Genomic DNA, 144,179 nt, shown 5'->3' with positions numbered 1-144,179 from the left:
GTTTTACAGTGAATACTGCAGGAACTTCAAACCGGCACTAGGAAACAGAATGAGAAACCACAGTAATTGTTTCTCCTGCAACCCGTTCCCTTTGTGCTGGATGAACGAACGTCTCTCCACATGCTCAGTTCTGAGAGATAAGTGTGTGTGAAAGCCGTCCTTCACCTAGCTTGAAGGGAACACAAAGTTTCTATTCAGTGGCAAACCCCACTCCATACATATATATGGGGAGGAACAAGCTCCAACTCGGTTTTACAGTGAAAACGGCAGGCACTTCAAACCGGCACTAGGAAACAAACAGAGAAACAAGAGTATGGGTTTCTCCTGCAACCCGTTCCCTTTGTGCTGGATGAACGAACATCTCTCCACATACTCAGATCTGAGAGATTACTGTGTGTGAAAGCCGCCCTTCACCTAGCTTGAAGGGTACACAAAGTTTCTTTTCAGTTGCAAACTCCACTCCATACATATATATGGGGAGGCACAAGCTCGAACTCGGTTTTACAGTGAAAACGGCAGGCAATTCAAACCGGCACTAGGAAACAGACTGAGAAACCAGAGTAAGGGTTTCTCCTGCAACCCGTTCCATTTGTGCTGGATGAACGAACGTCTCTCCACATGCTCAGTTCTGAGAGATAAGTGTGTGTGAAAGCCGTCTTTCACCTCGCTTGAAGGGAACACAAAGTTTCACTTCAGTGGCAAACTCCACTCCATACATATATATGGGGAGGAACAAGCTGCAACTCGGCTTTACAGTGAAAACGGCAGTCACTTCAAACCGGCACTAGGAAACAGACTGAGAAACCAGAGTAATGGTTTCTCCTGGAACCCGTTCCCTTTGTGCTGGATGAACGAACGTTTCTCCACATGCTCAGTTCTGAGAGATAAGTGAGTGTGAAAGCCGTCCTTCACCTAGCTTGAAGGGTACACAAAGTTTCTTTTAAGTTGCAAATTCCACTCCATACATATATATGGGGAGGTACAAGCTCCAACTCGCTTTTACAGTGAAAACGGCCGGCACTTCAAACCGGCACTAGGAAACAGACTGAGAAACCTGAGTAAGGGTTTCTCCTGCAACTCGTTCCCTTTGTGCTGGATGAACGAACGTCTCTCCACATGCTCAGTTCTGAGAGACAAGTGTGTGTGAAAGCCGTCCTTCAGCTAGCTTGAAGGGAACACAAAGTTTCTTTTCAGTGGTAAACTCCACTTCATACATATATATGGGGAGGTACAAGCTCCAACTCGGTTTTACAGTAAAAACGGCAGGCACTTCAAACAGGCACTAGGAAACAGACTGAGAAACCAGAGTAAGGGTTTCTCCTGGAACCCGTTCCCTTTGTGCTGGATGAACGAACGTCTCTCCACATGCTCAGTTCTGAGAGACAAGTGTGTGTGAAAGCCGTCCTTCACCTAGCTTGAAGGGAACACAAAGTTTCTTTTCAGTGGCAAACTCCACTCCATACATATATATGGGGAGGTACAAGCTCCAACTCGGTTTTACAGTAAAAACGGCAGGCACTTCAAACAGGCACTAGGAAAGAAACAGAGAAACAAGAGTATGGGTTTCTCCTGCAACCCGTTCCCTTTGTGCTGGATGAACGAACGTCTCTCCACATGCTCAGTTGTGAGATATAAGTGTGTGTGAAGCCGTCCTTCACCTAGCTTGAAGGGAACACAAAATTTCTTTTCAGTGGCAAACTCCCCGCCATACATATATATGGGGAGGAACAAGCTCCAACTCGGTTTTACAGTGAAAACGGCAGGCACTTCAAACCGGCACTAGGAAACAGACTGAGAAACCACAGTAAGTGTTTCTCCTGCAACCCGTTCCATTTGAGCTAGATGAAGGAACGTCTCTCCACATGCTAATTTGTGAGAGATAACTGTGTGTGAAAGCCTTCCATCACCTAGCTTGAAGGGAACACAAAATTTCTTTTCAGTTGCAAACTCCACTCCATACATATATATGGGAAGGCACAAGCTCCAACTCGGTTTTACAGTGACAACTGCAGGAAATTCAAACCGGCACTAGGAAATAGATTGAGAAACCACAGTAAGTGTTTCTCCTGCAACCAGTTCCCTTTGTGCTGGATGAACGAACGTCTCTCCACATGCTCAGTTCTGAGAGATAAGTGTGTGTGAATGCCGTCCTTCACCTAGCTTGAAGGGTACACAAAATTTCTTTTCAGTTGCAAACTCCACTCCATACATATATATGGGGAGGTACAAGCTCCAACTCGGTTTTACAGTGTAAAAGGCAGGCACTTCAAACCGGCACTGGGAAACAGACTGAGAAACCAGAGAAAGGTTTCTCCTTCAACCCGTTCCCTTTGTGCTGGATGAACGAACGTCTCTCCACATGCTCAGTTCTGAGAGACAAGTGTGTGTGAAAGCCGTCCTTCACCTAGCTTGAAGGGAACACAAAGTTTCTTTTCAGTTGCAAACTCCACTCCAAACATATATATGGAGAGGTAGAAGCTGCAACTCGGTTTTATAGTGAATACTGCAGGAACTTCAAACCGGCACTAGGAAACACAATGAGAAACCACAGTAAGTGTTTCTCCTGCAACCGGTTCCCTTTGTTCAAGATGAACGAACGTCTTTCCACATGCTCAGCTCTGAGAGACAACTTTATGTGAAAGCCGGCCTTCACCTAGCTTGAAGGGAACACAAAGTTACTTTTCAGTTGCAAACTCCACTCCATATATATATATGGGGAGGTAAAACCTCCAACTCGTTTATCCAGTGACATCTGCAGGAATTTCAAACCGGCACTAGGGAACCGTATGAGAAACCACAGTAAGGGTTTCTCCTGCAACCCGTTCCCTTTGTGCTGGATGAACGAACGTCTCTCCACATGCTCAGTTCTGAGAGATAAGTGTGTGTGAAACCCGTCCTTCACCTAGCTTGAAGGGAACACAAAGTTTCTATTCAGTGGCAAACCCCACTCCATACATATATATGGGGAGGAACAAGCTCCAACTCGGTTTTACAGTGAAAACGGCAGGCACTTCAAACCGGCACTAGGAAACAAACAGAGAAACAAGAGTATGGGTTTCTCCTGCAACCCGTTCCCTTTGTGCTGGATGAACGAACATCTCTCCACATACTCAGATCTGAGAGATTACTGTGTGTGAAAGCCGCCCTTCACCTAGCTTGAAGGGTACACAAAGTTTCTTTTCAGTTGCAAACTCCACTCCATACATATATATGGGGAGGCACAAGCTCGAACTCGGTTTTACAGTGAAAACGGCAGGCAATTCAAACCGGCACTAGGAAACAGACTGAGAAACCAGAGTAAGGGTTTCTCCTGCAAACCGTGCCCTTTGTGCTGGATGAACGAACGTCTCTCCACATGCTCAGTTCTGAGAGATAAGTGTGTGTGAAAGCCGTTTTTCACCTCGCTTGAAGGGAACACAAAGTTTCTTTTAAGTAGCAAACTCCACTCCATACATATATATGGGGAGGAACAAGCTGCAACTCGGTTTTACAGTGAAAACGGCAGTCACTTCAAACCGGCACTAGGAAACAGACTGAGAAACCAGAGTAAGGGTTTCTCCTGGAACCCGTTCCCTTTGTGCTGGATGAACGAACGTCTCTCCACATGCTCAGTTCTGAGAGATAAGTGAGTGTGAAAGCCGTCCTTCACCTAGCTTGAAGGGTACACAAAGTTTCTTTTCAGTTGCAAATTCCACTCCATACATATATATGGGGAGGTACAAGCTCCAACTCGGTTTTACAGTGAAAACGGCAGGCACTTCAAACCGGCACTAGGAAACAGACTGAGAAACCTGAGTAAGGGTTTCTCCTGCAACCCGTTCCCTTTGTGCTGGATGAACGAACGTCTCTCCACATGCTCAGTTCTGAGAGATAAGTGTGTCTGAAAGCCGTCCTTCACCTAGCTTGAAGGGTACACAAAGTTTCTTTTCAGTTGCAAACTCCACTCCATACATATATATGGGGAGGTACATGCTCCAACTCGGTTTTACAGTGAAAACGGCAGGCACTTCAAACCGGCACTAGGAAACAGACTGAGAAACCAGAGTAAGGGTTTCTCCTGCAACCCGTTCCCTTTGTGCTGGATGAACGAACGTCTCTCCACATGCTCAGTTCTGAGAGACAAGTGTGTGTGAAAGCCGTCCTTCACCTAGCTTGAAGGGAACACAAAGTTTCTTTTCAGTTGCAAACTCCACTCCAAACATATATATGGTGAGGTAGAAGCTGCAACTCGATTTTACAGTGAATACTGCAGGAACTTCAAACCGGCACTAGGAAAAAAATGAGAAACCACAGTAAGTGTTTCTCCTGCAACCCGTTCCCTTTGTGCTAGATGAACGAAAGTCTTTCCAGATGCTCAGTTCTGAGAGACTTCTTTATGTGAAAGCCGTCCTTCACCTAGCTTGAAGGGAACACAAAGTTTCTTTTCAGTGGCAAACTCCACTCCATACATATATATGGGGAGGTACAAGCTCCAACTCGGTTTTACAGAAAAAACGGCAGGCACTTCAAACCGGCACTAGGAAACAAACAGAGAAACAAGAGTATGGGTTTCTCCTGCAACCCGTTCCCTTTGTGCTGGATGAACGAACGTCTCTCCACATGCTCAGTTCTGAGAAATTACTGTGTGTGAAAGCCATTCTTCACCTAGCTTGAAGGGTACACAAAGTTTCTTTTCAGTTGCAAACTCCACTCCATAAATATATATGGGTAGGTACAAGCTCGAACTCGGTTTTACAGTGAAAAAGGCAGGCACTTCAAACCGGCACTAGGAAACAGACTGAGAAACCAGAGTAAGGGTTTCTCCTGCAACCCGTTCCCTTTGTGCTGGATGAAAGAACGTCTCTCCACATGCTCAGATCTGAGAGATATGTGTGTGTGAAAGCCGTCCTTCACCTAGCTTGAAGGGAACACAAAGTTTCTTTTCAGTTGCAAACTCCACTCCATACATATATATGGGGAGGTACAAGCTCCAACTCGGTTTTACAGTGAAAACGGCAGGCACTTCAAACCGGCACTAGGAAACAGACTGAGAAACCAGAGTAAGGGTTTCTCCTGCTACCCATTCCCTTTGTGCTGGATGAAAGAACGTCTCTCCACATGCTCAGTTCTGAGAGATAAGTGTGTGTGAAAGCCGTCCTTCAACTAGCTTGAAATGAACACAAAGTTTCTTTTCAGTTGCTAACTCCACTCCATACATATATATGTGAGGTACAAGCTCCAACTCGGTTTTACAGTGAAAACGGCAGGCACTTCAAACCGGAACTAGAAACAGACTGAGAAACCACAGTAAGTGTTTCTCCTGCAACCCGTTCCATTTGTGCTAGATGAAGGAACGTCTCTCCACATGCTAAGTTGTGAGAGATAAGTGTGTGTGAAAGCCTTCCTTCACCTAGCTTGAAGGGAACACAAAGTTTCTTTTCAGTTGCAAACTCCACTCCATACATATATATGGGGAGGTAAAAGCTCCAACTCGGTTTTACAGTGACAACTGCAGGAACTTCAAACCGGCACTAGGTAACAGAATGAGAAACCACAGTAATTGTTTCTCCTGCAACCCGTTCCCTTTGTTCTAGTTGAACGAACGTCTTTAAACATGCTCAGTTCTGAGAGACAACTTAATGTGAAAGCCGTCCTTCACCTAGCTTGAAGGGAACACAAAGTTACTTTTCAGTTGCAAACTCCACTCCATATATATATATGGGGAGGTACAACCTCCAACTCGTTTATCCAGTGACATCTGCAGGAATTTCAAACCGGCACTAGGGAACAGTATGAGAAACCACAGTAAGGGTTTCTCCTGCAAACCGTTCCCTTTGTGCTGGATGAACGAACGTCTCTCCACATGCTCAGTTCTGAGAGATAAGTGTGTGTGAATGCCGTCCTTCAACAAGCTTGTAGGGAACACAAAGTTTCTATTCAGTGGCAAACTCCACTCCATACATATATATGGGGAGGACAAGCTCCAACTCGGTTTTACAGTGAAAACGGCAGGCACTTCAAACCGGCACTAGGAAACAAACAGAGAAACAAGAGTATGGGTTTCTCCAGCAACCCGTTCCCTTTGTGCTGGATGAACGAACGTCTCTCCACATGCTCAGTTCTGAGAGATAAGTGTGTGTGAAAGCCGCTTTCACCTCGCTTGAAGGGAACACAAAGTTTCTTTTCAGATTCCAACTCCACTCCATACATATATATGGGGAGGTACAAGCTCCAACTCGGTTTTACAGTAAAAAAGGCAGGCACTTCAAACCGGCACTAGGAAACAAACAGAGAAACAAAAGTATGGGTTTCTCCTGCAACCCATTCCCTTTGTGCTGGATGAACGAACGTCTCTCCACATGCTCAGTTCTGAGAGATAAGTGTGTGTGAAGCCGTCCTTCACCTAGCTTGAAGGGTACACAAAGTTTCTTTTCAGTGGCAAACTCCCCGCCATACATATATATGGGGAGGAACAAGCTCCAACTCGGTTTTTACTGTGAAAACGGCAGGCACTTCAAACCGGAACTAGGAAGCAGTCTGAGAAACCACAGTAAGTGTTTCTCCTGCAACCCGTTCCATTTGAGCTAGATGAAGGAACGTCTCTCCACATGCTAAGTTGTGAGAGATAACTGTGTGTGAAAGCCTTCCTTCACCTAGCTTGTAGGGAACACAAAGTTTCTTTTCAGTTGCAAACGCCACTCCATACATATATATGGGGAGGTACAAGCTCCAACTCGGTTTTACAGTGACAGCTGCAGGAAATTCAAACCGGCACTAGGAAATACAGTGAGAAACCACAGTAAGTGTTTCTCCTGCAAACAGTTCCCTTTGAGCTGGATGAACGAAAGTCTCTCCACATGCTCAGTTCTGAGAGATAAGTGTGTGTGAAAGCCGTCCTTCACCTAGCTTGAAGGGTACACAAAGTTTCTTTTCAGTTGCAAACTCCACTCCATACATATATATGGGGAGGTACAAGCTCCAACTCTGTTTTACAGTGTAAAAGGCAGGCACTTCAAACCGGCACTAGGAAACAGACTGAGAAACCAGAGAAATGGTTTCCCCTGCAACCCGTTCCCTTTGTGCTGGATGAAGGAACGTCTCTCCACATGCTCAGTTCTGAGAGACAAGTGTGTGTGAAAGCCGTACTTCACCTAGCTTGAAGGGAACACAAAGTTTCTATTCAGTGGCAAACTCCACTCCATACATATATATGGGGAGGAACAAGCTCCAACTCGGTTTTACAGTGAAAACGGCAGACACTTCAAACCGGCACTAGGAAACAAACAGAGAAACATGAGTATGGGTTTCTCCTGCAACCCGTTCCCTTTGTGCTGGATGAACGAACTTCTCTCCACATGCTCAATTCTGAGAGATTTCTGTGTGTGAAAGCCTTCCTTCACCTAGCTTGGAGGGTACACAAAGTTGCTTTTCAGTTGCAAACTCCACTCCATACATATATATGGGGAGGTACAAGCTCGAACTCGGCTTTACAGTGAAAACGGCAGGCACTTCAAACCGGCACTAGGAAACAGACTGAGAAACCAGAGTAAGGGTTTCTCCTGCAACCTGTTCCCTTTGTGCTGGATGAACGAACGTCCCTCCACATGCTCAGTTCTGAGAGACAAATGTGTGTGAAAGCCGTCATTCACCTAGCTTGAAGGGAACACAAAGTTTCTTTTCAGTTGCAAACTCCACTCCAAACATATATATGGGGAGGTAGAAGCTGCAACTTGGTTTTACAGTGGATACTGCAGGAACTTCAAACCGGCACTGGAAAACAGACTGAGAAACCACAGTAAGTGTTTCTCCTGCAACCCGTTCCCTTTGTTCTAGATGAACGAACGTCTTTCCACATGCTCAGTTCTGAGAGACAACTTTATGTGAAAGCCGTCCTTCTCCTAGATTGAAGGGAACACAAAGTTTCTTTTCAGTTGCAAACTCCACTCCATACATATATATGGGGAGGTACAACCTCCAACTCGTTTATCCAGTGACTTCTGCAGGAATTTCAAACCGGCACTAGGGAACAGTCTGAGAAACCACAGTAAGTGTTTCTCCTGCAACACGTTCCCTTTGTGCTGGATGAACGAACGTCTCTCCACATGCTCAGTTCTGAGACATAAGTGTGTGTGAAAGCCGTCCTTCACCTAGCTTGAAGGGAACACAAAGTTTCTTTTCAGTTGCAAACTCCACTCCATACATATATATGTGAGGTACAAGCTCCAACTCGGTTTTACAGTGAAAACGGCAGGCACTTCAAACCGGAACTAGGAAACAGACTGAGAAACCACAGTAAGTGTTTCTCCTGCAACCAGTTCCATTTGTGCTAGATGAAGGAACGTCTCTCCACATGCTAAGTTGTGAGAGATAATTGTGTGTGAAAGCCTTCCTTCACCTAGCTTGAAGTGAACACAAAGATTCTTTTCAGTTGCAAACTCCACTCCATACATATATATGGGTAGGTACAAGTTCCAACTCGGTTTTACAGTGACAACTGCAGGAAATTCAAACCGGCAGTAGGAAATAGACTGAGAAACCACAGTAAGTGTTTCTCCTGCAACCCGTTCCCTTTGTGCTGGATGAACGAACGTCTCTCCACATGCTCAGTTCTGAGAGATAAGTGAGTGTGAAAGCCGTCCTTCACTTAGCTTGAAGGGAACACAAAGTTTCTTTTCAGATTCCAACTCCTCTCCTTACATATATATGGGGAGGTACAAGCTCCAACTCGGTTTTACCGTGAAAACTGCAGGCACTTCAAACCGGCACTAGGAAACACACTGAGAAACCAGAGAAAGGGTTTCACCTGCAACCCGTTCCCTTTGTGCTGGATGAACGAACGTCTCTCCACATGCTCAGTTCTGAGAGATAAGTGTGTGTGAAAGCCGTCCTTCACCTAGCTTGAAGGGTACACAAAGTTTCTTTTCAGTTGCAAACTCCACTCCATACATATATATGGGGAGGTACAAGCTCCAACTCGATTTTACAGTGAAAACGGCAGGCACTTCAAACCGGCACTAGGAAACAGACTGAGAAACCAGAGTAAGGGTTTCTCCTGCAACCCGTTCCCTTTGTGCTGCATGAACGAAAGTCTCTCCACATGCTCAGTTCTGAGAGACAAGTGTGTGTGAAAGCCGTGCTTCACCTAGCTTGAAGGGAACACAAAGTTTCTTTTCAGTTGCAAACTCCACTCCAAACATATATATGGGGAGGTAGAAGCTGCAACTCGATTTTACAGTGAATACTGCAGGAACTTCAAACCGGCTCTAGGAAAAAGAATGAGAAACCACAGTAAGTGTTTCTCCTGCAACCCGTTCCCATTGTTCTAGATGAACGAAAGTCTTTCCACATGCTCAGTTCTGAGAGACATCTTTATGTGAAAGCCGTCCTTCACCTAGCTTGAAGGGAACACAAAGTTTCTTTTCAGTGGCAAACTCCACTCCATACATATATATGGGGAGGTACAAGCTCCAACTCGGTTTTACACTAAAAACGGCAGGCACTTCAAACCGGCACTAGGAAACAAACAGAGAAAAAAGAGTATGGATTTCTCCTGCAACCCGTTCCCTTTGTGCTGGATGAACGAACGTCTCTCCACATGCTCAGTTCTGAGAGACAAGTGTGTGTGAAAGCCGTCCTTCACCTAGCTTGAAGGGAACACAAAGTTTCTTTTCAGTTGCAAACTCCACTCCAAACATATATATGGGGATTTAGAAGCTGCAACTCGGTTTTACAGTGAATACTGCAGGAACTTCAAACCGGCACTAGGAAACAGAATGAGAAACCACAGTAAATGTTTCTCCTGCAACCCGTTCCCTTTGTTCTAGATGAACGAAAGTCTTTCCACATGCTCAGGTCTGAGAGACAACTTTATGTGAAAGCCGTCCTTCACCTAGCTTGAAGGGAACACAAAGTTTCTTTTCAGTTGCAAACTCTACTCCATACATATATATTTGGAGGTACAACCTCCAACTCGTTTATCCAGTGACATCTGCAGGAATTTCAAACCGGCACTAGGGAACAGTCTGAGAAACCACAGTAAGTGATTCTCCTGCAACCCGTTCCCTTTGTGCTGGATAAACGAACATCTCTCCACATGCTCAGTTCTGAGAGATAAGTGAGTGTGAAAGCCGTCCTTCACCTAGCTTGAAGGGAACACAAAGTTTCTTTTCAGTTGCAAACTCCAATCCATACATATATATGGGGAGATACAAGCTCCAACTCGGTTTTACAGTGACAACGGCAGGCACTTCAAACCGGCACTAGGAAACAGACTGAGAAACCAGATTAAGGGTTTCTCCTGCAACCAGTTCCCTTTGTGCTGGATGAACGAACTTCTCTCCACATGCCCAATTCTGAGAAATAAGTGTGTGTGAAAGCCGTCCTTCACCTAGCTTGAAGGGAACACAAAGTTTCTTTTCAGTTGCAAACTCCACTCCATACATATATATGGGTAGGTACAAGTTCCAACTCGGTTTTACAGTGACAACTGCAGGAAATTCAAACCGGCAGTAGGAAATAGACTGAGAAACCACAGTAAGTGTTTCTCCTGCAACCCGTTCCCTTTGTGCTGGATGAACGAACGTCTCTCCACATGCTCAGTTCTGAGAGATAAGTGAGTGTGAAAGCCGTCCTTCACTTAGCTTGAAGGGAACACAAAGTTTCTTTTCAGATTCCAACTCCTCTCCTTACATATATATGGGGAGGTACAAGCTCCAACTCGGTTTTACCGTGAAAACTGCAGGCACTTCAAACCGGCACTAGGAAACACACTGAGAAACCAGAGAAAGGGTTTCACCTGCAACCCGTTCCCTTTGTGCTGGATGAACGAACGTCTCTCCACATGCTCAGTTCTGAGAGATAAGTGTGTGTGAAAGCCGTCCTTCACCTAGCTTGAAGGGTACACAAAGTTTCTTTTCAGTTGCAAACTCCACTCCATACATATATATGGGGAGGTACAAGCTCCAACTCGATTTTACAGTGAAAACGGCAGGCACTTCAAACCGGCACTAGGAAACAGACTGAGAAACCAGAGTAAGGGTTTCTCCTGCAACCCGTTCCCTTTGTGCTGCATGAACGAAAGTCTCTCCACATGCTCAGTTCTGAGAGACAAGTGTGTGTGAAAGCGGTGCTTCACCTAGCTTGAAGGGAACACAAAGTTTCTTTTCAGTTGCAAACTCCACTCCAAACATATATATGGGGAGGTAGAAGCTGCAACTCGATTTTACAGTGAATACTGCAGGAACTTCAAACCGGCTCTAGGAAAAAGAATGAGAAACCACAGTAAGTGTTTCTCCTGCAACCCGTTCCCATTGTTTTAGATGAACGAACGTCTTTCCACATGCTCAGTTCTGAGAGACATCTTTATGTGAAAGCCGTCCTTCACCTAGCTTGAAGGGAACACAAAGTTTCTTTTCAGTGGCAAACTCCACTCCATACATATATATGGGGAGGTACAAGCTCCAACTCGGTTTTACACTAAAAACGGCAGGCACTTCAAACCGGCACTAGGAAACAAACAGAGAAAAAAGAGTATGGATTTCTCCTGCAACCCGTTCCCTTTGTGCTGGATGAACGAACGTCTCTCCACATGCTCAGTTCTGAGAGACAAGTGTGTGTGAAAGCCGTCCTTCACCTAGCTTGAAGGGAACACAAAGTTTCTTTTCAGTTGCAAACTCCACTCCAAACATATATATGGGGATTTAGAAGCTGCAACTCGGTTTTACAGTGAATACTGCAGGAACTTCAAACCGGCACTAGGAAACAGAATGAGAAACCACAGTAAATGTTTCTCCTGCAACCCGTTCCCTTTGTTCTAGATGAACGAAAGTCTTTCCACATGCTCAGGTCTGAGAGACAACTTTATGTGAAAGCCGTCCTTCACCTAGCTTGAAGGGAACACAAAGTTTCTTTTCAGTTGCAAACTCTACTCCATACATATATATTTGGAGGTACAACCTCCAACTCGTTTATCCAGTGACATCTGCAGGAATTTCAAACCGGCACTAGGGAACAGTCTGAGAAACCACAGTAAGTGTTTCTCCTGCAACCCGTTCCCTTTGTGCTGGATAAACGAACGTCTCTCCACATGCTCAGTTCTGAGAGATAAGTGAGTGTGAAAGCCGTCCTTCACCTAGCTTGAAGGGAACACAAAGTTTCTTTTCAGTTGCAAACTCCAATCCATACATATATATGGGGAGATACAAGCTCCAACTCGGTTTTACAGTGACAACGGCAGGCACTTCAAACCGGCACTAGGAAACAGACTGAGAAACCAGATTAAGGGTTTCTCCTGCAACCAGTTCCCTTTGTGCTGGATGAACGAACTTCTCTCCACATGCCCAGTTCTGAGAAATAAGTGTGTGTGAAAGCCGTCCTTCACCTAGCTTGAAGGGAACACAAAGTTTCTTTTCAGTTGCAAACTCCACTCCATACATATTTATGGGTAGGTACAAGCTCCAACTCGGTTTTACAGTGAAAACGGCAGGCACTTCAAACAGGCACTAGGAAACAGACTGAGAAACCAGAGTAATGGTTTCTCCTGCAACCCGTTCCCTTTGTGCTGGATGAACGAACGTCTTTCCACATGCTCAGTTCTGAGAGACAACTTTATGTGAAAGCCGTCTTTCACCTAGCTTGAAGGGAACACAAAGTTACTTTTCAGATGCAAACTCCACTCCGTACATATATATGGGGAGGTACAACCTCCAACTCGTTTATCCAGTGACATCTGCAGGAATTTCAAACCGGCACTAAGGAACAGTATGAGAAACCACAGTAAGGGTTTCTCCTGCAACCCGTTCCCTTTGTGTTGGATGAACGAACGTCTCTCCACATGCTCAGTTCTGAGAGATAAGTGTGTGTGAAAGCCGTCCTTCAACAAGCTTGTAGGGAACACAAAGTTTCTATTCAGTGGCAAACTCCACTCCATACATATATATGGGGAGGAACAAGCTCCAACTCGGTTTTACAGTGAAAACGGCAGGCACTTCAAACCGGCACTAGGAAACAAACAGAGAAACAAGAGTATGGGTTTCTCCTGCAACCCGTTCCCTTTGTGCTGGATGAACGAACGTCTCTCCACATGCTCAGTTCTGAGAAATTACTGTGTGTGAAAGCCATTCTTCACCTAGCTTGAATGGTACACAAAGTTTCTTTTCAGTTGCAAACTCCACTCCATACATATATATGGGTAGGTACAAGCTCGAACTCGGTTTTACAGTGAAAAAGGCAGGCACTTCAAACCGGCACTAGGAAACAGACTGAGAAACCAGAGTAAGGGTTTCTCCTGCAACCCGTTCCCTTTGTGCTGGATGAAAGAACGTCTCTCCACATGCTCAGTTCTGAGAGATATGTGTGTGTGAAAGCCGTCCTTCACCTAGCTTGAAGGGAACACAAAGTTTCTTTTCAGTTGCAAACTCCACTCCATACATATATATGGGGAGGTACAAGCTCCAACTCGGTTTTACAGTGAAAACGGCAGGCACTTCAAACCGGCACTAGGAAACAGACTGAGAAACCAGAGTAAGGGTTTCTCCTGCTACCCATTCCCTTTGTGCTGGATGAAAGAACGTCTCTCCACATGCTCAGTTCTGAGAGATAAGTGTGTGTGAAAGCCGTCCTTCAACTAGCTTGAAATGAACACAAAGTTTCTTTTCAGTTGCTAACTCCACTCCATACATATATATGTGAGGTACAAGCTCCAACTCGGTTTTACAGTGAAAACGGCAGGCACTTCAAACCGGAACTAGAAACAGACTGAGAAACCACAGTAAGTGTTTCTCCTGCAACCCGTTCCATTTGTGCTAGATGAAGGAACGTCTCTCCACATGCTAAGTTGTGAGAGATAAGTGTGTGTGAAAGCCTTCCTTCACCTAGCTTGAAGGGAACACAAAGTTTCTTTTCAGTTGCAAACTCCACTCCATACATATATATGGGGAGGTACAAGCTCCAACTCGGTTTTACAGTGACAACTGCAGGAACTTCAAACCGGCACTAGGTAACAGAATGAGAAACCACAGTAATTGTTTCTCCTGCAACCCGTTCCCTTTGTTCTAGATGAACGAACGTCTTTAAACATGCTCAGTTCTGAGAGACAACTTAATGTGAAAGCCGTCCTTCACCTAGCTTGAAGGGAACACAAAGTTACTTTTCAGTTGCAAACTCCACTCCATATATATATATGGGGAGGTACAACCTCCAACTCGTTTATCCAGTGACATCTGCAGGAATTTCAAACCGGCACTAGGGAACAGTATGAGAAACCACAGTAAGGGTTTCTCCTGCAAACCGTTCCCTTTGTGCTGGATGAACGAACGTCTCTCCACATGCTCAGTTCTGAGAGATAAGTGTGTGTGAAAGCCGTCCTTCAACAAGCTTGTAGGGAACACAAAGTTTCTATTCAGTGGCAAACTCCACTCCATACATATATATGGGGAGGACAAGCTCCAACTCGGTTTTACAGTGAAAACGGCAGGCACTTCAAACCGGCACTAGGAAACAAACAGAGAAACAAGAGTATGGGTTTCTCCAGCAACCCGTTCCCTTTGTGCTGGATGAACGAACGTCTCTCCACATGCTCAGTTCTGAGAGATAAGTGTGTGTGAAAGCCGCTTTCACCTCGCTTGAAGGGAACACAAAGTTTCTTTTCAGATTCCAACTCCACTCCATACATATATATGGGGAGGTACAAGCTCCAACTCGGTTTTACAGTGAAAACGGCAGGCACTTCAAACCGACATTAGGAAACAGACTGAGAAAACAGAGTAAGGGTTTCTCCTGTAACCCGTTCCTTTGTGCTGGATGAACGAACGTCTCTCAACATGCTCAGTTCTGAGAGATATGTGTGGGTGAAAGCCGTCCTTCACCTAGCTTGAAGGGAACACAAAGTTTCTTTTAAGTGGCAAATTCCACTCCATACATATATATGGGGAGGAACAAGCTGCAACTCGGTTTTACAGTGACAACGGCAGGCACTTCAAACCGGAACTAGGAAACAGACTGAGAAACCACAGTAAGGGTTTCTCCTGCAACCCGTTCCCTTTGTGCTGGATGAACGAACGTCTCTCCACATGCTCAGTTCTGAGAGATAAGTGAGTGTGAAAGCCGTCCTTCACCTAGCTTGAAGGGAACACAAAGTTTCTTTTCAGTGGCAAACTCCTATCCATACATATATATGGGGAGGTACAACCTCCAACTCGGTTTTACAGTAAAAAAGGCAGGCACTTCAAACCGGCACTAGGAAACAAACAGAGAAACAAAAGTATGGGTTTCTCCTGCAACCCATTCCCTTTGTGCTGGATGAACGAACGTCTCTCCACATGCTCAGTTCTGAGAGATAAGTGTGTGTGAAGCCGTCCTTCACCTAGCTTGAAGGGTACACAAAGTTTCTTTTCAGTGGCAAACTCCCCGCCATACATATATATGGGGAGGAACAAGCTCCAACTCGGTTTTTACTGTGAAAACGGCAGGCACTTCAAACCGGAACTAGGAAACAGTCTGAGAAACCACAGTAAGTGTTTCTCCTGCAACCCGTTCCATTTGAGCTAGATGAAGGAACGTCTCTCCACATGCTAAGTTGTGAGAGATAACTGTGTGTGAAAGCCTTCCTTCACCTAGCTTGTAGGGAACACAAAGTTTCTTTTCAGTTGCAAACGCCACTCCATACATATATATGGGGAGGTACAAGCTCCAACTCGGTTTTACAGTGACAGCTGCAGGAAATTCAAACCGGCACTAGGAAATACAGTGAGAAACCACAGTAAGTGTTTCTCCTGCAAACAGTTCCCTTTGAGCTGGATGAACGAACGTCTCTCCACATGCTCAGTTCTGAGAGATAAGTGTGTGTGAAAGCCGTCCTTCACCTAGCTTGAAGGGTACAAAAAGTTTCTTTTCAGTTGCAAACTCCACTCCATACATATATATGGGGAGGTACAAGCTCCAACTCTGTTTTACAGTGTAAAAGGCAGGCACTTCAAACCGGCACTAGGAAACAGACTGAGAAACCAGAGAAATGGTTTCCCCTGCAACCCGTTCCCTTTGTGCTGGATGAAGGAACGTCTCTCCACATGCTCAGTTCTGAGAGACAAGTGTGTGTGAAAGCCGTACTTCACCTAGCTTGAAGGGAACACAAAGTTTCTATTCAGTGGCAAACTCCACTCCATACATATATATGGGGAGGAACAAGCTCCAACTCGGTTTTACAGTGAAAACGGCAGACACTTCAAACCGGCACTAGGAAACAAACAGAGAAACATGAGTATGGGTTTCTCCTGCAACCCGTTCCCTTTGTGCTGGATGAACGAACGTCTCTCCACATGCTCAATTCTGAGAGATTTCTGTGTGTGAAAGCCTTCCTTCACCTAGCTTGGAGGGTACACAAAGTTGCTTTTCAGTTGCAAACTCCACTCCAAACATATATATGGGGAGGTAGAAGCTGCAACTTGGTTTTACAGTGGATACTGCAGGAACTTCAAACCGGCACTGGAAAACAGACTGAGAAACCACAGTAAGTGTTTCTCCTGCAACCCGTTCCCTTTGTTCTAGATGAACGAACGTCTTTCCACATGCTCAGTTCTGAGAGACAACTTTATGTGAAAGCCGTCCTTCTCCTAGATTGAAGGGAACACAAAGTTTCTTTTCAGTTGCAAACTCCACTCCATACATATATATGGGGAGGTACAACCTCCAACTCGTTTATCCAGTGACATCTGCAGGAATTTCAAACCGGCACTAGGGAACAGTCTGAGAAACCACAGTAAGTGTTTCTCCTGCAACACGTTCCTTTTGTGCTGGATGAACGAACGTCTCTCCACATGCTCAGTTCTGAGACATAAGTGTGTGTGAAAGCCGTCCTTCACCTAGCTTGAAGGGAACACAAAGTTTCTTTTCAGTTGCAAACTCCACTCCATACATATATATGTGAGGTACAAGCTCCAACTCGGTTTTACAGTGAAAACGGCAGGCACTTCAAACCGGAACTAGGAAACAGACTGAGAAACCACAGTAAGTGTTTCTCCTGCAACCAGTTCCATTTGTGCTAGATGAAGGAACGTCTCTCCACATGCTAAGTTGTGAGAGATAATTGTGTGTGAAAGCCTTCCTTCACCTAGCTTGAAGTGAACACAAAGTTTCTTTTCAGTTGCAAACTCCACTCCATACATATATATGGGTAGGTACAAGTTCCAACTCGGTTTTACAGTGACAACTGCAGGAAATTCAAACCGGCAGTAGGAAATAGACTGAGAAACCACAGTAAGTGATTCTCCTGCAACCCGTTCCCTTTGTGCTGGATGAACGAACGTCTCTCCACATGCTCAGTTCTGAGAGATAAGTGAGTGTGAAAGCCGTCCTTCACTTAGCTTGAAGGGAACACAAAGTTTCTTTTCAGATTCCAACTCCTCTCCTTACATATATATGGGGAGGTACAAGCTCCAACTCGGTTTTACCGTGAAAACTGCAGGCACTTCAAACCGGCACTAGGAAACACACTGAGAAACCAGAGAAAGGGTTTCACCTGCAACCCGTTCCCTTTGTGCTGGATGAACGAACGTCTCTCCACATGCTCAGTTCTGAGAGATAAGTGTGTGTGAAAGCCGTCCTTCACCTAGCTTGAAGGGTACACAAAGTTTCTTTTCAGTTGCAAACTCCACTCCATACATATATATGGGGAGGTACAAGCTCCAACTCGATTTTACAGTGAAAACGGCAGGCACTTCAAACCGGCACTAGGAAACAGACTGAGAAACCAGAGTAAGGGTTTCTCCTGCAACCCGTTCCCTTTGTGCTGCATGAACGAAAGTCTCTCCACATGCTCAGTTCTGAGAGACAAGTGTGTGTGAAAGCCGTGCTTCACCTAGCTTGAAGGGAACACAAAGTTTCTTTTCAGTTGCAAACTCCACTCCAAACATATATATGGGGAGGTACAAGCTCCAACTCGGTTTTACAGTGAATACTGCAGGAACTTCAAACCGGCTCTAGGAAAAAGAATGAGAAACCACAGTAAGTGTTTCTCCTGCAACCCGTTCCCATTGTTCTAGATGAACGAACGTCTTTCCACATGCTCAGTTCTGAGAGACATCTTTATGTGAAAGCCGTCCTTCACCTTGCTTGAAGGGAACACAAAGTTTCTTTTCAGTGGCAAACTCCACTCCATACATATATATGGGGAGGTACAAGCTCCAACTCGGTTTTACACTAAAAACGGCAGGCACTTCAAACCGGCACTAGGAAACAAACAGAGAAAAAAGAGTATGGATTTCTCCTGCAACCCGTTCCCTTTGTGCTGGATGAACGAACGTCTCTCCACATGCTCAGTTCTGAGAGACAAGTGTGTGTGAAAGCCGTCCTTCACCTAGCTTGAAGGGAACACAAAGTTTCTTTTCAGTTGCAAACTCCACTCCAAACATATATATGGGGATTTAGAAGCTGCAACTCGGTTTTACAGTGAATACTGCAGGAACTTCAAACCGGCACTAGGAAACAGAATGAGAAACCACAGTAAATGTTTCTCCTGCAACCCGTTCCCTTTGTTCTAGATGAACGAATGTCTTTCCACATGCTCAGGTCTGAGAGACAACTTTATGTGAAAGCCGTCCTTCACCTAGCTTGAAGGGAACACAAAGTTTCTTTTCAGTTGCAAACTCTACTCCATACATATATATTTGGAGGTACAACCTCCAACTCGTTTATCCAGTGACATCTGCAGGAATTTCAAACCGGCACTAGGGAACAGTCTGAGAAACCACATTAAGTGTTTCTCCTGCAACCCGTTCCCTTTGTGCTGGATAAACGAACGTCTCTCCACATGCTCAGTTCTGAGAGATAAGTGAGTGTGAAAGCCGTCCTTCACCTAGCTTGAAGGGAACACAAATTTTCTTTTCAGTTGCAAACTCCAATCCATACATATATATGGGGAGATACAAGCTCCAACTCGGTTTTACAGTGACAACGGCAGGCACTTCAAACCGGCACTAGGAAACAGACTGAGAAACCAGATTAAGGGTTTCTCCTGCAACCAGTTCCCTTTGTGCTGGATGAACGAACTTCTCTCCACATGCCCAGTTCTGAGAAATAAGTGTGTGTGAAAGCCGTCCTTCACCTAGCTTGAAGGGAACACAAAGTTTCTTTTCAGTTGCAAACTCCACTCCATACATATTTATGGGTAGGTACAAGCTCCAACTCGGTTTTACAGTGAAAACGGCAGGCACTTCAAACAGGCACTAGGAAACAGACTGAGAAACCAGAGTAATGGTTTCTCCTGCAACCCGTTCCCTTTGTGCTGGATGAACGAACGTCTTTCCACATGCTCAGTTCTGAGAGACAACTTTATGTGAAAGCCGTCTTTCACCTAGCTTGAAGGGAACACAAAGTTACTTTTCAGATGCAAACTCCACTCCGTACATATATATGGGGAGGTACAACCTCCAACTCGTTTATCCAGTGACATCTGCAGGAATTTCAAACCGGCACTAAGGAACAGTATGAGAAACCACAGTAAGGGTTTCTCCTGCAACCCGTTCCCTTTGTGTTGGATGAACGAACTTCTCTCCACATGCCCAGTTCTGAGAAATAAGTGTGTGTGAAAGCCTTCCTTCACCTAGCTTGAAGGGAACACAAAGTTTCTTTTCAGTTGCAAACTCCAGTCCATACATATATATGGGGAGGTACAAGCTCCAACTCGGTTTTACAGTGACAACTGCAGGTAATTCAAACCGGCACTAGGAAATAGACTGAGAAACCACAGTAAGTGTTTCTCCTGCAACCAGTTCCCTTTGTGCTGGATGAACGAACGTCTCTCCACATGCTCAGTTCTGAGAGATAAGTGTGTGTGAAAGCCGTCCTTCACCTAGCTTGAAGGGAACACAAAGTTTCTTTTCAGTTGCAAACTCCACTCCATACATATATATGGGGAGGTACAACCTCCAACTCGTTTATCCAGTGACATCTGCAGGAATTTCAAACCGGCACTAGGGAACAGTCTGAGAAACCACAGTAAGTGTTTCTCCTGCAACCCGTTCCCTTTGTGCTGGATGAACGAACGTCTCTCCACATGCTCAGTTCTGAGAGATAAGTGAGTGTGAAAGCCGTCCTTCACCTAGCTTGAAGGGAACACAAAGTTTCTTTTCAGTTGCAAACTCCACTCCATACATATATATGGGGAGATACAAGCTCCAACTCGGTTTTACAGTGAAAACGGCAGGCACTTCAAACCGGAACTAGGAAACAGACTGAGAAACCAGAGTAAGGGTTTCTCCTGCAACCCGTTCCCTTTGTGCTGGATGAACGAACGTCTCTCCACATGCTCAGTTCTGAGAGATAATTGTGTGTGAATACCGTGCTTCACCTAGCTTGAAGGGAACACAAAGTTTCTTTTCAGTGGCAAACCCCACTCCATACATATATATGGGGAGGAACAAGCTGCAACTCGGTTTTACAGTGAAAACGGCAGGCACTTCAAACCGGCACTAGGAAACAGACTGAGAAACCAGAGTAAGGGTTTCTCCTGCAACCCGTTCCCTTTGTGCTGGATTAACGAACGTCTCTCCACATGCTCAGTTCTGAGAGATAAGAGTGTGTGAAAGCCGTCCTTCACCTAGCTTGAAGGGAACACAAAGTTTGTTTTCAGTTTCCAACTCCACTCCATACATATATATGGGGAGGTACAAGCTCCAACTCGGTTTTACAGTGAAAACGGCAGGCACTTCAAACCGGCATTAGGAATCAAACTGAGAAACCAGAGAAAGGGTTTCTCCTGCAACCCGTTCCCTTTGTGCTGGCTGAACGAACGTCTCTCCACATGCTCAGTTCTGAGAGATAAGTGTGTGTGAAAACCGTCCTTCACCTAGCTTGAAGGGAACACAAAGTTTCTTTTCAGTGGCAAACCCCACTCCATACATATATATGGGGAGGAACAAGCTGCAACTCGGTTTTACACTGAAAACGGCAGGCACTTCAAACCGGCACTAGGAAACAGACTGAGAAACCAGAGTAAGGGTTTCTCCTGCAACCCGTTCCCTTTGTGCTGGATGAACGAACGTGTCTCCGCATGCTCAGTTCTGAGAGATAAGTGTGTGTGAAAGCCCTCCTTCACCTAGCTTGAAGGGAACACAAAGTTTCTTTTCAGTTGCAAAACCCACTCCGTACATTTATATGGGAAGGTACAAGCTCCAATTCGGTTTTACAGTGAAAACGGCAGGCACTTCAAACCGGCACTAGGAAACAGACTGAGAAACCAGAGTAAGGGTTTCTCCTGGAACCCGTTCCCTTTGTGCTGGATGAACGAACGTCTCTCCACATGCTCAGTTCTGAGAGATAAGTGTGTGTGAAAGCCGTCCTTCACCTAGCTTGAAGGGAACACAAAGTTTCTTTTCAGTTTGAAACTCCACTCCAAACATATATATGGGGAAGTAGAAGCTGCAACTCGGTTTTACAGTGGATACTGCAGGAACTTCAAACCGGCACTGGAAAACAGACTGAGAAACCACAGTAAGTGTTTCTCCTGCAACCCGTTCCCTTTGTTCTAGATGAACGAACGTCTTTCCACATGCTCAGTTCTGAGAGACATCTTTATGTGAAAGCCGTCCTTCAACTAGCTTGAAGGGAACACAAATTTTCTTTTCAGTGGCAAACTCCACTCCATACATATATATGGGGAGGTACAACCTCCAACTCGGTTTTACAGTAAAAAAGGCAGGCACTTCAAACCGGCACTAGGAAACAAACAGAGAAACAAAAGTATGGGTTTCTCCTGCAACCCGTTCCCTTTGTGCTGGATGAACGAACGTCTCTCCACATGCTCAGTTCTGAGAGATAAGTGTGTGTGAAGCCGTCCTTCACCTAGCTTGAAGGGAACACAAAGTTTCTTTTCAGTGGCAAACTCCCCACCATACATATATATGGGGAGGAACAAGCTCCAACTCGGTTTTACAGTGAAAACGGCAGGCACTTCAAACCGGAACTAGGAAACAGACTGAGAAACCACAGTAAGTGTTTCTCCTGCAACCCGTTCCATTTTAGCTAGATGAAGGAACGTCTCTCCACATGCTAAGTTGTGAGAGATAACTGTGTGTGAAAGCCTTCCTTCACCTAGCTTGAAGGGAACACAAAGTTTCTTTTCAGTTGCAAACTCCACTCCATACGTATATATGGGGAAGTACAAGCTCCAACTCGGTTTTACAGTGACAACTGCAGGAAATTCTAACCGGCACTAGGAAATAGAGTGAGAAACCACAGTAATTGTTTCTCCTGCAACCAGTTCCCTTTGAGCTGGATGAACGAACGTCTCTCCACATGCTCAGTTCTGAGAGATAAGTGTGTGTGAAAGCCGTCCTTCACCTAGCTTGAAGGGTACACAAAGTTTCTTTTCAGTTGCAAACTCCACTCCATACATATATATGGGGAGGTACAAGCTCCAACTCTGTTTTACCGTGTAAAGGGCAGGCACTTCAAACCGGCACTAGGAAACAGACTGAGAAACCAGAGAAAGGGTTTCTCCTGCAACCCGTTCCCTTTGTGCTGGATGAAGGAACGTCTCTCCACATGCTCAGTTCTGAGAGACAAGTGTGTGTGAAAGCCGTCCTTCACCTAGCTTGAAGGGAACACAAAGTTTCTTTTCAGTTGCAAACTCCACTCCAAACATATATATGGGGAGGTAGAAGCTGCAACTCGGTTTTATAGTGAATACTGCAGGAACTTCAAACCGGCACTAGGAAACACAATGAGAAACCACAGTAAGTGTTTCTCCTGCAACCCGTTCCCTTTGTTCTAGATGAACGAACGTCTTTCCACATGCTCAGCTCTGAGAGACAACTTTATGTGAAAGCCGAACTTCACCTAGGTTGAAGGGAACACAAAGTTACTTTTCAGTTGCAAACTCCACTCCATATATATATATGGGGAGGTACAACCTCCAACTCGTTTATCCAGTGACATCTGCAGGAATTTCAAACCGGCACTAGGGAACAGTATGAGAAACCACAGTAAGGGTTTCTCCTGCAATCCGTTCCCTTTGTGCTGGATGAACGAACGTCTCTCCACATGCTCAGTTCTGAGAGATAAGTGTGTGTGAAAGCCGTCCTTCACCTAGCTTGTTTGAAGCACAATTTTTTTTTTCAGTTGGAAACTCAACTTCATACATTTATATGGGGAAGTTCCTGCTCCAAGTCTGTTTTACTGTGAAAACTGCAGTATCTTCAAACAGGCACTAGGAAGTGTTCTGAAAACCGGGAGTAATTGTGTCCTCTTCAAACGATTCCCTTTTATCTAGGAGAATGATCTTGCATCCACATGCTCCATTCTGAGTGTTAAGTGTGTGTGAATGCCTTCAATAACCGACCTTGTTTGGAAACAAACTTTCTTTTCAGTTTAAAACTAAACTATATACGTTTATGGGGATGTAATAGCTGCAACTCGATTTTACCCTGAATTGTTCATGTTGGGGGGACGTTCCTTCATCTAATATAAATGGTATTGTTTGAAGTTGAAACTCTTACTCTCGTTTCTAAGTATGTTTCTTATTGCCGGTTTTAAGTTCTTGCAGTTCTCACTGTTAAACCGTGTTGGAACTAGTGTCTCCACATGTTTATGTCTGTTGTGTATTTTCCCACTCAAAAGAAAGTGTGTGTTCCCAACTAGCTAGGTGATGTCAGCTTTCACACACCCTTAACTCTCAGAATTGAGCTTGTGGTGAGACATTCATTCATCTAGCTTAAAAGGAATGGGTTGCTGTGGATACACTTACTCTATTTTCTCGTTTTGTGTCCTAGTGCCGGTTTGAGTTTCATTGAATTTTCTCTGTAAAACAGTGTTGGAAGTTGTTCCTCCACATATATACATACATAGTGTAGATACCCACTGAAAAAAACATGTTCCTTACAAGCTAGGGGATTTATGGCTTCCCGCTCTCTTAACTGTCAGAATTGAGCATGTAGAGATGTTCGTTCATCTAGCCTAAGGGGAGTGATTTCTATAGTAAGAATTATTCTTGTTTTTCAGTATGTTTTCCTAGTGCCGGTTTGAATTTCATGCAGTTTTTACTCTAAAACCAACTTGGGGCTTGTACCTGTCCATATATATGTAAGTAGTGAATTTTCCAACTGAAAAGGATCTGTGTTTTCCCTACAAGCTATGTGATTGGTGGCTTTCACACACACTTAACTCTCAGAATTTTGCTTGTGGAGAATCTTTCATTCATCTAGCATAAAGGGAATGGTTTGTAGTTGAAACACATGCTCTGGTTTCTCAGTCTGTTTTCCTATTGCTGGTTTGAATTTCATGCAGTTTCAGTGTAAAACCAAATTGTAGATAGTCTTCCCCTTAGATATATCTGTGGTGTGGTTCCCCACTCAAAAGAAACTGTGTTTTCTCAACAAAATATTTAATTGATTGCTTTCAGACACATTCAACTCTCAGAAATTAGCTGTGGAGAGGCGTTCATTCTTCTAGCATAGAAGAAATGGATAGCATTTGAAAGACTTACTCTGATTTCCTGTATGGTTTTTTAGTGCCGGTATGAAGTTCATGTAATTTTCACTGTAAAACCATGTTGGAGCTCGTATCTCCCCATATATATGTATGTATTCCAGTTACCCACTCAAAGAAAACTTTGTCTTCCCTTCAAGCTAGGTGATTGACAGTTTTGACACACATTCAACCCTCAGAATTTGACATGTGTGGAGGCATTCTTTTATCCATCTTAAAAGGCAGAGTGAAATGTAGAAACGCATTCTTTGATTTCTCTCATGTTTCCAAGCGCCGGTTTCAAGGTAATAGTAGTTTTCAGTGGAAAATACAATTGCAGCGAGTGCTCCCCCTTGGATATTTAAGTTGCGTTGGTCCCCCGACCAGAGACTCTGGCTTTCGAAGAAGTTAGGTGAAGGACGGCTCCAACACACATACTTATGTCAGAATTGACCATGTGCTGAGGCATTCTATCTTCCAGCATTAAAGGTTTAGTGACATTTAGAAACACTCTGATTTCTCAGCATGTTTCTGAAAGCCGGTTTCAAGGAAAAGCGGTTTGCTGTGGAAAACCGAGTTGGTACTAATCATCCCCATATATATGAAAGCAGCGGGGTTTCCCTAGTTCAGAAACTCTAGGATTCCTACAGGCTAGGTGATGGTGTGCTTCCACACACATACAGACCTGAAAGCAGAGCATGTGGAGAGTCATTATTTCATCCAGCATAAAAGGCAGAGTGACATTTAGAAACACATTCTCTGATTTATCAGCCTATTTCCTAACGCCGCTTTCAAAGTAAAAGTGTTTTGTTGTGGAAAAACGAATTGGAGCCATTGCCTCCCCTTAGATATGCTAGTAGTGTAGTTCCCCAAGACCAGAAACTCTGGGTTTCCAAGAAGGTAGGTGAAGGACGTCTCCAACACAGTTTCAGATGTCAGAAGTGAGTATGTGGAGAGGCATTCTTTCATCCAGCATTGAAAGTTAAGTGACATACAGAAACACTTACTCTGATTTCTCAGCATGTTTCTCAAAGCCGGTTTCAAATGAAAGTGATTTGCAGTGGAAAACCGAGTTGGTGCTAGTACATCCCCATATATATGAAAGCAGCGTAGTTTTCCTAGGCCAGAAACTCTGGTTTCCCAACAAGCTATTGGAAGGACGGCCTCCACATGCATACAGATCTGAAAATTGAGCATGTAGAGAGACATTCTTTCATCCAGCATAAAAGACAGAGGGACTTCTAGACACGCATTCTCTGATTTCTTAGAATGTTTCTTAACGCTGGTTTCAAAGTAAAAGTCGTTTGCTGTAGATAACCCTGTTGGAGTTTGTGCCTCCCCTTACATATGTAAGTAGTGTAGATGCTCTAAGACAGAAGCTCTGTGTTCCCAAAAATCTAGTTTTACAACGGCTTCCACACAGATTGAGATGTCAGAAGTGAGCATGTGGAGAGGCGTTCTTTCATCCAGCATAAGAGGTAGAGTGACATGTAGAAACACTCTGATTTCTCAGCATGATTCTTAAAGCCGGTCTCAGGTAAAAGCGGTTTGCAATGGAAAAGCGCCCTGGAGTTTTTGCCTCCCTTCAGATATGTAACCAGCTTAATTTCCCGTGGCCAGAAACACTGGGTTTCCAAAAACCTAGATGAAGGAGGCTTCCACACAGATTCCGTTCCCAAAATGGTACATGTGGGGAAGCATTCCTTTATCTAACCTAAACAGCAAGGCTACAACTCAAGCACTTACCATGATTTCTCAGCATGTTTCCTAGAGTAGGTTTAAAGCTAAAAGCACTTTTTGCTCAAAAAACTTGTTAGAGCTTGTTCCTTCTCTTATATTTATAGGTTGGTCAGTGCTCTTAACACCAAAATTCTGTGTTCCAACAGGGTTGGCGAAGGATGGTTGGCACAAACATTCGGGTTTCTCTCCTCCTCACTCTTCTGCTAAGGGAACCATGCAGGTTGTCTATTCTGGAAGCCAAGGAAATTTTTTTCATTTAGGAGCAGCCTCGGAGAAAACTGAGGCCTGCTTCTGCTCCTTTACCCTGCTAGATTTCCTCTTGCTGCATTTCCAGATACTCATGTGTGAGTTCCTTTAACCAAGTAATTATTTCAAGGAAAATGTGCAGGTTTCCATAAGGCCACTACTTCTTTTATATTCTTGTTGTTTTAATACCTCTCTTCCATCTCTTTATCTCCAGGTGTCTCATTTCTATGTCCTTTGGTTGGGGCTGAAGGCTAATCAGCAATACTGTAGAAATTATTGCTTGATATTACTGAACTATTTTCTTTCCATGAATATTTGAATAATCATTGGATTTTAGGGACGATAGTTTCTTTAAAAAAATTCTGGTAATTATCTTGTGGGTGATTCTGATTCTCTTCCTCTAGAATTATGTTGCTTAATTTCTGAATAAGTGATGCTTTCACAGAGCTCAAAATTCCAAAGGTTTGAGTGCCACCACTCTCCCGAAGCCTTTCAAACTTTTCCTTGGGGGCATTCAGAACTGCGTGTGTGTGTGTGTGTGTGTGTGTTTGTGTGTATGTGTGTGTGTGTGTCCTTCTGGAGTTAGTTTAGCCTGAAATGAGCAAAGGCAAGTACCCCCATTTTACACAAACAGCAGACGACTTTCACAATTTTATACCTTTTAAAAATATATGAACTGTAATGTTGTAGAACTTTACAAGAGGCAGTGACCTTCAGTACTGTCAGCAATGGAGGCAGAACAGTTGGAGGGACAAAAGGTGCTCGTGCTCAGTGGCTGAACTCACACAACATCCACGGCCTCCTCTGGTTACTCTTATAGGGTGGGTGCTGTCTGCAGGCTTTCAGGGCTCTGCCCCCCTCCCCACCAAATATATATATTAGAAAAAGTGTTGAGCCTCAGTAAAAAAACAATAAAGACTTAGTAGGGGAAATTGAGTTTATTGTTTTTAAAAAGAAAAATTAGCATCCAGGTAGTTTAATTTCAGCTCCTAATAGACTGATGTGATGACATTGACAAGGATGCAGGTGTTTACCTGCAAGATCATGGGGCAGGACTGGAGACGCTGAAGCAGCAATCACCACACACAAACTTCACTGCTGTTCTTGACAGCCTTATTGAATTACTTGATTTAAAATAGACCATAGATGTTAAATATCATCATTTGGAGAAACAAGTTCTTCTGAAATCTTATATACTAATGTAACTGAATTGGATAAAGAATTAGTAAATGTGTAATAAAGTATCCAAGGAGGTAATGATTACTGAAAACACCACAAATTGGAGAGGACCACAGCATAATGTGCATATATATTTTAATGATCTGGAAGAATTAGCTCAGCAGTGTACTCAAGACATCTAGAGATGATGTCAAATGTGGTTGTCCTTGGATAGCTTTCTGTGAATGTTAGAGTGAAGTCAGGGTCAAGCACGCAAGTTTAGCTTAAAAGCAAAAGGTGAAACAGGCTTGTTTTCAAAAAGCTATTGTGTCTGGGGAGAAATCATCGAATCCATGGGTCAAGGGAAGGAAAAAACCTAGTGACCACGTGACTGTTTCAGGAGCTTGTAGTAAAATGACAGTTGACAATTGTGTAAATTAGATATGATCTTGATGTCCAACTGACCCAATGATCTTTAGTCCATGTGCCAAAAATATATCAAGGAATAAATACTGATCTATGTTTTGTCAGCTCTGTTGTCCCCCCTTCAAGCCTGCATTCTGATTGGGAAACTAAGATCTTCTACTGCAGGGAGGGGGATTTTCAAAAAAGGAGTGTCCCCCAAAGGAGAAAATAAAGAAAAAGTAGATGTACACTGTAGAGACACAGGGAGATCTGTTGAGCCAGATGACACTTGCTTTACTGTCGATTAGTAGGAGGTGCAGCTTTTTGATGAGTTGGGTACCATGTTGCTGCCTTTCTCAAGGTATTGCCCAAGGCTCATGAGAAGGGATGAAGTGGGGTCAAGGAATTAGCCTCTGAAAGCCCTTTGCCATGGATGTTGTCTCTATTTTCCACTTTTAAGCTTTAGGTTAGACAAGTTGCTGTGTCTTGCTAAGTGAGCTACAGACAGTAAGTACATCTTGAAGCACACGGCTCTTTCCTCCTCACTGCAGCAGAGAACCTCTGCATTGAAGCTTCCAGAGATGTCATCAGTGGTCATTTTTCATGTTAGGAATCAGTAAGGATGCTATGTCCACATGGATGGGGAGGGTAAGATTTCAGTCTCTAAAGTGGTAATGATGGGTTGACCTTTTCACTTAAAGAGTCTCACATCAACAAATGCGGGTCTGTTCTGGACCAAGAAGAAACAAATGTTTGAAAAAGAATAGCTTGAAAGGTCAGTGGGACATGCCAGGCATCTTCTTCACGTCTTCAACTACGGGTATCAAACATGGGTTTCCTATCCTGAGTGATACTGACAATTTGTCATGCTCTGTGCCTCATGTATACCGAAGGCTTTCCTAAATAAAATACCTAGAAATGGTATCATTCTTGATATCTGTTAAACAGGGGAAGATGAAGGAATTAAAATTAGTCCCTAATGTGCATTGATTGTTTTAAAGACATCAATTTTATAGAAACTTTTGAAGAATTAAAGAGACAGAAAATTGCAAAGCACCTTCTCCTTCTGGTAGAAAACGGTTCTGTTTTCCTTTTTTGATGAATGTGACATAGAATCAGTACTACTATTGTTTGTATTGTACTTAGTGTTAACAGAGTGATTCACAGATATTGTCCTATTTCTTCTGTGCAATGACCTCTGGGAGAAAAGATTTCCTAGTTATGCTTTTAAATGTCTATTTCTTAACTCTGTCTAAAACCAGATTGATTGAGCTCCATTTACTCAATTTAGAAGGCTGGACTGATTAATTGTGTCAGAACATTCCAGGAGGCAGAGGAAAGGAAGAGACAGGGGTTCTACACGATGGAAGCCGGTCCTGAAATGATTTGACCAGCAGTCTTATCCATTTTTCTCAAGGCTGGAAACAAAACACAACCCAAGACAAGGAAAACAGGGAGCCCATGTGACTCCAGCCTTGGCACGTAGAGTCACGGCTGTCCTCCTATGCCTTGGAGAAGAGGATGTTTTGGGTCTCTGTTCTACAATCTCTGTTTTGCTTATTCTCCACAGTGTCTTGCTTTACTGGCATATGCTGAAACTTGAGTTACATTTCATAGCATTAAAACAAAAATCAAGATCTCTTTATCATTTATTAACTATCTGGTAAATAGTTTTTGGTGAATTTTAACTTTATTATTAGGACTTACCGTGGCAATATACAATACCTAGTTCCCCAGATAACAGCAGTGGCTTACACATGCTAAACTTGAATTTCCCTCTTACATAAAGAAGTCAAGCAATCAGCACCGCAGGGCTGGTTGGCATGAAGGCCCCAGGGTCAGAGAACCAGATGCCTGTTGCTTTCAGCCCGTCAACCTGATGGCCCAAAGTGTCTGCCTGAGGGTCAACCATCAGGCCACATTCCAGGCAGCAGACAGGAGGGAAGAAAGGTGCTTCAGTTCCCTTTTGGGATGGTTCTGTGAAGTCCCTGGTAGCTTTCCTGCTTTTATCTTGCTTTAGACAGAGGGCTGAGAGACAGCTTGCTATGAGGTAAGCTCAGCTCAGGACCGGCCATCTCCCTCGAGGGGAGGGGAGGGAGGGGGTGGGGAGGCAGCACTCATCCTACACGTGGTGTAAGGCACCACGATGAGCCGCCGGGGGCCTCCGCAGTCCGTCCGTTGCTTCGGGCTGCACTGAGCGGCTGGTAACCGTTGAGATTTTCACGTAGAGGTGCGTGTATGCTGGAACAATTGCTCGGTTCATTTAAACTAGTGGCTACCAGAGCACGTTGGAGAACACATTTGTTCTCACCTTCTAGCCAGTGACCCTCCCGCCAGGTTTCTGTCCTGCTGTTCATTTCCATGTTATTTTCCAAGACTTCCGGAGGAAATGTAAGCAGCCTGATGCTCAAATGCTTTTCTGTGTGATTCCCCCCTTGTTCATTGAAGGAACTACAAATTGCCTAGAGAACAGTGGACGAAATGCCAAACCCCCATTTTTTTAAAGGTCTGAGATTTGGTGTTAGAAAATAGAAGAAAATTCCAGAAACACCCTTAAGAAACATTATTTCTTTCAAATGTGATTTGGAACAACAAAGGACAATATATTTTATAGCACAACATTTAAGACAACTGAATTGGCAGTAAGGTCACATAATGAAATGTCCAACAAGTCTTTTTATTTCTCCTGGAAATTCCTTGGTTCTTGGTGTAAATTTTTAATAATTAATATCAGTTTTCTATTCTTTCTCTTCCTGTAGTTTTAGAGTTAACGTGAAAATAGCTTGTTGTGTCACTGAGGAAGCCTCCTGGTCAGCCTTCTAGCTCGTGTGCGTTTCGGTGGCAGGTGTGCTAAATAGTAGTTTTTAGGCACTTGAGGGATGCCCATCACACCGGCACTGCGGGAGCCTATTTCTCACCCACGACCAGGTGAGACCCTCCTTTCCTCCGCTGCCTCGCCCAGGCCACCGCATTCTGGTTCTTTCTCACCACCCATTTTCATCAGATTCAGCCCTGCACCAGCAGAGCAAGTCTTGGCTTCTCAAAGACCAGGAACTTAGTTCTAGGTTTCCTGTTAAAGGAAAGTGTATAAAATCAGGCAAATTGATATGACTTTTGAGGCCTCAGGATCTCTGCATTTAAAACAAGAACTTGAGTTACAATACTATTCTCCTCCACTTTTGAAATTCTAAAGCTCCACACAATAGTTTTTTTTAATTAGCTAAAATTTTTTCTAGAATATATTTTCCTAAGATTCACAAATATCTGTTAATTTATATTTAAAGATGTTATGTTTAAGAAATTGAATGATTATTTACTTTTAAAAAGGAATTTAAGTCAAGAAATATTTGATACTGAATGTTTACTATGAGTTCAAGTATGTAAGCTTAATTTTTGTGGTACTGTCGATAAACCACACAATGTGAGAGATGTGGGTTAAGGTTTATCTGGGGCAAAACGAGGACCAGAGCCCAGGTGACAGCATCGCCGAGAGCTCGGATGAACTGTTCTGAAGAGGAGGGGGAGCTCAGCATTATATGAGATTTCAGTGAAGGGGGCTGTGTGGTCCAGTACACGTTTAGGCAGAGGCTGCTGCTTATCGAGGAGCAGGTGTCTCTGTTAATGATTTTAGTGCTTTTCTAGGTAGGAGGAGATGCAAGAATTTGGGCTCATAAGATTTCCTGAAAATGTCTAACTATCTGAAGGCTTTTCTGCCCATTTTCCAAGAGCACAGAGCGCCCCATTCCTGATCTCCACCCTTAACTATTTTCAGAGGGTGTTGAAGGTCAGCAGCTGCAGTGGTTCATGACAATCAAATCAGAGGCAGATGACAAGTGCCAATTTTTAGTTGACAATATGTATATATTGTAGGAAAAAATGTTACTTTCCAACCCTACCCGTGTTCTAGTTTTAGTTAGAGATCAACGGATAACTGTGTTAGATGACTTAGGTCAGATGAGGGGGCGAAGGAGTCGTCTCGTGAGCCGGCCAGTGTTCTGTCAGCCTCCTTGAACACATTCAAATTTCTTTCTGTTCAAACAGCATGCATCTGATTTTGTGAAGTTTGGAGCCTGTCCTGAGCACATGGGGTCTGGAGACGGCCCTGTTCCTGTGGTCTTTGTTTATTCTGTGAATTATGGTGTGAATCTTTATGTGCCCAAGCTTCATCATAATTTCAAACTTAAAGGATTTACATATGGGAGATGGATGCCAAGTTCTGGGAATAGATCTTCAGGATAACAGCCAGGATTGGTAAAAAGTAGGGAGAATGGATACAGCCTTCAAAAAAGAAATGCAATTTTACACTTTCTGGCAGATAAATTAAAGTGCTTGTTGGGATTCTATCAGGAATGTTTAATTGGGAGACTTGCCTCCCATTTTCATGAAACAAAATAATTGTATTATTTGTTTAGTGCCTACTGTCTGGCAATGAAGTAGCCCCTTTTCATATAGTTTTATCATTTAATCTCCACAAAGAGTCCCAGGAGAACACACGTGTCACAGGTGAGGGAACCAAGATCATCCAGGGTAAGTGGCAGGAAGGAAGACCGGCTGTAGAGCTTACCCTCCTTCAGGCTGAGACAAGGACACCAAGGTTTATTGACAAGCGTGTTGCTTAAGTGGTTTATTTAATACTTTGCTTCCTTGATGAAGTGGATCTCTTGAAATTGTTTATGTCTGGCTTATCTTCCCCTGTCTCTTCTGCCTCAGGTCTTCTCCTCGTAAGTAATATGAATTCAGCCTGAACTGAGTCAGGAAAACCAGAAAATTAAAAATTAGCCCACACAAATGTCTGCTCAGTCCTTGTAATTCAGTACTTCCTAAAACTCCTAGAAATGCAAGGAAGGTGTGTTACCTCGGGGACTGAGAGCATTTGAAGAGTGAGAAATGTAGTGTGATCTGGTAAAGGCACAGGCTCTATAGACAAAGATCCGGGTTTGGATCCTGGCTCCACCAGGTACTGAAAACATGACCACCCATAGCCTCAGTTTCTTCATGTGTTAAATGGGCTGATGGAGCTCACCTACAAGTGGTCAGGTCAAAATGAGATGGTACAGTGACTCTCAGGCAGAATGCTTGGCAAATTGCTGCTTTATAATGTCTTCTTGGGTAATTCCGTTGTCCATTGGCTTGCGAATACCTCCTCATTTGGTTTAAAAAAATAGCATGCCTTAAGAATTTTAAAAATAAAGAATGAAGATTTACTGATTAATGCTCGGTGTATTTTTATGGGTCATTTACTAAAAAAAAGCAGGAGTTCTCTAAAGAGAATTTATTCAGTGTGCCTAGAATATGATTCAGTTAAAAATGATTTTCCTTTAAATCCTTTTCAGAAATTTTCTGTGATTTTTTATTGAATAGTAGTTGAAGTTTTCTGAGGAGCTGTTACATTTTGAAAAGTTTATTCTAGTAACAATTGATACATTAAATAATTGATTCATATCCCTGGACAGCATAAAGCCCTGGTTTTCTTTTTTAATATATATAATTTTAGGGGTTAGTTCTTTGACATTTTATTGGGTAGAAGTATTTAGTATTTCCATTTTACAGGCAGAGAAGATGAGTCATACGATACTCATTATACAAGAGCAGCAGAGGCTGATTAATTTGGGCAGAGGAGGAAAAGTGTGTGGAGAAAAAATCCTTGATTCTCAAACTGGACAGATTCTGAGGTGCTGTGCAGCTGAAACGGTTTTGATTTTGCTTCTGGGTTGTCCTAGGTTTCGGCGCATGTGCCTGGAAAGGTCTCTCGGGCAAAGATGCTAATTTAAGAAGGTTGTCATTCTAAATGCTCTTAAGAGGATTAAGCAAATTCCACAGCAAATAAATGAACATGTGTGGAAGGTTTTCCACCCTCATGTAATTTCCAGAAAACAGACATGATTCACTTGTTATACCAAACACACAGGTATGTTAATGAGCCTGGCTCACATGACTGGACAGCTCGGAGGGAGCCTCATCTATTGGCGTGGGTTCCGCTGCAGGAACCGCACCTGGAGTTTTAATTAGAATTTATTTCCAGCGAGTGCTGCTCCCGCCTTTTTCTCCCCAAAGTACGGAAGCGCCCTCCTTGCCTGGCCGTTAGTGTGCAGAGCCCTGCGGCTAACACACTCCCCTGATCATCAGGAGGGTGATGGAGACAGTTTGCTTAGAAACACTTAGCTACACTCGCAGCGGGGATCATCAGTCACTTCTGTGTGTTCACGTCCACGTGCAGGGGAGAAAATCGACTTTTGCTGCCGACAAACGCTAATTGACCACCAGTTGTTTCAGAGGGACTGTAATGTTGAAAACTGGAGTCCCTTTCATTTTTATATGTTGGATGCAGACAAAGTGCACAGCGACACCCCCACTGTCAGTACACCCACCAGGGAGGGGGTCGGAATTTGGATCTGCATGTTTTAGTATTCAGATCCTGGCACTGGTCAGCTTACAGTGTTCTCGCTGGGTTTGAGAGACTGTTTCTGTAGTGATTTCTTTGGTTTCCGATGAATTTGCACATCCATCTCCTTCAGTCGAGTTCTGATGCGTTCAGATGGGAGGAGCATGTGAAATTGGGACGGGCAGAGAGGTGCAAAGAAGACTAGCCACCATCTGGTTACCTGTCATTTTTTATGGGCCAAAAAATGCTTGTCTTGTTTTCTTTTCTCCTCCATCCTCCCCTTCAGGTCAGGGAGTCGTCTTCAAGGATTTCTTCTTAAAATATAAAGTAATGATGAAGGCAGTGTGTCTCTTTGGTTGATTTCATTTGACTTGGGTTCATTGTTAAAGATTTTGCTGGTGAGGTTTTTATGAGCCCTTAAAAGCTGGAAGAGCAGCACCACCAAGGAGAGAAAGTCAGAGAAACGAGTCAGCGGCCCCTGTGAGGTCTAGGGGACGAGGGCAGGAGGTGGGGCAGAGACAGCACCGTGGCCTCCCCTGCAGCCCTGAGGCCAACGTGCGCATGTAAAGCCAGCGTCTCTTGTCGCCATGTGTTCTACCAGGACTCCCACTAAAGGAATGCGTGGAGATTTGGGGAGGCCTTACCTTTTACCCTCTTGTCAAACATCTTTAATGCTGACTGTATTTATTCAAGATGACACAGAGATCACCTGCAGAGAGTGAGGGAGCCGTGTTTGCTTCCTGTCTTGCCCGCCCCAGGCTCACTCATCGGACACCTGATTCTTACAGGCACTGCAGTGCCCGTGGGGGGAGCTCTGCTCTGTGATTGGAGCTCTGCTCCTCGGGGAGCTGGACACGGGAGTGCTCACATTGGAGCCGGTCGCACCAGCACTGATTCCACTCCACATGGTGAGCCCTTTGTTTAAGTAGTAGAGGTGGGATCCAGAGTCTTCCTGTGTCTATGGAGTTCTCCAGTAAAGCGAACTTGGAGGAAAGAAAGAAAATGCCTACTGTTCCATGACTGTGTCCTTAGGGTTTAAAGCTCACTGGGGAACACACGTGAGATCTCATTCAGTAAATACTCTGGGGTCTTGACTCTGACTTGTCATGAATTTGGCATTCTCATAATGTTATTTCTCTTAAAATATGTCTAAGCAATCATTTTTGTGTGATGATTATGTGTGCATAAGTGTCCTGAAGAAACTGTTGTGGATGGAATTGTGGGCATCAGTGGTACCAGAAGGGCTGCTGGCCCTGGGGGCTGCCCAAACTCCACACAATTTGTTACCAGCAGTCTTTCAGATTGCATCTTATTCCAGAGCTCACCGGGGCTCCCATCTCTCACTATGTGTCTTGAGAGAATATTTGTTCAGAGGGGAGGTGACAGGGTGCTTCCAAGTCTGGGTTCTGGGGTTCCCTGTCTAAAGGTGGCACTAGCACAAATCCTTTATTCATGGAGTAATGAAGGCCCCCAGCCTCGTGGCTAATTGGGCCTCCCTGTCCTTCTTCATGTGAGGAGCCGGAGGGCTTGGGTAAGGCCCCCAAACCTGTTTTTGGTGAGCTTTCAGCCCTATCACACCACCTGGGTTGTCCCGTTTCAGTCACATGAGTTTGATTTTTACTGGTAGCTGTGACTCCTGGACAGTGCCTGGGACTTCCAGGTTTCTGCTACAGTAGGAACACTGAAGAAGGTTCACCCTGTAAGGTGTGTTCTGGGGCCTCGGGGACAAGTAGGGACCCACGGACAGATGTCTGGATGGGTGGCGATCAGGCCCGAGTCTTAGAAGAACAGAGATTCCATTACTGTTGTAACAGTGAACTTAAGGGAGGAATTCGGGAAGGTCTGATGCAATTGAGATTAAAAATATTATCTGGTTTTTATTGTTAGCAGTAGTGGTTTTTAACCCTTAGACCCAGTGCCCGCTTTTTATAAGGAATTATTTGTAACCTTTCTTTTTTGGTGCCCGGAATTGAACATCATAGAAAGTGTAACCTAAGTATAAATATGATAAACAAATAGGTAGATGGAAAGATGGAGTACCTAAGTCCTTATATTATGGGGTATTTTATATTCTATGCTAATTAGTGACCTCTTAGGACAAAAGGCACATACAAAGGAAGTCACTGACAATAAACTATTTTTCCAAGCCTTACCTAACTGGGAAACAAGTGGCTTCAAAATGTTAAAACACCTTCCAGGCCCCGGGGAAAACTCCTTGTCAGAGTTACACTTGCTGATGGTGTCCTGTGCTAAGTGCAAGCAAATGCTGTTTGGAAGCTGCCCGGAGGCCGACTCCGGGGATTCCTTCTCCGTCGCAGCTGTGAGGGAGTCTTGCCTTTCCTGTCCACAACTACAGAGGCGATTTTAAATCTCTGAAAGCTGCCATACCAGTGTATATCACAACCCCCCAAGATATGTTGAATAAAGTAGAAAACTTTAAGTGTCTCCTTTAGGATAGAAATAGGCTATAAAATAAATCATGATTTAAAAATTCTAGTGCCCGAATAAGTGCTACATTACACTGGCTGCATTATTATGTTAGACAACTTCATTACCGCTTTTCATACCACATATTGTAGTTAGATTTTATTTATTTTTTTTTCTTAAAAAAAAATCATATGCTGCACTCTTGTGTCAGAGGTGACGAGCAGAGAGCAAGTGTAAAACCGGGAATCGTGATGCTGCTCAGTCTAAGATCGGCTCCGTCACTGCACAGATCCTCTTAACTCATTTTACTGCACTTTTTGGAATTACATTTTCACTTGGAAAAACCCCTGTGTCAGTTAGATTTGTTAGTAAAACAATTCTTTTTCTTACCTAGAGCATCAGTGATGTTTTCAGGATGATAAAAAAAACTTGCCCATGGCATTTAAACAGTTGCTTTTTCTCGTAATTCATGGCTCACGGTCTCGTATTTGTCACAACTGGAGAACTGTGCTTTCTGTGTGCAATCTCTCACTGCTTTGGTGACGCAGGGACACGTGTCATTACGGGATGGAGTATGATAGTAGTTGTTTGCATTCTCTCCCTAAATCTGGAGTCCTGTGTTATGTTTTCTGTTAACTTAAAAAATATGAAGCTATTTACCTAAATAGCTAACATCGCACCAGTGATGCATATCAAATTGGTCCAACTAGGAATTCCAATATTAAATGAGATAGTAATTTCACAACCCACTATTCCAAAAATTTGGATTGATGGTTCAATTATACCAGGGACATTAGCTGTTTTAATTGAATCAATCATTGCTTTCTTCAATAAAATGTCCATTCCTTCTGCCCTTTTGGTTTATTGTTCTTCAGAGTTTCATTTGCTTTCTTTTCCAAATATATATGATTTTGGCCTTTGTCATTGAAAATCATTGCTGGTTTTGCTACCTCATGCTGGAAAGGAAGCCTTGTGACTGTTTTATAGTCACTGATTTCATGGTTGTATGAGTGCTTAATGCCACCTTGCAGGGGTGTGCAGAACTAATGAAGTGTGTACATAAAAGGCTTATTCTACACTGAGTGCAGGGTTAGTGTGAGCAGCCCACATCATCAGTATCATAATTAATCCATTACAATCATCCTCTGTTAATCAGTGTTATCCTTCTAACGTCTCTAGGAGAGGAAATGTAGTATTCTCAATGCAAATTTTGCCAAAATTTAGTCAATTCAACACCTTTAAAGCTTTGCTGTCAATAGGACTGTGTGCCTGGTATCCCTACTTTTGCTTCTCCTGACCCAGGACGTGGTCTCCTCGGCTGATGATCCACGAGACACTGGATTCTTGGTCCCATGGCTCTGTGTGTTCTGGGACATCTGGGGACTTCAGCACTGTTTTAGGGGCTTTGGGTCCCAACTCTTCATAGCATTGCTGAGATGAGATCTGTGGGATCACCCTGATTCTTGAGTGTAAGGTGAATTTTTTTCTAGAACCAACACAAGCCAGCATGGCTGCACTGCTTTGACCACGTGCTGGGACAGCGTGTGCTTGTCAGTTCTTGGGTTTAAAATTTTCTGTTCTAATTTCTAAAATGGGGTATATTGACAGATACACTCTATGTAAACAGAAGCTCTGTGGGGTTTTCAGCAACTTCTAAGAGTATAAGTACTCCTGAAGCAGCTAACCTTCCTCCCAAGAAGTGCGGAGCAAGCCGGCAAGTCCTGGGTGCCTGTGGCGGCCATGCTCTGCAGCCCAGGCTGCTCACTGAGGCGCAAGGAGAAAAACTTAAAAACCTACTTCCATGTTGTGTTTCACAGAATCTCAGAACTGAACATTTTAATATTTAAAGAGAGGTGATTATTTTTTAATAAATTATTTTATTTTTTTTCCTTTCTCAGTATTATTAGGTAGAATTATTACAGTTCAACTCCACATACACATATTGCGTGTAAATACATGTATAGAGTACACTGCATTTTTTAGTTTACATATATGTACTAATTATTGTTTCTAAGAACAGATTAGAGCTTTAGATTTTTAAACTTACATAGTTACCAGAGGAATAAAGCCAACTACAAAAGAATAATAAACAGAATATGGTAATCCAATCACAAAGGACAGTCAGATGTGCTTACACATATTCAAGAAATCAAAATAATAGTTAGTTCATTGGCGGTCTTATTATTATTGTTATTAAATTTAGATTCCTCATAAATGAAGTCATATGGCATTATTCTTTCTCTTTCCACCGCACTTCACTTAGAATGACAGTCTTCAGGTCCATCCATGTTGCTGCAAATGGCATCTTTTATGGCTGAGTAGTATTCCATTGTAGATATGTATCACCTCGTCTTTATCCAGTCATGTGCTGATGGACATTTGTGTTGTTTCCATGTTTCTTTTTCAATGTCCCTTCTGGCAGCAATTACTGATTTTAAATATTTTCCACCTTAAAATCCTTCCTGAAGGGTATGTGGTAACAGGAATCAAAAACAGTTAAAGCACAGGGTTGTTTGTGATGCGCCCTGGGGGCTTGGTAGGAAGGTTTGCGGAAAGGATTTCAGATTCTGATCCAACGATTCCTCCTATTGTAGCCCTGCTGACCGCCTCTCTCACTGCCTGCCCTACAATTCTGACCAGTCCCTTCTGTGAATCCCACTGTATTGTGCACAAATTTTGTCCAATTGGTGTCATCCCGTAGGGACCTTCGGTGAGGCACCTAAGCTCCTGTGTAGGTTTCTTCCATCAGCCCTTAACTTCCTTGGGAGCCGGGACTGTCTCATTGCCCCAAGGATCCCTAATGCCTAGTGAGAAGCCTGATACAGCTGGTACTTAACGAGCACATGGGTCAAATGGAAAAACGTGATCAAAGAAAAGGCTCTCGTTTTTCAGACATGCCTACTTGAGTACATAGGGTAAAATGACATCTCTTCTGGGATTTGCTGTCAAATACTTCAACAAAGGACAAGGCAAAGAACAAAGGTCTGAATAAAGGAAATACGGAAAAGTCTGTGAATTCCTTAATCTGGGTGACGGGCTTATTGTTCTATTCTTATTGATGTATACTTAAGTTATTTTATAATTTTACTACCATTAGCTGAAGAGCAAGTATTAATACGTATTAACTGAAATCCTTAGAGCTGACCAAATTTACCCCACACAAAATCCTTAATGTCCTAGTAGTCTGTCTTACAGAAATCTTTTCCCACAAAGACAAGAAAAAAGGGAGACAGATCCGTGCAGTATTTCCACGTTGTCAAGAGACCCAAGACCGACACAAAGTAAGAGATTCGAAAAAAGATAAAGAGGCTGAAATCAATGTCCTGAAAACCTAGCCAGGAATTCTAAGTGGCCCAACTTAACTAACCTCAGCACTGCCGCATCAAGAAAGGGGTAAATAGCACCTAGTCGAATTTTTTTTTAAATAAATAAATAACGACCCAGTTCCTACCACAGGCAATTATGATAAGACTGAGTATAAATTCTAACACCAAATAGTGTACAAATTATAATTTCTACTTGATTTAAACTGCTTCTTCTTAAAGAAGAATCTGAATTCTTTTATTCTTAAGACATATTTGTGGCATATGACCTAGTGATAAAATTTTCAACCAGCTTGTATTCAAAAAGTTCACCAATGTGAGAGTTTATTACATCAACTATTGCTTTTTGGGAAACCCATGTGCCTTGTCACTCTCTTTCATAAGATTTCCTGTGGAAAATTCAATCCCTCATTCAGGAAAGGGCTGAACAAACGATCTGATGGAAAATCTTCATACACTGCAACACAAGAAAATGAAAATGACTGTGAGCAGCCCGTGAAGCCGGCAGACACACACAGCGCATTGCTGTGTTCCCGCCTCGACTTTCTGTAAGCAGCAGGGAAAAGGTGCATCTCAAGAAATAGTCATAAACACTTTTCAGGACCTGAGCACACAATTTCACTTTCCGGGTTTAGTGGGCTTCCATTTAATTCTATGAGAAGTGTTTAAAACAACAGAACAACAGCTGAGATAGGGTTTAAAGTAACTTTTATGTCTTAGTGAAAATAAAGCCAGCTGATAGTTATCATTTTTAGATTATTTGATCTCACTCTCCTACTTTACCTCTCCAACCACCTCACAAAATGACGGTGAACGTCCCCTCCTGGGTCAGAAGGCTACGTAGAAAGTACCAATCACATGGAGGTGTGCTTTGTTGTTTTATTTTTCAAAAGAAACATGTTTCATTCATGTGACTTAATAATTAAGATCAAGAAACAAACTCTATTCAATAAATATTAGCCAACACATGTCGTCATAGCTGCTCATCAGGTTTGGCCCCATGTTACCCACATTTACATGAACATCTGCCATGTGCTGTCATGGGACATGGTGAGTGGGGACAGAGTCTCTGCTCTCACAGGGCACACAGCCTGGTGGGGGGCTGGTGTTCAATCATTGCCATTTTTTAATGTACTTACAAACTATGGGAAATGCTATTTAAAAAGAACAAAATGAGTCAATGAAAGAGAAAAATACAAGGACTGTATTTAGGCTGAGGGAAGACAGGGAACCTCTTTGAAGGGTTGACACTCCACTGAGACCCAAAGGACAATGCCGGTGCTGCAGGTGAAGGACAGGGACACACTGAAATAGGGCTGATATCCAGAATATACCCAAATCTCTTTAAACTCAACAAGAAGAATGAATAACCTGATTAAAAAATGAGCAAAATGCCTGAACACACACCTCATCATAGAAGGAATCTAGATGCCAAAGAACTCTATGGAAACATGCTCCACAGCATCTGTCATCAAGGGGATGCAGACTGAAACAGCGAGGTACCACTGCACAACTGTCAGAACTGCCAAAACGCAGAACACTGACAGCACCGAATGCTGGTGAGGACGTGGAGCGACAGGAATTCCCATGCATTGCTGGTGGGAATGTTAAATGGCCCAGATACTTTGGAAGACGGTCTGGCAATTTTTTACAAAACTAAACGTACTCCTACCATATGATCCGGCCACTGTGCCCCTTGGTGTTTACTCGACAAAATGGAAACTTATGTCTACACACAAATCTGCATACAGATGTTAATAGCAGCTTTATTCATAATCACCAGAGCTCAGAAGCAACTAAGCTGTTTTCAGTAGGTGGATGGATAAATAAACTGTGGTCCAGCCAGAAAATGGACTATTATTTGGTGTTAAAATGGAATGAGTTATCAAGGCATGGAAAGACATGGAGGAACCTTAAATGCATATTATTAAGTGAAAGAAGCCAATCTGGGAAGGTTCTGCAACTGTCTGATTCCAACTGTATGGTGTTCTGGGAAAGGCAAAACCACAGAGACTAAAAGATCAGTGGCTGTCAGAGGCTAGAGGGGAAGGAGCAATGAATGAGGTGCAGCACGGAGCATTTTTAGGGTCACTAAGACAGACTACTCTATATGAGGCTGTGACGGTGCATACATGTCATTGTACATCTGTCCAAACCCACAGAGTGCACACCACCAAGTGTAAATCCTAGTGTCAAGTATGGGCTCTGGGTGATGATGACGTGTCAGTGTAGGTTCGCCCATTGTCGCAAATGCACGCTCTGGTGCAGGCGTCAATAGTGAGGAGGCTGTGGGGACAAACTGCAGTTCATACACCCAATCCAGCCCCAGGCACCGCTGTGAATAAAGCTCTGCGGGTGTGTGGATTGTTCGGCCGCTCTGACGTCTGAACAGCAGAGCTGAGCAGCTGCACCAGAGATCAGGAGGCTTGCAGACTCTGAAATACTTACTTCCAAGCCCTTGACAGAGAAAATTCTGCTCAGCCCTGTTCTACACGAATCAGAATTCACCCTGATGGGACAGGACAGCAGGGCCCAAACCAGGCATGGTTAATGTGACTGAAGCAATGTTTTAGTTCCAACACCTTTGCTGAAGTCCTGCAGGTCCAGTGACAGAATGTAGCCAGGAAGCGTCTGCAGGAGGAGTCAGTAGCAGGTCTTCCCGCCAGGCTCTGGGATGCCGGGGGCCGCGCGCTGCACGGGGGCCACCCGCCTGAAGAAGGCGGACTTGCAGTGGAAGCCGATCAACTCATAGAGCTCGGAGAGGATGCTGCACTGCTGAATTCGCTCCTCAGAACGCTGAAGCACAGGGAGAAAAGCAACAAGCATCTGAACGAAACATGTAAGTGAACAAAGACCCGGAATAAAAGTTTTCCCTTAAAACAGAGACCCGATGACACAGGAAGGAAGAGGAAGGCTGACTTCGTGCACTGACGGGACCGGATGCAGAAACGCAGGGAAGCAGCGCAGTGCAGATGCTCCAGACCCCTCCGGGCCCCACCTCTCTGCGTTCAGCCTGTCCTTTTACTAGAAAGGCCTGTATTCCCTGAAACAGAGGAATCTGATAACCACACATGAGAAACAGAGAAGGGAAAGAGGAAAAGGAAGGGAAAGTAAAGGAACAACAGTTCATCTAGACCCTAGGGTTTGGACGGGACTTTCACCAAACACACAACTTCTCAAAGCACAGAGCACACAGTGAGAGGCTGACAGAGTGACTGCGACTTCTGCTCCTTAAGCAGCAGCTACCTGCCAGCACACGCTGCGCCCCTTACTGAATCATTACAATCATCTCAGAAACGATTATTACCCCGGCTCACAGGCAAGGACATCTGAAACTCGGGGAGGAATTATTATCATCCTGGAAAAAGTCCCCTGACCCAGAAGTGTCAGAGCCTCCAGTAGAACCTGGACTAAAATGCTCCGGTTCACCACAGGCCCTGAGGCTCAGGCTGAGGCCATGTCAGGTCTGCACGGGCCCAGAGCATGAGTCTGTGCGACAGGGAATGCTCCCACTTGAAGTGCCAGGCCAAGACACTCAAGAACCTATGAAATGGAACCAAATCCCCAAACTAATTTCCAACCGACTGCCCTGTCCGGGAGGACTGCTCGGCACATCTGCGCTGTCACCTGTGCACAGGCTGAGCAAGGGGCCCAGAGAGTGGCATGACGTCCCAGTGGAAGTGGCTTGGAGACCACTTCATCACAGGAGAGACTCTCCCGGATTCCAACGTTAACTCTCCATTCCATTTCCAACTGGAAAGTAAGTTTAGACTTGTTTTCCTCTCCTAGAAACAAAGAGAGTGGTAACATCAGCAGGAAACTCAAGACAGAGGAAGTCTCCTGGCCATCTGGAAGGATAGGCCCGGGAGGGAACAGAGACAGGGATCAGAAAGACCCGATTTCCAGTCCAAAGTCTGCACGTCACTCGATTTGACAGTTACCGTATTAATACAGGTGATAAAATCTAATTATGATTCTTGGGAAAACTAAATGAAATAACGTATGCCACTAGCATAGGTCTAAAATCCTCCATGAGTATTCCAGAAATGGACGTGATCGTGGTTAGTTACTGTCTGCCCAAGTCTTGGGTGCTAAGACCACATCAGCCAGCCAGAGATGTGACGGAGAATGCCTCACCAGCCAGCAGCCTTCTCCAACTTGGAAACTCATAGTATCTGAAGAACAGGCAGTGGCGGATGCTTTGGGACACTCTGGAGGTAGCACTCCAGTGATGACATTAAAAAGCTGTGGAGAATTTAGAGGACCATGCAGTTCAAATACAGAATACACATTCCATGTCTACCCACATTGATCTCTAGCTATGATGATTCAGAGAGGAAATACATATTCAAACTTACAACAATTTCCCACATAAGTGCATCAAAACTATTTGGAAAGAATGTAACTTTCTTTAGATCACAAAGCGGGGATTACAAGGTTTGTTCTAAGAGCCCTACTTGTAAAACATCTGCTAACATAACTGGGTCCACTATCAGTCATCAACATTCGAAGAGAAGGATGGAAAAGAACAAAGCCAAGCTAATATACTCCAGTCTTTTGTTGGGTTACGATGTCACAGAGGAGATGGACAAGTCATCAAGGAGCCACTCTGCCGTGATCACGGAGCCGGGGAACGGGATGGGCGGCAAGATGTATGACGCAGCTGCAGCTGTGCCCACGCTTCTAGGCAGGTACCCAAAGTCACCTCGACAAGGTGTCAAACGCTTGTGCCCACGTCATCATCACCTGACATGTATTAAAGAGAAATGAAAACCTATAAACGGCCAATACCCTTGGTGGGTACACTGTCCAAAGAGCAATGTCACAGTTTGACAACTGACCATCTCAGTTCCCTGGGATTCATTCTTGGAGAACCTTAAAAACCACTCCTCTGTCCTCAAGAAGTGCTGCCTACTTGCCCTATATTTGGCTCAGGGATACAGCACGTTCACGTGGTCTTTAATGTCTGCACAGCTTTGACTGTCTTTCTCCAGGTTCACTTGTCCATTCTGAAGAGGCCTGAGTTAAGTCCATCCTCTGTAAGATCAATTCCCTCCAGTGACAAGTCATCGAGCCTGCAATTAAAAGCCAACTGAACAGGACTGTCCTCAGCTAAAAAGTTCACCCACCCTTCACTGCTTTCTTAATCTCCTCTCCTGGCTAATTGCGACAGACTAACACCTCCCTCCACCCAGCTCCCCAACTATGACAAACAGAAAGTAAGGTCCATCAAAGAGGAGACAACTCCATAGTCACCTCTGAATTCCTAGCATATAGTAATGACAATAAATAGAACTATGATTATGGCTTCTTTCCTTTAAAAGCTTTCTGGTTATTTAAATGAGACCTTGGAAGAGAGGTGTTTGGGTCCAGTATCTTGATCCAGAAGACTCTGGAGGTCTTTTTTGGAATGGCTGTTCACTGATTCATTCAAAACACAACTTCTCATTCCTGGAGAAGCTGTGATTTTCGGCCAGGAGTTTGTGGTCACTCTCATGCCAGAACAGCTTTAAACTAAATCCTTACCTTGGATTTGTTATTTTCCCCTGTTCCAAAAAAAATTGACTTTCCTTATTTTCTTGCCTTGAGGAATGTTTTTTTTCTTTCTTTCTAATTCACCCTTTAGTAAAGCAGGCTTCTCAGGATGTGCTTGGCCTTACATAGGAACAGCCATCCAACTCCCAGTGTCAGAGGCCTGGGGCTCACCTCCGACCCTCATGTCAGGGCAAGTGAAACTCAGTTCAGGAGCCAACCAGCACCCCGGGGATTCTAAGGCTCGTGTATCTCCGAGAATTTCTGCTTTCTGGTTTGTCTTGGCTTCTGAGGATTTCCCCTCACTTTCTTGACAATTATCTGTGCAGCATGAAAGATGAGGAAGGAAGGTTTTATTTCTTAATCAGCATTTTAAGGAACTTGCGTAATGAAGGTTTTCACAAGTTTCTAGAATCCTCCATTGCCAAGACAGAAAACACACTAGATATTTTCTAAATTTAGGAATCATGTGCATTTTTTCTTTGCTTTAGTTTTCTTAACTGCTAACAGACATTTTTTAATTAAAAAAAATATGGCCGCTAATAGGATAGAACATTGAAGGGGCAAACAAAATTAAAGGGCAAAGACAGAAAAATGATAAGTACTCTACAAAGTTAATAGAATACATACACTATGGATCAGATCAGCAATTCTCAGCAACAGCTAATTGAAACATGACCATGAGGTAAAACTTCTCTCCTGTCAGGAGATGGCCAACAGAAAATTGAATTAAAACAACAAATTAAAATTCTAAGTCTGGCGAGGTATAGAAGGCTACCAGCTACATGTGTCTTCTTCTGGAAAGGAGGGAGGCTCACCAGCCCTTTACTGTGGGGCCTGAGCCCAGGGGAGGGCGGTGAAGTGAGCTCTGTAAGTACCCAATTAGCAAAGTGAGTGATGAATAAAGAGACGTGAGCTTTAATGACAGAGATGATACTACTATTCACTTGTCCTGTAAAGTATGTCTTCACGTTCAGTGATCAATACCTCGGCGTCCTGAGGGATTGAGATTATAGGAAAATGCACAGCCCGGGCCCAGACCTCCTCTTTGAGCTCGTGACACTGCACTTAGATGTCTCAAGGGCACCTCCAACTCTACCTGCACAGAGCTGACTTCACGGATCTCCTCCCATAGCCGTCCTGCCCAGGAACCCTGGTCGGGAGGGGAAGGTCTCACTGCCTCTTCCAGCTCAGGTCCATCACTCACAGATGGGCCTGGACCCCTTCTTCAGGGCCCAGATTTCCTCAGTCACTGAGTCCCACCACCCACACCTGTCCTACCAGGTACTCACTGGCACTCACTCAGCACTGACTCTGTGCTGGGGTCCATGCTGCACACTGTGCACATGTTATCTCACTCAATCTCCACAGCAGTCCTAGGAAGTGGGTACATCACTGCTTCAATTGATTAGATAAATTGTTTCACTTCCTTGAGTGCATCGTTCAAAGTGACACGGCTACCGAGCCAAAAACCTGGGACTGAAAACCACTTGAAAACTGAACACTGCTACACCTCGCAGCCACCCTACTCTGACTCATCACATCACCTCCTGCCGAGCCTACTAAATGTTTGCAAGCATTTTACAAGCACAAAAGTGATCTACGAGAGCACCCCACTCCCCTACTTAAAATCTGTCAATGACGGTCCACTGCCCTTAAGGGAAAGCCCCACCGCGCCTGAGCACAGCCCAATGGCCCGGCGTCCTCGTTCCCTGAGCGGCCGCGCTGCCTCACCCACCACGCAGCTCTACACGTGCCGTGTCCAGGACAAGGATGCTGACTCCGTACAACCTGGGGCTCTTCTCACTCGAACAATGATCACCCTCTTCAATAATGACTCTCAGAAAAATGTTTTCTCTGGATGAATCAATATCTTTTTCCTTACAACTTCCAGTCATTGATAATGAGCTTCCGCCAAAAGAGAGAAGAACTATTCCTCAGTCTCCTTATCTGAAAAGTGGGAATAACAAGGAAATATGTGAGGTTTTAAGAGAAATAATATTCATGTGAGGCTGAGTGACAATTCCCAACATACACTAAGCACTCAATATGTGCTTACTTAATATTAATAAGAATAGATTCCATTCCAGCAAACTTAAATCAATGTTTTATGGCTTTGTCCAACAGACTACAGACAAACTGTTGGACGAACCCCTTTGAGCAGATCAGCACAAGCGTCCTGGGAGAGGTAAGCGCTGGCTCCAGTTTCAGGGGCAGCCAACCAGCACTACGGGGCGGGGGCAGTTTGCTCAAACTCTTACATGTTGCTTGAGCATTTAGTTGTCGTTATTGAATAAAGACAGGTGTTCTTTAGTCAAAGCTCCTGAAACATAAATCTTCAAAGATTGATGCAAATTAGGTTTCAAGTACAACATTCTCCCTAGGAATTATTTGAAAATCATAGTCTTAGCTCCTCTGCACATCAAAAGGGCATGTTCTTAATGTATCTGACTATATACACTGAAAGGATTGTTTAAAAGAAATTTAGATGAAGCCATCCTAAATAAGCTCTCAGTATTATCTGCACAAAGCCCCACCCAAGGGTCTCATTTCTCACTTCCATGTAGGTGTTCAGGTTGCTTAACCTGGGTCTTGCTTTCTTATAACACGGGTGAGGGAATAGTTGTGGATAGATTTATGTAGCAAATATATACCTAGTGTATTTGCTGTGTAGGAATCCTAGAAATAAACAAATTGATATATAGTCCCACCCTTAAGAACCTCAGTCTTTCCATTTACAACAGCATTAAAAATAAAATGGGAGACACATTTAACAAAAATTTACAAGGTTTGTACATTGAAAATTTTGAAGTCTCACCGAAAAAAATTTTAAAAGATCTACATATATGGAAGACATCCCATGTTCGAGGAATGGTAGACAATATTGTTAAAAATATTAAGACTCCCCAAAGTGATCTACAAATTCAATGGAATCCCTATCAAAATTCCAGCTGTCTTCTTTGCAAAAACTGATCCCAAAATTCATATGGAAGTGCAAGGGACCAAGGTCAGCCAAAACAATCTGGAAAAAGAAGAGCAAAGTTGGAGGACTCACTTTAAATGTTACTACAAATCTATAGTACTCAAGTCATTATGGTACTGGCATAAGTTTGGATACGTAAATCTATGAGACACAATAAAAACTCCAGGGGGGGAAACTTACATTTACAGTCAGTTTTCCACAAGAGTGCCAACAACACACCATTGAAAGAATAGTCTATTCAACAGATGGAGCAGGGTCACCTGGGTATTTGCAGGCAAAAGAAAGAATCTGGAATCTTGAACCCCTATTGTATACAACAAATAAAAATTAATTCAAAATGGATCACAGAGAGAAACGTAAAATCTAAACCTATAAACTTTCTAAAAGAAGACATAGTATAAATCTTTGTGGTCCTAGGATAGGCTATGCTTTCCTAGATATAATACCAACAGCAGAAGTGATAAAAAAAAAAACACAGATAAACTGGACTTCATGAAATTTAAAACCATTTGTTACAAAGGACATCATCAAGAAAATGAAATGAAAGGGGAAGGGGGTAGCTCAAGTGATAGAGTGCATGCTTGGTAAAAAAAAATGAATAAATCTAATTACCTCCCCTATAAAGAAATTGTTTTAATGTTTAAAAAAAGTAATATGAAACGACAATCTGCAGACTAGGAGAAAAATTTTGCAAGCATATATCTAATAAGAGACTAGTATCCAGGATATAAAACAAATGCTTACAACTGAACAATACAAAGAAAATCGACCCAATTTTTAAATTTGTCAAGGATTTAAATAGATACACAATTGGCCAATAAGCATATGAAAAGATGCTCAGCATCACTAGCCAAATCGAAATCAAAATGAGATCTCATCTTACACCCACTAGGATGTTTATAATCAAAACATGGGCAATAACAAGTGTCCGACAGGAGGCAGGGAAATGGGAACCCTCATATGCCGCCAGTAGAAAGAGACAACGGTGCAGCTTCTTTGGAAAAGTCTGGTGTTTCCTCAAAAGGCTAGAGTTATCATATGGCTCAGCAATTCCACTCCTACATGTAGTGTCATCCCTCAGTGTCCTCGGGGGGTTGGATTCAGGAACCCACCACCCTGGATCCCATAATCCAAGGATGTTCGAGTCCCTTTACAATCAGCCATCTGGATCCATGAAGTGGAATCTACAGATATGGTGGGCCAACTTTACAGCCAACAGAATGAAAACATATTCTCACAAAAACTTGCACATCAATATTCATAGCAGTATCATTCAGAGTAGCCAAAAGTTACAAACAATATCCATCCATCAATGAATGGATAAAGAAGATGATCAAGAATAGTCCCACAAACTTTTGGTCATTGAATCTTTGACAAAGGAGCTGAGAAAATACAATGGAGTAAAGATAGCCTCTTCAGCAAATGGTGTAGGGAAAACTGGACAGCTGCATATAAATCAATGAAGTTAGACTACTCCCTCACAGCATACACAAAAATAAACTCAAAATGCCTTAAAGATTTAAACATGTAGGCAAGACACTTTAAACCTCTTAGAAGAAAACAGGCAAAACATCTGACATACATCTCAGCAATATTCTCCTAGAGCAGTCTACACAAGCAATAGAAATACAAGCAAAAATATATGTGGGATCTAATTAAACTTACAAGTTTTGCACAGCAAAGGAAACAGTAAGCAAAATAAAAAGACAACCTATGGAATGGGAGAAAATATTTGCAATGAATGAGACTGACAAGGGCTTAATTCCCAGAATATATAAACAGCTTTTACACTTGATAAGAAAGAAAAACAAACCATTCAATCCAAAAATGGGCAGAAGATCTAAACAAACCTTTCTCCAATGAAAACATACAAATGGCCAATAGGCACATGAAAGAATGCTCAATATCACTATCAGAGAAATGCAAATCAAAACTACAATCAAGTATCACCTCACACAAGTCAGAATAGCCATCATTCAGAAGTTCACAAACAATAAATGCTGGAGAGGCTGTGAAGAATATGGAACCCTCTACACTGTGCTGGGAATGCAGTTTGGTGGAGCCATTGTGGAAAATAGTATGGAGATTCCCCAAAAGACAAAAAATTGACTTCCATATGACACAGCAATCCCACTCCTGGGCATATATCCAGAGGGAACCCTAATTCAAAAAGACACCTGCACGCCAATGTTCACAGCAGCACTATTTACAATAGCCAAGACATGGAAACAACCTAAATGTCCAATGACAGATGACTGGATAAAGAGGTTGTAGTATAAATATACCACAGACTACTACTCAGCCATAAAAAATAATAAAATAATGCCATTTGCAGCAACATGAATGGACCTGGAGAATGTCATTCTAAGAGAATTAAGCCAGAAAGAGAAAGAAAATTACCATATGAGATCGCTCTTATGTGGAATCTAAAAGAAAGAAAACAAAACAAAACTAAACAAGACCAACATCTACAGAAAAGAAACAGGCACAGAGACATAGAATGCAAACTATGGTTACCAGAGGGGAGAGGGTGTCGGAAGGGATACATTGGGAGTTCAAGATTTGCAGATACTGACTATGTATAGAATAAACAGCAAGCTTATACTGTATAGCACAGGGAAATATATTTACTAACTTTTAGTAATTTATGTTGAAAAAGATTATGAAAATGAATACATGTATGTTCCTATAGAACTGAAGTGTTGTGCTGTAAACAAGAAACTGATGCAACATTATAAACTGACTAGACTTCAATGAAACTATTTTTAAATACACCAAAAACAAAAAAAAAAGAAAAAAGATATTATTAAACCAAAAGAATAAATTAATGTTTCAGGCTACAACATGGATGATCCTTCAAAATGTATGCTAAAATAAGCCAGACACAAACGGACAAATACTGCCCTTTTAGGTGAAGTGTATCTAAGTGTTCATTGTACTACTCCTGTAACTTTTCCGGAAGTTTGGTCTATCAAAATAAAAATAAAGTGTACTATTCATTAAAAACATAAAACGATTCCTCACAGGAGGACTTTAAATAATAAATGAAGAAATGCATGTAAAGGTCCTGGAACAACACTTTGCATGTCCACAGTCACTGCTGTCACTGTTACTCAGAGGGTGGTGCCAGCGCTGATGAGAGCTGCCTCCACTCACTCCCCTGCAGACAAGAGTGAGGGCCTGGGCTCTGACAGGCAGGGGAACCGAGAACCTGGGTCAGATACAGCCACGCCCCAAACTCTGCGGTACCCAACTTTCTTATACAAACTGCTACATGTAACGTAAACACGCTACAGGGATGTATCTCACAACACAGGGAATACAGCCAATGTTTTACAATAACTATAAATGGAACATCTATTGTACACCAGAAGCTTATATCATATTGTAAATCAGCTATACCGTGATAAAAAACTAAAAAATAATTTAAAAATTGTATCACTTTAGTATTCAATTCAGTTTTTAAGTAACTACTAAACAGCTTAGAATGTATAAATGCATTTAAGTGTGATAAGATTGTTGACATATATATTTACTTTCAGCCTCCTGCTAAAAGAGAAATTTAACATTTTTTAAACACAGTTTAACAACAGTAACAACAAAAAGACAAAGGTGAGAGTGAAGAGAAAATGGAGATTCAATACTTAAATGAAACCAGGGGGAGGTAAAGTCATAAAAACGGATGCCATGAAGTCAGGGTAAGTGTTAAAGGCCGACTAGAAATTCAGCTGTAAGATTCCTGGCAGCTAAAGCAAAAAGAAAAAGATGACGGGGCGGGTGGTAGAGCTCAGTGATAGGGCGTGTGCTTAGCATGCACGGGGTCCTGGGGTCAAGCCCCAGGGCCTTCACTAACAGATAAATACACTTAATTACCTCCCCCCACACAAGAGCCTCAACGAAAAGATAAAGAGAAATTTCTTTCCTAAAAAACCTGATATTAAATTTAGAATAAATACTTAAAAAAAAGAAAAATAGAAAAAGATGAGTGACACAAGCGATAATGCCCGTGAGATATATCTGAGGTGGCTGCTGGAAGGTCCCCATGTCCCACGAGCGAAAATCTGAAACATTCTTCTCACCACACAGAGTCATCCTCAGCCCACCCCACACCTCTCCCTGTTAAATGCAGGAGCACAGGCAGGGTCAGACCTTTGCTCTCTCTGTGTCATCACAGTGAGACAGGATGGAAGGGGGCAAAGCACAGCCATTCAAGGAAGGCCACAGCAATTAACACCAAAATGGTGAATGATTCAACCCCCAATAGGCCTTGAGGCTAAGGATGAAGAGATTTAACTTCTAGCAGATCTTGAGCTTCATTATACACCCATTGTAATAGTAACATGGTGAATAACACACCCCCAGGCACAATGGCAGTCCCAAGACTAGCCACAAAAGGTCAAAGGGTGGGAAATGGCCAACTCCCTGGGAATTCCATCCCCTTGCCCTTAGGCTGGTCCTTCTACTTAAGAGCATATGAAACCACCAAGCCCAGGAAAACCAGCAACACAGCGCAGCCTCGCGGTCACCCCTGTCTCTCCCTCTTCGGAGAAGGCCCACACACTGTCTGTGGATTGGGTACCTACTTTTAATCTGAGCATCAAACCCCCACACCTCGTGGTGTTTCTCTTGCCGTTCAATGTAGCTCTCTGAATAAATCTACCTTTACCCAACACTGGCTTGCTCTTGAATTCTTTCCTGCACGAAGCCTAGGACCAACATCTGCCGAGGCAAATCCCAGGGGCCCAACCAAAGCCTGGGACACAGCCCTTCTCATGCTCCACTTATTTTTTCTTGTATCAACAGGACTGGGTTGTAAAGGGAGCTCTGAGGCCCCAGCTAAGGGACAGAAGCAGCCCCCAGGGCTCGAATTGGCGGGCAGCCTCTCCCCCAGCAGGGGCGCTGGGGTCGGCCCGGTTGTCTGTGGTTCCTTGTTGTGCTGACTCCCCATCCAGAGAGCGTTCTCCCTAGGCCTGTCCCCACAAAACCCTTCTCTCCAAAATACAAGCACATCATGTCACAATCCTCTTGTTCAACCAGGAAATGCTCAGCCCAATTTTTCCTTCCCCAGTAAAGAACCTAACTGTCCTCCCTCCCATCCCACCATTTTTTCTTTGTCAGAACTCTGCACTCTCCTCTCACCATCCTGAACTCAGGTGCCTTGATGGCTGAGACGGAGATGTTTCAGTCTCACACAGCCTTCGTCCTTTCACTTTCCCCTTTCTACCTTAAAAAGCCTTTCCTAAGTCTCCCACCCCTCTGATTCTGAACATCAAAAAGTGCTGAGGTTACAGTCACTATCTGCATACCTCCCAAGCTTTGGCTAGGTTTCCTTTGCAAGGTCTTCATTAAGGAGCTGCATCAAGAAGTTTAAAGAGGTTATTCTTACATCTGAGCCGAGAAGCCTGCATAAAATTGAAATGGCTTTGAAGAGAGTGTAAACCAGGGACAGAGAGGTCGCAGGTCCTAGTCAATAGTGTCATGAGGCAAAATGTTCTTCAAAGGCTCAGAGTGGCTTCTGAACACGGAGTCGGCAGGGAGGAGGTGCCAGGCAGTGAGGGGGGTGAGTGACACAGGGTACGCTCCCCCAGCTGGGGAAGAATTGGATTTTTTTCAATTTTTCCAAATAATTTCTTACTTCCTTTTTCTCCTATTGTCACATACCATTTCCTACGAATTAAGAGAATCAATGTCAGTCATTTGGGCCACTTGGGAGAAGCTACACGATGCCATTCACAGGGTTGGGGCATGACAGCCAAAACAGTCTAAGTTGAAAGACCAATGGCCGTATTTCCAAGGTAACCACGGGCATGCAACAAACTCCCCAGTTTCAATGACCTCATCTCAAAGGTGGGGCCAATAAAACTACCAAGCAAGGTGCGTGATGATTGTGGCCGACATCTGTTTACTAGCTAAGTGCCCGTGACAGCTGCCGTTAATGGGGAATGAGTATGATCAACGAGGCCCAGTCTACCTGGTCACACCTGCCCTGCCTTCCTGCCTTGGTGCAGGAGCGGAGCTTGTTTAGCTGAGATGAACGCCCCCAGAGCAGCCCCGACGGGAAATCTCCCAGCTCTGCACGGCGAGGCGTGTTCCTTTCCTTCTCAGAGCTGATCACAATTTGCAGTCTTCTGTTTTTATGTTTATCCCTTTTGTAACTGCCTCCCCTCCGGAGTTTTTGCTCAAGCAGCACAGGGCCAGGTGTGTCTTGCTGCCTGCTGGATATTCTGGGCTGGGAGACAGCCAAACCCACATCGCGTTCTGGTGCTGAATGGAGAGGGCAGAAAGCACAGGGGCCCATGCTGAACTGAGGCCCTGCACCCAAAATTATGGTCTGAGTTTAGGCAAATTACACAGTCTTCTTTACCCTGAGATTCCTCATCTGTCCATGAAAAGAACTGCCCATGGCACACAGAGTTACAAGGATTAAAGGAAATCACCAAATTCACAAACTATTCAAGGGGCTACCAGTGCATCCTCAACAGACAAATGCTGCCTTTACGGCTCTGACACACGCCAAGCGGGAAAGCCGCACACAGTGAACACTGCTAAGTGCCAGTGTGTTAAGTGCTTCACGTGTGCTATAATACTCTTTACAACTTACAACAATCCCAGGAAAAAACGAATATTATCATGTCCATTTCACAGATTCACTAACAAGTTAAGAGAGGTTACATACTAGTCCAAGGCCCTATGGTGAGGAAATGGTGATTTAAAAATGAATCTGGGCCCAGGCCTGGGCTCCATCTCTCTCCCATCCACCTGACCACTTGCCTATGAAATCCACCTGTCCAATACACAAGTTTGCAGCCGGCCAGCTCTTAAATGCAATGTGTGCCACCGTTTGTCAATGTTGGTTAATTACCATTAACTGTTCTCAGAAACCACTACAGAAAAGAAAGGTGGACTCACGTCCCTGCCCACAAAGAAGAGGAATTCTGCCATGCCTTCTCCTGTAATGTGCAGAAACCCTTCCCTACACCACTAAATCCAAATGTCTGCTTCCTCCATGTTTATGTTTGCACACGGCTTATTAAAGTAGAAGGAACCTGCAGTAATTCGGTCTCGGCTGCCTTCCAAGGTTGCAGATTATCCATAATCAGTCTGTGAGCTAAAATACTACAATGTGAATGAAAATATTGCAACCATGTCAGTAAACAAAGAATGCTGAAACCAAGTCATCAGCGGCTGCCAACACACCCCAGCAAGGACAGGCCTGCAGCCCAGCCTCTGCAGCCACTCACCATGGTGCCCTCTGAGCAGACTCAGAATAAGAAGGGACAGGATACTGGCCCTAGATAGCTAGGTGCTTGTCTAAAGAATGAATTCAGAGTCCAAATGTTTGCTTCCTCCCATACATAGAAAAGCACTAAATTCTTGAACTTGAGATACCTGGCTTTCTTTAGATAAGAAGCAATCTTTTATTGTTCCAACTTCCTGGTCTTTGTTGTAAAGCTCCTATATATCCTAGCTCCTCCTCAACCTCTTGGGAGCAGTCCCTCAGGGCGATCTGAGAGGATGTCATCTGGCCTTCAGTCCTCCTGCCAAATAAAACATAACTCTTAACTTTTAGGCTGCACGTGTATTTCAGTCAACAGTTTTGGAAACCATAAAGGGACCCAGAGCAGATTTCTCTCTACCTGAACTCCCCGAGTAACTGGAGCCTTGGTACCAGCAGTGGCCCTTTGTGCCCATCCGCCTCCTCGGGGAGTCCAGATGAACCTGGGTGAGTCTCTCCTGGTTCTAGGATCTCCCATATTGGTTGATGATCCTGAGATTTATTTGGCGGTGTTTCCAGGTACCTGGCCCTCCAGGTGAAAGGTACTGGGGGAATTACCCACCTAGTGGGGTCATACTGGGTGGGGCCTGGTTGAAACATAACGGGAAATAGCCACCTTGAATAGACGTCCGAAGTGGGGCTGGTGGAAACATACCAGGAAAATACTCACCCAGTGGAGACGTCCTGAGCGGGTCCAAGTTGAAAGACACTGGCTTCAGGACTGACTGGTTAGGTAAGAGGCTGGTCTAATGTTTTCCTCACTTTGGTTACCTCCATTGAATTTTTCGGGATAAAAGTAAAACTCTTATGAGGAACCTTTCAACTCCAAAAATGGGACCCTCCTCCTGGCTGGTAACAGCTTTCTTCCGTGACAGAGAAACTTGCAGGAATGGTAGGGGCAAAGACTTCATGCCATAGAGTTGTCCCTGTGGGAAATCTTACTAGCAATTTTATTCTGAGAACCCGACCTTACAATGGGAAATAGAACTTTAAAAAAAAAAAAAAACAGTAAAGAAAAGAAAAAGAAATAACACATTGCCAGCCTCCAACTAATACCCCAGCCAGGTTTATATACGTACAAGACTTACAACATTATTTGGGAATTAGAAAAAAAAATCTCACTCTGAAAGTAACTAACCAGGCCTGATAAAAACAGTTTTTGGAATTCTGAACTTATAAAAACGAAATCCCCTTTAGGGGGAACTTGGATTTCTCTTCCTGTGTCTTTGAATTGTAAACATTTTATCTTTCTCCGAGTGTTTTATATGTGTGTATGTATGTATATATGTGTTTCCTTTTTTTAAAGGAAAACTTGGACTCTGCCATGCAAAAGGTACAAGTATTGTGTACATATGGTGGCCACGCAAATAAATTGGGATTCTCAACAATCCTTTTGTAGTACTAATTTTCAGACATTTTGCCATCTTAACCTTTGTTGCATCAGCCTGGGCCACAAAGGCCTCTAGCTTTTGGAGAGTAAACTTTTGAATTTTATTTAGGCAACACCCCCACTCTCATGTGGAAATGCATCTTCATCTTACTGGTTTAAAATCACGATCTACATATATATAAATTGATGGCCATATGATGGATCCTTTAATTTGGAAAAACTTTTAAATTGGTGAAAGTTGAAAGAGCTCTCATTATAAACAGCTGTTTTATTGGTACCTATTAAAATCAAGTTTAAAGGTAGAAGAATATATTTAATGGTTAACCTAAGAACTTAGTTAAAAAAAAAAAAACTGGTTTGAAATGCTACATTTGTGTTTTTCCTTTCCTATCAATGGTTTTAGAGATGCTAATAAAAACTTAGAATAATTAATGTTAATTAGGCTGATAATTGGAAAAACGATTGTAAAAATGTCGGAAAAAAAGATAAGGGGCTTATCCCAAATGGATAAATATTTTTAAATGGTTATTTTGAATGAGATAAATAAAATGGACATTTTTGGATTTAGATACTAGGTTTTGATACTACACTACGTAAAGTTAAGAAAAAGGGCCAAAGGGATCACCTACTGCCCCCAACATTAAAGTTCAAACAAGTCCGTTTTATTTAACACAGTTTAAAATATATGTATTTATAGGGCTAAAATATAAATATATATAAATATATATATATATATATATGTATATATATATATATATATATATAGACTGAAATACTTGATCAATGATTGGAACAACAGACCAAATAGTCAAATTAAAAATTGAGAAGGCCCTAAGCACTTTGGCTCAATCTTGGGGATCCTAGAGACTTTTCTATAAAATTAGATACAATGCACAAACACACACACACACAAAAAAGCATCTGGCACTCCTTCTAGAAATAGGAATTACTGATTAAACCTAATAAATATAAAAATTAAAGGTATAAGATTTAATAAAATTGAGATAAAAGTTTCTAAAATTGGTATATTTAAATGGGCTTTATATAAACTTTCTGCTTAATTGTGTTGTGGGATAGATATGTTTCAATGGAAAAACGCTTCCCTTCTTGGTATTATAAGGCTGGGCCCATATCTGTCCCTCAGAAAATATTAATTGTACAAATAAAGGAAACCAATAGAGTTACATGAGCCGTCCAGTATAACGTAAAACTAAAAACTAATATTCAGTGGCTAATAAAAACATATAATAAGAGGTTTACCCTGGGTTTAACTTGTAACTCAAGGAAAAGAGACCTTACTAAATGCGTTATGCAAGCTTTGGAAGACATGATAAGGTAAACCTTAAAATTTTAAAACATGGAATTCTTTGTTTACAGCTCTTCTCACTGATACAAAAAAGCAAATTAAGGATATACAATTGGGACTGGGTGACAGAGCAGTTCTCTGGGGAACTGGAAGCATATGTCTTTGTCTTGCAGATCAGAAATGTAAATTCACCAAACAGTGACCTAGGACTGAGCCTAATTAGCTCAATGAGATAAAACTTAAGGCCAAGAAATTTTTGGCATTTTAGAACTCAGAACTCTGACGGGTCCTTCAGACTTTGTCAAGAAATCTTAAATGTCTGTTTCATAAATAGTAAGCCTTAGTGATTTGAGCAAGCAAATTCAGCTTACTCCAGCTATTATTATACCTATCTTATAAGTAAGTTTCAAAGTGAAGCTATGAGATCTCTAGCTTTTGTCGTTTTACAAGCCTACATGCACATTATAGACGTGAGATATTTCTACAGCTAAAAAAAAAAAATCAAAGTCAAAGAGCTCTGCTTAATTGGCATAAAAAATAAGATTACAAATGAAGTATTTTTAAAATAAAAACTGACCAAATTGAATTTCAGCTTCACGTGAACTGGAAAGTATTCAATATTAAGATAATATTTGATATTGTTCAGTTTAAGTACGTTCTAATTAATATAAACATCTTTAAAGTCATCAATATTAACTATAATACCTTTACTGTACCTAGGTTTAATGAAAGTCAAATAAGATCCTGTTATATCTGTTGCAGATTTGTCAAGAAAAAAATAATAGAAATGTGGTGTGGTAAAATTTTAAGTAAATTAAATGCAAATGAGATGAGAGCCTTGGGTTCATTTTTAAAATATATTTTTAAAATGTATGCTTAAGATAATCTCTAAATGATTGGTACCTTTAAATTCTAGAGATGTGCTAAATTAAGTTAACTGACAGGATTTTACTAAATAGCTATGCCATTTTCAGATAAAATAAGATTGAAATATGAATTACTTAACATGTAACTTCTTACAGAGAAACTAAAGGTGTTTAGAAATATTAATAAATGGTTGGTGCCACCCTGAAATAGTCTCTATTATTAAGGGAATGATCTCAGAATCCTAGGAAAGTAAGAGAAATGTGTAAAGGAAGATATAAGAATGGAATTATATTTTGTTAAGGAAAAATAGTGACTTTCTCCTGAAGCTGGTTACTTCTGAATGGAAGAGAAAATAAGGGACACACTAATATGAGTATAGAAACTGTGGAAGGCTTGTGGAAGAGGAACCCTGAGGAAAGAGTTTTGTACGTGGTCGGAATTGGCTAAGTTTACAATGAACTTGGGCAAAGTAAATGAATCTTAGAAGCAAGCTGGTACAAGACTAGATTTGGTTTTTTCACTGTTAAGAGGACAAAATTTTCTTAAAATGTTAATCCACTTTCAGTAACAAATTGTAAAACTTCTTATACCACTTAACTGATCTGTTCTGCCTTTACCTTTGAAGGATTTTCTTGTTAATGAATAAGTACTTCTTTACAGTGAACTATAAGTTTATCTGACCAAGTGATCTCAAATCTTTTAACATGCTACCCAAATATCAATTTCCAATTAAAGTTCTTTTAGTCTCCAGTTAAGTTTGGGATGCTACAGAGGGCCCCCGAAACATCCCAAAGAGAGATTTTAAACTAGTAAGTTTCATTTGGTATGTTAAATAACATGGTATTGTCAACTGAATAATAAATCTTCCTAGGTAATATTGTATGAGAAAATATTATTAACATAGATATTCTAGAAATTATATGGACTCCCTAAAATTCTGGTATATCTGAAATGTTACCAGTCATAATTCTGGTTGTAGTGATCAGGTTTCTTTATTGATTATAGTGTAACTGTGTTTAACCATGATTTTAAATCTTTTGTCATTTATAGACAGTTAATTGTTTTCTTCTGATGGTTTTGCAAAATGCTTTCTCTTCAAGGAAATTTACTGATTTCTAATAAATTTCAAACTATAACACTGAACTAAACTGGGTATGAAATTTTAAAGGTCTAATGAAAACTCTGATTAAATGAATTAATTACATGGGACTGAGTAAACTGGCGAATATGGTTATAATTTTTGATTTTGTCTGAAATACTCCTGGCTTTTAACCTGTTTCCCAGACATAAAGAAACTATTCTCCTTAAGCTAGTTATGATTCACAGCAATTTGATAAATTATACCTATGTAATCCGACTTGGAACAGTTATCTTTTCTCTCTATCTGATCCCTCAAGAGACTAAAAACTCTTAGGTCCCCAGTGGCTCTATCAGACAAATGAGGAAGATCATCTCCTAACAGATATAGAAATCTCAAGGTATTTTAAGGATTTTAAAGAGAAAAGGATTTACCTAAATCTGTAAGGCAGAAACCCATGACAAGCCCTTGACGTGGCTTTCTTGGCCTTAGGAAATCTTATTAACATTCTACCCTGAGACTCCTTATTAAAAGTTCCAACACAGCCAATTTAAAAAAGCCTATATGATCAAATAATCAGACTTAACTTGTAAACAAGTTAATCTTCATTTGGCTATATTTGAGAAAAATGAGGGTAACTTTAGAGAGAAAAAAGATTATATTTTAGTGGATATTAAATTCTAGTTTTGTTAATTGAGGTCTATATTTACTAAGGCACTTCCCAGATCATTCCTTGCTGTTATGTCACATTGCTGTAAAGTTTAATTGAATTTTGAAAAGGATACTCTAGGTTTGTTTCTGAAGCTCAGTAATCTATCCTTGGGTAAAGTTCCAATGCCCCATGACCTGCAGCCAGGGGATTATACATACTGGAACAGGCATGACTTAAAGAACTGTCTCCATCCTGAATGGAAGGACCCTTTATCAGGTACTCTTAACTAGACCATAAAAACCAAGGCTGAAGGAAACGGACTTTCAGATTCATTTCCTATCAGAAACAGACCCTACAGTGCACTGGCCTATAGAGCACTGCTCACCTTAAAATAATGCCCAAATGGAGTAAAAGCTACCAGGCCAGGATGAGAAGAAGACGACATCTGACGTAGACAGCTGACCCAAGACACCGGACCACGCCTGTATACCAATTACTTTGATAATTTCTCCTACCTTTGATTATGAACAACACCTATTGTTAACTTTATGGTAAATTACCTATGTCTAGTACTTCTGTGTTACTTTGGTGGGTTTCCCTACTCAAAGGCTCTAACTAGATAGCCCTCAGAAACGTTATTCTAAAAAGGAAATTATAGTTCTCTTTAGGCCACTGTTGATCTTACAAGGTGGGTGACCTCACCTGGCCAAATAATACCTGCTCTGACCCTGCCCATAAATATGAAATTTCTCATAAGGTAACTCAAACTCAATTAGAAACACAAGAAAAATTTTAACCCAAAAATATAACTTCTCGGCTATTAAATTCTTACTCGTGACTTTATTAACGTTACAAGCTGTATTACTTATATCCTGTCTATTTTATAAAATTGTTGTCTGTTACATTTCCCTATGTGTAACTAGGCCTACAAGATTGATGATGGCTAAACATCTTGAAGAAATAGATAAAATTTATAGCCCTGCATAAAATAATTGTTATAGTGTGATTCTAGGTATGGGAATGACCAACGAAGGGTGAACATTTCCTGGATCATAATACACTAGTAAGACAGGAGATCCAGAGAACTTTTAGTATGAACAGGGCCTGATAAAAACACCTAACACCTTGAATGGCAGTTCAGAAGATTCTTCACCTGAACTAGGAATGAGCCATCCTAGCACCGTGGGACAAAATAGGTCATGAAATGTCTCTCAAAATATTGGTCGAATTTAGGACCAAGGGGGAGCACTGTGAATGAAAGTACTACAATGTGAATGACAATACTGCAACCATGTCAGTAAACAAAGAATGCTGAAACCAAGTCATCAGCGGCTGCTGCCACCCTCCAGCGAGGACATGCCTGCAGCCCAACCTCTTAGCCACTCACAGTGGTGCCCTCTGAGCGGACTCAGAATAAGAAACGACAGGACACTGGCCCTAGATAGCTAGGTGCTTGTCGAAGGAAGGAATTCAATGACCAAAATGTTTGCTTCCTCCCATACATAGAAAAGCACTAAATTCTTGAACCTGAGACACCTGAATTTCTTTAGATAACAAGCAATGTTTTATTGTTCCAACTACCTGGTCTTTGTTGTAAAGCTCCTATATATCCTAGATCCTCCCATACACCTTGGGAGTAGTCCCTCAGAGTGATCTGAGAGGCTGTCATCCCGGCTCGAGTCTTCCCGCCAAATAAAACATAACTCTTAACTTTTAGGCTGAACGTTTATTTCAATCAAATCCCAGAATAGATAAAACTCATCAATTCTGTCATGGAACACACGGGTTCAGGAACCAGAAGCGTGTTCTACTCCCAAAAACTACGGGTTCCTCTTTCTACCTGTCATTATACAATCCCACCAGAACTCATTACTTTGCTGTCTGCTCATCTGGCATCCAAACTCAGAGAAGAGTCAACTCAGCAGAGCGCCCTACTGGGGAGAACCCCCCGCAGCAGCACTGCGGGCTGCCTGCTCTAACGCACGCTCTGCTGACCCCTAGTGTCCTCCGTGGAGACCAGGCCAACAGAGCTGTTCCCAACAGCTGCAAAGTCCCACAAGTTAAATAAATCATTTTGTTTTATACGATATGTTACGTATATACCCATCTCTGAAAACAGCTTTGCCAGAAGCCCAAATCTTCAATATTATTCTGCAAAGGCAAATCCGGTCCCCAAGGGAAAACAAGTCTTAAGGCGACGCTAAGGCCTCCAAAGTCCTCTCCACGACCATCAACCAAACTGCCTGCAGGTCTGCAGCTTCAGCAGGCTACATGTCTGCTTCTAAAGCAGTCCCTTCTGTCCTCGTGTGCTACAATGTCCCTCTACACCCTCCCATCTCAGGGTAAGTGCAGCCGCTGCAGAACCTTGCAGGGCAGCACTGACAGGACTGGACACAGAGGATCAGAGCTAAACTAAGCCTTCTGATGACACGAGCTGGTCACTCTGTCACTTTACACATCAAGATATATAGAGAGAGAAGTGGGGTGATATTGCTCAAAGTCACACAGCTAATAAGTTGAAAAGTCTATAACTCTGCTACTCCCTCCAGCGAGACGCCCCAGTTGGGACGCCCACAGGGTTCTCTTGTGCCTGCCTGACCAGTCCTTTCCTGTCACTCATAACCCACCACAGGGTCAGACACTAGCCTGCCTTTTTCAGCATCTTTTCCCTCCAGTCTCTCAGGAACAAGGCTGTTCGGGCCACTGTATGACTTCCAGCTCCCCAAACCCTCCGTGCTCAGGCTGGTCTTGCCTATGCATTCGGCCACCTGTACAGAGGATCTTCCTCCCCTGCAGGAGGATGTTTCCACTCTCCGCAGGGACACCAACTCAGGGGAGCCCTCTTCTCCCCCTCAGCATGGCAGGTGTCCCAGGCCACATCACGAGCTGCCCCATTAGGACTGTGGGTGCCAAGGTCTGCTAATCAGACCAGCAGCCTTAGAGCCAGGGATCATGCCCGGGCCACCCTGCAAACCTACTGTCCGCCTCACAGCCCCCAGCCAGCAGGTCACCTGGAAGTCACAGCAAGTGCCCCACCCAATCCAGAAGTCTCTTCATTTGCCAGCACCACTGATGACTGGTTTCCAAACTTTGGTCAGTTTCGCACAAAACAGCAGCTTCCGCTGTGAAGAGGGGGGGCTTTCGCTTCTGCGTCCCATCCTTACTGGAAACGTCAAGGGAAACCAAAAGGCCTTTTCTCAACCATTTTCTGATGACACCCTCCCACCCACAATACTCACATTCTCAACAGTTTGGGTCCACTTGATCTTGTTTCCCTTATGCTAAGGGGCTCAAAACACTGCAGGATTCTTTCTCTTTTGAGGGTATTTGTACTCAGTTTATCGGCTTAATCTGTTTTTGTCTCTCTCTTCAGTATCCCTAACAGTTGCCACTTCTTACTCCTTTCAGCAGCCTCCCTCCCAACATCTAGTCTAGGAAATCAGCTGTGATGAGGGGCCCGGGGGCAGTCACAGAAGATGCAACTAAGGCACAGAAAGCCTACAAAATTTGCCCGAGAAGATCAGCCTCAACCCCCAACATTGTGTGCCCCGTCCCTCTTTTTAACTCTTATGCTAAGCAAGCTAACTTTTTGTAGATTATGTTTATAAACAGATGAGGTATCAAAATACATACAAGGACAAACATCAACTCTTAGATGTTCATTAAATACACTATTTAGTTTCCATTTATTTTATTTCTATTAAAAAAAATTAAGAACCTCTGCAGTCAATATAGCAAAAGTTTACAGGGCTTTAAATCCAGAATATAGAGGTGTTAAGTCTGTCATTACTCATACTTATTTGTATGTTCACAAGACAAAATGATTTGAAAGTCTCTCTCCTCTCCCCCTACACACTACTGGCTCTCACCAGAGCTCCCAGACCACACATCGAACAGCCTTTCACTTTACCCAGAGCTGAACTCTTTAGTTCCCCCCCGGAACTCCCTCTGCAGTTTCCCTCCTCAGAGCACAGCATGACAATCATTTACCTCATTAATCCACACAGAAACCTGGGCCTTACTCCATCCTACCTTCACAGACAGCATTCATCCTTTCCTTTTAACCATCTAAACATGTCTTCATTCTGTTCACTTTTACCCACTGACCGTCCCACAGCTCAAGGGGAAGCCACCAACACTGCCCACCTGGACTCACGAGTCTCCCAAGTGGCCCCACAGCCGCTCTCCCCTACTTGAGACAAATGGGATTGTGTCACTCCCGTGCTTTTAGGACTCTTTTCAAACCCACTCTTCTTAGAAGAAACTCCCAGTTCTTCACCTGGTGAAGGTCTTTACCATGAAACTGTCAGCTCAGGGAGGGCAGGACACGCCCTCCCCCCTCGGCCCCGCCCTCTGGCAGAGCATCAGCTTCTGAGGACCTGCTGAGCTACACCAGCCTGTTTTCTAAACCTGGTCTTGAGTTCTTGGCAAACTGCTTCACTTATGTACACACATCCAAGGAAGATAAGAAAGATTTTAGATGTTGAGCTAGACTATTGATTTGGGGATTTTGCACTAGCAACCTGCAAGTACATGTTCTAATGATTCTGTATTCTTAAAACCATACCCAGATTTAAGTAGTATTTGTGGAATATCTTCGAAGTAAGAGGGACTGTACTTTTACAGGCTTTATATTTTATAACAAGAACAACCCACACAGGGTCACAAATGGAACTGCCTCACAAGTGACAAGACATGTGAGAGGCATATAGAAACAGGTCACAAAGATGGTAAGAGCAAAGTTGTTTCTCCAACCCCCGAAAAAATTCCTCAAAGAACAGAAAACTCTGAATTTTGAAAGTAAAATACTATCATATAAAGAAATAAAATAAATAATCCTCTTCATCAGGGATTCAAGATCTGACTCCAGAATTTTTAGCATGTCATACTGAATCCTAGCACAGGAAAATCAGATGGACTAGTGGTGAGTAAGTTTCAGAAAAACTGCAGTAATTCCTCCACTTGTAAGTGGACATACACTCACCTGTCGAAGGTGAAAGTAAACCGCATTCTGGAGAAATTTGGAAGCTTCCAGGCTCTGCTTCTGGATGGCAAGGACACGGACAGCTTCGAAGCATGCTTCTAACTGAGTCACCAGCATTCTTACACTGCAGGAGGAAAAGGAGGCCCTCAGTCAAGAGCTTTGGGGCCGTGTCTCACAGGCCGGGCCTCGGGGACTCAATGCCCAGCAGCAGCCCGGCCCCAGGCGAGGACCCGCAGTGTGGCCCACCCAAGCAGGTGGGGCACTGTGCTTGAGAAAGCCCATCCCCGATGTGGGCAAGAGGGGCTGGTGGGGTTGTTTGAACATATAAATGCTCACAGAAATACACCTACACATAATCAATTGATACAATTAACAGGAGCAGGCTATTTAATAAAATTTCAATGGTCAGTGGTAATTTTATCATTCCTTTTCGTTTGTCCCCTGCACTCTGAGACAGGCTTAGGCTCTCTCACACCTGCAGCTCTGATGCAATAGTTGTGAAGTTATTTTACTTTGCTGCAAGTGTCTTCGTTCCCCGTGTCGCTGTGACTGTCGTCTCTTACACAGTCAGATGTCTTCCTGGATCTCTCCCTGAGTTCCTTGCTCCTGCTTTTCAGATCCTAAGATAAAGGGCAAGGGAAGACACATGACCAGAAAAGGCACTGTGGACTTGATCAAAGTCCTCAGTGACCCCTATGTGAGTGCTGCCCACCCCTTACATTCGATTCTCATGGTTCTGCCCAGGGTGACATCCAGACAGGAGAGCATCCTGGGCCAATTAAAAGCTGTGTGGCTTGGGTGCGGGGAAGGTGCAGGAGCTGGTTCCAGGGTCGTGCCCCTCCCCACCTCTACTCCTCTCTTTCCTGAGGCCCAGCTGCCTATTCCCCAGGCTCTCTGATCTTCTGTCCCTCTCTTCTACTCTACACCAAGCCCTTTTCCTCTTCCTTTATTCCCTAATTATCCCCAGCTGGAATGATTTTTCAATCACAGTATCTGAAAAAATTTCCTGCAGCTGAAAAAGAGGTCTCCAGAGGTCAATGCCCATATGCTGGTTCCTGAAGGCAGCCCCTGGTTAGAGGGACCCTCACCAACACTTACGGGGCATCAGACATGTTTCAGGTTTGACCACCCCCAACAAGAGTTTGCTGTGACCCCAAGGCCCGAACAGCATCCCTGATCACAAAAATGTAGTTGGCCCACTTATCCGTTATTAAGAACCAAAAATAAAAAAATTGTTCATGTTTCTTACTAAAATTATTTATGAAGTGGAAAAAGAAATTGTAATAGAAAAGAACAAATTTGACTCCATGTTAGAAGTGTTCCTTGGGCTTTAACCGTGTGCCCTGTTTTCTAGGCTCAGACTTGCTAGCTCTGCACCTTTTGTAAAAGAAAGTTGCCTTTAGCCTGAAATATCCAGGAGAGCCTATTCTCCGGGCTCTGATCTTTAAGACTGTTAGCTCTTCTGCACTTAAATAGGGATGAGAAGTTGTAAAACAGAGAATAAACTTTGTGTTTTTTTTGGAGGTTTTTCAGGGGCACCATGATTTGATCCACATGGACAGCTGCAAGAACAAAGGATTCCAAGGACAAACAATTCGTACAGCAAGAAGTTTGCAACAACCAACCACACCACCGCCTCTTTTTAGTATAAAAGGAGCCGGAATTCTGACTTGGGGAAGAGGGTTCCCCAGGATATCAGTATGCCATCTTCTGGGTCTGCCAGCTTTTCAAATAAAGTCACTATTCCTTGCTCCAACAGCTCATCTCCCGATTTATTGGCCTGTCATGCAGTAAGCAGAACGAGATGGGACTTGATAACAAAATGACTGTATTGGAGGTAGTATGTCTCCACTGTTTCCTCATTTCCATTATGTCACAACCTATCAATTTTATTTGCTGTTTAACAACAGAACCAAAAAACCTATCTTGGGAATTGATTCCATGGAAATAAAATTATTTCTACTCTTTCAAAACTGTTTTTCTTTTCTATTTTTTTGTTTTGCTTATTGAAAAAAATCAAATCATTTTATTTCACGTATTTTTGTTATAGCTACATATATTAAATACTACAAAGATATTTAAATTGCAATAAAAATTGCTCATATATTAGTATAAAGATTTATAAACAATCAATGCGGATTAGGAAAGGAATGGCTATTTACTAAAAATCCACTGCACATCCAGTCTTTTACAAGCATATCCTGTAATATAAGCTCTATGATCCAGGGGTCCCCCACCCCTATTCTCACTGCCGAGTTCCTTAGTAATCAACTACCAAGGCACCACCATTGAACCACACGATCAGTATTTTAGGTATAAATGAGGGAATTAGCTCATTCAATTCTATAACAAAAACATTAAAATAAATACTGAACCTATTTACATATAAAGAAAATTGGACACAAATAAGTGCAGTTTCTTCCCCAAGGTCACAAAGCTAGTAACTGGTAAAGGCAAGATTTGAAAGCGTCTGCCTGATTCTAAAAACTAAGGTGGAAATCCCATTCGACTGTGGAGGGTCCAGTAGCACAGCCTAACACCCTATCATTGTTCAAATATAGCCTTAGACAGCCTGAGACAGCACCCCATTCCTATGGAAATCGAGGGCAAGTGATAACAGTAAGGATTTTATATCCGGTAGTTTCTTAGGTCTCATTTATATAAAGTGTCAGCAGGTCAGCAGAAAAACTCTGAGAAATATGAGTGGATCCAGAGCTTTTTGCTGATTAGAAACTCAGTCTATAAGGACAGAGTGACCTTCCCATGAGAGGCCACATGGATATAAACTAAAGGCAGCTGAGCAATGAAAACTAGCAAGACCCTGGAACCCAAGCAAGAAGGATCCCTGCCATCCCACAACCATTTGCCTCTTCATCTGCTTGGACACGATGGCAGAAGACCCAGGTCTTTGTCCAAGTTACACTTTAATGGATTCTCACCCATAAAAAGTTATGACTCTGCTGTCTCAAGCCCATTCCAACTCAAATATGATGACACCAATATCTCAGCAAAATGTCTATGTCTTCACTTACTGTGTTCTATTAGGAGAATATGTCTATGGCCACAAAGCAGAAATCCAATTGAAAACACCATGCACGAAGCCGGGTGAATGTCTACATAAGAGACTTTGTTCTCACGCTCACTGAATGAAAACTCAGAAAAAGTGGTCCTCCTCCCTCAGCAAGTGGGAGGTACCCTGATTGTGTGTGTGTGTGCGTGTGTGTGCGTGCACGCGTGTGTGTGTAAATCAAATACAATGAATTCTGGGATGTGTAAAGATTTTTTTTATGTTAGTATCATTTCATGAGGATGAGAAAACCTTTAAAGTGATTTGAATCTAGTGTTCTCAGAGAGTCTCAGGCTCTTTTGGTGGAGGAGGGGAAAGGAGAAAGGAAAGGAGGAAAGAAGTAAATGAAGCTAAGGAGTAAGAATACTGCTAGGGATAGGCAAGACATTAATTTTGTTCCTTCTTGCATCACACACAAATTAGGGACTGGCTTTCTCCCATGCCTTGTCAAGCACTGAGTTGCAGAAGAAGAGGCGACAGCCCATTTCTCACTGAGCTTGTGACTGTACGTGGCATGTTACAGACACAAATCATTTACCCTGATCAAACACTCTAGCAGCAGGCCGTAATTCTCCTATTTTGAGAGACAAGAAAACAGGAGTTCAAAGAGGGTATATAACTTGGCAAAAGTCTGAGGACCAGTAAACAAGAGAGGATGAATTCAAACTCAGATCTGAATGCAGAGTCTGAACTTCCAACTCTCAGGACTGGAAAATCCTTAACGCATAGGCTACCCAGCTTCCCTGCAGTGTTCCTGGCACCAAGCATTTCCCATGGCACTGGTCTCCACTTCTCACAGACACAGTGCTGTGTCCAGCCAATGACCTCCATCGGACCTTGATCATCTACCTGCCACGCGCACCAGGCTTCTCCATAAAGGCAGGAAAGCTGGCTTTCAAGTGCATACAAAGCTATCCCTGGTCTTTCCTGGACTCTTCTGTGGCTTCTCCAGCCTAAAGGCAGCCATGAAACTGCTCACAGTTTGTACATGAACCACACTACCTCTCTCCATCTGTCTCCCCACGTGTACTACTTAGCTATGACCATTTTGATAATCTTGGAAACAAACTTTTAAAAACAGAAAAGAAAGCATTCTGGAACAAGTACTTAATAATTACAATTTTAAATGACAAGTTACAAAGTGAGTATTTACAAACCGAATCTGCCTTCCTAGGTGTCAGTTTAAACAGTTAAAAAATGTAATACCAAAAAATTCTCCCTTAAAAAATTAACAAAATCCTCAACAATAATCTTGAATAAACTCAAAATTAATGCCCATGTTCCACATGGAGAAAACTACAGGACTGTACTGAGGGGTAAATTAAGAGGAGTGAATGTATGGACATCAACATATTGCATGGAGGAAAGCAGTTTTGTAAAGACGTAAGTTCCCCTAAAGATAATTCAAAACTTACTAAAAAATCCCATGAAAACTCTTACCTGTTTTTTTTTTAACTTGAGCAAATTATTTTAGAATTCTTCAGGAATAATAAAGTCATAATACTAGCCAAAAAAATTTGGGATGGAAGAAAAGAATGAAAAAACATTGCACTGTCAGATATTAAATAAATTTTTACAATATGTAAGATATAGAGCTGGAATAAGAAAGAAAGATTTACAGAAATATACCATGAGCTCAAAAAGAGACTCTAGTGTTCATAAGTATTTTGTACACGTGGGATTTCAAATCAAAGAGCAAAGTATGAATTCAATAATTGTTCTGGGACAATCAGAGAATCCCCTGCAAAGAACAAATTCTATTCCTGTCATAATGACCACAAGAAAAATTACAGATAGTGATGTAAATATTAGAAAGTACTAATAAGAGCCAATACAACCCTTTGCTCATATTACTTCAACTTCTCTTCACTAGAACAATTACCATTATCATCTCCATCTTAGAGATTTAAAAACCTGCAGAAGAGATTTGTACCATTATAAGAAAGTATTTCTAAGAATAATACCAAAGTTAAAACCCAAAAGGAAGACATTTAATACCTTAAGAATATGTTGGGCCACAACAAAAATAAACCTACTGAACAAAATGAAAGGCAAGAAATGACAAGAAAAAGCTCTGTGATACATGTTGATGAAGACAAGGGGTTAATGTTCATGACATACAAAGAGCTGTCACAAAGCAACAAGAAGCTCCCTCACTTAACTGTGTGCAACGGACAAAAGGGATCATTCACTTTTAAAAAGTCAGATGGCTAATGAGTGAAAAATACTGAATACCTCACTGGTCATCAAATGCAAGCTAAAACAATGAAAAAGCACTTTTGCTCATCATATTGGCAAATATTTATAAAAGATATTCTAGCTAGTATCCATCTGTGAGAGAACAAATTTTGAGCGACATTTTGGAGGACGACATGTCAATGGATATATAAACACTGAAAAACGTGTGTACACACAGACTCAACTCAGCTTCAAGGAATCGTTTCGTTTAGAAAAAAAATCAGTTCAAAAAGATGTATTCATCAGGGCATTTACACAGCACTTTTTACAATGCTGGGAAGAAAAGCTGAAGTGAAATCATATCCAGCGATATACAACTGGTTACAGAAATTATTCTACATCTATTCATTCCCCACTGGAGAAGGAATTTCTAGAGTCTCTTGAAAGGAGCCTGTGATGAATGTAAATGTCACATCCAGGGACTAAATTTCAGGAAGCCTTAACTAAAGGAATACTCATACAAGATTACAGGAATGTTTGTACAAGAAGGATGCCAGTCAAACATCATTACTGACAGTGGAAAATGGAGAAAACTTAAGCGTCCACCATCAAGAAAATTATGCAGTAAATCACGGCGAGCTGTGGGCTCTGAGGGGGCCGGTGTTTCGGCATGGTCCAGGGCCTTGTCCACAGCACTCTCTCACCAAAGGTGTCCTTCCAAAAGAGACCACACCTGCACATCAGGAGACCCCTTCCACTTATCTGAAAGGACCGGGTGAATCTGGAGTGGGAGGACGTCTATGATATACCCCTGAGTGAATAAAGTGAGCTGTAGAAAACATATAGTATGGCCTTAATTTTCAATAAAGCATATAAACACACACATATATATAGATTTCTCATATACGTGTATGTATGTACATATGTATGTATGTGTATATATATATGTCCTAGGCATAAAGGTCATGAAATATATACACATTGTCAACAGCTTTTACCTTCAGGAAATAAGGGGAAGGGAGGTAGGGGACTTTCGGTACCACCATGGTTCTCTTTTCAGTATTTCAGTAAAGTATACTTGGAATTTAAAAGTTTATTTTAGTCTGAAGTAAAATGGACGATGCCTCCACAAGACAGAATTCTATACTGGTCATTAAAAATCATGCCAGGGGAGATAGAATATTGCAGAAAAAATATAAAAAGCCGAATGGAAAATGGAGTTCTCCACACAGTAAACAGGCACAGAGTGCTCGCTGGTTTTTATGACAGAGGTGATACACACTGACGAAAAGGACAAAAATAGACGTTAAAGTGTTAATTATTATCTCCGAGTAGTGGGACCAGGATAGCCTCTCTTACACCTTTTTTCAGACATATTATATTAAAAACACATTGTTTTTCATCTGAAAAAAAGCATTTTTAGATGTCTAGTACCACACATTGGAGAAAATACACGAGTACTTACAGAAACAAGTAACTAGGAGACACCGCAGTAGCGTCGCACAATGTGGAACGGGCGATCCTGAATAACACCGCGCAGTTACGTAAGGACCCACAAAGGGAGAGCACCTGCTGTAACAGGACGCGGTCCCCTTCTATTTGTCAGTTGTGTCTTCAGGGCTGAGGCAGTTCTGAGCACGGCCAGTGTCACTGCTGGTGTCTGGATGGATGCCACTGGAGGTAGGGGCACCTGCAAGCCGAGACGAAGAACAGAAATCATCCTCTGCTTTTTCTGTCTTGTTTCTTTGTTACTTTATAAGAGAGGCATAAATAAGATAAACTGTGAACCTTCCCTACTGAAATTTCAGAAATGAAACCGTTTTTAAAGTCTACACAGCTTATATTCTGCCTATAACTGTCTTTTAAAACAGCATCATATTTATTAAATGTTAATTAACTCAATTAACTCCCTGTTGAAGCCTTCTATTAAAGAACATGAAATGCACTACGTAAAAGCACCACGCCTGCAGTGACTACCTTAGCTTTCTTGACGGCAGTGCAGTCAGCACCCACCATCCCGTGGCCCTGAGCTCCTGATGCTGGTAAGAGCACACTGCCGCCTCAGATGGAGAGAAACTGTGAAAGCATTCTCTGAAATGTACAGCACTGACAAAACATAACTGAGAAATCACAGGCTCCTTTGAGGCTGTCATTTTCTGTTTCTGGCCAACCCCGGTCAATGAGCAGAACCACCCCATTCCTGAGCCATGGGACTCACGTGGGAAGCAGTTTTGGAGAAATTTCCAGATATAGAATGTAACCAACTATACATAGAACTCTGACAAAAGAAACGATGAAATACTCTGATTTTGGAAGACAGTCAAAATATTCTCCTAAGCCTTAGTAGCAGGAAAGACTGGGCTTCTCCTAAGCCACTTATTTATTTCACAGCCAGTGAGCATTTCCCATAAACTCTGTTACCCTGTGTCTGGTGGGAGCCTCGGGCACACTCTTGCTGTCCATCTTATAAATGACAGGGCAGAGGTGTGTGTCTCACATCTGCAACCCTCAAACAGGCTCGCCTCCTAGCCTCACTGTCTGAACTTGGCCCTATTTTCTCACCTGTTTATTTGGTATCTGTTCTTCTCTAAGCTGCCTGAAATGCTTCTTGGAACAAGTCAGAAGAACGAGTGGGTAGAGAAATGGACAGATGGACAGGTGAGAGATGGGCAGACAGACAGAGAGACTCCAAGAAAAGGGGAACAAAGAAAATTTCCTATGCAAAACCCTCTTCTAGTCTGGGAAGAAAACCACCATGGAGAAGTGTGAAGAGGCAGGTAGCTTAGGACTGTTTCTTGGATTCCATGAAATGTCACACCAAGAGACGAGAGGGTAGAAATATAAATAATAAAAGAAAAAAGCATGCATGCTTGAAAAATATATCTACAATATGTACTTACTAAAGAATACATTCAAATAAGCAGGGCCAAATAACACAATCCTTGGGTATTTACAGAAGTGGGAATCCCACCTCCAAACCACAAGGCATCCCTTTGGAGCACTGAGAGTCTACACGGGGCGGTCATAAAGCCGTCTCCGCAAATCCATTCTATCCTGCACTTATGAGGAACGAGCAGCTGTGCTCGGGCTGCCCACGCGCATCATTTACACCCCTCAGCACCTCTACGGGGGAGGGACGCCTAGCGAGCCCCGTCTCTGCAGGACAGAAAACAAGTCCGGGAGAGGCTAAGCCGACCTACCAGTTCTCCAACTCACAGGGCTGGTCACTCCAGAGCAGGACTCGAACTCGGACCCATGTTTGTAACCACAGTACTACCGTGATTTATGTGCTTTTTGTGTGTATAATTCATTTGTTTCCGGCATGAAAGGATATTTAATTAATGTTCGGTTGTCTTGTCTATCTCATTAGCTCACAATCAATCTTTATACTGTTCAATTGTACTCTTTTCCCCTGGAGAAAGGAATGGAAAGAGCAGGGGTCAGAATGAGGAGGGGCTCCATTCTTTATCTGGTACCTCATCTCATCCAAGTCCCCAACGAGGGAGAAGGAGCAAATGTTCTCTTCATCTTTTAAAGAGAGGGCTCCACTGAGGGTGACTTTCTCAATTCCAAAACCAAGGCTGGGGGCAGGGCACATGCAGCAACAAGAGCAGTATCACCTGTAGGAAGGCGAAAAGAGCTCACGGGAGGGCTCCGGTGGTGTGACTCATTTAATTTCAATCGATAAAAAATACCACAGTCTAAAAATACTAGCATGCAATGGATTTGCTCTTTCTTGATATCTAGCAAGTTTCCACAGCCCCCATGTAACATTATCATGTACCAGTGAAAGGAAGAGTCTACAGACAGGGAAAATCAATGCCACAGGCAGGCTGAAAACCAGGCTGGAGGAAAGGAAGAGAAAGGGCATAGTTAAGAAGAGGGGAAAGGCTGAGAAAAAGACATCATCACAAGGACTCTCAAGCATCATCCAACAATCATATAATCATTCATTCAAGAGAGAGTTACTGAGGTCTTATTTTGTGGAAGATTTTACAGAGGGCAAAGCAAGAGCACAGCGTCCATGGTGGCAGCAAGTGGCGGGGCTCAAATACACTTCTGATCCCGGTACCTTGCACACTTGTCCTCAGTATAAAGGCAAAGAAAAAAAAGTAAAATAATACTCTGTAAAATCAACGCATTGCTGAAAAAAATTAAAGAAGACCTAAATACCTGGACAGACACACCACGCACATTCCTGGATCAGAAGACAGCGCTCTTGAAATGGCAGTGCTCCCCAGAGCGATCCATACATTCAACGTGGTCTCGATCACAATCCCAGCAGGCTCCTCTGCAGAAACTGACAGCTTGCTGCTACAATTCATATGGGAATTCGAGGGTCTAAGTGACAAAAACATACTTGAAGAAGAAGAACAACATGAGAGGACCTGTAATTCTCAATATCAAACCTTACAACTGTATCTCCAGGTGAGGTTAGAGGCCATCTTTAAGTTATTATTGTTTTTATCCTTATTTTCCAAATTCTCTACAATGAATATAACTGTTACAATATGAAAACTAAAAAGTAACGTACCTTTTAAAACATGCACACCGATTCATTCATTGGGAAAAAAATATTTTAACTATAAAGAGTTAAACAAATATCTAGTGAGAAAGGACTACTTAAAAAAAAGTGCGTTTAAATTTTTCATAAATTGAAAACTGAAAAGCACAAACACATCAAGTTTCTAGGGAGACCGATGCAACATATTAATAGTTATTTCCATAATTCTAATTTAACAATGAAAACTCAAGAAAGGGAAAACTGTGATTGACAGCCAACTGCAAACACATGGAGAGCAAAGGCCTAGAAATCACAGTTCCTTTAACTCTGCTACTGACTCAATAGGAGAGGAAATTCCTCACTGAGGGGACAGTGGAATCCCATGCATAAGAGAGGATACACTGTACAAACTGCACTAGAATCGGGGGTGATTTTCTTAGAAGAATTCTAAAGTTACAACATTGCTGAAAAAGTATAAAAACACTGACAGACAGATTAAAACACACAGTCATATATATTATATAGAAACATATGAAGTCTGCTCCCATGTTGCATAGAAATACAAACATATTTGTTCATTTATGGGCACTGATTACTTTATCCCAGGTAGAATATTTCAACTAAAACAAATAATCAATAATACACTCTTCTTGTCAAATTTAGTTGATAAGTTACTCTGCTATGTAACCATAATGTGTATAAGATAGATCTAAAGTTAGTGAAAAAGAGCTTTGTGTGGTTTCTTGAACTCTTCTCAAAATTCCAAGCTTAATTTTAAAATAGAACTGAGCAGTATTTCTATATGCTCTTTTCCCTCGTGAAATGAACAACACAGTCTGTTGTCCAAATACTGTCCTTACAATGATTCACGAGCACCGTATCCTAACAAAACTGCTGGACAGCAAGGCACTATCCAGACACTGTGACCAAACAAATGAAACACAAAGAAGACAGTGACCATATTCTGGAGGGCTTATAATCTGTGTCAACATCGGGGTTTTTATTTGATTGGTTTGATTGGGTAGCAAAATGAAATCAATCAGGTACTTTCTTCTTTGAGCATTCTGTAAGTCATGACTGTTTTTAGTGTCATGAGCAGGAGAGACTTAAGCATGAATTGATTGGGTCAACTAGCAACAATCATCACTCGAGGGTGAGTAATAAAGAAGTTAACTGATAGCAATGCTTCTGCCTACATGAGACCTAAAATAAAGCTACACTGACCTCTGCAAGGAAAATGAGGTGATGCGGTCCCCAATGAGAAAACAAACTAACAAGAAATCAAAAAAGGAAAGACTTTTTCATTAACGATTCCAGGAAGGAGTGGAGCATGGAGGGGAAGAGCACAGATGCTCGGGACAAACATGAGGGTCTGAACTCCCACAACACTGGGTAGCTCTAACACTGATATGTCAGTGAAATTTTCTGCATCTCAGTCTCCTATCCACAGACTGGGAAGAACAACAGCACCCATCTCCTAGAACGGTCCTAAGAATTAAGTTATTTTATATATAAAAGTTTAAATAAAATACCTCGGATTTTAAATATTACCCCAAAAGCACAAGGAACAAAGAAAACAGAGATAAATTGGAGTTCATGAAAATTTAAAACTTTGCTTCAAAGGACACCATACAGAAAGTGAAAAAAAACACACAGGAGAAAATTTTTTCAAATCATTTATCTGATTAGGAATTTGTATCTCCAAATAAGAAAAAAACTCCTACAACTCAACAATAGAAAGGCAACTCAATTAAAAAGTGAATAATGGATCTGAAAAGGTATTTTTCAAGGAAAATATACAAATGGCCAATAAGCACAATCAAACGATGTTCAATATCTTTAGCTTTAAGGGAAATAAAGTCAAAACCACTAGGAGAAACCGCTTCACACTCACTACAATAGGTTATAATTAAAAAAGTGTAACAAGCAGTAATGAAGACACAGACTAATTGGAGCTCGCAGCCCTTGCTGGTGAGGACGTAACACAGCGTGGCCACTTTGGAAAACAGCCTGGCAGGGCCTCAGAGAGTGAAATGTTTGGTTTCTGGATGACCCAGCAATTCTGCTCTCTGGGCACACACATAAGAGAACTGAAAAGAAATGTCCACATAAAAACTCCTACAGGAATATTCACGGCGCCATTATTCATTACAGCCAAAAAGCAGAAACAAAAAAAATGCCTATCACCTGATGAATGGGTAAACAGTGGGTCCCAGCCATACAGTGGAATATAATTCAGCAATGGCAAAGCATAGAGTACTGACCCAGGCCGCAACGTGGACAAAAATTGAAAACGTTACTCAGTGTGAAAGAAGTCAGTCACAATAGACGGTTCCATTTACTTGAAATGACTGGGTTTACATGAAATGTCCAACACAGGCAAATCCACAGAGAGAGAAGAGTGGCTCCTTGGGGCTGGGGGAGGATGGGGAAAATGGGAAAGACTGCTTATGCGTACGGGGCTTCCTGTTGGGGGGATGAAAATGTTCTAAGATTCACTGGGATGCACAATTCTCGGCATAGGGTAAAAACCGCTGTATATGTTAATGGGTGAATTGTATTAAAACTGTTAAGAACAAAAGCCACCTCGGGCCAGTACCTTCCCATAGTAAATGCAAATTGCGAGCTTTTATTACAGGAAGAAAAACTGCCCTCAGCATGAAAGCAGGAGATCAGCAAATGTGAGTTAACCGAAATTGGATAAGAGCATTTCACTTGAAACAGTTGCTGAGTGTACATGAAATATTCACAAATAGGAAAATCAGTTTGACATCACGAAGAAGCATTCTGCTTCAAATGATGATCAAGGATTCGGCAAGCCCAGCTGCTAGAAATGACCAGAGAAGAAACCTGGTTCTTCAAACAAGCACCAGAGCCAACAAGGAAATGGTGGTGAGGAAAGCAGGTGGCCGAAAATCTGGAACAGTTTGCTACAAGTAATTACTCCACTGAAAATTCAAAAGTAAAATGAAAATGATGCAATGCTGTGTTGACCTCGCATGAATGGGCTTCCTCCGGTGCTCCACAGTTCTGTTATCCCGAATGAGAGACTCAGGAGTATCAGCATGGCTCCTGGGAGCCCCAAGTGACTGCCCACCAGCACGCTGACCACCATCACATCTGCCAGGGTTGAATTGTAGAGAAGAGACCAACTTCTGAAAGGCACAGGAAATGTTGACAAGGGAAGAAAAGGCTGTGGTCAGTCCTGGGATAGAGGCCCTGTGAGCAGAGGCCAGAAGGCTGCAGGTGAACCACAAGGAAGCAGATCTCAATTATGTTCTCTCTCTCCCTCCGGTAGGAGAGATAAAACTGCTTCCTTCTCACCTGGAACTCTGAGTTCTGGCTGGCAGAAATCTTACCGACACGGAATGATTATTCAAGACAGTGGAAAAAGTCCAGAAATCGATAGGGAGTAGGGAGCCTACTCCACGAGCCTCTCAAATTCTCCCATATTTATTGTGTTTAATCAAAGAAAATAGTCATTAACAGTTGTGTGATAGTAAGCAGGAACTTGGGCAAAGTCTGTATGAGACAGAGATTGTAGAATCCACCAGGAGTGCATAGTCTTAGTGTATCTTTAGGGAAGTCATGGGGTGAGAGGAACAAAATACATTCTTTAGATATGTGAATTACAAAGCAGACAACCAGACCAGCCAGGTCCTTGTTGTGGGGGTAACAGACTATCTAACAGCACACAAGCCCAGCTTTTATAGCTGAGGTCCTGGGTCCTTGCTTTGCAATGAGCAGAGTGCTATCTAAAACCTCAACTATGCAAGCAAAGCATTGTCTCTGCTCTTTAAGGCAAGGAGACAGGAGTGAGGATGCACAGGCCCCTGCTTGCAAAGCAGTTACTAAGCATATTTTTTCTTCTTAAAGTTGACAGGCGGCTGGGGTCTGTTACAATTTGTTAACCCAATCAAGGGCTCCCAAATGGAACCATTATGGAGAACACCCTGGGATGACAAATCCTGGTTTTGGGTCATTTCCTGCCAGCTTCAGCCACTCTAGCAGGGTCTAGGCACATCCCTGAATAACGATCCCACAGAACCACACACATTCTTAACTCCTGGTGTGAAACTTAATTTTAGCTCTACACAATTTAAGTAGAAATGTTTCAGAAATAAAAGATATTATATAATTTTTATAGCTCATCATAGGACTGATTTTTCTTATTGCTCTAAGCTGCTGCTACTTGGTAAAGCACCTAACTCTGCAGGTGAATTCAATACTTTCCATTGTGCATAACTAGCCAGTTTGGTCTCGCTAACTTCTATTGGTCAAATACCGATACACTTAATTGATTTCATTTTCATCAATTTCAACCGGGAGGAGAGGGAGTGTCACTCTTTTCCTCAGCCCACCCTCAATTCTTTTATCATCAGCAACTCAGGCCTCCTGAAAACAAGACAAAGCATTTGTTTCCCTTCTTCTACACTTTCCACAAACCCAACAGAAAACATCAGCCTGAAGATAGAATTCAACACAAATGTTAAAACAAAAATCTATAAACCTGAAGTATTTCCATCTCCGAATCATGATACACAATGACATGAGAATAAGTGTGTCAGGCACAAAGCATGCGTGAGCCTAACCACCTGATACATATTCTTCAAAGGAAGGAAGGTTTTCGTATGTTTTATTATCACTCTTTGTCATTGTTTCTGATTAAGCCAAAAAATAGTTTATGAAATAATTTAGCACTGCAATAACAGATTTTTGTTGTATCAATTACAGAAGACATTCAGAGGGGATGGGAAAACCCACCTCTGTAAAAAATGCAAAATATCTTCCCCTGTTAAGAACACGTATACAAAATGCAACAGAGAATTCAAATTCTTGTGGAGAGGAGCAAAAGCCACAGAACCAAAGCAAAGTAATACTATGAGTGAATTCAAAATTCACTGGACAAACATGCTCAATGCATTCAATGAATTTTAAAGCACACTGCAAAACATTCACTTAATGATCTGCAGGCTAGAGGAACAATTTCACTCTTTAACAGACAGCAGAAACCAATAGGGTGCCCCACCAAACTACGACCAAAGAACAATCAGGTTTTTAAAAGTTCTGACAAATCAACATGTTCTAAAGATCAAAATCCAAAAATTTTAAACATTCATAATGTTTCACCATAATGTTCACCACAATGAAACAAGCACTTAAAAAAACAAAAAACCCAAAGAAACTAAGCACATAGATCATGTACCTGGATCAATGAGCACTTCATGTACCACTGGAAGAAAGAACAGGCTATAGCCTTTTACTTGAAAATTAAAACTACTTTCAAAGATAAATGCTAACACACATTTCATCATTCATGTTGTCTTGAAAAACCTGAGGACCTTGTATCTGATTAGAAAAGCAATTCTAAGTAATAGTATGTTAAATTTCAGTGCCAGTTTGCTTTAGAAGAAAAGAGAAAAGAAAAGCTACTGTTTCCTGTTTCTCATATCCTGCATAAAGTGTGAAGTGCCTCCTTGCCTCTTTCTCCTCCCGTTTTCTAAGCTCATGCTCCGGAACACTTCAGAAACAAGTATGAGAACCACTTATTCCCACCAATATGCCAAATGACAAAAGAAAATCAATTTATTTTTGTAAATATATGCCTATACCTTGAACTGGAGGAGAAAGGTATCAAAGTCTATATGGAAATTATTTCTACCTTCCTGAAATCACACACACAAACGTTCACACAGACCCAGACACATACCCCCTGGATTACTGGGCACTTCAAAAGCTTAAGACTTACAACTTCTAGAAGATAACTTTGTAGTTAGTTTAAAATACAAAACTGTCAGCTTTTGAAAGCCTTGATCATCTGCTAAACCATCCAAATATCAAAGAGACCCAATTAGCCTTTTCTGTAGAATGTAATTTCCCATGATGGCAAAACAGACCCTAAGAAGTTCTGGATCCAAGTCTTGTGTTTATCACTAGCTACGATCGTTTTTAAGCACATTAACAGATTCAGAAATGTATGTCCCAACAACATTTATTCTTATTGAAATATTATACGTGTTCAATTGCCTATACAGAGACTAGGTCCCATGATGGTGTTTAAGAGCTCTTTTGTGTATTGCAATGTGTATTTTTAAGTGCAGACAAGGAGAGTGGCTATTACTCAGTTGTAGAGCACCTGTTTAGCATGCACAATGTCCTGGCTTCAGTCCCCAGTACTTCCAAAAAATAAATAAAAATAAGGGCATATTTAAAAATAAGAATAAAGTTATAAAAAATACAGACTAAAAACCACTGCAATATAAAAGCCACAATTACAATAAAAAAACAAGTGTTTCTATCAAATATTGACTATATGCCAATCACAGAGACAACCAGAAATCACACCTGATAACCATCACGTGTGATTCTCAGCAACCCTACTAAGTAGACATGGATGAGAAACCCGGCCCTGCGGATGAGGAGATGGGGCTCGGAGTAGCCGGGGACGCTGACCGTCCTGCTCCCCGGGACACCGCGTCAGCCCAGGGCAAGCGCTGACGGAGCTGCACAGAGGGGACTCCCAGCTGCATGGAAACTTGGGGCACTGGGGAGTCCCAGAAAACACTAAAAATTGTTCAGTGAAAAACCAGCTCAAATATATTACACTGTGCCACATCCTTTAAACAGGGAACATGACTGAGACCGTTTTGATGCCTCCGTGTCCTTTCTGTCATCATCAGTTACTTGCCCGCTCAGCGCAACCAGTGATTAACTGGACCCCATATGAACTGCACTCAGATGGAAGAGCTTTTAAAGTTGTTTTATGAAGTTTGTAGGACTCTGTCTATGCCTCACACAGGTGGTCATCCATCATTTCTCACCGGTGTGGATGTACCACCCGAAATCACTCCTTTCTGCTTTTTAAAGTCCCTTCATCTACTCCAGACTTTTCAACAGCAAAGAAGAAGCTCAACCACACACAGTGGACAGCTTCTCACCAAATGGACTTGAACAGCCCATCAGACTTCCTGGAAGCCCTTTTCTTCTATTAAACCCACTATCAGGTACTTCATCATTTTCTGATTAGTGGACTTGGCCTCTGACTGGCCTACTCAGAGAGCTCCCAGCCTCAGATCCGGGTGTGGGATAGGACCCTGCTGTTGGGGGAAATCAGTGCGGAAGGCGGACATACTCCAGTCAGGACTGCATGGGTAGAAGTGCCACAACGTGCTCAAAAATTATGCAGTCAGCACCCCTGGGCTCCCATGGACTGGTTTCACATTAACCAAACACATGAGACACTGATGCAAGAAAACCAGAAACTTAACTTATTAATGTAACAGAAGATGTGAAACTATGAACCAGGCTGCAATATCAGAGCTCAACCATGAGTACATTTTCTCCTCAACGGCCTAATCACGGGCAGGCAGTCACATGGCAAGCATGGACAGAAGCAGAGCAGGAAGGGTTTCTAGATTAACTCAATGGACTAAATTTCTGTTATACGAAAAGTTCTACTGCCTGGAAAACAATTAACGCTTATCACGGTGCACTCTTTGTGGACAGTGGCCGATACTCGACTGTGAGCACCTGTGTAACTCTCCTTCCTCTGTCTTTCTGGGCTAAATGATGCACAGAGGTACAGAGATCAAGGCATGCAGGTACATCTAAACAACCAAAGCTCATCTCTGTGAGCCTCAAAACCAGACAGCCAGGGTTAAAATACCAGCTCTGCCACTTACTAGTTTTCTGACTTTGGCCAAATTACTTACCCTCTGTGTGCCTCAATTTCCACACTGTAAAACTGGGATAACAATCAAACCTTCCTTACTCGCTTGTTGAGAAGATTGAAGGATTCATTTCTGTAAAACTCTCAGAAAAGAATGCAGCACATTTTTGGTGCTCAACAAACGTCAACTTAATATTAAAGTGGTTTACAAGTCTCCCTTCTAATCATCTTCTGTGTTTCCTGGCTAGACTAAGTCCCAAAGGAAATCCTTATTTCTCCTTTTATAAACTCTTGGGGAGCAGCCTTCTGTTCCATCCCACCACCAGTTTAAACTGAATTAGGGGATGCCTCCTCCCCACTCCTCTGGGCCATGGAGAGTGCTTCTCCCTTCACAACCCTGACCCCTGGCCCACAGCTAGCCCTCGTCACACTAACAGAGTGAGTTGTGATTCCGGGGAGACAAGCAAGGCATATGAAACCCTTACTTTCCCTCCAGTGTTGGCCACCATTGGGAAGCAACCGGGATGCTCAGCTCCATGGCAGGACAGCCCTGTGCATGATGGGGCACATCCTCTCAAGGGAAGGCTCGCTGTGGCCCAGAGATACCTGCGACAGGGTGAGTCTCTACTTCTGGGACACAGAATCATGACACGCATTTTCCCAGAGCCCTGAAGTTCATGGAGAACGTGGCTTCATCAGTAACAAAGAACACATTTATCGCCTGCCTAGTCTTTTGTGTCATCTCTCAGTTGGCTGCTGGAGACAACATGTGTATAAGTATTGGATCCCCTTAAGCCCCAACATATATAAAGTAACAAAAAATTCTGTGGCTTAACGTTGGTTCAGGGCGACTGTGTAACAGTTCTAACTCTGCTAAATGCTAAATTATGGGTATAGGAACTATGGAACCTCCTCAAATATCTTTCATCATAAAACCAGCTTTTCTTATTTTCCTGTTTCTTAGTAATTGCCAAAGACCATAAATGATGGCTTCACAGAAAACAGCAGCTAAAGTTTAAGAGCCCTCTTGACATACACACTGTGGGAAACACTTTACATAATTTCTAATTCTCACAATTCTACAAAGCAGATACCAGCGTCCCCATCTCACAGACGAGGGAAAAACTCAGAACGAACTGACTCAGGCTCACGTGGCTCAGTGGCAGCACGTGCACGCAAACCCAATTCAAAACACTACACCCCTTCGTATATGTACCAAATCACCTCCCACCAATTAACAGACAGCGGCGGGGTCAATACTCAGGGAACTCAATACACTTTTCACCTTTAAGGTGTACCAGAGGCCACTTCTAGCTCTTTTTTAAAATCCTGGCTCACTGGTTTCTAACACTGGAAGCAAAGTCAGATTTTGCCACTGTTTGCACAGCAAGTCTGAAATGTTCACAGCGAGATGACAGAATAAAACAAAGTTATAAGCAGAATAATTTTTCCAGGTAAAGAGACACAATGGACATTGTGCTATTCTGAAGCGTTAAGCAAAGTAATCAAAATAAAATCACGTTGTTTAAGCCTTCTTTGACAAACAGGAAAATTAAGACTGTAAGAAGGTGCATCTGTGCCACCTATGGCTAAAAAGACCTTCCAGGTTGCCGGGAAAGATGCAACACAAAAATTGCCTGTAGGATCAGAAATGAGAATCAGGTAACTAAAAGCTTACGTACCACATACTACACTTTGATTCGGGGGAAGGGAGGGGTATTCAGTATTTAATCTGATATTGCTAATAGTCCTGGATATAAACAGAAGTCATAGGCTCATGGAAACTCGTCTTAAAAGAGGGAAGAATACAGTCCAGAAACTTCATTTTACAGGAGGGGAGACTGAGACCTGGGATCTGTCCTCCTGGCAATCCGCAGCAATGCTCTCCTAGGCCTCGTGTCTTGCACTGTAGCAAAAACCAACAGATCTGTACTACGCCTACATTCATAAAAGTCACGTCTGTATTTTTCCAACAGCAGGTTATCTAAGTATCTTGCAAAATACTTCTCAAAGAGCCAGGAAATCATACAAGTTTGATGAAATACAAAAACATTTATTTACATAATACAACAGCATGAGCTTTATTCTCTCTATTAAAAAAGTGACACGTCAAATCAATGTTTTGATATTTTAAACCTGTTAAGAGTGCAGAAAAAAATAATCAAAATTTTCTTTAATCACAAAATAGAGAAGCTTACTCCCTGAAAATGATCAATGTGGACTTTCCTAAACTTAATGGATCTGTTCAGAGTCAGACGAATTTAAATGTCTGAGTGGATGGTTACACGGCAACATGAATTCTGAGTTGCAACAATACATATGCTGAGTAAATAACCTTCAAGGTCATCTGCTTAAGGCAATGTAACTAGTCCCTGTCTCACTGGAATGTTACAGATTTCATTAAAACTTCATACTGCACTAAAAAAAGAACCCTTGTTTCTTTAAACCATTTTCATATATATCATATATATACATATTGAATATGCATCAGAAATAAGCCACCCTCTTTAGTATTCAGAGTTGATCCTTCTAAACTATCTGTCATTGTGACAGCATATTTTTATTAAGCACCTCTTGGGTGCTTTGTATACAAGGCGTCTAACTCTCACAGTCAGACAAGGTAAACGATAGTACTCAAATTTCACAAATGACGAAATGTGCTTAAGCCATGAAAACAACTAACATATTCATCATCAGGAAAGAAAAGAGTAAGGATTTTACGTACAATAGTCTCTGACAATCTTTTCTTCCATACTAAGACTACATAAAACCAATTCAGTCTTTGTAAGTATTTCTGACAATAAGGGCCACTAGAGAAAAACAAGTAACATCATTAGCAATGGTTGGATTTTCAAAGCCCACTTCTCTTTTGCACTATAATTACTTTTAATGTTTTGCTGTTAGTGCTTACAGAGCACTAAATTTAAATACTAAATTTTTAAGTAACTACCTGAAAATAAAACATTTGTGAAAATGTACAATTTTAACTTATGCCACTCTGTCTCACTTTCTCACTGGTGTCTCTCCTTTCAAGGCCTCATCAGGCTGAGATCACAAAAATCGGTCATTTATGGGCTCAGAGGAGTTCGGGAAACAACTCAACGGGAGGATGATTAGAGGAGCAATTAAGAATGCAGCCTGTGCAGCCAGGGTTCCAGCACCGAGCTACCCACCGCCAGCTGCGTGTGATTTGGGACAAGCTGGCCCATCTCTCAATCCCTCAGCTGCAAAAAAGGAGACACTGATACCTACCCTCCAACACCTGCTATGAAGTAAAACTTGAGGAAGGTATTTTAGCCTTAGGTAGGTGACCACTTACAGTGAGTTTGGTCATTATGATGATGAGGATGGCTGTTAATAAATTAAGCTAGACCAAAAAGGAGAAATCACCATAAAGGAGAATCATTTTAAGTCAATGAGCATTTCCTATTGGATGGATTGCAGAATATTCTATTGATTTTTTTATTAAACCAAGTTTTGTCCATTAATTATAGATTTACAGGTTCATGGACAAGTCTCCAGAAAAAGAATTAGAGGCCTCTAACCTCTGAATATTAAGAAAGTAAAGTTTAAAAAAAATCAGGGGGGAGATTATACCTCATTTGGGAGAGTATGTGCTTAGCATGCATGAGGCCCTCAGTTCAGTCCCCGATAACACCATTTTAAAACTTTTTTTTTAAGAAATGGAGAATTACAGCAAAAAATGGAGGAATACAGAATTTTGTTAGAGACTCAACTCAGATTTAAGATGGGGAAAAAACATCTATTTCTGAGTGTGAAGGAAAAGCCCAGCTGGGCTAACATGCTAAGTCACAAATCTAAGTGTGATAAGTGTCAGTTTACTGATATAAGTTCTGCTGGGCTAACTTGTAAATCTAAAGTTTAGTGTCAGTTTACTGGGCTAACAAGCTAACTCGTAAATCCAAGCTCAACTAGCGTCAGTAACGTGATCTGTTCCAAATTGATAAGCTCCAGTGTACTGATTCCTTGCTTTATGTTGTTTCAACCTTATTGGCTAATAGCCCCATACTTGTAATTAACCCTATAAAACCTCATGTGCACGTCTTGGAGGTGCTCAGAGCTTCGGAGCAGAAGCCCCTCTGAGCCCACCGGCGTAATAAATCTGAGTACTCCAACCCTCCGAGTGGTGCTTGTTTCTTGGCTGGCCTGTCATTTCCGTAACAAGAGGAAATCTTGAGAACTATGTAAACTGGATCTGAGATGTCTAGTCTTTTAACATTATTCGCGAATTCATATTACCAAGTCTTAAAACTACCTGATAACCCACAGTGGTGATAGTGATCGTAACAGCTGCCAACGCGGATCGAGCTCCGGCTAGGGCTGCTGTTCTGACATCTCTGCCCCTGAGGCCTCACCAGGCTGAGAGCACTAAATCCGGTCATTCATGAGCATCTCGTGTAAGTCCTACATTTGTGCTTCTCACTCCCCCCTCACCAGCCCCTCTGAGGGAAGCACTGTTATCATCTCCCCCACCCGCAGATAAGGCCACTGAGGCACTGAGACTAAACCAGTTCCAAGTCACATCGACATTAAAGGACGTCTGTATTTCTGCTGTTTTGCTTTTGACAAAGGAATCTGAGATATCAATTCAAGGGAGGCTGTTGAATAATCAAGTCTGTCTGGTCTTCACCTCAAAGAGCAGATACTATAAATTCCTGATGTAGGATGAGGCTGCCGCCACAAACTGACTCAGCTTGGAATTAATATCCAAGATGATGCAGTGGATACACGTAAATATTCACGAGTGTCAACTCCGCTCACGGGTCTGGGCCCTTCACTGTATGAACGGGGGTGAAATCCCCACCCGTGTCAGGGAGGAAAGCGCGCATCTTCCATGTCTCACTCAGGCTTCACGGGCTGTTTCCCCCCACAGTCTGTGCTCAATGATTAAAAAGCTCTCAAGATTTTTACACTGTGCAAAACTGAAAGACATTTCTGCAGATGGAGCAATTTCTCAGGCATAAACCTATTTTGCCTACACTTAGCAAGGGGGAAAAAAGAAACATGACTCTGCAAAGTCTCTGATCCTCACCACTCACAGGAGTAGAAATGCCACAGCACAAGATGACACTTCACATTGCAGGGTGAGAAAAAGATAAAGCCGCCCCAACAACAGGCACTCCCAGAGACAGCACTCAGCAGTCTTCTGCACACTCACGGTTGTGCAGCCCTCACCACCATCTATTTCCAGAACACTCCATCATCCCATAAGAAACCCCTGTCCACTAGTAGTCACTCCCCATCCCCCCTCCACCAAGACCCTTGCAACCAACACCTGCTCTCTACCTCTGCATGTGCCTATTCTGGGCATTTCAGATCACTGAAATCAACAATATGTGGCCGTTTCTGTCTGGTTCCTTTCACTTAAAATGCTGTTATCAAGGCTCGTCCATTTTGAAGTGGCATCAGCATCTCTCTGTGTTTTTTTTTTTTTGAAAACGTTAAAGTTTATTAGAAGGTGGTAAGTACTATCAAAAAGAGTAGAGTGGAGAATAAGGGATTGGGTTTCAAAGGGAAAAGGGCGGGTTGAGCAGTCAGGGTGGACTTCCCAGAACAGGTAGCCTTTTTCATCTTCCCCTTTATTTTTTTTTTCTTTTTTATTCACTCTTACGTCTGAATAATGTTCCACTACATGGAGATACTACATTCTGTTCATCCATTCAGCAGCTATGTATGGACGAAGTCCAGAAGAATGAATGTAAGAGGTGAGTAGCAGGGATGGCATTTAAGCAAAGGGCAAGATTTTCTTTAAAAAAAAAAAGCCAACAAACAGAGGCACAAGGAAATTCAGTGAGTTTCTGAGCAAAGTGAATGCTTGCTTCGGCAGGACTACCGTGCAGGGCTGGGGCGGATATTGGAAGGAATCACGGTGAGGGAGTAACCTGAGAAGACGCCCCACTGCAAGCAGCTCAGCCAGTTCTCCTCCCTCATCCTGTATTTTTAGAGCCATGTTTCTGTGTTTCTCTTACTTCAAGTAATAGCACTTTAACTACACATCTGATCATCTACATCAGACCACCTTACCTCCAAGCCACAGAAAATCATTCACTGACCGGAGCAGCTCCAGGACATAACAGTGATGGATCAGGGAGTCCTGCAGCATTCCATCCTGCAGGCACAAACCCCACATGTGCCCCGTTGATGTCCAGAAAATAAAATGCATGGAAATTTCTCACTGCTGGTACACGACATCTGCCCCTAAATTGCCCCAAAATCTTGCTGGCAAAGCACTACTCAACCCTCTCACAACAAAACAAACAAACAAACAAACAAACAAAACAGCTAAGAAGGCAAATATAGGCCCTTCCATTGAAAACCAGCAACCATCAATGTTAGTATCTCAGCTGGAATGCTCCTGACTTCAAAAACCACTGCGCAGTTACTTTTTAAACGTGAAAGGCACATATGAATTCCACGTAGATGATATTACAGAAGGATTTTTCTTTTCAAAATTTCCAGTTGCAACATTAGCACAAGAAAGTTTATGTTTCAGCTTTCAAAAAATCAATTATCTTCCACTTTCTTAATGTTGATCCTATTATTATTTTTTAAAGGGAGCTATGCTGCATATTATAAACCAACTCTTTGGCTTCTGTAATCAAGACCTTTATGACCTCACTATTTCAGAGCAAACTAATGATGCTTTGAGAGGTGGGGCCTGGGGCGCTCACTAACAGCTCTTTAAATACTGATAAGGATGTGCTATTAAGTAATGCAAACGCTGTAACTCCACATTAACTCAGAAACCAAAGAAACTACACCAAAGCCTTACTTTATCATTTTTATATATTCCTATTCTTTTGAATATTAATGTTCTTAAAAGATATGTTTTTTTTGAGAAAGACAACAGCTGTATTAATTTTCTTCTCACCAAGAACGCAATTTTTATCAAGAATAAAACCCCTATGGAAATCCGAAAGACGGGACGTTTCTAGCTAAGTGAACATGCAGAACAAACCTAAATCCTATCAGATCTCACTCCAACGAGCTCAACAAATTCCTGGGCTACCCTGAAACTTAGCTCTTCTATTCCAAATGTTGGCTGAGCTAAGATAATCACACAAGGCAGGGAAGGAGAGAAGAGGAAAGTCCACCTAGCGGCCTCCATCTTTTTACTTCCAGCCAAAAGGCGCCGCTAGGGCGGCCCCGCTAACAAGCCCTCCCCATAAGGAAATCCGGCATCCACACTGCCCCTGCAGTTCCCAAGCAGCCCCGACGCCCCTCTCCCACGGGTCACCTCCCAGCCTGTGAATGGTCTTCTAATGACCCCCCCAGTTGGTGGCACCCTCCCCCTCTTCCCTGCTACACACACACACACACACACACGCATACACACACAGAGCCAGGGCAGCCTGCCCAAAGCACAAATTTGATTACATCATCCCCACTTCAAACCCTTCAGAGGCTCCCTGGTGGAGTTCTAGCCGCACCCCCGACACTTCTCGCCCAGCTTCACCTCAGTACCCAGGTCCCCAGTGACCTCAGGGGCCCCCTGACCTGCTCCTACTTCCCACTTGCCTCCAGGCTCATTTTGAATGTTTCTCAAGGAAGCCTTCCCTCCCTCCAACCTCCGCACTTTGTTCCTATCTTCCAAGAACATTCTAGGTTAAGTCAACTTCTGACACTGCTAAGCTCCCAAGAAGCAAATACATTTTGCTTACTAATGTGGGTCCACCCTCTCTCCCCTAGACACTCAGAAGTGCTAGTGTTATGAATAAATGAATGACGGGGTGGGTCTCAAAAGGAGAGACATACCTGCTGTCGCCCGTCCCGACCCTACTTTCTGTAGAATATCAGAAGCAAAACCAGAAGTACCTTTCCTGAGGGTCACTTCCTGCTGACACCCTTCACTGCCTCCTGTGACAGGTCTAGTAAAACCCAAACTCTTCCAAAGCCCTCCACCCTAGGCCATCTCCAGTGTCCTCCCCAGCAAGGCACCCTCCACCCTGGACCACACAAGACACTCTCCCCGAGTCCCCACCCCACAAGCCTCCAGGCCTCTGCCCAGGCTGCACCTGCCACGTGAGCCATCCTCTTGATGCCTTCTCCTGACTGACACTTACTATGTCCTCACAACTGAATGTACAGCCCATTTCTTCCAGGAAGTCCTCTCTGATAATGTCCTTTAGGTCTTGGCTGGGCTCCCTCTACAGCAGCACTGCATGGTGACCAACTGTGTGTTTGCCCGCTCCTTTGAGACCACGACCTCTTGGGGGCCATGTGGGAAGGAGTGAGATTACAAGAGGGGTGGGAAAAGCAAAAAGCATAAATCACAGCCCAAGTCCCAAGTTCAAGGATCCTTTCTCAGAAAAAAAGAATAAAATATTTCACAAGAGTGCAATTTGGCTACTATTTTTGTGGCTTGTGGACAGCAAGAGCTTGGTGTTCTAGTCCAAAACCCAGGTTAAATGCAAAGAAATGTATATATTCATATCCAAATGAAACCAGAGCTGCTCAACAACAGTTTGCAGTTAGAATTGAAAGGATCTTTGATAAAGGCAATCTCTCTCTCTCTCTTCTTTCTTTTCTGGCATCATATAATTTTAGAAGTATTTGCGTGACTAAGAGATGGCTACAGCCCGTGATTCTGCACTGGAGTGTTTGCGGCTGAGGAAGCCCAGATTACATTCACTGTGTAAATGCAATCACACCAACACACCGACAGGCGCCCTGGTGGTGGAGCTGATGTTCCAAAGCAGGCAACCTTATGTTGTAAGAGAACTCTAAATAGAAAGTAAGAAATGCAATGTTCTGTACTCAATTTCATTCGCTACATGGGCCATGAACTGATAGTACATCTTGTCTAATGAAATCCAAAAATAAATTGTCAACGTCGATTTTCTTCATCTGACCGTTTTATGCTAACTTTGGATAAGAAACCCTCACTTCATATGGAAAGCTCAGGCCTAACCTGCAGCACAGTTATATCCCGTGGAAGAAAGTCTATCAAGGGAGAACTGGAGAGTTTCCCTTCAGAAGCTGCTAAGTCTGGTTTTGCACCTGTATGTCATTTGCAACCACGTCATCGTCAAAGGAGTAAGACCTTACCTCTATGGGCCGAAAAGCACTGCGGTGCTTCCAAACCATCAAAGAACACTGAGCTTTGTGAAACAGTCCTGAGGCACATGAATCGCACTTTTTCTGAAAGGCTCCAAAACTGACCCCCTTCACCATTCCAGGTACAACAGGGAGGTACCAGAATTAGTAGAGAAAACATGCCCTTGAAGTCTGACAAGGCCCTGCTTGAATCCTGCTACAGCATTTACTAGCCGCTAAACGGACCAATTCCTTAACCCCTCTGAGAAGGCTTCCCAATCTGCAAAAGGGGGCTGCCACCGACCACCTGGGAGGCATGGATGTGAATGCAACACGCAAGTAGGGCGGCCGACTGGTACCTGACACGGGGCCCTGCTAGTTTCCCTCCACTGCCCTTCTCCCCCTTTAAACTTGCTCTGTTCCCCCTGGTAAGGGTCAAACCAATGGAACAGACTGCCTGATTCTTCTGTGTATCCCCGGATACATGCCTTACCCTTAGGAGGCCAGAAAAAGAACTGTCTCCTCCCCAGTCACTATCAATGTTCTTAAGAGTCTGAGATTTTTTAACTCTAGTTTGCAGGGAGACTATTCCAGAACTGTCCAAGCACCATTCTCCAGGTTGGCTCCTCACCCAGCGCCCATCCCTTTTCACCTCAGATCCTCTGTCTGATTGCCTTCTGTTCATGGGAAAGCAAGTCCGGTAGGTTGGGGACTCCCTAGGCCTCCCTCCCTCCCTCACAGGTGAGTGTGACTACCTTCTCCCCACTCCCCACTCCAACTCCAGCTTCTGAAGAGTCTCCCCTCCAGGACCCTGCACCCTCTGCATCGTCCCAAGACGCACACACGTGGCCACAACCTTCCCTTCAGATTTCTTCCTGGGTGGCCCTCCCCACCCCCTAGCCCCTTAAGGATAAATGGCATTGCTCTGAAAATCGCAAATGCCACTGACTGACACACCAAAGCTGAATGGTCTGGGCTTTCCTCCAACCGAGGCACAGCCTTGTCCCCCCTCAGCCTTAGTCTGCACATCTCAAGATGAGCTCAGCCCCCTATACGGCTGTGAACACCAGCTGAGAATGACGACTCCCAATGTGTATCTCTAGTCCGGCTCCTTCACCTGAGCCCCAGGTTCATAGACCCGAGTGCCTCTTTGAAGTCCTAACTTGGATGACAAATGGCATCTTAAATATCCCTCATGTCCACCATTTACTCTGGAATTCGATTCCTGGCAGGTACCTCCCAGGCTCCCCATTTTAGTAACAGCTCCAGAACCCACCTAGGTGTTTGAAGTCACATTAAATTTCCCCTGTTCCCTCCCCCTAGCCCTGCCCTGGAACCTGTCTTGTCATTTCCGTTGCTAAGCCCATCTCAAGACTGGTTCTGCAGGGACCACGGAAAGAACCCCACAAGCTCACAGCATGGTGCAGTGAGTCACAATCCTCCAAAGGGTGCTCCCTGGAGGGGGAGGCATCTCCTGGCTCGGGGCACCTCAGAAGGCACTGAATTCTCACAAAGGAGGCCCAGGAGAAGGGACTCAAAGTTCTCCCGTGGTCTGAACTTTGAAGGGCCCGAGGTCTGGGGGAGCTCCTAATTAGCAGACACACTTGCCAGTGAGCAGATGTGGATGGAGGAACCCAGGCAAGGCTGTTCTCACTCCGACCCCTGGGCCCTCGGGAGCCACGGGAAAAGCCTGTGTCCAGGGCACAGCCCAGCCATCAGAGATCCCAGCCTGCATTTGCCAACCCGGACAGCCTAGACTCCTTCTACTTGCGACACTTACTTCTGTTCTGTTCCCCCCAAGAATGTGATGGACTCTTTAAGAAAGTCTGGCCTGTCTCAAGCGAGACCAAGTCAGTGAAGGATGAAGTGCCGACATTTGGACCACAACATGAAAGGAGAAACAAGGCCTCATGGTCAGCATGATGGTGGTGGCCAAACCCTTCCCCCGGGTGAGATGAAACATGGTGGGGGTGAGAATCCAAGGTCCTAGGTCGGCCAAAGCTTCTTCCTACACGGCTGACTGGGGTGTTGGACACTCACTACCGCAAACTAACGACACGGCCGTCAATGGTGGATGTCAGCTGCAACAGACAACGAGTCAGCTACTTACTGCCAACATGGGTTAAAAGTAAAGGCCGGTGTAGGGAGGCCTGCATGGCTGCTGAGGCAAACCACAGACCCGGCTCTGAATGCCCACTGGCTGAAGCAGAGTGGAACCTACGGTCCCCTTTAGCGGTCCGTTTGTCCACCAGATCCAGGTGAGCCAGCCTCTTCGGAGAAGGCCATGTTGTCCTGATACTCAGAAAAACCAGCCTCATACAGGGAACAAAAGAGTGGCATGGATTTTAGAACCGATACTGCCCCTTTATGAAGGCAAAGTAAAGTAAATGGCACGGGGGAGTTGAATGCAAAAAAAAAAGTGACTGCTTCCTCCAACAGCTGTTCACCCCCGAGACGGCCACTTACTCACCAGTGACCACCGGCCAGGAAGAGCCATCACGCACGTCACACAGCGACAGCCAGGAACCGTGTGCTGAGCACTTTTGTGTAAAAGCAGAAATCGAGCAAGATGCTGCAGACTTTGACTTTCCAAGTTTAAATACTCCATGAAAAGAATCCCTCAGCAGCAGCCTAAATCAATTCGCATCTCACTTCTTCAAAACAAACAAATAAATTTAATAAGGGCGCATTTGTCACCAAATATAAGGAGGACAAAACAGATTCCTCAAAGCAAGGATTTTAACAGGTATCAAACACCAGTGGGTGATGTGCTAACAAAGCAAATATTCCAAAAAATTAGAAAATAAAAAGATGACTAGGATAATACAAGGACCAAGGCAGCTGTTAAGTTTTTGCTTTTTAAAGCGATGGAGACAGCATGGAGGGCGATCTAGCTATTTCCAATGCAGGGTGTGCACAGCCCACCTTTTCAGACGCAACAACATGCTCACAGGGCAGTACAAGAGAAAAAGGAAAAAAGAAAAAGAAAAGGTGAACAAGCGAAAATTAGAAACACACAAGAACAAAAATGACTTTAACAGCCTATACAAGAACTTACGTGAGTGTGATGAGGACAGGGACGTGGGGACGGTGACACCCACACTCACCTCCTGCTCCATTGAAGGCAGGGGCCTGTGGGGAGCGGCGCTGCCGGGGGACACCAACGTGGTCAGAGCCCCAAAGCAAAACTCCACCTACATGTGTCTAGATAGCTTTTGAGCTACAAAATGTGGCCGCATTTCAGGCTGGACACTTTTACTCACTCCCACCAAGAGTAGCACGAGAGAATTAGGCTCTGCTCCTGTACCAAAGCATTGTTTTATAAATTAATGACTGTGGAATAGTAAAAGGAACAATGGAGTAAAAGTGACTGGAGAAGAACGTGCTTGACCCGAGCTCACTGGCCGCGTTATCTCCCTGACGTTCAGATGCTGGCTGGACGCTTATTGTACCAAAACAGACCCACCAGGAGGGAGGTTTAATGCACTGCTATATTTTGATGCCGAGAGCCATGCCTGGTACACGAGGTTCTGGGTAAACAATGGTGACAGTGTCAACCACTATGCTCTAAGCACACATCCAGTTACTCCGCCAAATCCCAAGGACAGACTTCAAAAGGCAAAATCCAGCTGGCATTCTCTGGTGGGTCTGCAGATTCAGAGCCAAGCAGTTGCTGAGCAAAAATGTCACCAGTGACTCCTATGACAAAGAGGAGGCACTGGCCAGCAGGCTGGGGCAGGGCCCCAGGCTTCCACTGCTCACCAACCAGTCTGTCCAGGGGGAGAAGTTGGTCCCTGCTTACGTTTCTCCGATGCACCTACCTTGACTAATGCCTGGGGGCTCAGCAGGAGGTGACAGGTGAGGTGAACGGAGCCACTCTGGGAGAAGACCGGTGCTGGCAGCTGTGCCTTCAGCAGGGCTCAGGCTCCTAAAACTGCCACCTCATCTCCAAGTAGCAGAAGGGGAGTGCGGACATGTAGATCACAGGGCCCTGTGAGGACAAGTACAGATCATGGCCACGACATGCCTTGCCCCTTCCTTAAGCCATAGAGGAATATACGGGGAGGAACTGAAAATTCAACCAGAGTTCGCCAGGCACCACACACAGGTGGGACTCGGGTCCCCTGTGCCTCTCACTCACAGGGCTGGTCTGGACTTTCTTTTTCTCAATTCTCTGGCATCTTCTCCTCCAACTGATCAACAACCAGAAAGTAGGATCTGATCTTAGCTAAGTTCAAGAATCACAGAACACCACCTCCACAGTGGGCCCGGCAGCACGTGCCAGGTCCTCCGACCGTCACCTGTGGGACCGCCATCAGCGCTCTCCAGACTCAAGGCCCGAGGCTGTAGGCCGGAGGGACACAACTTCCCTCACTCTCCTCAGCAAAGGGGGACCACTTGTTGGCAAAGGCATCACACCCTCTTCTGCCCGAGGGACAGCACGATAGACACACGGGGAAACAGAGCAGAAGGTGGGGTGGTAGGCAGCCCAGAAGAGCTTGTCTGCACTTCCGAGGCAAAGTGAGGCCTTTGACCTGATCACAGGGACAAAGTGAGGAGGAACCTTTCCCTGCTCTGTCCCATACCCTGTGACACGACTTTCCCTGTATAAGGAGTTCATTCGGAAGACCCTGGCGGTGTTTCTGATGTCCTAACCTGGCATGGTGGCTGTTGGGCATGAAGAGAGGGCCTGAGCCTTGCAGGTGCTGGGCCTAGGAGTCAGGAGACACCGGCACCACCCCCAGCTCAACCAGAGCCTCGTTATGTGTCTCGGGATTCAGCGTCTCATGTATAAGCAAAGGGATGAGACTGTCCCAGGGCAGGCTGCCCAACAGAAATGAAATGAGATCCATGTAAAGAAAGTTTCCCAGTTGCCATATTTAAAAAGTAAACAAAGAAACAAACAAACAAAAAACAATTGCTAGAAACTGATTTTAAGAACAGATCTCACTTATTCTACTGTATGTAAAATACTATCATTTTGACATGTAATCAATATAGAAAGTAACAAGATAGATTACATTCCTCTTACTAGATAAGTCTCAGCGTCTGATGTGCATTTGACCTACAGCACATGTCAGCTCAGACCAGCCTCCTCCCCAGCGCTCCTAACATCAGTGGCTGTGCCTACTCTATTGGACAGCAAGTCCAAGGGTCCCACCAGGGGTCCTGGCTGAAACGCGGGAGTAAGTGTCCACACTAACCCTAAAAGGATCTCTCTGAAACAAAGGCAGATTCACTTTTAAATGTCTGTAAACCGGCGGGCTGCACCTCCCTCCACCCTTGGCTACAAGACAGCTCTCTTCTTTGCTGATCCCTTCCTGGATGTCCGGAAGCAATCCGGCTCACAGCCAGGGCAGCCGGGCCTTCAGGTAGACTTACCTGATGTCTGTGTCCAGTCCCATGAAGTCCTCCTTCTCAATCAAGTTGCAGAGGAGGGGGATCTTGTCCCCAGACTTGTTGGGGGCCCTATCCAGCCACTTGGACTTGAGCAAGATGAAGAGTGATTCAGTGAAGTCCTCGATCCTCTTCTCCAACAACCTGCAGTCCTCGTAGATTGAAGGCCACGTCGGTGCGTGTCTGCTCGGCTACTTCCCCATGCAGCACAAAGACAAAGTGCTGAGAGTCATTAATGAGGTGCCATACAGCTCCTCTGCACTTGGAGCTTCTCGAAGGCCTTGGCCGAGAGGCAGTCGGTAATGGTGACAAGGCCCACTACTTTGCTGTGGGTCTGGGAGTTTCTCCACCCATTCTTGGGCGCATAGTGGTGCCTGTAGTGGATACAGAGTGCCCAATGGGAGCCGCACGGGCTGATCTGGCTCACCAAGTTGATTCGCTTATAGATGCAAAAGAAATTCTCTTCTGAGATGAACCCAATGGCTTGGACCACCACAAGGAGAATCTGGTCGTTCTCAGTGCACTGCACATAGTCAGGGATGCTCATGTTGCAGCCCCTGCCGAGAGGGGAGAGGAGATCGAGATACATACTCTGCTGTGGGCTGTGGTCCCCTCTGGGTTGTGGTGACATGGTGTGTACCAGCCAGAAGGCAAGGGAAGCCCAAGCAAAGCCGGGGGTACAGTTTGTCCTCAGCGTCTGCACATGGCTACCGTAGCTCGGATCACATTACCCAGCTTTTGGTCTAGGCTTCCTGCCCCTGCAGAGCAGGGTCATTTCTTGTTTTCTGCTCCAAGCACCTAGCCAGACCCTGATGCAAAGTCAGTGCTCAAAACTGCTGAATAAAAAAATGAACAAAGGAACTGCTTTCCACAACCCTTTAAGCAGAATATAAAGAAAAGAGCCACAGTGGGATCAAAACATCTGGATTTCAACTCCAATTTATTTGAACTCCTAAGCTGCAGAATAATGGATAAGAAAACTTGCCTTGGGGAGGGGGGTACAGTTCAGTGTTAGAGCACGTGCTTAGCATGTACGAGGTCCTGGGTTCAATCCCCAGTACCTCACTTTAAAAAATGAATCAAATAGACAAACCTAATTACCCTCCTCAAAAAATATTTTTTAATTCAAAATTAAAAAAACACCTTGCAATTGACCCAACACTGTAAACTTGCCTATAATTCAATTAAAAAAAAAATTCCTTGCCTTACAAGAATATATCTAGATTACGGAAGTTTGCAAATGTAAAATGCCTAGGTTACAACCTGCATAAAAAGGGGGGACTGTACAAATTTACTATCCCTCCTTTATGAGCTCTATTACCTTTGGGGGCTGGTTATAACCTCTCAGAGCTAATTTTCTCAGATTAAAATAAAGGAAACATTACCTGATTCTCAGTACTGCTGAAGAATCTGATAACCCTATAAAAGCATCTGACACACTGAGGTTACTCAATTAATGTTGAATGAATGAATAAACAAGCAAAGTGAATGCTGCTCCCTGCCACAGACCATCATAATGGTACTGCCTGGAAATCCCAAGCCCACGTTCACCCGACTCTACATTAACCATGTGGGTGACCTGGGCAGGCCTGTGTGCTTCTCTAAGCCCCAGTTTAATCATGAATAGAAATGAGGGCAATAACACAAACCTCAAAGGGTTAGTGAGTCAGTAATGAATTGTACCCGAATTTTGCAAGATGGAACCATTAAGGAAAATTGGGCAAAGTGTCCATAGGCCCTCTCCATATTAGTTCTTACAACTACATGGGAATCTACATAACATCACAAAATTAAAAGTCTAATTTTTTAAAGAGGCTATTGAGATTAAATGAGCTCACTGTCACAAATAAGGAACACACAGCACAAATAGGACAATCCCTAGACCATGAGATACACTCAGTTAAATTTCCCACTGAACCCTCTGGTCCCTCCAACTTCAGAGCACGAGGATGGGTCCTCGTGGCCAGAGACTACTGCACCTGAAGCTAACAAAGCTAATGGTCCCCACTTCCAAGAGCCCCTGTCACGACCCTAGGTCTAACTTTGTATTTGTATTTTTTTTTCTTTTTATTAAATAGAATCCCCCAATTGCATAGCCTTCAGGTCACCAAAACATGACCACAGAGATCATGATGGCAGCCCTTCTTGGTGAAACAATAAAATGAAAAGCCATTTCCACAAGAACTCTGTGTAAATCTACTAGGGAACTTCATCCTGGACTGAGGGGAAGAGGACTGGGGAGGAGGGGGCAATCTGGGGCACAGAGAACCATGGGCCACCTGTCCCACGATGGACTTCAGTTTCAACACTCACCCTCCAGGAACTTCAAAATACACACAGAGTACTATGGATAAAATTTTTTTTTTTTTAAAGAAATCACTGACTCCCTAGCAGGTCTTGTTTCTACCGAGACACAAATGGATTATGTGTATAATGTTTCACAAAAACCCTAAAATACTATCACCCCAACTTGACACATGAAGAAACTGATGGAGAGAGGTTTATCACATTGTGCAAAATTAGAGAGAGGCCACATCAGCCACCGTATTTAAACCCAATCCCCTGCTCCATTGCTCACACTAGAAAGTGTGAAATACTGCCCCTTTCCTGCCCTTTCCCTGCAATAAATCTCTGAAGAGTCTTTTCTGTGCCACCTGGAATCACAATCACATCAGTTTTCCACAAAGAGCTATGTCACTCCTTGGAGGACTTATCAAAATCTAAAGGGTTGAAATGGGAGGAGAGATTTGCATTTTCTGTTTCTCAAAGGAAACATGGCTTAAAAAGAAACTGAAAAGGACTTATCTAGTCTACGGTCTCATTGTGCAGAGGAGGAAACGGAGGCTCCAAAGAGATGAGGAAAGGGCCTTATTAACAAATATTGCCTGAGTGCAGAACCAAGCCAGCCCTTGGCGCTGCTGTGGGAGGATCTGGGAGGCCCAGGAGAATGAGTGTTAGAAAAAGGAAAGAGAAGAAGCATACAAGGCCCTGTCTCTACATCACCATACCATGGAGTTCCACCAAATTACCCAGTATGGGTGCAGCCCACATTAAGGTGGGCTAGAGAGGTTAATACAAACCTGGAAGTCTCAAGCATAGTGGAAATTCCAACAATTTCTATGCTTTTTTCCCAGTTCAAACATCATCTCAGAGGGCGCTCTGTACCAGGGACTACACAAGGCCTGGAGTTCTCCCAAATACAGATCTCTATTACCACGTGTGCAAACCACATACAGATCCACCAGAAGAAAAACACCCACAGATAAGATGGAATTACTGAAACTGAAAGCAGCCAAGCACCATATATTAACTAGGAAAAATGGTGCTGCTAGAAATGGACTCATGGACATAGAAACAAACTGTGGTTAGCAGGCAGGAAATGGGGGATTAACAGATACACATTAATAAATATAAAATAAATGACAAGGACCTGCTATATAGCACAGGGAACTATATTCAAGTTATTGTAATGAGTTGTACTAAAAGCAATCAAAAATGTATGTATATACATATGCATATGTTTACAACTGAATCTCTGCTGTACACCTGAAACTGACATTGTAAGTTAACTACACTTCAATAAAAATAATTAGAAAAATAAAAGCAAGTCATTAAAAAAATAAAAGAACACTGTAATCCCTGTAGCTGTAGGTGGTGGAGAATTCTGTCTGCAAGCAGCAAGTTCACTGGATCACTCCAGCACTGACTGTCACCCTTTCTGACCATCAGAGAGTCACTTGGTTTCACTGAGGTTACTTTTCTCTTCTGTGAAAGGCTACATTTGCAACTAACAATGTATAGAATCTAATCATTCACAAGCCCAACAATTAGTGAGGACTTCCCATGGGCCAGGCTCTGGACAGATGAAAAGATAGGGTCTCAGATATATTCATGGGTAGAAGAAGTTTACGCCATAAAGACATTAATTCTTCCTGTTTTGATAGACAGATTCAATGCAATTCTGTTAAGAATTTCTACCAGATATTTCATGGAATGTAACAAGTTAATTTATGGTCAGGAACAGCCAAGAAACTTCTTTAGAACCACCACTGGGGAAGGGTGGATAGGTCATTGGTTTCCACTGTTTTTTCTGAAGTGATGAAAACGTTCTGGAATAATAATGGTTGCACCACTGTGAATATGCTAAAAGCTGCTGAATTGTACCATTTAAATGGATGGACTTCATGATGTGTGAACAATATCACAATAAAAGTGTTATATGAAAAAATATTTTTTGACCATGATTTTCCCCTGTATACAACTAGTCTGCCGTACAATTAAAGAAAAACAAAAAAACAAAACAAACCAAACTGTGCCAGGAGCTCTTTAGGACTGCAATGTCCCTGGGTCTCCAACGCCTCTGGTGGTGCTGTTCCTGTTAACACACACTAGCTGGGCTGGACTAGTTAGGGACTCTAACTATCTTTCTAAAATCGATGGTCACGTTTCACCCTGGGACAGGGAAGCCTGGAAGATGTCACAGACTCATGCCTTCAGCTCATTTTTAACTGAACCTAGCCTTGCTTTCAACACTGTAATCCTCCTCATTATAAAAACACGCGACATCATCAAGCACCGCCATCATAGCACCTGAAAGTGTTCAAGGAACTTACCTGGGGTAGAAACACTGAGGGAGGAGATGGAAGCTCCCATAGCACTGACGCTCCCTTTTCCTGACTTCACCAGGAGAAGCTGGAATTTACAGCCTGAGGCTCTCAGCCCGGGGAGCAGTGCCCAAGCCACTGAGCTGGTCCTGACGGAGCGAGAAAGGGAGAGGAGAGCAGCCCCGGGGTCACAGGGCAGGGAAAGCGGGGGGTTGGGGACGCGGGCTGCAGCCCCGCTCGGAGGCCAGCCCCAGCCCCAGCCGCTCTCTCCCGTCCGGGTCCGCAGACACCGCCGTTCCGGGACACAGCCCACCCAGGGGCGGGGACGGGTAGGCGGCCGAGGAGAGGAAGCCCGTGAGGAGAGGACTCTTGGGCGGGAGAGGGGAAGGGGATGCCAGCCGCGGACTGAGGGGAGTCCGGCTTGGGCGAGAGGCGGCAGGTGCACACCTGGCCCTGGACAGGTGTGGCCGGGGCGCCGGGGCAGGTGGCGCGGGCAGAGGGGCCTGGCCCGAGCAATTTAGCTGAACACACGCTGACTCGCGCCCTGGCGGGCTGTGATACGCGGACCGCCCTCCCGCAGCCGCCTGAACCTTTCCCGTGAGCCCCCCACCTTGCACGTCCACAGCCGGAGGCCCCGGCACCGGGCAGGAGCCAAAGGCCTACCGGGCGACAGAGCTGAGAAGCCTTTGGGGCCGATCCCCGGCTCGGAGCTGGAGCTTCCAACCCGCGGTCCAGCTGGCACCGACTGCGCATGCGCAGGACGGCCAGCGAGCCTCTGGGTTCTGTGAGACAAGCTGGGGAAGTGAGGGAGGGAGATGTTGGGAGGAGGATGAGAGGAGGGGAAAAGTGGAGGGAGACGGACAGGAGGTGCAGAGAGAAGGGAGGGATCTGGAGGGGGGAGGGGAGTAGCCGAGATGGAGAGAAAAAGCTTTACCTCTGGGGGCACCCTGAAAGAGGCGGCAGTACTGCGTCTGTACCCTACTCTAACCCTTCAAGGCCCGCAGCTCAAATTTTACCTCCTTGGTCAAGCCCTCCAGCCAAGGCCTGTGCAGAACCCCTATGGGGATCACACCCGTTGCCCCCATGCAGAGCTGGGTTTCCTGTTGCTCTGGGAAACAAGCACCAGCAAGTGTTGTCGCTCAGAACTACCTTGGGAAGAGTACATATTCCCCTTTTACACGCTGGGAAACAGGCTGGCAGGGTCTCTGCCTTAGCTCCAATGTCCCAGGTGTTGGGCTGCCAGGGGGCAGCAGGTAAAAGATCAGAGCCCCAGACAGAGCAGACTGCCTGACTGTTGGTACATAGTCCGCATCCCTCCTGAGTAAACCACAGCCCACCCTAGGGGAACCATCAAGGGCTCACAGTAGGTCCCTGGGTGTGGGAGAGCTGTCCTCAATTCCAGTGCCCAGCTTGCTAGGTAGACAGGAGTGTTACCGAGTCCAAATTTATTCTCCTCAGTGCAGGACAGGCCAATAAGTTCGGAGACCAGGTGTTGGGGCATGGAATAGCAAGTTTCTGTATACCTTGATGGCAAACTAATGTCCTGGAAAACCATCTCCCCAAGGCAGAATTCAGGCTCCTTTCCTATGTGCTTGGTTGTAGCAAACTTCTTGGTGTAGGAATTCTTTTTTGTTAGAATCCTTTGTTCTTGCAGCTATCTGCCTGGGTCAAATATCTGTAAACCTCCAGCAAAACAAACGCTATTTCCTATTCTGCAACTTGTTATCTTTTTATGAATGAAAAAGTGTTAAATATCCTTAAAGGTCAGAGCCTTCAGAATAGGCTCTCCTGTATATTTCAGGCTCTCGGCAACATTGTTTCACAAGCAAGATGAAGCCTAGGAGGCAGAGCACAGGGTTTAAGTCAAAGGAAAAGATCTAGTATGGAGTCAGATTTGTTCTTTTCTATTACCCGGGCAGAAGGCACTTGAGGATTTAAACCCCTTTAAGTTAAAAATAAGTAAATGTTTAAGGAACTTACATACATAGGTGGGACTGTGCATAGCATATCTGGAAAAGCACACAAAGGAAAATAAACAGCGGCATCTCCAGTTAGGGCTGAAAGAACAGAGGATGAGGGAAAACTTCTTTCACTTGTGTATTTTTGTGCTCTGTTTGAATTTTTTTTAACCATATGCATGTATTTCTTTTTCAGTTAAAAAAAATTGTAATGGAGCAAAGGAGTAACTAGCACAGCAAATACAGCAGCCATGGAATCACTGATCCATCACTTTTAATTTAAGCCAGGAAACATTTATTGACTCTCTCCTATGTGCCCAGTGCTGTTTTAAGACTTCTTTTATTATTTTTATTATTTTTTTAATTTTAATTTTTATTTTATAAAATAATAACATGCTATCCCTCACCCCTGCCCAGGGCTGGTGGAAAACCAACTGAGTTTTTCTTGAGTTGTTTTCCAAGCTGTAGAGATGAGTTATAAACAGAACACATCTTCCAGGCAAAACAGTTGGAGTGGTTTTCCAGCAGGCCAGACAGCTATGAAGGGTTTACAATATAGGCGCCCAGAGGCTGAGAGAGAAAGCCTCCAGGACCCTACAACAAGCTGCCCAAAGTGCCTTCTGCATGGCACTACTGAAATAAGAAAGAACAAATCTGACTCCGTATTAGATCTGTTCTTTTGACTTTAACCCTGTGCCCTGTTTCCTAGGTTTAGTCTTGTTGGTTCTGCACCTTTTATAAAACAATGTTGCCTAGAGCCTGAAATATACAGGAGACCCTATTCTCAAGGCTCTGACTTTAAACTTTCCCACTCATATAAAGATAACAAGTTACAGAATAGAAAATAACATTTGTCTGTTGGAGGTTTACACGGATCTGACCCTGGTGAAGAGCTGCAAGAACAAAAGATTCTAACAACAAAGAATTCATAAACCAAGTTTGCAACAACCAAGCATTCCTGCTTCCCCTTTTTAATATAAAAAGAGCCTGAATTCTGACTTTGGGAGATGGTTTTCCAGGACATTAGACTTCCATCTTCTCAGCTGGATTTCCAAATTAAAGTCGCTATTTCTTGCCCCAAGTCCTGGTCTCCCGATTTATTGGCCTGTAATGCACGAACAGAACAAGTCTGGACTTGGAAACACAAAAATACATTGAAAGTACCCATTTGGTATATTAAATGACCTGCTTCCACTCGTCTTCCTGACGTTTTCTTCTCTTGACAACTCCTGCTATGTTTATGAAAACCCTGTCATGTGGACACATTTGCATCTCTAGGCACTACCCTTCCAGGTAAGAACTGATGCCAAGAAGTCAATGGAAGTTGCTAGAATGTATTACCTGGCCAGAAAAGAGCAGAAGTGGTTACTGACTGTTGTTCAGGAGCAGGCTGGGACACCTGACAAGATGTCATAAGTACGGATAGACAGCTGGGCACCAAAGGAGAAGCTTCTAAGCCTCCATGAGGGACTTGTTGGATAGGAAGGAAAACTCCCAGCCTATAGCTCTGATCCCACCACGAGCTTCCTGGGCGAGACTGGACAAGTCACTTAAATTCTCTAGGCCCGTGCTGTCCACCATGGGAGCCACCAGCCACATTCAGGATTATGAAGTTATTCTGTAGCCAGACAGAATTATAAATACACATTTTATTGCAAAGGTTCAACAAGTATAATATTTAAAAACATTATTGGTTATCTTGCCCTAACGAGTTATTTTTGTATGTCTAGCTTTCTGTGGTTTGCAATGCCTGCAACTAATGATTCCCTTACAGTGAGTAATTTTGAAATTATAAGTTACTGGACACAGTAACCTCATATCACACTTGAAATAAATTGATCCACATAAGCAAGGTGATCTGACTTAGTAGTTATGAGCAGGGGCTCTGGGACCAGCCTGCCTGAGTATAAATTCTCACTCTGCCTCCAGGGGTTTCTGTGTGAATCTTGGAAAAATTATTGCTGTTGTTGTTGTTGTTGTTGTTATTTGTGCCTCTTTTTCCTTCCCTTTTAAATAGCGAGGAATATGTAGACTCTATCTCGTACCGTGTTGCCAGGGTTAAATGAGTAAGCGTCTGTGCTGCCCACTTCCCTGGGTTTCAGCATTCTCCAGGCAATCAGTGCCAAACTCAGAGGCATTCTCCACTGTCTTCGTCAGTCTGGGATGCTGTAACAAATTACCATGGGTCGGGTGGCTTAAACAACCAGCATGGTCCTTAAGTTTTGGAGGCTGAGGTCAATGTATCTGGGAGAGGATAGCCTTCATGGCTCGAAGATGGCTGTCTTCCCACTATCTTCATGGGCCAGAGCAGAGGGAAGCAAGCAATCTGGGACCCTTTATAAGGGCACTAATCCCATTCATGAGGACTCTACTCTCATGACCTCATTTTATCCTAGTAATCACCATCCAAAAGCCCCGCCTCCCAATACCATCACCCTGGGAGATGGGGTTTCGACATATGGGTTTTGAGGGGATGCAAACATTCAGTCCACACATTGGCTAACTCTCCCCAACATGCAATCATCAAACCTGTAGCTAATTTCAAAGTAATGTTTATATCTCTCTGCCCATTTCCATTCCTGCATCCACTAATACTGAAGCCCTGTTATATTTTATTCCTTATTTTTCTGGTAGAGATTTAATTGATTCCTCTACTCCAATGCTCTCCTCACACCAAACAGTCCTCTTAACAGCCCTACCAGGTAGGTCTTCCTTAAAACACTTTCCCACTGAACCTGGTTGTTTTTTAGGTGTAAATGTCAGAATCCTCTCCACACCCCAGCCTAGAACTTTAATCCCTTACACTACCGCTCACTGTGTTATTTTTCTATTACCACTGTAACAAACTTCCATAAGCTTAACAGCTTAAACCAGCACAGATTTATCACCTTATGGCTGTGGAGGTCAGAGATCCAACACAGTTCTCATTGAGCTAAATTCAAGTTACCAGTAGGGTTCCTTCCTTCCAGAGGATCTAGAAGAGAATATTTCCTTGTTTTTGTTTTTTCTTTCCAGTTTCCAGAGGTCACCCACCTTCCTTAGCTTGTGCCCCATGACTTCTTCCATTTTCATGGCCAGCAGCCTTTATGAACACTGCTCCATGGCTACACCTCCCTCTGATTTTAAACTCAGCTGGGCTATGTCCTCCATTTTAAGGACCCCTGTGATTACATTCGGCCCACCTGGACAATCCAGGCTACTCACCCTATTGTCTCATCTCAGGATCCCCTTCTCCCCTCGCATTCAGGCATTATGTATGTGGCTGTGACACTCACCTTGTGTGACATTTCCTCTCATGAGCAATTTAAGGTTCAAGGCACTTATGAATGACTTTTTGTTTTTCTTCCTTAGTCTTCATTCAGTATGTGTGGTGAGATTATATGAATCCTTTTTATTTGTGGCCCTCCACTAATCTTTAATAATGTACCATGAGTTTAAAAGGCTAATAGACAATTTAGAAGACAGAAATCCTCTAAGATTTTTCTCCAAATATATCTGTCATCCTTTTTGCCATGTACAGTAACATGTCACAGTTGGCCAACATGTGGCGGGGGAGGAACATGATTCTGCCACCACTCTACCCTCATTCACACCAATTTGATGATCGCCTAACCAAGGATCTATGCTCCACACTTCACTTACTTCCTCCTCCTTTCCATTGACTATCATGTTCCCACTGCTTCCTTCACTCACCACATCAGGAATTCATGACCACATTCTTCTCCAAATAAAATGGATATCTTGCATCTAATGTCTGATAACTGTTCTTATTGTATATGCACACACTGACCTACACATAACCCCACCCATCTCTTTATTTTCCTAGAATCTTCCAGAGGAATCAGTTCCATGATGATGATGATGATACTGACAGTGATGACAGGGGCCTCTCAAGGATTCTGATAAAGAGGGAATCAATAAAGGGAGGGAATCATTGCAAAATTGCCCCAGAAACAGGCTTAAAACTAAATAACTGCTAAAGTGTTTAATGAAATTGACTAATATTTAACTATTTTTAAAACTTTGTAACACTGAATTTAAAATTTTAATGGGAATTTTCATTCACCCCTAACCAAGATTCAACTCTAGCACCAAAATCTAAGGATTTCTATCTTCTAACCAATTGTCCACTAGCCTTTCAAACACGTGATCCTTTAAAAAGGGTAAGCGCTGGTTTGAAAATAATCAGGATTCATATAATCTCACCAGACACAGTGAATGTGGAAAGACCAAGGAAGAAAAACAAAAAGCCATTCATATGCCTTGAAACTTACGTTGCACACAGGAGAAAATGTTAGCCAAGGTGAGTGTCACATCAACATGACGCCTGAGTGGGATGGGGAAGCTGATCTTCCTCATCAGACATTTATGCTGATTTGTTAGATGCCAACACAGTTCCCTCATTGGATTTGCTTCTAATAAGTATGGAAGAGTTTAGGCTCTACTAAGAGCAGACTAAACATTTTCCCCTGCTGTCAGGTCACTGGACTGAATGTCACCACAAGAAGGATATGATTATGTTTCATTGGGAAGTCTTCCTGAGAAGCAACAGGCTTTTCGAGGGCAGAACTGCAGGTCCCCCCATGGAGGGCTGGAGGAGGGCTAGACGGGACACTGGAAATACAGGAGGAGTGAGTTCAGATACTGCTGCTCAGGTCGCCAAAGTCAGCAGTGCTATCTCTAAGGATATGTCATTCTCCCAAAAGTTCCATGAGTGAAGGAGCCTGTGAACACTAAGCAGGTTTTAAGACACAGCAGCTCATAATTTGCATCACAACTCAATTACACTACGTTTTGATATTTGGAAAATAATTAGCCCATTGTTCTTTGAAACTGCAGGAGTAGTAATAGAAATAAAAAAGACTGAGCCATCTTGGAGACAACAATCAATAAACAATTCTAAATCTGCAGGATTCCTTGACAATATGCAAGCAATGAGCTGAATGTGTGCTGCAGATACCTCTTACTACAGGGCTCACTCCTGCAAAGCATAGAACTAGTTTTCTCAGCAGACATAGGGAACCAAGTCAAGATTCCTAATCTTGAGAGGTTTACTATATGGCAGGAAAGAGCAGACAAGTACATACAGCCAAATATGAATAAATGTAATCAAATATTATGAAATGTGAATGGAACACAGATGAAAGAGAAATTCCTTTCACCTGGGATCTAGAGAGACTTCTTCAGAAAATGTGGCTTTGGAGATGGCCAAAGACATGGGTGGAATTTTGGCAGAAAAGGATGTAAGGAATTTAAAAACTGATTCTAAGATTCATATAAAAATGCAAAGGATCCCAAATATCCAAAACAACTTTGAACAAGAAAAACAAAGTTGGAAGACTTACACTATCTGATTTTCAGACTTTTTTTTATAAAGCTACAGTAATCAGAAAGTATGGTGTTGGTGTAAAACAGGAAAATAAAATAATGAAACAGAATAGAAAGTTCAGAACTAAACCAACACTTATATAGACAATTGATTCTCAAAAAGGATGCAGTGGAGAAAAGGATCTTTTCAACAAGTAGTGCTGGAATTGTTAGATAGTGATATGCAAAAAACAAAAATGGACTTTGATCCACACTTCACAAAATATACAATAATTAACTCAAAGTGGATCATAGATCTTATTAGGAAATCTTAAACTATGAAACAGCTAGGAGAAAAAGCATAGGGTTAAGCTTTATGACCTTGGGTTTGGCAAATATTTCTTTGCTATGACACCGGAAGTATAATCTATTTTAAAAATTAACTGATAGAGTGAACTTTACAAAAATGAAGACTCTTCAAAGCTCTTCTAAGCACTGTGAAGCAAATGAAAAGACAAGCCATAGACAGAAGCTATTTGCAGATCATATATCTGGTAAGTGTCTCTCTTTGTGTCTGATCCAGAATAAAAAGGTTTCAAAACTCAATAATAATGCAAACACCTGAATGAATGAATGAGGCCAGAAAACACACTTCAGTTAAGATATCCAGATGGATAATAAGCATATGAAAAGATGCTGATTAAAGATGCCATTAGTCATTAGAGAAATGTTTTTAAAAACCACAGTGAGATACTACTACACATACCTACTAGAATGTATACGATTAGAAAGACCGACCTTACAAAGTGCTGGCAAGGAAATAGAGCAACCAGAACTGATACACACCACGAGGAATTTACAGTAGCACAACCATTTTGGAAAACTGTTTAACAGTTTCTTTTAAAAAGGTAAACACCTATCTACCACATAACCCAGACATTCCTCATCTGATGCTTTAGAAAAGAAAAGCATATGTCCATACAAAGACTTGTAACCAAATATTCACTACAATATCATTTATAATAGCTCAAGTTATAAATAACCCATGCATCCATCAAGAAGTAAATGGAGAAACAAAGGATGGTCTATCCAAACACTGCTCACAATAAACTATTCAGGAAAAACTCAGAACTAAGCAATACTCTGCTAAAAGAAAAATAAGCTATTAATACAGCAACACAGATGACTCTCAAAATAATTACACTAAATGAAAGAAGTCAGACAACATAGAGTAGATACTGCATGAATCCATTCATACAATGATCTTGAAAATGCAATCCACTATGTTGTGATAGAAACCAGATCAATGGTTTCCAGGGGAATAGATGGGGAGCGAGGGAGGGACAACAAAATGCAGGAGAAGAGTTTTGTGGGTGATGGGTATGTTCACTGTCTTGAATATGGTCATGGTTTCTTGGTGATATACTTATGTTAAAACATATTAAGTTGTACACTTTAAATGTGTGAAAATTATTTTGCCAAGTATACCTCAAAGCTGTCTTTAGAAAAAAGGCACTTCTGTCCTGACACAACTCAGGGCCTGATTGGAGTGAGATGATCAGTCCCTCACCCTGTCTGCCTAACGGGAAGGTAGAAAACCTCTCACGGAAGATAAGATATGGATTTTTCATTTGCAATGTCTGCCATGTAATAAAGAATTTCTAGACATGCAACATGTCAAGACTATATGATAGATAAAATGAGAATAAGGAACGTTAGACAATGGATACAAACCCCCAGGTGATGTAAGCATCAGAGTTACCAATAGAGGCTATAAAATACTTTTAATATATTCAAGAAAATAAGGAAATGATGGGAGAATAGATAACAGGGTCAAGACTTTCCCCAGAGAAATATAATGGAATGTATTTTTAAGAAAAATCAAACAGATACTCTAGAACTGAAGCTTTCAGCTCTGGAAACAGGTAAACAGAGCTAATTAGGATCCCTTTGAAGTAAAACTTTCAGTAATGCCGGATAAAATACAACAACAAAAGTAACACAGAGCTTACTGTGGAGAGAGAAGTTCCCAGGTGACAATACAAAGAGGACACTTACTGCCAAAATGGTAATCTTGTGAGCTGATGCCACCGCACCCTGGAGGGAAGGGGTTTTCATCTGCACATAAATAGGGATACAATGTCCATTTAGGGAAAAGGGTCCATACCAGATGTAGAAGAGTCTTCCTTTATAGAAACCTCTGCATAAGACGTATTGGAAGACTTGCCTCTTCACTGAAAGGGAGACTCAAAGTTCTCCACATGTGCACACAGGAAAGGGGTGAAACAACCGGTTCTCTAGGGAAAAACAAAGTCTCCCTTAAAAAAATCTAATCTCCACGCCCCTGCTTTATATGAATGTGGAATCCAAATTGATACTCCACTTAAGATTCCGGAATTCCCTAACCAAAAAATACAATAATTCAAGGTTGATCATATCACCTGGAGCCTTAGGATAAGCAACACAAAATTGTTCTCTAGGGAAACTTTAAAAACCAGGATGTAAGGCACAATCATAGGAAAAAAATTGTACTCACTATAGAGAAACTCCCACAACTCTACACACACACAGACACACAACTAAAACCAGAAGGAAATAAGTGCCACAGGGAAGAAAGAGCTAACTGTAAAACACAGGATGATTAATATTCCAGAGCCTAAAATTATGACAAAATATAAGAGAGAGCATAAAATAAGTATGACTGAATCACTAAAAGATAAAATGAATCTTATATAGCGTAATGAACAATCAGGACATCATGAAAAAGAAAACAGATCAATTTTTTAGAGAACTAAACAGAACTTATGGAAACAAAATACAGATATCATTTGGTATATAAAATTCAATGTATGGGTTAAGTAAATTTTAATCTTCAATATCTAGGGTGTTCATTAAAATTCAACAGAAATCTCTAAAGTAATTGTTTAAAAAGAGAATAAAAATAAAGGAGTCAAAATGAAGAATGCAAAATAGGCCGGTCACTATTCTAAGTTCTTCATCTATTTTATCACTTACTGCTCACAGTCTTTGAGGTGGATAGTGCCACTTTTTGTATACGAAGAAAGTGAGTCTCAAACGGATTACATATCCTGGTTACATGGTTAGCAAGGGAGGGAACCAAGCCCGGATAGGCTGTCTCTAGACGCCATGCTCTTAACCATGACTGCAAGGTATATAACAGGCAGGAGAAAAGCAGAGCAAAGCAAATAGAAGTCACAAAACAAGATGCCAGAAATAAAACATCATCACTAATCACAATGTATTTAGATGAAATAAATAATGAGTTAAAAGATTTACAGATTTCATTTGTTTAACTGAGACAAAGCAAAATTAAAACTTAAAACTGGTTGAAAGCTTAGAAGAATAACAGAAAGAGGTCAAAAGTTAGAGCCAGAAAAAGAGACACCTGAGAAATACTAATCAATGGAAATGTTATCACTCAAGCCTCCCTCAGGTTCATAGGTACCTGAAACCCACCTTGGCCTGACACTTACCAGCTCTGTGCCTGAGCGAGACATTCAATCCCCCGGAATCTTCGTTCACTCACCTGTGAATGTAAGGAACGATCCCTCCTTCCATCCGGCCAATTTGTATTGACTGCTGTGCCACGGGTACTGCTCAAGCCACCTGAGGTCCGTCAGTGAACAAATAAGGATCCTTGTCCCTGTAGGACTGAGGAAGAGCAGAACATAAACTACAGTCGTGACAGTCATGTGAAATATATGGTATTATAGAGGGTGATAGAAATAATATGATCCGGGAGAGGGGGTTTCTGGGGCAGAGACAAGGGGAAGGCAGTTTCCAGTTTAAAATGAGATGGCCAGAGCTGGCCTCACTGAGGACCTTGAGAAGGGGGTGCTAGTTGCTGAGCTCCCTCTAACACAGCACCGCACGCTGGGTGACGTGAACCACAGAGGCTCACGGTCTCACAGCCCTGGGGGCGGGGAGTCTGCAGGCAGGGTGTCAGCAGGGCTGGTTCCTCCTGAGGGCTGGGAGGGAGAGGCTGGTCCAGGCCTCTCTCCTTGGCTTGGAGACGACAGTCTTCTCTCCACATCTCAACCCGTCAACTCCCATGTACACGTGTCTCTGTGTCCACATTCCCCCTTTTTATCAGGACACAAGTCATACTGGATTAAGGCCCACCCTAATGACCTCTTCTTAACCAATGACATCTGCAACAACCCTATTACCAAACGGGGTCATGCTCTGTAGTCCTGGCGGTTAGGACTTCAGCATATGAGTTGGACAGAGACCGACCAGGGCAACAGGCCTGTGGGTGCATGTCTGATGTCCCCAAGGGCCAGCAGGGAGGCCAGTGTGGCTGGAGCGGAGTGAGCCAGGGAGAAAACCGGAGATGAGCTCAGCTTGGGCAGGGGGAGGAAAGCTGTAAGGTCACCATAAGGACTCTCGCTTCTTCACTGAGTGAAATGAGAAGCCATTGCAGGATTTTGAGCAGAGAAGATCACACCCAGGGTCTCAATCATGCCTGACTTAGGCGATGAGGATGAAAATATTTAGGCTTTTGAGCTGATAATAGTTAGACTACATGTTGGACTTTGAGTTGATGGTATAGTAAATGAGACTCTGGAGGGTGCTGGGATGACGTGGGTGCATATTGCATGTGGGATGGACAAGAACCAGTGGGGCCAAAGGGAAGAACTTGGTAGAATAATGGCCCCCAATATGTCCACGGTCTGATCCCTAGAATTCCCTGGGAATATGTCACAGTGCATGGCAAAAGGGACTCTGCAGGTGTGACTGTCAAGGACCTTGGGATAGCAGATCACTGTGGGAAAGCAAACGTCATCACGGAGGTCCTTAGTGGAGAGAGGCACATTGGTCAGAGACAGACATGTGAAGTGGCAGCAGAAGTCACAGTGACACAGGGTCCTGGGCCAAGGAGTGTGAGCACCTCTGCAAGCTGGGAAAGGTAGGAAGATGAATCCCTCCCAAGAGCCTCGGTGTGGAACGCAGCCTTGGCCACATGTTGGTTTTAGCCCACTGACATTGACTTTGCACTTCTGCACCCTAGAACAGTGAGACAATGGATGTGTGTTACTTTAAGACACTGAGTCTGTGGTTCTTTGTTACAACAGCAATAGGAAAGGAACCCAGGAACCAACATGAACATGAACCACAGGCTGCCTGCTGTGCTGGCAGGAAGTCCTTTGTCTCTGATCCTGGGGGAGTGTCCTGTCTTCTGGCAGCATCCACAAACTACCTCATGCGAACTTGGCAGCTTGCAGGTGGTCAAATCTTAACCCTGCACAGTTCTTGATATTTAGTTAATAAAAAAGATGGTGTCATCATGGGTATTTTATCATCTTTTAAGTACACTTCAGTCTTCTAAATGAGAGACTGTGTAAATAGTTTTCAATCTTAATAATAAATAACTGTGGTTTTATTTGGTTACTTAAATTATGAATAATAATATTCACATTAGTAAAATTTATTACAATCAACATTCTTCAATGAAAATATCAAGTTTCTTTTTGCATGAACATGTATTAACTACAAGAAATGTTCCATGCTTTGTTCTACGATTTAGAGTTAGAGTCTTAAAGAATAATAATTTCCTCAAAAGATATTATGGCGAGGGGATTTCTTTTGGTGTTACAGTTCCTACATAAAATCTGGTGCATGGCTCAGGCCACTGGGAACCTAGAGATGATCAAAATAAGGAGGCATTATAAACACAGAACAATTTTTAAAGGAATTAAAAAACTGGATGTGTGAAAACAAAGAATCAGAGAATATTCTGGTGAAATAAAACTATTTTTCAGCTTAAGCAAGACACTGGGTGAATAAATCTAAAAAGAAAAAAACACCCAGAGATTAGCAGCGAGTCATGCATGCAGTGTGACTGATCAAAAGCAAGTTGTTTCCAAACAGGTGTGCAGGCTTGATGCCTTCATGAATCAAGTCTGTGTGGCACCAGGCCACCTCGAATACATGTTGACGAGGTATGTATAAGCCCTTCAACATCCCAGCTCAAAGCCCACACACGAGCCACACGACCATCACCTACACGTCTGCAAAACACACATCATGGTGAAAAGCACTTTTCTTGCTCAGTAGCCGGTGGCAGAGCACTGTGAGCAGACAGAGATACAGGGACACAGGGACACAGAGGCACCTCCCCTCACTCAGCTGATAAACTTCCGTGCATTCCTGCGGACAGGACTGTCATAAAATGCACCATGCATTGATCCTCCTCCTAGGAAAGAAATGACAGGGTTGTCCTCAGGTTTGAGCAAGAGTAGCCAGGAGATCTCAGAAGAGCTGTTTCAGCACAACCAACAGAAACGATGGCCACCGTGACCACGAGAGACGTCCCCTGCCATCTCGGTAGGCACTTGGGCTCCTGACAAAAGCTGGGCTCCTCAGTAAAGGGTTGAGTAGAAGGCACAGACCTGAGGGATGCCCCAGCAATAGGCAGGAGGTAGGGCCTGGTTTATACTGCTCTGGGTGTATCCCATCCTCATCCGAATACGAAATCAGAAATTTGCAAAACAGCAGAGCTGGGATGGATCACCTACTCCAGACTCCTCTCCTTACAGTTAAAAGGGTGGCAGCCCTGAGAGGCAAAGCAACGTGCTAAAGGCAGAGCGTGGAAGTGGCACTGTGCCAACCCCCGTTCAAGGCCGCTAACAATGAGTATGGGGCCAAGGTCTCCAACTAGGAGAATGAGACAGTGTAAATACTTTGTTCCCCCCAAAACCCCAAATGTTTTTTAAAGGCACAAAAACTCACCTTAACCAGCTCTCTTCTGTCTCCGTCTTTCTGTCTGTCTCCATTTCTCTCTCTCAGACACAAACACATACAATTTTGTGAAAGGGGAATTCCTGCCATACAAAGACAGACTTCACATCTTCAGAAAGACACTTGACAAAGCACGTTTCTCAATTCAAGTCTTTGTGTGAGGTCTGAGCAACTGGCTTATCTTCTAGAACAATTGGTGGGTCCAAAAACAGGAGATCATCTTCCCCAAAGGAAGAGTTCTGGTCCGTGTTGATGAAGTTGGGGATGTCACATTTCATTAGCCTGTTCGGCTCCTCCTCTGGCCACCTGCTGCATCTGATGGCTTCCTGGAGCTGAATATCACTGTCAAGGGCAATGGTTGAGATACCAGCTTTGGCCTTGCCCAAGTGGTCCACTTCAATGACGTAGCAGTGAAAGAGGGACCTAGATTCGTCATTGCGCTGCCAGAGAACACCTTGGGCACCAGCGGCCTTCCAAAGTCTGACACAAAGCTGTTCAGTCTGAATCTCTTCTTGGGAGACTCTGCATTGCTATAAAGAAAACCAAAATAAAAGATCGCTCACACTCTAGCTCAGTGACCTGAAGAATCATAGTTTTTGCCATCTACTGAGTGCAAGTCCCTGCACAGAGCACGCTTACAAGCACTGGAAGTGAGAGACATCACTTCTGAACACATACAATTAAACCCAAGGCAAAAGTCTCAAGTGAGGGCCCTTGGACCATCCTGAAAAGACATCTTTCCCTGAGAATCTTCAATATTGCTGTACCGCACAACACTGTTTCTCAATGGGACACTCAGATCATCTTCATCAGAATTAGTTAAAGTGCCTCTTAAAATGCAGAATTCTGGGGTACAGACACTCAGCGTCTCCAGAGGTAGGGACCGGTAGTCTGTATTTTCAGAGCCAGCAAGATCACTAAACACGCTCACGTTTAACACCGCCGTCTACATCGGGTCACCTGAGCATCGACAGTGCTGTCTCACGGGGTGGGGGGGTGTCATGTGTGTCAGGGTGCTGATCTACCCACGAGATTCCCCTGATTCTCAGAACTGACAGTGCAGCCCCATTGGGCAAGAAATACCACCACTTCACAATGCATACGCAGGGCGCCCGACTGACAGATACAATCAGTGATAGGAGAGGGGACAAAACTCAGGTCCCTGATCCCTTGTTTCACTTACTATGGGACAAATGATCAATTCAAGGGTAATAAATCAGTGAATGAGTGAATAACATGACTCTCGTTAGTCCCACGAGTGCCTGAAGAGGGAGCCTGGGCACACTGAGAACCATAACAGCCCATCTACTTAATTGCCATCCTTCCCAGATTTGTGTAAAGGTTACTTCCACCCAGGCAGTGACTCCTGAAGGGCAAGAATCATGTCTGAACACACTCTCAAATCCAGAACAGAACCTGACAACAATTAGGCTCTGGAGTCTGTGTTTAGCGAGTGTGGAATCTCAGTGATTCCAGCTCTTACACCTTGCCTTCCCATCCCACCCCTCACGATATGGCCCTTATGACCAGTTCTCCCAGGGCTGGGGCCACGGAACCCATTTACAGGACTGGAACAATCTGATCATGTAAACCATCCCCCAGAATATCATCAAGAGTCACCTGCATTTCAGGGATCAGTAATCCCAGAAGCTTTGCAGTTCAGGCAGCTGAGGGATTTTTTATATCAGCTCTGTCTTCTACTGTGACTGCCTGGGTGACATCAGACAAGGAAGTCTCAAAAGCCTGAGCTTTTTCTTTCAGGAATAATCTACTTAACAAATCTCATTGACCATTTAACAAATGTGATGTGAAGATCAATGATTTACACAGGAGTACAACATTCACTAGGTCATGGATTTTGAATCCGAGGAAAATCATTTGAGAAAGATTGACAGAATTTAGCTTTAATGCAAATTTAAGTATTGTTACCATTCAGTAAATCATCTTCTTCCCCTACTTATCACTTCACCCAAGTTTAAAAGATGTTTGAGAACAGGGATGAGTGTGCCAGCAATCTGTGACCCAATAACCTAAAATGTCACCTAGGAAAAAGAGGGGAGAAACACATTTTTAAAAAGTATGGTGAGGACAGTGGGGCCATCCCCCAACTCCACACTAAGAACCTCTGAGTAATAGCTTTCCTGCCTACCTTGGGCATCAGCTGATGTGAAAACCCACCTAGAAACCACACTGTCCAGCAGCTCTTCCGTAACACAGGCTACACTTTCTCAGGGTTAAGAATTGGGTCAAGTAACCCCTTCGCTGAAGAATAAAGACAAAGGAGAACAAGAGAGTTCTTCCCCTCCCCAGAGGAGAGCCCAGACCTTGGGCTGCATGCACTGCACCCACCTCCCAGGAGAAGGATAAACTGGAGAAGGACGTCCTGCGAAACTAGGGCAGCAAAGGTAGAGATGGGAACAAATAGACCAGCTGGCCTGGGACAGCACCCTCCGTCGCTGCCTTGGTGGCTGCCTCCGCCCCCTCAGCACATCCTGCCCACCTCCGGTGGCTAAGCTGTCAGGGAAACCGTGCTTTGCGACCTGGGGCAACAGAGGCTGCCCCCAGGCCAAGCTGCTGGGGAGATGGGAGCTAAACCACTAGCTCCCAAGTGGCAGGCTCCATACCCTCGCCATCACCCCGCCGCCCCCGCAACTTAACGCACCCCCGGGGCAATATGACCCTGAGAAGGGTGACCTGGGAACGAGGGGCAGCAGAGGCCGCCCCCACGTCAGGCCTCCAGAGAGAAGGGAGCTTATCCTCCAGCTCGCAATAGGCAGCACCCCTCTCCTCTCCACCCCCTGATCTCACTGCGCCCACCTCCCAGGAGAAACCTGACCTGGTGTGTTGTGTCAGGCGAATCTTGGGCGGGAGAGGCCGTCCCCAGGCCAGGTCAGGGGAAAGGAGAAGAGGCCCCATTAGGCGGGGCAGCCGGCAGTCGCAGCTGCCTCTGCCCCTCGACCTCATCGCGTCCACCTCCCAGGAGCAAGCTGACCTAGAGACGGGCATCCGGCTTCTTGGGCAGCAGAGGACGCCCCCAGGATTGGCCGTAGGGAAGAGGGGAGCTAATTGACAAGCTCCGCGCTGCAGGTCCTCTACCCCCGCCGTCGCCACCCTCGCACCTTAAAGGCACCGCCCAGGGCGCCCCTACCCAGCAGGCTGAATGGGACAGGTGTGTCTGCTGATCTGGGGCAGGAGAGGCCACTCCCACACCAGGCCATCGGGGAGACGGGAGCCAATCCACCAACTCCCCAAGGCATCCCCATCCCCCCGCATCAGCCACCGCTCCTGCCCCCTGACCTCACGGTGGCCTCCTCTAGGGAGCAGGCTGACCTGGAGATGGACGTCCGGCGAACTTGGGGCAACAGGGACCGCCCCCAGGGCAAACCATGAGGGGAAATGGGAGCAAATGGACCGGCTTCATGGGAAAACCCGCCGCTGCTGCCACCACCCACAAAGTACCACGCCCGCCTCCCGGGGTCAGGCTGACTAGGATACACGTGTCCCGTAACCCAGGGCAACAGAGACCGCCCCCAGGACAAGCCGCGGGGAAGATGGGAGCAAATGGGCCCGCTTCCCCGCTGCAGGCCCCCGACCCCCGCCACCCCTGCACCCTGACTACCCTGCCTCCCGCCCCCAGTTGGCTAAGTGGGACAGGGGTGTCCCGGAACCTGGGGGAGCAGAGGCCGCCTGCAGGCAACACGGTGCAGACATGGAGCTAATCCACAAGCTACCCCGGGGCAGCCTCCCTATCCCCGCAGCCACCACCTTACCAGCTCCCTGACCGCACCGCACCCATCTCCCAGGAGCAAGCTCACCTGGAGTCGGACCTCAGGCAAATCTCCGGCGGCAGAGGTCGCCCCCAGGCCAGGCCGCGAGGGAGAGAAGAAATGGAGCAGAGCTCCCTGGAACGGCCCCCCTCCCCCTGGCGCCGCCGCCGCCGCCGCCTCCCAGGAGCAAGCACACCTGGAGGCCGGCGTCCCGCCTCTAGGGCAGCGGAGGCCGCTCCTAGACTCCACCGCGGGGGAGAGCGGAGCGAATTGACCGGCTCCCCCGCGGCAGGCCCCCTACCAACGTGGGCCCCGCACCTTAACGACACCGCCTCCACTCCCCACTCAGCAAGCTGAGTGGGACAGGTGTGTCCGGCGACCTGGGGCAGCAGAGGCCGCTCCCAGGCCCGGCAGCCGGGACAAGGCAGCTATTCCACCAGTTCGCCAGGGGCAGCCGCGCTCCGCCCCTCTGCCGCTGCCGCCGCCCGCTGACCTAACCGCCCCACCTCCCAGGAGCAAGCTTACTCGGAGTCCAACATCTGGCGAATCTCCGGCGGCCAAGGCCCCCCGCCCCAGTCCAGGCTGCAGGGAAGAGAAGAAATCGACCGGCTTGCCCGGGCAGCCTCCCACCTGCCGCCGCCGCCGCCGCCGCCGCCCCAAACCATTGCACTAGCCTCCCGGGGTCAGGCTGACTGCGAGGATGTGCACTTGCCTTCTGATCCTGGCTACGTGCCTGAGCACCTCCCTGCACCTCTACACTCCCTGTACCTCTGCACCCCTGCCACTCTCTGCACTTCTGCACTGCCTGCACCCCCGCATCCCCTGAACTGCCTGCACCCTCCACAGCCCCTGCACCCCTGCCACCACTTACACCTTTGCACTGCGTACACTCCTGCACCCCTGCATGTCCCACACACCACCTCTTGGGCCTGTGGCAGAGTCTCTGCTGTTAGACCAATGCACAGGGACTCACTCTTTGCCAGTATATGATGCATCAGTGGACGTCTGAGGTTGGCTGCAGGAAGGTACATGTTCCCGGTCACTAGCCTGGGCCACTAGGGTGATCTCTGGGAGGTCACCCAGGACGGGCTCAGAGATACTGTTCTCTGGGAAGAGAGGAGTTGAAACTGCTCTTGAGGGCAGAGCTGTGCTCAGCAGGCGGTCCACGCTTCATGTTTTACACAGGGCTTCGGAGAAGTGAAACGGATCCGGCCAAGTAAGACCAGCCTGCTGTGCGCCCACCTCAGTCCTGGGCTCTGAGGCAGACCGACTGGCTCCCACCCTCAGGACCCAGTTTGGGCACCTGAATGTTCCCTTGGAGGCATCCTGTCAGTTCTCAGGAAGAAGTCTGGCTGCTTCCACCCCATGGCCCTCCCTCCCACTGTGCTAGCCTCAGGAAGGTTCCTTATTTGGGGAAGAAGGCAGCCCACCCCCTACCCCACCCCTCACCTTTCTCTAACCCAGGCTGGTGCTTTCTTTGCCCTTCAGAGTCTGGAAAGCCTTTCCCCTTCAGTTATGTCCCTTCTGAGATGGACTTGCTTCCACGCAATTCTAGGCGAGGATGCACCATGGAATGCATTGGGTAAGAGAACCAAAATAAATAGTTTCTTCTGTGAGGATTTCTGTTTATCTACTGAGGCTGGGCTGTGTGTAGTTTGCTACAGCTATTCGTGCGAGGGGCTAAAGCCGCCTGTGTGTCCTTGTTTTCATCTCCCCGCTGTCTTTGGGTTTTCCCTAGACACTCCTGAGACATTTACTTCTTTTAATTTTATTCCTGTTATTACACAGGGGCCCTACTGACATGGAGGTAAGGTGTTGGGGGAGCGGGACAGATTAGGGCATCTGTAGTCCTGTGATTAGTTCTCATTGAGCCTGTGCCCTGAGCTGTGACCTCCACAAGTATGTCTCCCTCCCCCACCCCAATTTGGGTGACACAGATGGTATTTCCCTTCTCCCAGGTAGGTTAGGCTCTGTAAAATAACTTCTCATTAAAAAACAAAACAAAACAAAACACAACCCCCCACAATTGAAGAGAATGTTCTGGGTGTATTTCAATAGAGCTATTTTTTTCCTTTCCTGGCAGAAAGCATGAGGAGTTTTCCTATGATCTTCACTCTGAGAACAGGGTACGGTCCTGGAAGTAAAATGCATGAAAAAGAGCAGGGGGATCCTCTGACTGGCCCCCTGGAGTTGTCACACTCAGACTTCCCCACGCTGAGCCTCCAGCTGGCCTCAGGGACCTGCTAAATCTGCCTGCCCCCGGGGATCTTACAAAAGCGGGTTCTGCCCTGGGAACTGTGACTCTCCAAGCCTGCCCGGCTGCCTCTCTGGGTTGGGAGAAGCTTTCCCCCTCAGTTTTCTTGTGGATCTAAGAAGACCAGTGGGTTTTCAGCTCCCTCAGCTCTGGTATTGTTTTCAGGACAGAAGGAGCAACTTCTGAGCTCCTCACAAGCTGGACCAGAGGCTGGAAGCCTCCCCTCCTCTGCCTCCATGCAGACAATCAGTGGCTGTGGTTCTAGCCGAGTTTCTGAAGATGTGGATTTAAACACACACATCCCAGCCCCCACAGGAGCACACAGTCCCATAAATCCCTACAACTTCCACTGGTAACTACGGAGCTGATGAGGACACGGCTTTCGGGACTGCAGTGGCCTGACTGCATGACTTGCTCCGTGGACAATTTACGTGCTTGTTCTGGGCCTTGTCTGAAGTGGCTTGCTTACTATACCTGGTACATGGGAAATATAAAATAAGTACTAGAACCTCCACTTCTCTCTCTTGGGCCTTCCGACCTAAAAAGTAATAAGTGAACTCAGACGGCCTAGTCACCTCAATGAGGTCAGACCAGCCTGGCTCTCCTGAGTGATGGGCACTGACTTGCACGTTTACTCGGAACAGTAGGGGAACTGCCTTCCTCTAACTGGGCCTCTCCCCACGCCAGGCACGCTCTCAGCTGAGACGGGGCCAACTCCCCCATTGAGGTGTGTGCTGGTGGCTTCAGTGTGACCTGGCCCTGCCAGGACATGAACCTGCAGTGAGGTGGAGTGTCAGGAGCGGGGGTCCCTGCTGGAGCAGCAGGGGGCCCGGTAACACCCTGCCCAGCCTGGTGCCTGGGGCTCCCCAACATCTCCTACGGCCTCCGGGTCGGCTCTGGTCCGGGCCACTCCATGCACCCTCCCAGTATCTTTTCATTAAGTCCCTTTTTTGCTTTTATCAGCCAGAGGTGGCTTCTGTTGCTTGTTCAGTGAAACAGTGCATCAGGAAACCAGACTACTTCTAAGATCAGTAAAATACCAACCTCGGTCAGCTCGCCGGGCAGACCGTGCAGCACAAAGGCCTGCACAGGGCTGTGCGAACGGCTTACGTGAAGGGTCCTCATCATCTGTCTTCAGAGATACAGAAGCTGGTAGTTCAGGTAAAACCACAGGGAGGGATTGAGGAATCCAAAGCTGGTTGGTTTCAAAGACTAACCGGTCGGACCAGACCCCTGAGCTGTGGTCAGAAGCCTGGCTCAGTGTCACGCAGACTCAGCACCCTAAGTGTCCGGTGGGGCTGGTGCTGTTCCCTTTACAGGCTCTCGTTGGGGATTCACTGTAGCCCCTTACACTCAGCAGGGAATCCAGCCCTCTTAGCCCCCACCCTGAGTGTTCCATGACACAAATCTCGGGAGTGTTTAATTTTCATCTTTGTTTAGGAGGATGAAGGTGGGGCAAGAGGAGACATAAATTCAAACTTAGTGACACCAAGTCACAGCCAGTACCTCCTCCTCGGAGAGCTATGTGCTCCCACAGTGGTGGCTGGGGGGCTGGGCAGAGCCCCTCCACTGGTCACAGTGGGACTCACTCCTCTGGCTGCAACTGATGGGTTGGACAACCAATCCAGAGGGGACAGAGCATCTTTCCCGGGAATTTGGAACTGACATACAGAAATTAATTTCACTCATCTGGGGATTGGGAGGAGGGTGGGAATCTAATGAAACCAGAGCAGGAGGGAAAGTTACAAGTGAATGAGAGAGAGACAAAGAGACTGAGCTTGTGAGAGCAAATAGTGGGAAGGAAGGAAAACAATTGGGACAGAGGAATTCCAGCCCCTGGCTGTCTAGTGTGTCCCAGCCCATCAACGAACCTGCGGGATGGTTGACATCATTCCAGTTTTGCAGATTAGGAAACAGGCTGAAAGACACGGGGGTTGGCTTCGGGTGCACAGTTAATTTAAGTGCCACTGGACCCCTCACTTCCCGCTGCCTGAAGGCACCATGATCCTCACATGGACCCTGCTGTGCTGACAGCCCAGCACCCTGATCAAAGGGACCCTGCGGGAGTGGGAACCTCTCTGAGTGTGGAGAGTTCCCTGCACCGAGATTCCATGCATCAGCAGGCTCCCGCTCACCCCAGGTTAACGTCTCCCCAGCTGTGCAGTCTCCCGACCCGCTTCCCTCCCTGCCAGGCACCCCCGGTCTTACCACCGAGTGTACAGCAGGAATTCAGGCACAGGGATGCCCAAAGCAACACGAGCCCACCGGCTGTACAAACAGCAGACTCCCAGCCCCACCTGGGCTCCATGGGGATAGTAGGTGTCCTCAACTTTCATGTATCTAAGGCTAACTGTTTCTTCAGCTGGAGGCTATAGAGAAAAATATAAGGCCCAAAACATGGTTCAGTGAGGAATTCCTCCAAGGACCAGACTCCAGAGTCTACAACCAGTTGTGCTGTCCCTCCTACCCCCTGACTTTGGGTGAGGTGGATTATTGATCAGCACAATTGCCGGTGGCCCAGCTCCTGGGCTTAGCTGCCCAGAGGGGGATGGGGGAATGGGTAAGGCCAGGGCACTCAGGAAGAGCACAGAGGCCCTGCCCTCACACCTCCGCACTTGTAAACCGTTCCCCAAACCTCAAGGCATCGGACAGAGTGCAGCCACCACAATAATGAGATGCTCCCATCTCTTCACTCACTCCTGTCGGTTCACTTACGTGCTGAGCATCCACTGGGTCACAGGACATGACACACAGGATGGCCGATGGGACAGGCTTGGTACTTACCCCTGGATCCTGTTCAGTCTGATGGAAGAATGATCACTCATAAATGGTTTCTCAAAAGGATACATAGACAGAAGACAAACTGCAGAGTGAATCAAATTTTAAAATATAAATGAAGATCCCCCAGTCTCCCCGCCTAAGCTCAACAGCATAAAGAAAATAGATCTTGCCTTTGATCACTAAGGAAGTGGTCATCCCCTCTCAGGAGGAAAGGAGAGTTATTCTTTGAGCAGGACACCGAAGTGCTCCATCGGATTGGACCAGGACCTCTGCATTCATTCAGCAAATCTGTATAAGCTCCTACTACATATGGGAATCTAGTAACTATACCCATTCCCAAGGGTCTTGGGCTTTATTAGTCAACAAAATAGACACGATTCCTCATCACTGGGGACTCAGAGTTTTAGCAGAGGAAACAGGCAGCATGTTGGGGGTAGCAAGAGCTTGGGGAAAAATAAGAGTGATATGAGCAAGCTCAGGTGATGCTGTTGGGGTGGGAGGCAGGCAGGAGGGAAAAAGGCAATCCTGGCAGATCTCACGGAGTAATGAACTTGAAGCAGAATAGATCCGGAGGAAGAAGGAAGAGCCGGAGCCAGAGGCCCCCAGAGTGATGGGGAGAGTGTGGATGGAGAGGCAGAGCATGCCGGATCCTGGAAGACTTTGGGACGACTTTGGCTCCTAAAGAAATGGTGACCCTTTTAGTGAGTTTTGATGGGATGGGTGATGTCCAATTTTTGCTTTTGTTTTGTTTTTTGGGGGGGAGGGTAATTTATTTTAGTGAAGGTGCTGTGGTTTTAACCCAGGATCTCATGCATGCTAAGCATGCGCTCTATCACTGAGCTACACCCACCACCTCAATGGATGCTTTTATAGGATCCCTCTGACTCTGTGTGGATGAGATTGTAGAAAAGCAAAGATGGAAGAAGGAGGCTATTTGGTGTCCAAGAAGGCGCTGAAGGTGGCTCCTAGGAAGGTGGGGAACAGGGAGTAGGTGGTTAATGAAGACAGAGTAGCCAGAATTAGAAAATTAGAAAAAACAAGCTGGATTTGCTGTGTGTGTGTAAGAGAAAGGGAGAGAAAGAACATGGTTCCAACATCTGGACCTGGAAAATGGGATGGATGTCCTCTCCATCCACAGGGGATGGGACAAGATGGGGCTGAGCAGGTGGAAAGGGGCTGGAATCAGCTCAGTTCTTCAATGTCATGGTTAAGGAGTCTATTAGATATTGCCACAGAAATGCCCAATAGGTAGAGGAGTGTGGTTTTTTGTTTTCTTTCTTTTTAATATTAAAAAATATAATTTAAATGTATTAATTTTATTATGTGAATGAGTTTGGAATTTTATTTCATGCCAAGGTATACATTATAATAGCCAAATGGAAAATATATCAGAAAAGGGGAGGAATGAGTGCTTTCACATAAACTGACTGTCCATAACGTAGGTTAAATTTCAATAAAACCAGTCTTCAGTGCAAAAACCTCATCTTGGTGTTACATAAAATTAAATGAAAAAGGACTATGTTGATGTATCATTATTTCATGTTACATAATAGCCCCAAACCAACACACTGTTTAACTATGAGGCTTGTAGAAATACTATTCACTTTATTGACATAAATACAGAAATGCAGAAAGGTTCTAAGGTAGAATAAGCATCTTAGTGGAAATAATAGAGATCTGAGCATTTTACATGATACGTATGGACTGATTCAAAATTTGGAAAAGTAATTTACACAGTAGAACATATGTATGAATGTGAAAGCAAGATGAACGAAAGAAAAAGAATTTGAGTATCAGGGAGAGAGTTCCAAATGGAAAGGGCAAATCAGGGAGTTTTGGACAAATCGAGAAATTGATGGCATGTCAATTTCCAAGTCTGGTTGCTTCCACCAAAGGTATAGCAGAGAGAGAGAGGAGAGACCCAGGACCCATCTCCGGGGCACATTCACAGTAAATGTTTGGAAAAAAGAGGAGACGTTGGCAAAAGACCAGCCAGTGGATCGAAAGCAGAACGATGGGCTGGAGGCCAAGTAAAGCAGGAACACGGGGGAGGAGAGATGGCAGAGCTGGGTCAAATGCTGCCAAAGGGCCACGCATGATGAAGACTAAAAACTGACCACAATATTTAGCAACGTGCGGTCACTGATGGCCTTGACAGAGCAGTTTCCATAGAGCGAGGGATCAGGGGAAAAGCCAGAGTGGGTGCAAAAGGGGATGGCTCAGGAGAATATGCAGACAGTGAGTTTAAACTACTCATTAAAGATTTGCTGCAAAGACATGGGCTGGCAATCGGTGGGGGTGAATTAGGGTCAAAGAGTGCTGTTTGTTTCTTTTAAGAGGAGGGGCTTTTATATACTGATAGGAGCCAACTAGCCGGAGAACAAAATAGATGAGTTAGTGACAGAGAGGATGGATGTGGGAGTGACAGCCTGGAGAAGATTGGATGGATGGGCCCCCTGGCGACTTTTGGATGATCTGGCTTTCGATGTCACCTGTAATAAGAGGTGGGGCAGCGAGAGTTAGGTCACAGACATCAGAAGGCAAGCGGGTGTGCTGGGAGTTGCTGGTGAAAGTTCTCTTCTGTTGGCTTCAGTTTGCTTGGTCAAAGTAGAAAAGTAAACTTACCAGCTGAGGAACGAGGAGGAAGAGTTACTGGAGTCATGAGCAGAAGATACGGAAGAGCCTTCAGGGACAATGGGACAGTGAAAAGAGCACAGGGAGACGGGGGGAGTGTGCTCTCAGAAAGTTGCATTTTATCTTTGAGGTCCCCAAGTGTTGGATGTGTGATTGCCCTTCCTGCTGTCTACAAAATAAAAATTGATTATGGTTCAGGGAAAATGCTATTTCATTCTAAGAGGCTGCCTGCTTCTCAGGAATGGTCATCTTAAACTGCAAACATTACAAAAATGTTGAAAAGAAGAACTTGTGTACCCAATGACCCACTATTTTCTATAAATTTGGTTGCTATTTAGTTCCCCTATCAATACCACAGAACCGATACTGCCTAGGATGGAGATACATCGATGCTTACATGGAAATGAAATCTGTATCTTTTTCCTAAACTCCATGGCTTCCTAAACATCCCATTCCCCTTGGAATTTAGGGGTGTCCGGTATAAGAAATGAGAAACAGTTTGAGAAAATCCCGGCTCAGAATTACACAGCACAACCTCAGCTCAGAAATATACAGCCGTAAAAATGCTTAGAAGCAAAACTCCGTAACTACTCAAAGAATTTTGCAAACCTGGGCCTGCCCAGATGTTTCCAAACTGGAAAGGTACTCCAATCACCTGACCGGGAACCAGAGGCTGGTCAGCCTTTTCTGTAAAAGCCAGAGAGTAAATATTTTCAGTTTTGCAGATCATTTTGTTGTAACCATGCAGGTCTGCAATAAGAAAGTGAAGAGCACTGGGAGACAGGAAACAAATGGGCATGCCCACACCCTCCCTTCCACTCAGGGCAGCTTCTCTGTGGTGGGGAGCTTTGCCACAATGACTTGTTTCTTTGTTTCCATTGGTTTCTTTGTTTCCACCTTACTGCTCAAGCTCAGAAATTCAAGTGAGCCTTGTCCTTCAGCATCCATGCAGAGAGAAGGCTGAGCAGGGGTGGGGACCCCACCTGACAGAGAAGAGAGATGGCTTGTCACCATGACATGAGACAATCACACCTTCCGGGGTGAAAGGGAACAAAGATAAGGGAAGGGAACAGCAGTGGGACCCCTGGGTCACCTGCCAGGCTTGCTCTCCCTCAACGGCCACCCTGGGGGCCTGGGTGGTGTTGGAACTCAGCTACAGTGATTAGGCTGAGGGGACTCAGGATAAAGGTCCCTCCGTCTCCACACCGGGTTCCAAACGCAGCCTCTCTAAGTCTACCCTCTGAGTTTCTGGAACTCAGCTTGAAGAATACATGTTCAGGCCAGACCCAGAGCCCAAGCCAAACACGACAGGGGTCACGTGGGGTTGTAAGCCCGTGCTCAGTGGTCGGGGTCTCCTTGCAAATCTGCAGAAATCCCTGTTCCGCCTCATTCCTGGGAGAAACCCCACATCTCCTCCTGCTCTGTGTGTTCTTCTCTTGAGGCTACTGTCCTGCAGGGATGCAGGGTCCTTGAACCTGGCCCTCCAAACGTACATAAGCAGCCTGTTCGATAAAACAAATTATGCACTTTTTCACATTTGCCAGTTTTTTGATTCCAGAAAGGCTGTGGGACTCTTTCTCACTGTCTCCTGTGCCCCCACCACTTGGTGGCCCTCTCCTCATGGAAACACGATTTCCCACAACTGCACCCTGCCTCCCAGCTTGTCAGAGGGGAGTGGCCCACAAAGACACAGGTGTTTGTGAGGATCCTGTCCCCCAGCAGAAAGCCTACTCCTGGAGCCACGGACAGGGATCTGGCCTCCTGAGCCGCTCAGCTCTAATTGAAAGCCTAAACTGGGGACCCCGAAAATTGCTGAATGACTTTGTGAGTCACCTGGGCTGGAGGGGCCTGATTTTTCTTTCCAGGAATGCATGTAGCGCAGCCTCCATTTTCAGGGCTGACATTCATGATGGATCTAGTTCCCCCAATTGCACCCCAGGAAGGAGAGGCCCTTCCATCCCACTGGTTAGAAACCCAGCCCAGGGGAGTTCCGAAGCACCACATCGCTGTCAGGTCCAGCATCCCTGCAGAGTGGCCCCTGCCCCTGAATGAGCCCCTTCCCTGGGTCTTCCCTGCCCAGACATGACCACACCCCTGGTGGTGCTGGGGAAGGCAGGGAGTGCAGTGAGGGGTGGGGGGAGCAGAGCCCCTTGCTCTGGAGTGAGGGTTCTTGGGGAGACCACAGAGCAAGGCACACACCACCCCCACCCTATACCCCAAACTCTTAGCTCCAACAACACAGGGGCCACTCTGCGCCCTCTCACCGTGGCTCTCCTGTGAGACTGCACCCAACCCGGCATCTGGCACCCCAGCCCTACCTCCCCTCTTATGACAGATCCCGTCTTCTTGGAAACTGCCTAGCAGCGCGTATTCAAGGCCGGCAGCGGGCCTGGCGGATCTGCACTTCAGATGCCCTACCTGGCCAGCCGTGCGTGCCTGGGCTCAGTCCTCTATCTTGCCCACCGGTAGCCTGGGTCCACGTCCAGTGCAAGCGGAGGCCGCGGAGCCCAGGCTGATCCCCACACACGGACAGGTGAGGGTGCCCCCGCCCCGCTGCCCCGCTGCCCCGCCGTCCCGCCCACTGGTGGCAGCACCGCCCCAGCCTCCGGCCGGCGCCACCTGCAGGTCAGGACTTCCGCGCGGCCCCGCCCGCCACGGCCCAGCCCAGCTGTCCCATAAGCCTCCCCCCACCCCCGTCCGGGCCGCGCCCTGCCTCCCATTGGCTCCGCAAGTTCTGCTCTCGCACATCTAGACTCGGGAGGACGCACGACGCAAGCGCTAGGGGAGGGCCCCGCGGCGTTGCCATGGTTACAGGCGCCGCGCTCCGCGCGGACCGGCGTGCGCTTCTGGGGCGGGGAGCGGGCTCCGGAAGTGTGTAGCTGCCAGGGACCATGGCGGTGCTTGCTGCTGGGGATGGCGACTTGCACGGCCGGGCGACTAGTTCTGGCCTGGTCAGTCGGCGGCAGACATCCTGTCTGGGGCGGCGTCCCACAGACGGTAAACGTACGTCCGCGCCATCGGCGGGGCCGTTGGACATGAACCGGGGTGGGATGGGGGTTGGGGTGGTGGCCGGGGAGGGCTGCGGTGCCGGGGAGCGTGTTGGGGCGGAGCGGGGCAGGGCTTGGGCACAGCCTCAAGCTTTCCTCCCCCTCAGGCCCTGGGGCTGGGGCCGCGAGTCTGGGTCGCCCTTGGTGGCCGCGGCCTCCCAGAAACCCCCGGGAAGGGCAGGCGGAGGACCCATCATAGATGAAGCGGGGCCTTACCCGGGTTTTGAAGAGCCCCAGAATCAGATGTTGGAATGGGGTGGTTTATCAGCCTTGTTTATCTGCAGGGAAATTTCAGTTCCATCCAGATGTTGGTTCCTTCAGTCAACCTCAGGAATAAGACACAAGGGTCAGTGCCGATAAGCAGTTATCTAGGGCTTGACTCAAAATAAACTATGCGGGGTGTAGGGGTGGTAGATGGGACCCTCTCTCTTGAAGTTAGCAGTCTTCTGGGATTAGAGGCCCCAGCTGAGGATTAAATCCTCATCTGCAGTAATGGAGGTTGTGAGAAACACACAGAAGGGAGGGGTGTGGTGGCGGTAACTCATTACAGAATCCAGGACCCTTGCCTGTCTCTTGTGTAGAAGAGTCTCGCCTAGGATAGGGCAGCAGTTTTGAAAGTGTATCCAAGGCCCCGGAGGTGCAAGACCATTTTCATAGAAACGCCGGGATGTCACCTGCCTTTTGCACACTCTTGCTCTCCCGAGTTCCTGTGGGGTTTTCCAGGGAAAAAAACCTGGCCTGTGATATCACAAAACAGGGAATGCAGAGGCAGATAGGAGAATTCAGCTCTCACCAGTCCAAAAGAGATTTGCAGAAATTAAAATCACTGCTATTCTTCTCACTAATGGTTTTTGTTTTGAAAAATAGAATTATATTTTGTTTAAGAGTATTAATGGTAACATATAGTAGATTGTTATTATTTTTAAGTGAATTCATACACTTTTTCTAACTTCTTATTTAACTTCTAACACAGGAAATATTGATAGATTTAACTCACATAAATAACAGCCTTTTGGAGTTCTCAGTAATTGTTAAGAGTGTATAGGGTTCTGTAGAACAAGAAGTTTGAGAGCCCCTGGAGAACGGGTTCTCAGTTGCTAGTCAGGTGCTTAGTGGTGTTAGACGGATGCCAAGATGTCTTCCGCAACTGCTCCCGGACTTGAAGTAATTGGCCACATGGAGATGGGTGGGCAGTGCCTCCAGTTTACAAACCAGAAGCTGCTGAATGTGTCTGGAGTCTAGGCCATGGGGTGTGCAGGGATTCCCTTTGTATCTGTTCTATCTAAGCCGGGATTCCTGTGCAGAGGCCTGGCCTTGAAGACCCGCCCTCCTTTGCTCCCTGCCAGGTACCTTCTGTGTGACTTCAACCCTCCAGAGGGCTTCAGCCTCCGTAGGAACGTCTGCATCCACATTGCCTTCCTCCTGAAGACCCTGCTGGAGATGGAAGAGCCGGTACTGGTGCTATCCCCTTGGGGCCACCTCTACCACTGGCAGAACCCCGACATCAACCAGGTCTGGATTCCCTGGTCCGACTCCTTTGACCTCCCAAGTCTCAAAAGAAACATCCCTGACACTGAGTACGAGCAGTTCATTGCAGGTGAGGTGGTGGTCATTTAACTGGGGCCAGGTGGTCGTTGTTCTGGTTCCGAATGAACATCGGGCCATCTTACTTTGGGCTTGTCGGTCTGCTTAGGGGCCCTGCTCAAGTTTCCCACACTGCAGGTGAATTTGGTTTTTCCATAGTTTTTTCGGGAAGTCAATTTGAAGTGTAGGAGCTCTATGTCCCCTCACCTCTGAAAAACCTGGCCTCCTAGTGAGATGGAGTAGTGACAAGGAGGACACTGCCACATAGGCCTTGTCCCAGAAGGACTCGCTCCCTGTGCAGTCAGGGCTGTTCTTACCTGTAGGAAAACACGATGTGTGTGTAGCATAGGCCACGTGCTGGAGAAGATATGTAACTGCCCAGCCAGTATAATTTGGTCCTGCTCAAACTACCCATTTTAAGTTTTGTAAGAGGGAACAGTTCAAGATTTTCTTTGAATAAAGCTATTTAGAGCTTATCAATTTTTTTAAATTGAAATGTGGTTGATTTACAATGTTTTGTTAGTTTCAGGTATACAGCATAGTGATTCAGTTGTACATATACATAGTCTATTCTTTTTCAGGTTCTTTTCCATTATAGGTTGCAAGATACTGAATATTGTTCCCTGTGTTCTACAGTGAATCCTTGTCGTTTGTCTGTTTTACATATAGTAATTTGTATCTGTTAATCCCAAACTCCTAAGTTTGTTTTATAAGTCTGTGAGTCTGTTTTTGTTTTATAAATAAGTTCATTTGTATCATTTTTTAAAAATTCCACATATAAATGATATCATATGATACTTGTCTTTGTCTGACTTATTTCACTTAGTGAGATAATCTCCAGTTCCAACCAACTTGCTGTAAATGGCCTTATTTCCTTCTTTGTTACAACTGAGTAATACTCTGTTATATCTAAATACCACATCTTTGTCCAGTCATCTGTCAGTGGACGTTTAGTTTGCTTCTATGTCTTGGCCACTGTAAACAGTGCTTCTGTGAACATTGGGGTGCGGGTATCTTTTGGAATTAAGGTTCCCTCTGGATATATGCCCAGGAGTGGGACTGCTGGATTAGGTGATAAGTCTTTTTCTTTTTTCTTTTTTTTTTTTTGCCTTTTGAGGAATCTCCATACTGTTTTCCACAGTGGCTGCACCAAACTACATTCCCACCAACAGTGTAGGAGGGTTTCCTTTTCTTCACAGCCTCTCCGGCATTTATGGCTTGTGGACTTTTGAATGATGGCCATTCTGACAGGTGTGAGATGATAACATTGTAGTTTGGAGCTGCATTTCTCTGATAATTGAGCGATATTGAGCATTTTTTTATATGCCTATTGGCCATTTGTGTGTCTTCATTGGAGAATTGCTTCTTTAGTTGTTCTGCCCATTTTTGGATTTGGTTGTTTATTTTTTTCTTATTAAGTTGTATGAACTATTTATATAGTCTAGAAATTAAGCCATGGTCAGTCTCATCATTTGCAAATATTTTCTCCCATTCCGTAGTTTGTCTTTTTGTTTTACTTATGGTTTCTATTGCTATGCAAAAGTTTATAAGTTTAATTAGGTCTCATTTATTTATTTTGGCTTTTATTTCTGTTGCTTGGGTTGCTTAGATTGCCCTCGGAAAACATTGCTGAGATGTATGTCAAATAATGTTTTGCCTGTGTTTTCTTGTGAGAAGTTTATACTGTCTTGTCTAATATTTAAGTCTTTAAGCCATTTTGAGTTTGTTTCTTTTTGTTTTTTTTGCGATTCTATTGTATGTTTTTGATTTGTGGTTACCTTATTCTTCAAATATATCAACCCATTACTATATCTATTTCCTTTAGACTGATAATCACGTAGGCTCCAACACATCCTAAGAATAACAAAGAAAAAAAAGAAAGAAAAAAATCTATATTTTCTTGCCCCCCTCTCCCATTCCCACCTTTTTTTATTTTGATGTCCTTTTTCATTTTTACATCTTTATGTTTATTCTCTTGTAACTCGTTATTGCATTTCCAACTCTGGTTTTCCTGTTTCTATAGCATCCTGCTTCCTTTCTGTTTAGAATAGAACCTTTTAATGTCTCTGTTAGGTTCAATATTGCTGAGTTATCTCACCTCCCTCCTCCCCCCCTAGGCCTCTGAATACTCAGTCCAGGAAAGCTAAACCATTCTAGCCTTCATCGGTTCTGGGAAAGCAATCTTCAGAGTGGGAAAAAACATTGAAAAATAATATTCTGTGCGTTTCTTTCTACCCTTGCCCAGAGATGAGAAACATCTGAAGGTAGGGGGAAAAAGTTGGAGGTGGGAACACAAAGTCTTTTCTCCATTTGCTACTGAAGAAATGATTGCTTTTGTAATTAGTGATGATGTCCTTTAGATTGGTGAGATCGAGATTCCACAGCTTCAGCGCCTGTGAATAACCAGCCGGAAGGAAGCCCTTTAGGGCCCCTGCAGTGGGAAAGGCAGCCCCTCTGAGCACCTGTTGTTCTGTATTTTTCCTGCCTCCACACGGGTTCGCTAGGCACCTTGCAGGACAATGCAGTTACCCTAGGTGGAGGACAGGGAGACCCCTGCTGTGTGGCGAGCCACAGGAGCCCACACTTGAAGGACAAAATGTAGAGTAGTGGGGCGGGCGTAGGAACAGAGGATGGATGAGACCCAGGATAGTGTCCTGGAGTCCAGCAGCCAAGGCTGGTGGGGCAGAAGGGGCCCTGGGGCATAGGCAGTCCTTGATGGATCTGAAGCAAGATAGGAACCAAGAGACTGGATTCATGTGGGGGTACAGCGCCCCCTGGAGTCCGGGGGGCAGCTTAGCGAGCCCAGGGGGAGCGGGCACTTCCCCAAAGCTGGGTTGACAGGTCACAACCAACTCACTGGAGACCGAGAGGCACTGAGTCATTTTTAACTTTTTGTCCCTCTTCCTGGAAAAGAAACTGCTGCCTGTTAAATAGCCTGTGTCGTTAGTGAGAATTAAAGACATGAAGCAAGATTGCCTCAAAAGTCATCCATTGTGTAGTTGTTAGTAAGGGTCAAAGGCAAACTTGAATAGATGAAATGAAACTTTCATCAGAGGATTTTAAAATCCTTTAAAATAAAAATTCTTGCTGCCTTTGTTCTTTATTTCAGGGTTCACTTGGTGATAATAATAGTAACCAAAGCAATAGCAAACCCTACAGAACTCTGTCCTGCTGTTCCAGGAACGCTGTGTTCACGACAACCCAATGAGTTGACACCACTATGAGTTCCACTTTAAAGGTAAGGACATTCATTAATCACACGGCTAATAATGGCAGAGCTGGGACTTGAACCCAAGCTGTCTGGCCCCAGAGCCCTCTCTCAGCCCCTTCACTGCAGCTCATCACTTGGCATGCCTGACACAGGCCAGCATTTAAGAGCAGCGTGACCTTGGCCAAGGCTGCTTCACTGCTTGGTCTCTGATTCCTCATCTGTCAAATGGGGGTGTGGGCAGTGAACTCTGTGAGCTCAGTGGTCACTTCCTCCAGCTCTGCTATTCTACTGCTTTGAGTTAGTTTAGTAAGTATCCGAGCCCCTACATGGCTCACGCATGGGCTGGCGCTTTGCTAGGCTCTGGTTTACGGAGAAAAGTAAGATCAGCCTGCTTCTCCAGGGAGCTTGTGTCCCTCCACGGAAAGCAGCTGCGAGGCCCAGGCTCCCTCGCTGGCAGTCGGGGGCTGGGCAGAAAAGTCTGATAAGAGAAGATGGAGGCAGAGGCCCTCCGGGAACAGTGGTGGCCACACAGCTCTCAGGAGCGGGAGAGTCTTTCCTGGCTGCTGAGAGGGGAGTCCTCATGAGGCCAGTAGTCCCCCCAAGCTAAGCCCTCAGGACAAAGATCCAGCCATCCCTTCAGTGTCACCATAGAGCCAGACCATCCTCATCACTGTGCCTCTGTGCTCCTTTGTCCTGGGGCCTCTCTTCCCCATACACCCAGAAGACTTTTCTCCCTCTCTTCTCTGAGTGTCCCCTCACTTCACCCGTGGTCCCTGCTTCCTGGGTAACCATCTCTGGAGTTGACGCTTTGCCCCCTCACACCCCCCCATTTGATCAGGAGCCTGGGTTGACCTCCTTGTGCTCACTTTCCACCTTCAGATCATTGCTCCTCCTCTCTTGGGAGCACCTGGAAAACCCAGATCCTTTCCTAGCAGTGTCTGCCACCCTGGCCTCCCTGCTCATCTGCCTCAGTCAGGAGCACCTGGACCACCAGCTCTGTATTGCCTCACCTCCTACCATCAAGATGTCAAAGTTCATTCTCCCTCCACCAACCAGTATGGTCATTTTAGGGGGTCTTCTTCTCCGTCAGCCTGAGCCAGCCACCCCCCATTCATCCTACCCCCGGGCTCATACCCGGGCGTGTCTCCACCCAGGTCCAGCCTGTCTCCTTTAAGTGCCCACCTCTAGCCGTCCAGCTGCTTCTCCACCAGCCTCCCTGGCCCTCCTTCACCCTCACTGGGGCATCAAGCACTGACTCCTCTGCTTTCCTGCCTGTCCACGTTCCTCTTACTTCCACTTCCCCACCTTCCAGCTCTGCATCCACAGTCAGCACTCTCTTTATGACAAACAAAACCCCCTTGACCCTTGATCTTTTCAGTTCCTCACCAGGACGACTTCCATCTCGCTTCACCCAGCTCTATTTGTTCTGAGCCTGCAGGCAGCAGGCTCTCCCAGCACAGATTTCTAAGACTACAAATCAATGCCCACCATGTTGCCACTGCCAGGCAATCCTCCAGGATTTCTCTTGTGAGCACATTTCCCCACTTACCACTCAGTGGTGTCAACATTCTCTGCTCTCTGCACACGTCTAAGCTTCCCTCTGTCTCTTCCCTGACTCCCAGCAGATGGCCTTGCCTCCTGCTTTGGAGAGAATGACATGTTACTGGAAAGAAACTCGCTCACCTGCAGCAAATCTGCTCACCTCACCTTTCATCTGTCCTTCTCCCACCTGCACTCTAGCTGTAGTTGTTCTTAATTTAGTGAGTTTAGTTGACATATATATACAAAGTTAAAAGCATAGCACACTGTAGGCTACCTTCTAGGGCTTACTTTTTCAGTTTAACATAGAGTGTATGATTCATCCATTTCGTTGCATGTACCTGCAGTTCATTTGTTTTAACTGATCTTAAATATTGTGTGTGTGAAAATAACACAAGAGAAGGGTAAGCCAGGATTCAGGATGCTGGTTACTTCCTGTGAGAAGAGGCCAAGTGCAGGATAGGGAAAGAGGACACAGTATGTCACTGTCAATATTCCTGTTATGATGCTGGGTGATATGTTCATAAATGTGTCTTATAATATTAATTTTAATACATAAATACCTCTGACAGGCACCTATGATGAGAATGTGTCATGAACCAAAACATACAATGGGTAATATTACATCATTATTGTTATGTAATCTTGTTATATTATATATTAATCATAGTCTTACGTTATTTGTTATGGGTTATATATTATATAGATGCATGAATGATATATTATGTATATAAACACCTACATATGTATTATATACTATCTGCTAATAAACAGAACATAATATGCAAGTATATTTTCTATTATGTATTATTTAATAAATAATAACATACTATATCCTGTTGTATGACATGGCACATAATCTTTAATAAAATAAGAAATCTGTCAATATATATTGGTAATTAATAAAATTAAAAAAAAAAAAGCCCGCAACTTTTAACGCCGACACCGCTCCAGCTGTCTCTGTCTTGTCTCTTCCCTTTCATGGTCGAGGTCCTCACATTGCTATCCGTTCCCCCTTACATCTCCTTATCTTGAACCTTCCTCCTCCTCCCTTCCCATGCTACCTTCTGCCCCGTGGTCCCTCTAGTCACCAGCGGCCTCTGGGGCGCTGATTTGCGGGCACAGTCTCAGGCCCCAGCTCACCTGCCTGTCCGCCGCCTCTGCCACCGCTGGTGGGGGCGGGGTGGGGGGCAGAGTGCACCTCTTGTCCTGGAAGAGAACACAGCACAGACTCAGTGACCAGCAGCAGGTGTGGCCGGGACCTGCAGGACTTGGGGGAGAGCCAGACTGTCTGCATCCAGACTGGGGGCACTTGGAGTGTGAAGAAACCCAGTCCTCACTGCCCCTGAAGTGAGGAAAACACCCTCAGGGGAGTTAAAGTGCTTATGACCTAGGTCTGTTGGCTGGAAAGGATAAACGGGCCCCTAAGGGGAGCGTAGTTGATGTTCCAGGCCCCACCAAAGCCCTAAGGGCTGGCGGGGAACCAGGCTGGAAGCTCCACTGGACCCAGTGCCCCCTCGGGGATGGGGCCTTCGGGAACAAGCAGAAAGCCCTCGGTCTCTCGGGGGAATGGGGCAGTGTGGGAGCATCCCTGCAGCGAGTCAAGTGACGTCAGGGCCTGTGGGATCCGTTTGTAAGGCCACATCGAGCCTCAGCAGAAGCCACAGCAGGAGTGGATTCCTGTCTCTCCAGCTGTCATCCTCCTGTCTGACTGCCAGGCTTCAGACCCGATCCCCTGGGGTGCCAGGACAGTTATAGACAGAGGCGGATCGGGGAGGCCTCAAGAGGGCGGTACTGGCCTTCCTGCCAACACAATTACAAGAAGATCAAACAATCCATCGATGGGAAGAAAATAAGAACCATGGTCACATCTGGACCCCAAGCTTAGACGTGGTGCATGGGTGACATTTATCGGCAATCCAGCGAGGTTCTGGCCAGAGTTAGAGGCTAGGGCAGCAAGCCGGGAGTGACACTGAGGAGCATCATTGTGCAGAGGCTGGACTGGGGATCTGCAGGCTCCTCCCAGGAGAAGCCTCAGTGTTTGGGAGGTGGCTAAAATGCCTCCGTGTCACCAGCAAGTGATGCCACCTGTGGAAAATCAGCTGTAATTCTGAGATGGGTCAGCCCCGGGTGATGTGATAAAGGCTCCTACAAGAGGGGGCACCAGATGGACAGTGAACCAACCGACAAGCTAATGAGATTCCCACCTGTGTTTTTCATGCTTTCGTAGCCAAGAATGAGGAGAGAGTTGAATGGCTCACCATGAATATTTTAACAACTTGAGAGGGTTCCATGACTCACTGCATTTAAGTGTCACCTGGAGGAATTCAGGCAGTGTTTAGACCCAGGGGATGTTAACGGCCTCTCGGTTCCTCATCAACCTGGCAAACCCACCAGCCCTCTATGGCCAGACCTTGGCAAGTGCCTTCCCTTGTTATAACAAAACCCTTCTCACGCACACCTGTGGTAAGCTTTTGTTTTTTTTTTAATTAATGTGAATGAAAATACCTTACAGCCTCCTCAGACCTTTCCTTAGGGCTTCTCGCCTTAGACCCCGGCAAGGGGGCCCACTGACCTGGGTCCTGCACTGCAGAGGGTCCCCCTGGCCCTGACACTTCCTCTGGCCACGCCCTCCATCGGGTGGAGTCAGCAGGGCCAAGGGGGCATGGTCATTGGCTCCATCCCGTGCTCTAGAAACCCAGGACCCTGAATGCCCTGCCTCAGCAGCCCCTGACCCATTTCTAGTGCCTGCACCGCCTCTCCCCGGAGTTCAGATTTCCAGGACTCACAGAGAGGCCAAAGGGCAGCTGTTTACCTGGAGGTTATAGGCAGAGCCCGGACGTGAAGTCTGAGTGTCCCCCTGTGCACATCCAAGGCCCCTTATTGCAAGGGATGGACCCAGCATTGGGAAGAAAAGGGTCAGGCTAGTGATCAGAGTCTGGGAATCAGCTCTCCCCACACGCTCACTTTCTTTGCAGGACTCCCCTGAGTCTGGGAATTCTAATTTTGAACCTGGCCTTCCCCCTTATAATGAATGTATATTTGTAAAGGCAGGACTTTAGAACCTACTGCACTTAAAATGTTTAGATATATAGGATGTGAGCTCCCAGGTATGCTCTGGAACTGCACTTCCAAAGGTCCAGAGCATTTATGTTGGCTCTCTGGAGTGGCAAAGACCGTCTCCAGAGAGGAGGGGCTCCTGCTTCACGCTCCGAAGTCAGGATCATCTGAGGGGATAAAACAATGGACACTGAGACCCTCAATTGTAAATTGATTTAGAATAACGCCAAAGGTGTGTATGACGTGTGAGTGTGCACGCACGCACCTGGGGAATTGTGTGGTACATGACTGTGAGTGTGTGTGTGGATGTGCGCGCGCGCGCCTGGGGATGTATGTGGTTGTGTGTATGCTGTGTGTGTGTGCGCCTGAGGACGTGTGTGGTTATGTGTATGGTATGTGTGTGTGTGGTACATGAGTCCATGTACGTGTGTGTGTAGGGCTGTATGTGGAGCAGAGTCAGTGTGCCTGCACGTGTGTGTACATGCATGCATTAGTTTTAACAGTAGAAGCTGTCCTTTAGAATTCTGAAGTCGTAAAATTTGTATGATGTCTTTCACTGTATATTTCAATATTAAAAAAATCTTCAGTCACCAGAAACTTATTGCCCCCTGATTCTGAATTATTTTTTCCATATTGATATGTCTTCATTTTACTGATGAGGAAACTTAGCTTAGAGATGTTAACTGACTCAACCAAGGGCATGGAGCTCGCGCGCCCAGGGCCAGGACGCAGTCCAAGCCACGCTGCTCCAGAGGCCTGGAGCCCTGCTCACGATCACGCATGGCCTCTTGGCGGGGGAACAGATTCTAATGGGCTGCGGCCAGCATGCAGGCTGCGCAAGCCGGGGACTCCGGAAGCCGGGCAGAGAGTACCAGACAGCAGACAAGAGTGAAGCCCTGCTCAGAAATCAGATAGGTTCCTGGGTCTTGGATGAGTAAGGAGGCTTACTGCTCATCCTTGATCCCTTTGCTGGTGGCCAAAAGGGACCAAGGCCCACGAGAGCACTTCTGGGAGGTGCCTGCCAAAACCTGGAAAAGGACTGCTCAGGACTGGCCCTGCAGTAGGAGCAGAGGAATGAATTGTCGCCTCTTGGTGGACATTGTTGGTGATGGCAGTAGGAAGCCAAGCAGCCTTGGTATGTGTGGGTGGCGGGACAGGGTCCTAGCGGATGATCGTTTTCACATCTCTTAAAAATCATTGCTTCATGTATTGTATCCATTTTGTGGTTTATTTTAGGATGGTGAATATGGTCTCTGTTACTCCATATTAGCTGGATTGATTAATTTTTTATTGTTAATTTTCTCTTCAATGATTTGGAAGCTAAGCTATATTGCCTTTTAATGAAAATTCTCTCTAAATTTTTATAAATCATCTCTAAGTTCATAACTTTACATGTAATTGGACCAGTATTCCTATAACACTATCAAAAATGAAATAATCTATTAGATCCTGTTCCTCAATAATGATAAATTTAGCATATTTTACCTCTCTGCTGTTCCAGATTGTGTGTGTGTGCGTTTGTGTGTGTGTGTGTTTGTGTGTGTCCTCCAGTTACTACTTTTTAGACAGTTGCTTTCAGTTTGTTATATTAACAATGAAAATATAGGTATAAACTTCTTGGATTTCATTGCTCACTACCACTATTTAATACCATGTCTTTCCCACTTTTGAGTTATTTACTTATCGGTATTTTCAAATCAACTGGACACATGATAGGTTAAGTTTTTTCGAACAGTGGAATTGGAACACTTTCATGTCTATATGCAGCTTTATGTTCTCCTCAACAACTCTCAGCCTGTTGTTGATGGCCCAAGCCTTGTTTTAAAATATGGCATTGTTTTTCATCACCAAAAAAGCAAAAAAGTTTTCTTGATTTAAAGTGCTGTCTTTTTATGACTGGCTAGTCTTGTCTGGTGGATAGAGATTTCCTTAACCTTCCTCCTTCTTTTTGCCATAACTCGGATTCATTGAGAAACATGTTTTTACCATTTCTCAGATGGGCTTCCGCTTTGACTTCCACTTTAAACCATCAGCCCACTCTTTTTCTCCATGCTTATTCCTGAAAAAGTGAGCTCTGTATTGGATTAAAGATGGTTCCCGTCAGAGATGTGTGGCTCCCGGTCCAAAGGTCCAAATGAAGAGAAAAGGAAAGATTCCTGTTTCTGGTTGTTAAACTTTGTCAGCTTTGAGATCTAGTTATCCGTGTGGCTGCGGTGGAATCTGCAATATCTTGGCTCAGAGTTTCCTTTTTCTGGCTTACTGGGGGAGCCGCATTAGCTGGGGTCACGGCGCTGTGGCCGTTGTCAGGATCCCGGGACTGAGGCAGCCCCTCTCCCCCCTTGTAATTTTGATCTTGCAAACTGGGTCCCAGCTATGCGAACCCTGCACATGGTGGCCAGGATTGCCCCCCACGTGACGTGTCTTCAGTTCCTCAGCGTCCCTCACTGCTATCAGCTAGCTCCAGTAAGGGTACGAGCTGGCTTCCAATGCGGTCCTTCCTCCTTCCTCTCCAGGCAGGCCCTCCTTTCCCACTAGTTGTCCCTATACCTTCTCTCCTGAGCTACAAAAGCTGAAGGAATTCCTCAGCGTTTCCAGCAGTTAGATGGCTCTCTTCTATGTTTGGACCCCTTCAGTGTTTGCAGTGGAAATTTAGGAGGTGGAAAGGAAGAGCTTGGGGGTTCTCCGTATCTAGGGGCTCCCTATCCAGCAGATTCAACTAACTGTGGTTTGAAAATATTCGTGAAAAAACAGAAAGTTTCCAAAAGCAACACTTGAATTTGCCATACACTGACAACTACTTACATAGCATTCATGTGGTATTAGATACCGTGAGTAATCTAGAGATGATTTAAAGTACACAGGAGGACACAGCAAAAGAGAATGTGACAACGAATGTACGTGTATATTCATGTATAACTGAAAAATTGTGCTCTAAGCTGGAATTTGATGCAACATTGTAAAATGACTATAACTCAATAAAAAATGTTTGTATATATATATATAAAAAGTACATGGGAGGGTGCACATAAGTTCCATGCAAGTCCTATGCCATTTTATACAAGAGGTGTCAGCATCCATGGATGTTGACGTCTGAGGGGAGTCCTGGAACCAGTGCCCCATAGTTACCAAGGGATGACTGCAAGTCCAGGCTCCTTATCCCAGCCTGTCAGGTCCCCACGTGGTCTGAAACCTACCTCTACCACACTTCCCTTGTCACTCTCCTCCAGCCCTGGCAGACTGCCCTCTGATTCTTGAACAGGCCACACTCACTGCGCTTCATGTCTGGCCCCTAGAAATACCCATTACTTTCTGAGCACGGCTCTGCTTTCACAAAACGGGCTGCATTGTCACTAGAGAAGACAGTGTGGAATTTCCTTTATTTTTTTTTAACATTTTTATTGATTCATAATCATTTTACAGTGTTGTGTCAAATTCCAGCGTTCAGTACAATTTTTCAGTCATACATGGACAAATACACACTCATTGTTACATTTTTTCTCTGTGATTTATCATAACATTTTGTGTATATTTCCCTGTGCTATACAGTGTAATCTTGTTTATCTGTTCTACAATTTTGAAATCCCAGTCTATCCCTTCCCACCCTCTACCCCGCCC

The 144,179-nt window shown here is 44.4% G+C and overlaps 1 protein-coding gene, 2 long non-coding RNA genes and 2 pseudogenes across 5 annotated transcripts; 1 reads left to right on the top strand and 4 right to left on the bottom strand.

The window, feature by feature from the left end:
- Window positions 1–40,409: 40,409 nt before the first annotated feature.
- LOC140694629 (trafficking protein particle complex subunit 9-like) lies at window positions 40,410–73,083 on the bottom strand. 3 transcript variants are annotated; one of them, XR_012070207.1, is made up of 6 exons: window positions 47,387–47,479; window positions 45,823–45,969; window positions 44,958–45,191; window positions 44,665–44,862; window positions 42,699–42,912; window positions 40,410–40,573 (listed from the first exon to the last, which is right to left on the bottom strand). XR_012070207.1 is itself a non-coding variant. In XM_072957769.1 (4 exons), the coding sequence occupies exons 3-4, from the start codon at window positions 66,299–66,301 to the stop codon at window positions 42,760–42,762; spliced, it is 270 nt and encodes an 89-aa protein (XP_072813870.1). In that variant the 5' UTR covers window positions 66,302–66,308; window positions 66,660–66,804; window positions 72,895–73,065; the 3' UTR covers window positions 42,488–42,759. The 3 variants fall into 3 exon arrangements, 2 of the variants coding, with proteins under 2 accessions (XP_072813870.1, XP_072813869.1); XM_072957769.1 differs by lacking the exons at window positions 40,410–40,573; window positions 44,665–44,862; window positions 44,958–45,191; window positions 45,823–45,969; window positions 47,387–47,479 and adding exons at window positions 66,185–66,308; window positions 66,660–66,804; window positions 72,895–73,065 and having other exon boundaries at window positions 42,488–42,912; XM_072957768.1 differs by lacking the exons at window positions 40,410–40,573; window positions 44,665–44,862; window positions 44,958–45,191; window positions 45,823–45,969; window positions 47,387–47,479 and adding exons at window positions 66,185–66,308; window positions 72,895–73,083 and having other exon boundaries at window positions 42,488–42,912.
- On the bottom strand, window positions 47,398–56,095 carry LOC140694630 (uncharacterized). The gene is made up of 3 exons (XR_012070208.1): window positions 56,021–56,095; window positions 48,812–48,935; window positions 47,398–47,598 (listed from the first exon to the last, which is right to left on the bottom strand). It is a non-coding gene; the product is annotated as an uncharacterized lncRNA (long non-coding RNA).
- LOC140694628 (trafficking protein particle complex subunit 9-like) lies at window positions 73,083–113,550 on the bottom strand (annotated as a pseudogene).
- A 3,155-nt stretch (window positions 113,551–116,705) lies between these two features.
- LOC140694626 (melanocortin-2 receptor accessory protein 2-like) lies at window positions 116,706–119,651 on the bottom strand (annotated as a pseudogene).
- Window positions 119,652–130,910: 11,259 nt separating this feature from the next.
- Window positions 130,911–138,232, top strand: LOC140694627 (uncharacterized). The gene is made up of 4 exons (XR_012070206.1): window positions 130,911–131,126; window positions 132,517–132,767; window positions 135,864–135,992; window positions 136,845–138,232. It is a non-coding gene; the product is annotated as an uncharacterized lncRNA (long non-coding RNA).
- Window positions 138,233–144,179: the final 5,947 nt, after the last annotated feature.

The sequence above is a fragment of the Vicugna pacos genome, unplaced genomic scaffold, assembly GCF_048564905.1.
Source record: "Vicugna pacos unplaced genomic scaffold, VicPac4 scaffold_67, whole genome shotgun sequence".
Classification (NCBI taxonomy): domain Eukaryota; kingdom Metazoa; phylum Chordata; class Mammalia; order Artiodactyla; family Camelidae; genus Vicugna; species Vicugna pacos.
The sequence above is the reverse complement of the archived record's forward strand: the minus strand, read 5'-3'. Positions and strand labels throughout refer to the sequence as shown.

Bases quoted from the DNA above. Each gene is read 5' to 3' on its own strand.
- LOC140694629 (XM_072957768.1), bottom strand. From the start codon at position 66,301: ATGCTGGTGACTCAGTTAGAAGCATGCTTCGAAGCTGTCCGTGTCCTT. The intron at 42,913-66,184 runs GTGAGTGTATGT...CCTGTGCTTCAG, and splicing joins TTTACTTTCACCTTCGACAG to CGTTCTGAGGAGCGAATTCA.